Genomic DNA, 144179 nt, shown 5'->3' with positions numbered 1-144179 from the left:
TTGCCGCATGGCGCCACCTTGTGACCAGAGCCCTTGGAAGCAGGCGCGTGTGTCTATGGGGTCTGTCTGGCTGGACACCTCCCTCCTCTGATTCTCTGATGGTCTCTTCCCCTGGTCAAACAAACAAACAATACTGTAGCAAAGTGGATCCTTTGGGAAAACCCCTCCTCAGTCTTGGCATTTGTAAGGATTGTATCTTGTTTAAAGGTGGGCTCTGCTGGACAATCATAATCACAGCATATACCTATGGAGGGTATGTGCTATCCTATGCTCTGGGGATACTTTGCTCATTCATTCACTTAATCCTCACAGTACCACGACTGTCAGCATCTCCATTTCACACAAGAGGAAGGTGAGGTCTGGAATGCTAACTAACGCCAGGCTGCAGGGCTAGTAAGTGGCAGAGCAGGACTCACACCCAGGCCGCTGGCTCCACATCCGTGCTCCCCACCGTGGCCCAATGCCACACTAAGGGCAAGAGAGGGCTGGTCCTGGGCAGCTAAGGGAGAGGTGAAGCAGCCATCAGTGCAGGAGGGAACAAACACCTCCACTGTGATCATCTCCCCCAGCCCATGCTGCCCCCCGAGGACCCAGAGCCAACGGGGCTGCCAATCAAGTCAGAAAAACTCCACGGCGGAGGACAGTGCAGGGAGCAGCCCTGTGCCTCCTGAGTGTCTCAGGGCACCGTGCCAGGGGGTGTCGCCGTGCCAGGGGGTGTCGCCGTGCCAGGGGGTGTCGCTGTGCCAGGGGGTGTCGCTGTGCCAGGGGGTGTCACTGTGCCAGGCTCACCCTGCTCCAAGCCTGTGCTGAGAGAGCCCAAACGCTGCTGGGCCTGAGCGTGCGGCTGCGTCCTCAGCCTTGTTCACCATTTATGGTATCTGAGCCTGTCTGGTCTTTACAGCCCAGTACATCCCCTGCACTGGGAGGGGGTTCTCTCATGCAGGCCTCTTCTCAGAGCAAATCCAAACTTCCTTGGCAGAGTTTTTGCCTGGGACCTCTCTGTGCCTTTTTTTTTTTTCGGATGGGTGGTGATCCTTCAGGCCCCAGCCCCCACAGGCCCGGGCGTCAGGAGGATGGCCCTAAAGAGTTCTTGATCCTTTGCCTGGGACTCCCACCTCCGAGGTACTATTAGCTCAGCTGGGTCACTCTAATCCAATCTAAGCACAGGCAAGCCAGGACAGACATTGGATTAGTGCTTGGCTGCAGCTGTGGAGGGAGTATCGGAAAACAGAGGGCTGAGCCACGCGGCCCTACGTGTAGTATTCTGACTCTTGCTGCCCCTTACTCGACTCTGGGGTTGGCCACGCTGGCCTCCAAGAAGAGCCCCCAGGTGAGTCCTGCTCCCTGGCCCTCAGAGACAAGGCTCTGAGCAGTTCAGGTTTCCTCTGAAGTCTCATTATCACAATTTCCTGAGCTCCCCACCTGGCTCCCAGGGAGTCATGAAGTTAGAACTATGAGGATAAATGAGTAAGTTTGTAAACCAGAATCTGGCTGGCAAATTCCCAGAGGCCAGAGCTGGGCTCTGAGCCCAGTGTGGTGGGTTTCCTGGAAGGAAGGGGTGGACCAGTTTCCCGATAATGACGCCATGCTGAGGCATCTCTTCCGTTAGAGCACCCAGGGAGCATGCTCACTCCCGGCAGAGAGCTTCACGGGGCCAGCGTCAGCCACATTCTCCATCAGTGCCAGTTCCTTCATCCCTGAGGGACTGACATTGCCCAGCCCACAGTGGCCAGTCTTTGCCTTTGGGCCAGGGGACGTGCCCTCTGAAAAAGGTCAGGGCATAAGAATGAGAGCAGACTTGAAAGTCACAGGCTGTGGGCTCCAGGGTCCAGCTTTGCAGACTAGTGTGATGTGCTTAGGCAAGTTACATTCACTTCCTGAGACTTCAGAGCCTTCTGTCTGAAATCAGGACAGCATCCTTGTCCCCTAGGCTACTGAGGTCTCGGTGAGAGAATACGGGTGAGGTGAAAGTATTTAACACAGTAAGTCACAAATGTTTCTTCCCCTTTCCTTTTCTGCAAAACTTCCTCCTGCAGCCTCCCAGACAGTGGCTACTCATACAATACGGAGGGGTTCCTGACAGGCCTGAGCCCTGGGGAATGGAGAGATGTATTCTCCTGCTTGTCTGATGGGAGACCAGTCACGCTGCACTCAGTGCTAGCACCAGAGGACCCAGTCATGCACAGGAGCAGGGGGCATAGGCTCAGGGTGAGGGTAGGATCAGGCTTACCTGAAAGCCCTGGACCCAAGAAGCACTTCCATGGGAACTGTCACCAGACCTGCTGATACCACAGCCCAGACAGATCTGTCTTGAGTCTGTGGCTCCCTGCAGTTCCTGGGGACTAAGTGCTTGGCTGATGAATGGATGACCATGATAATCAGATTACTGGAGACCAGGCTGCTGATGTGTAAAAACAAGCCTGGGCCCGTGAGTAGAAGGGGGGCAGAAAGGGGACAACCTGTGACCCTCTGGAAGCCTCAATATGCACACTGTGACCCAGGGTCCCCCAGCATGTAAGGGGTCACTGGTAAGGCCACTGACTGCTCAGGGAATATGTGAGTGCTCTCCCAAGTCTTTTTGTAGTGTGTGAGGTTTTCTTCTGACCAGATCTGGAGCTTCTGGAGCTAAGGGAGCCCTCATCTCTTTCCCCCATATCTTTCCATGGCCCCAGTGGAGTGAGGGGGTGAGGAAAAGGCCACCTCTGATGGCAGACCCTTGTCGCTGTGAACTCCTGGAGGTCATCTCCCTCACTTCCTACCTGCAGGTGCAGCACTTTTTAAGGACCCTCTCCTCTGTCCCTAAGAGGATGCAGCAGCCACTCCTCTGTCACGGCACCTGCCGCTGCCAATGGTGTGGAGTAGTACCATGTGCGCCTCTGCTCCCTGGATTGTCACTCATGATACCATTTTCTACAAATGTGCCCTTCCTCCAAAGCAGAAGTGTCTGCAGGAAAGGTGCTTCTACCCAGGTGCCCAGAGGCTCCTACCATAGACGGTGACCCGGGCGCTGCAGGACACCTGCCCCAAGGCATTCTCAGCCAGGCAGGTGTAGGTGCCATGGTCCTCCAGCAGGGCATCCTGGATGTGGCGCTCAGCCATGCTGGCCTTGCAGGTGGAGTGAGCATACTGGATGGGCTGCCCTGTGCAGGAAGCACAGGAAGGCTCAGGCCAGGTGGCACTGGCAGAAAGGGCGGGAGCCCTGTCCTCAGCAGGGCTGCTGTCATGACGCTGAGACTTGCCATGCTTGCTCAGATCCATTGAGGGCTAACGATGTGTCATGCACATCTCCAGCCAGCCTGGGCTCTGATATCCACCTGGGGCCTGATGCCTACCTTGGGCATGATGTCCATCTAGTGCCTGGTGTCCACTTGGGACCTGGGTATTGACCTGGGGCCTAGGTGTCCACTTTAGGTCTGACGTCCTTTTATCACCCTGGGCCCTGATGTCCACCTGGGGACTGGGTATCCACCTGGGGCCTGATGTCCACCTTGTGTCAGATGTCCATCTGGAGCTTGATTCTACCTGGGACCTTATGTCCACCTCAGGACTGGTATACACCTTGGGCCTGGTGTCCACCTGGGGCCTGAAGTACATCTGGAGACTAGTATGAACATGGGGCCTGGTGTCAACCTGGAGCGTGAGTGTCAACCGAGGGCTTGATGTTCACCTACAGTCCAGTGTCCTCCTTGGGCCTGATGTCAAATTGGGCCTGGATATTTACCTGGGGCATGGTTGTCCACTTAAAGTCTAAAGTTGACCACCTAGTTCATGGTGTCAGCCTGGGGCTGGTGTTCACCTGAAGCCTGATGTTCACCTGGGGCCTGTTGTCCACCAGAGTCCTGGCGTCTGCCTTGAGCCCGATGGCCCCTGGCAACAGGGTATCCACCTTGGCCTGATGTCAAACTTGGGGATAGGTATCCACTCAGGAATCAGTATTGACCTGGGGCCTGATATCTACCTAGGACCAGATGTTCAGATGGGGAATGGAGTTCTCTTGGGTCTGGTGTGTACCCGGGGCCTGGGCATCATCCTGGGGCTTGAGGTGCCTCTTGGGATGTCCACCTGGGGCCAAATGTCCACTTGGTGCCTGATGTCTACCTGGGGCTTGGTGTTCACCTGAGTCCTGATATTCACCTGGGGCCTGGGTGTCCATATGGAACCTGATGTGTAGCTGGGGCCTGGGCTTCCTTCTGGGGCTGGGTATCAACCTGGGGCCTGATGTTCACCAGGTGCCTAGGTATCTAACTGGGGCCTGGGGCCCATCTAGGGCCTGATGTACACCTGGGGCCTAGGCATCCACCTGGGGCCTGATATTCTTCTGGGACTTGAAGTTCACCTGGGTCCTTGTGTCCACCTACAGCCTGATGTCCAACTAGGGCCTAGTGTTCACTTGGGGCCTGATGTAACCCAGAGCTTAGGTATCCACCTAGGGCCTGGTTTCCACTTGGGGTCTGATATCCACCCAGAGTCTGGTGTTCACCTGGGACCTTGTGTTCCCCTGAATCATGGGTGTTTACTTGGGGCCTGATGTCTACTGGAGTCCAGCATCTACCTGGGGCCTGATGTTCACCTGGGGCCTGGGTGTCCACCTGGATCCTGGTGTCAGCTGGGGACCTGGGTATTTACCTGATACCCAAGTGTAAACCTGTGGTCCATGGACCAGGGGAATATGGAAATTCAGAGGATGGGGCATAGTGACAGGCATCCATGGCTCTGACCATGGATGGAAAGCTGTCACTCTGAAATGTCTGGTTACTTGTGTGGCTCAAAATCATCATTTACAGCATCTTTTTGATGAATCCAACCATTCTGTACTGAAACTTTATTTCTCTGCTTGTTAGGTCTCTAAACCACGCTAGTGGCTGACATTCTTCACTGCAACCCGAGAGCCACCACCTTCTCCCCAAGTGTCTCCCATGCGCGCACAACAGGTGGCCCTTGCCGAGGGATTGTTCCTGCTGTCACCGCTGCTCACTGAGAAGCCAAAAGGAGGGAAGTCTAGAAGTAACAGAGAGCTCCACCAGCAGGTAAGGAGAGAGAAAAAGGACCTTCAGGACTATGCTTTAACAAGGTCCATGGGCATTATCCCTTGGGCTTTCCTGCAGGGTGTTGGAGATTGGCTGGTTTACAGAAAACGCGTGTGAAGATAAACTTATTTCCATGACTCTGGTATTGACCATTAGGTTTTATCATGGTCAGCAGTTGTGGAGAGTGTCGGGTTTGGGGTCAGTAGGATGAACACCAAACAGGGTATATGGCAAAGAACCACAGAGGTGGACAAAGTTGTAACTAGCCAAAAAGAGATGAGGCACAACTGGATTTCAAACAACTTATGCCAGGCCTGAAAATGGAAGCCAAAGCAGCAACCATATTAAACACATTTATGACACCAATTGAAACAGATGTGATGGCTATTTCCATGTTCACTGATAATTATTACACTTAGGAAAAATTTAGTGGAGATAGCTTTTCACAGAATGAGTCCTCTGAAACTTTACCAAAAAGTATAGAAGATAGAGTATTTATATAAAAGGGCCAGTTCTCATTGAAAGGAAAGATCTGCCATGGAATGGATTTTCTTTAGTGGGTTTATATGAGCTGCAGGCGGTCATCTAGAGCTATGTTGAATTATGAGGTTATTAATGGTATTGAGGGAAAAAGCAAGTAATCAGCAGTAGAGTTTAATAGCTCTTTAAAAATGCCCTTGGCCTGGCACAGTGGCACATGCCTGTAATTCCACACTTTGGGAGGCCGAGGTGGGTGGATCACCTGAGGTCAGCAGTTCGAGACCAGCTTGGAGAACATGACAAAACCCCGTCTCTACTAAAAATACAAAAAAAATTAGCTGGGCGTGGTGGCTGGCACCGGTAATCCCAGCTACTCAAGACGCTGGGGCAGGAGAATTGCTTGAACCTGGGAGACGGAGGTTGCAATGAGCTGGGATCGCACCATTGCACTCCAGCCTGGGCAACAACAGTGAGACTCCAGCACAAAAAAAAAGAAAAAAAAATGCCCTTGACTTCAATGAACTGTTTCAAATGTATTTTAAAAAAATTCTCTACTTTTTTTTATTTTTTAAATTTTTTATTTTTAATCTTTGTGGATACACAGTAGGTGTATATATTTATGGGGGACATGAGATGTTTTGATACAGACATGCAATGTGGGATGTGTATATGTGTATGTATATGTATATACACAGTTGGCCCTCCACATCCATGGTTTCTGTATCCATAGATTCAACTAACCTTGGGTTGAAACTATTTGGGAAAAAAGGATGGCTGTAACTGTGCTGAACATGTAAAGACTTTCTATTGTTATTATTTCCTATACAATACAATATAACTGTAACTTACCATTTACTTAGTATTATGTATTATTGGTAATCTAGAGATGATTTAAAGTTACAGGATGATGTGCATAGGTTACATCAAATACTACACCATTTGATATAAGACAACCTCTACCTCCCGGGTTCAAGCAATTCCCCTGCCTCAGCCTCCCACCATTCCCTACGCCCTGGTGTGGGTGAAGGCAACCAACAAGGGAGGAGGGTGACACCAACTGGGGGCCACGTTGCATAGGCCGCCTCTGTGTGTGGGTGCCCTGCCACCCTGGCCTGGATGCCTGGCCCTTCGATTCTGAAATTAGCTGGGATTACAGGCATGCGCCACCGTGCCCAGCTAATTTTTTGTATTTTTAGTAGAGATGGGGTTTCACCATGCTGGCCAGGCTGGTCTCAAACTCCTGACCTTGTGATCAGCCCGCCTGGGCCTCCCAAACTGCTCAGATTACAGGCGTGAGCCACCGCGCCTGGCCAACCTCATCTTTCTTCTGTGGATAAATCCTTCTCACTCTCTTTCTAGGCTTTCTACCAAATAGAGCAAACCGATTCCTCTTTCCAGTTACTCCAAGTACTCTTGCCTTCATTTGCATGTTTTATTTTCATTATAATTACATTAGCATTAAAACAGGCATCTTATTTTCAGTACAGCCAGAAATGGTGCACGCACTTTTTCTGTTACTGAGATGTCAACTCTATTCTGTTTTTGGCTCATTTCATTTCTGTGACTACAAAAATATAAACATTCAACAGTTTCTACCTTCTTATTGTGCCTGTTTATCCTCATGGTTTTATTGATTCATACATGTTTTCTTGAACTCAACGACTTCTCAGATTCTGGTTCTACTAAGAAATATGATACTGTGAATGCCTTCAATACAAAGAGTCCCTCTTCTAATCAGTCCTGCACACTCAGCTTATCAAATACTTTGTGACTCACAGATAGATACACAATCTTGAAGACTCTACGGAGTTTGAAGACAGTGGATATCCTGAGCTTTATTCCCTGCTACTGGCATTATAAATGCTAGTGGGCACCAGAGTGAATCCACAGAGGAGTACTGAAGAGTCCCCAAAAACCCATGACAGGGACTTTTAACCAATTTATCCTTTTTAAAGGGCTTTACTACCTAACAGATCTTCTTATCCAACTCATCTATAATTAACACTGCCCCCAAATTACTTTCCTGTAAGGTTATGCATTTCCCATCAGTGATCTATTCTGTAAACCAACAACATTTATAGATGTTAAGCAAGTAATTGAAAACTCACGGCCAGGTGTGGTGGCTTACGCCTGTAATCCCAGCACTTCAGGAGGCCAAGACAGGCGAATCACTTGAGGCCAGGAGTTCAAGACCAACCTGGCCAACATGGTGAAACCCCATCTCTACTAAAAATACAAAAAGTAGCCAGGCATGGTAGCACACACCTGTAATCCCAGCTACTCAGGAGGCTGAGGCAGGAGAATCGCTTGAACCCTCGAGGCAGAGGTTGCAGTGAGCTGAGATCACACCACTGCACTCTAGCCTGGGCAACAGAGTGAAACTCTGTCTCAAAAAAAAAAATAAAAGAAAAGAAAACTCACAATGCTTTAGGTCAGGTTCTTTGCATTAAAAATTCAAAACATGAGCAGAAAATGATATATGTTTGTTCAAATAGAAGCAGTCATAAAATAATTAAATATGTTATCATTGCATAATCTGCTCAAAGGGTACATCTGTCTGAGTTCTAATAACATTCAAAGTCCCAAATTTTAAGATCCCCCACAGGTCCTTTGTAATTTTCTTTGAAGATAGAATATTTTTTAAAAATTATTTTATGAAAACGACTAAAATTATGATATGAAAGCATATGGTATATATTATATTAAGGAAACAAGCTTGTTCCAGGCTTTGGATGCAAATTTACTCTGAGTCTCCCAGCAAGCAACAACAGAGGGTCGCAAACAGCAGTGTTTTATTTTAGGCTCAGCCGTGGTGCAGCCCCCTTGAGGTAATGCTCTGAATGTTGACAGGCAACATTACCTCTTTGGGTGGCTTAGAAACTGCCACAGGATGGCCATCATGCCACATTCCGTGATGCCCAGGGTCCCAGCAGTGAGATGCCAGTGGCTAATCTCTGAGTCACTGAGCTCCTTCGGCCTGCTCTCTTCACACTTGTTTCTATATTTTATCTGCTCAGAGCTGGATTTGCTTTATGATTTTGGTGATGTGTGAAGAAAATCAGTGTAACAGATGGAAAGAATTCAAGCCATTTTTTTACCAAATGCCACATTTCTGCCAAATAAGTATTTTGTTTCTTGTAGTAAAATCCCCAACATGTCATTTTTCAGCATGTCAGGTAAGCCTTATCACTTGTTTAAGTAATATCAGGTGTACTACTTCCTTGCAGAGGAGAAAGGGCCTCCACATTTGGTTTTTTACGTTCACAACAACATGGTTCATGGCATACAACAAATGGAAAGAAACAGTGCTTTAGAGCAGAGCCGGAGGCAGAGGCCACAGCCTTGCTTGAGCTTCTACGATTAGAGACATGAATGAGGCCGGGAGCGGTGGCTCACGCCTGTAATCCCAGCACTTTGGGAGGCCGAGGCGGGCGATCACGAGGTCAGGAGATCGAGACCATTCTGGCTAACACGGTGAAACCCCGTCTGTACTAAAAATACAAAAAATTAGCGGGGTGTGGTGGTAGGCGCTTGTAGTCCCAGCTACTCGGGAGGCTGAGGCAGGAGAAGGGTGTGAACACAGGAGGCGGAGCTTGCAGTGAGCCGAGATCGCACCACTGCACTCCAGCCTGGGCAACAGAGCAAGACTCCATCTCAAAAAAAAAAAAAAAAAAGAGACACGATTGAGACCCTGACATTGGCAGCAGCTGCAGGTGACGCAAGGAGCCAGTACTGAGCTAGAAGCAGACCCTCAACTCCAGTCCTGACTCTGCCAGCCTGTTTTTACTCCAGGTCACCAACAGCTTCTCATAGCCTGAGTTGCTGCAATAGTAAAATCAAAATAAGGCAGACCTCAAAGGATTTAATTAGGACTAAGTGAGATTATGAATATAAACTTGTTGGTATGCTAAAAAGCATCTTATAAGGGGTTGTGATGCTCCTGTTATGAGTTGTACATTTTTTTGCCAATTTCATCTACTTAAAGTTAGTAATTAAGTCACTGGTATCATGTGGATTTAAAATTTTTCACATATTTTTGTGTCTGACTTCATGCCAAAAGTCCAAATAAAGAGTATTTAGCTAATAATCTGGATAGCATAGCAAACACACATACCATTAGATTATAGACAAAATAGCTATACTTCTGAGAGAGTTTTAAAATTGCTGTTTACCATTATGGAAACTGAGATGAAGAAAGTCTTTGTAAACTGTACCTTGTAAGCTCAGCAATCTAGTAGCTAAGTTATCAAATACCAAAGTTATGTAGAATGTTAAAACAACAATTCTCATTGAAAATCTAAGCACAAATGGTTGAGTCATCATCCAAATAAGTAGTCATCGTTATCTCTCTATACACGTATTTATGTATACATATACTAGTAAGACAGAAAGAGCTACAACTATATCTAGAAAGAAATGAGATAATATGTTTTGTAAAAATATGAATACATACACCTATGTACTGTACATATATATAGTTACATATACATATGTATTGCATATATATGATACATATACAGGTATATTGTGTATACATACACATACACATCTTCATGAGACCAATGCCAGGTCTCTATCCCAGAACAATTATGTTGGAATATATAGGGTGACTGCAGCACTCATGCATAGTAAAAGCTCCCGGGTGATCTTAACCAGGGCTGAGAACCACTGCTTTACCTCTGCATCTGAAAGTCCTCTGAGTAGCTTATATTCTGTATACACTTAAGTTACACTGGCCCATATGTGTCTATTCAGACTAGAATGACAATACTTATGGCAATATGAAAAGTCTTCATCTGATAAACTAATTCACTGAACTTTTCATTGCCTCCTAGGAAGGGACAACAGACATCAGTTACCTCCTGGTTTCCACTGTGGTGGGTGGAGACACAGTATACCTTATGATGCCAACAAATGGTGTGATGGAGGGCCTTTCCTCTTTTACCCAGTCTCTAAGTTGCTTTTCATCTTTCTCATAGCCACATACTAGACCTCTCCAAGTCTGGACTGACAATTTTATTTTTAGGTATTTATTTGTAGTTCTTGAGACTCTAAGCCCTCATCATCTTCCACGGCTACTCCTGAAATTCTAACCTTCTTAGTGGTCCTAGAGTCCAAGGGAGCCTTCGTGAGTTATGACTCCCCACACCTGTCTCTTCTCTGGGACTGTGTAAGCTTTGGTGGTCTGGAAGATAGTGAGGAGGTCTATGTTGCAGCTGAATTGAGCAGGGGGCAGGAGACAGGAGACACAAAGAGAGAAGAGAGAGACTGTTTATTCCCAAGTAAATGCCACAGCATTGGCTCATTAAAATTTCCACTCCCCTTATATTTTAGAAGATTTAGAAATACTAATAAATGCTAATTCCCATGGAGTTCTCACATTAATGGAAAACTCAAAATGAAATACTGATTCGATATATGCTAACATGTTGGTGGTCATCACACAGATTTCAAACTAAAAAGTACTGTTTTGATTTCAAATTACTGACCAGAGTTTCTCGCCTTTTATAGTTAGAATAAAATGTATCATAGGCAAACGGTTTTTGTGTCTAAATGGCATTTATGCGGCTTCCCACATGCTAGGTTTTGTGCTAGGCACAGCCCCCAGTGGCAAAATACCCTTCTGAGACTGTTTTGTGAGCTAAACAGAGAATAAAACCGATTGCTGGGGGGTGAAAATAATCAAAAACTTTTCGCCATGTATCCAGAGTCCCAGCAGACAAGTCATACTTAAATTAGGGAAACAAAAAGAGAAGAAATGATCAGTTATTGATTACGGTGAAAACACGTACATCATCTGAGAAAACCTGAAGCTTTATTTCAGGATCTGTTTGGGCGTAAGAACGTCTCATTTCAAAACAAAGAATTGTCTACAGATATAAAATAGGCCACCCTAAAAAAGCCATGGTGGCCTGGCGTGGAGGCTCAGATCTGTAATCCCAGTGTGTCCCGAATTGGTGGGTTCTTGATCTCACTGACTTCAAGAATAAAGCCTCGGACCCTGGCGGGGAGTGTTACAGTTCTTAAAAGCGGCGTGTCCGGAGTTTGTTCCTTCTGATGTTCCAATGTGTTTGCAGTTTCTTCGTTTTGGGTGGGTTCCTGGGCTCACTGGCTCAGGAGTGAAGCTGCAGACCTTTGCAGTGAGTGTTACAGGTCATAAACGCAGTGCGGACCCAAAGAATAAGCAGTAGGAAAATTTATCGCAAACACCGAAAGAACAAAGCTACCATGCACTGGAAAACGACACCAACTGGTTGGGACTGCTAGCTTGGGCAGCCTGCTTTTATTTCCTTATCTGACCCCACCCATATCCTGCTGATTAGCCCATTTTACAGAGAGCTGATTGGTCTGTTTTACAGAGAGCTGATTGGTCCATTTTGACAGGGTGCTGATTGGTGTCTTTACAATCCCTGAGCTAGACACAAAAGTTCTCCAAGTCCTTGCTAGATTAGCTAGACACAGAGCACTGATTGGTGCATTTACAAACCTTGAGGTAGACACAGAGTGCTGATTGGTGTATCTACAATCCTTTAGCTAGAGATAAAGGTTATCCAAGTCCCCACCAGATTAGCTAGATACAGAGTGCTGATTGTTGTGTTCACAAACATTGAGCTAGACACAGAATGCTGATTGGTGTATCTACAAACCTTGAGCTAGACACAGAGTGCTGATTGGTGTATTTACAATCCCTTAGCTAGACATAAAGGTTTCCCAAGTCCCCACCAGATTAGCTAGATACAGAGTGCTGATTGGTGCATTCACAAACCTTGAGCTAGACACAGAGTACTGATTGGTGGCTCTATGATCCCTTAGCTAGATATAAAGGTTTTCCAAGTCCCCACTAGACTCAGGAGCCCAGCTGGCTTCACCTAGGGATCCCGCACCACAGCCGTAGGCAGAGCTGCACGCCAGTCCCGCGCTGTGCACCGGCACTCCTCAGCCCGGCAGCTGATGGGACCCGGCGCGGCAGAGCAGGGGGCGGCGCCCATGGGGGAAGCTTGGGCCATGCAGGAGCCCACGGCGGTGGGGAGGCTCGGGCGTGGCGGGCTGCAGGTCCCGAGCCCTGCCCCGCGAGGAGGCAGCTGAGCCCGGCAAGAATTCGAGTACAGAGCCGTCGGGCCAGCACTGCTGAGGGACCCCGCGCACCCTCTGCAGCTGCTGGCCCGGGTGCTAAGCCTCTTACTGCCTGGGGCCGGCGGTGCCGGCCAGTCACTCCAAGTGCGGGCCCGCCAAGCCCACGCCCACCCGGAACTCGCGCTGGCCCACGAGCACCATGCGCAACCCCGGTTCCCGCCCGCGCCTCTCCCTCTACACCTACCCGCAAGCAGAGGGAGCCGGCTTCGGCCTGGGCCAGCCCAGAGAGGGCGCCCACAGTGCAGTGGCGGGCCAAAGAGCTCCTCGAGCGCGGACAGAGTGGGCGCCAGCGAGGCCGAGGAGGCGCGGAGAGCGAGCGAGGGCTGCCAGCATGCTGTCACCTCTCACCAGCACTTTGGGAGGCCAAGGCAGACGGATTATGAGGTCAGGAGATCGAGACCATGCTGGCTAACATGGTGAAACCCCATCTGTACTAAAAATACAAAAATTAACCGGATGTAGTGGCGCACGCCTGTAGTCTCAGCTACTGAGGAGGCTGAGGCAGGAGAATCGCTTGAACCCGGGAGGCAGAGGCTGCAGTGAGCCGAGATTGTGCCAGTGCACTCCAGTCTGGGTGACAGAACGAGACTTCCTCTCAAAAACAAAAGGCATGGTTCCTGCATAAATGTGTGAAATCATGTGACTGATGGTGATAAGATTCTGGCAACATGTTTGTGTCTGATAGACACCACCACTCATCCCCTGATTTTGGCATCTGACCAATCTCACCCTCCCTCACACTGGTCGCTCATGTCCTCAGTTACCTGAGTGGCACTTTCCCCAAAGCCAAAATGCAGCCATTTCAGGTACCGATTTTCATCCTGAGGTCCAATTTGCAAAATAAGAGATTTCTTCATTTTAAAAAAAACAAGCAAGGAAAACAGAGTCATATCAGGTAAGCACCTGTTCAGGGAAAATATGATTTTAAAGTTGTTGTAAATGGACTTGAAAAGGCTCCTTTGAATTAGGCAGGCTTTTGTGAAAAGCCCTAACATTCACATAGTTGAAGGATTTAGCTGTGCATGACAATATATGAGAATAAAACCTTAGCAGACTGTGTTCACTAACATTGTTTGTAAATAGCACACTTTTACAAAGTATTAGTGTATCGTTACTTAATCTATCTACATTTGTACAAAGTAAAGCTTTCCCCTTACCCTATTGCGTATATGAATCCTCATGAAGGATTTTTTTTACATAACTATGTATATGGTCTTCCCTTCTCATCTAAAAGAGTTTTTTACGATGGACTGTGAACTTCCCTCACCTCCAATTATCATCAGATTGATGTGTGTTGTCATCTTCACTGTTCTGGCTCAAATCGAAAAGTTTTATGCCAGAAACAAAAAGAATAGGAGACATGAGGGCATATGATTTGGCTAAAAGATCTGAAAAACCTCACCATATAATAAACAAAACATTTCAGAATCTTCACTGAGTCTATAGATTGTTTTGTTTAATTATCTTTATTGTCTTTATTTTTGTATTTAGGAACATTTGTTTTTTTTTGTTGTTTTCTTCTTGTCCATTTGTTTAAGTTCCTTGTAAATTCTGGGTATTAGACCATTGAAAAATTATAGTTTCTTTTGCTGTGCAGAAGCTCTTTCGTTTAATTAGGTCCCATTTGTCAATTTTTGCCTTTGTTGCAATTGCTTTTGGCATTTTCATGATGAGATCTTTGCCAGTTTCTATGTCCAAAATGGTATTTCCTGGGTTATCTACCAGAGGTTTTTTAGTGTTAGGTTTTACATTTAGGTCTTTAATCCATCTTGAGTTGATTTTTGTGCATGGTTTAAGGAAGGGGTCCAATTTCAATCCTCTGTGTACCGCAAGCCACTATCCTGGCACAATTTATTGAATAGGGGGTCCTTTCCCAATTTATTCAATAGGGAATCCTTTCCCTATTTCCCTGTTTCTGTGAAACAGCTATGAAATATGCTGTTTATATCACTAAATAGCACCTGTATTTTGATTCAAAAGGTTCCAAACACACTTTTCATAGAATCTAAGAAAGGACATTTCTGAGCCCATCGAGCCAATATAGGAACATACAAATATCTAGCCATCAAAATTAAAAACAGGAAATCTTTAAGAAAACTTTGTGATGTGGTGTTTCGTATCACTAAATGGAACTTGTGTTTTCATTACAAAGAATCCAAACTCATGTTTTGTAGAAACCGAAAAATGACATTTCAGAGAATTCTAGACCTATTTAAGAAAATACGAATATCCAGGCTAGGGCCGGGCACAGTGGCTCATGCCTGTAATCCCAGCACTTTGGGAGGCCGAGGAGGGCGGATCACAAGGTCAGGAGATTGATACCATCCTGGCTAATACGGTGAAACCCCATCTCTACTAAAAATACAAAAAAATTAGCTGGGCGTGGTGACAGGCGCCTGTAGTCCCAGCTACTCAGGAGGCTGATCAGGAGAATGGCATGAACCCAGGAGGTGGAGCTTGCAGTGAGCCTAGATAGCGCCATTGCACTCCAGCCTGGGTGACAGAGCAAGACTCCGCCTCAAAAAAAAAAAGAAAATACTAATATCCAGGCCTAAGAGCTATAAACAAGCTCTGTGAATATATGCTTTGTGATGTGCTCTTTCCTGTCACTGAGTGGAAGCAGTGTTTTGTTTCAACAGGTTCTAAACACACGTTCTATAGAATCTAAGAAATGACATTTCTGAGCTCATTGCACCATTATAGGGGCATACAAATATCCAGCCCTAAAAAGTAAAAAGAAGCTATCTGTGAAAAAGCTTTGTGATGCTGTGTTTTATATCACTGAACGGAACATGCGTTTTGATTGAACAGGTTCCAAAAACGCTTTTTCTGAAATCTAAGAAGTGACATTTCTGAGCCCATTGAGCACTTATAGGAACATAGAATATCAAGCTCTAAAAAGTAAAAGGAAGATATCTGTGAAAGAGCTTTGTGATGTGCTGTTTTATATCACTGAATTGAAAGGGTGTTTTGATCAACGTGTTTGAAACACAGTTTTTGTGTTATCTGCGAAGAGACATTCCTGAGCCCATTGAGCTCTTAAAGGAATATACAAATGTCCAGCCCTAAAAACTAAAAACAAGCCATCTGTGAAAACCCTTGTGATGTGCTTTTTTATATCACCAAATAGATCTTGTGTTTTTGTTACAAAGGATCCAAAGGCTTGTTTTATAGAATCCAAGAAATGACATTTTAGAGCGCTTTAGACCTATATGTGAATATATGCTTATCCAGTCCTAAGTACTCCAAACAAGCTCTGTGCGAATATGGTTTGCGATGTGCTGTTTTCTATCACTGAGTGGAGCCTATGTTTTGATTCAACAGGTTCTAAACACACGTTCTGTAGAATATATGAAATGACATTCCTGAGCCCTTATAGAACATAAAAATATCCAGCACTAAATATTAAAAAGAAGTTATCTGTGAAAGAGCTTCCTGATGTTATGTTTTATATCACTGAATGGAACATGTGTTTCATTCAACAGGTTCCAGAAACACTTTTTGCAGAATCTAAGAAGGGACATTTCTGAGCCCATTGAGCTCTTGTAGAAGCTTACAAATATCCAGCCCTAAAAAGCAAAAAGAATTTCTCTGTGAAAGAACTTTGTGATGTGCTGTCATATATCACTGGATGCAGCCTGTGTTTTCATTACAAAGGATCCAAACACATGTTTTCTAGAATCCAGAAAATGACATTTCAGAGGTTTTTAGGCCTGTATAGAAAATACGAATATCCAGCCTTAAAAATTACGAACAAGCTCTGTGCGAACATGCTTTGCAATGTGCTGTTTCCTATGACTGATTGGAACCTCTGTTTTGATTCAACAGGTTTTTAACCCATATTCTGTGGAATCTAAGAAGTGACATTTCTGAGCCCATTGAGCCCTCATTGGAACATACACATATTTAGCCCTCAAAACTAAAAACAAGCAATCTGTGAAAAACCTTTGTGATATGCTGCTTTATATCACTGAATGGAACATGTGTTTTCATTACAAAAGATCCAAACTTCTGTTTTGTAGAATGCAAGTAATGACATTTCTGAGGTTATTAGGCCAATATAGGAAAATATGAATATCAAGCTGTAAGAACTACAAGCAAGTTCTGTGTGAATATCCTTTGTGATGCACTGTTTCTTATCGCTGAGTGGAACCTGTGTTTAGATTCAACAGGTTCTAAACCCACATTCTGTAGAATCTAAGAAATGCCATTTCTGAGCCCTTTGAGCCCTTATGGGAATATATGAATATCCATCCCTAAAAAGTAGAAGTTATCTGTTTAAGAGTTTTGTGATATGATGTTTTATATTACTGAATAGAACCTATGTTTTTATTCAACAGGTTCCAAACACAGATTTGTAGAATCTAAGAAGGGACAATTCTGAGCCCATTGAGCCCTTATAGGAACATAAGAATGTCCAGCCCTAAAAACTAAAAACAAGCTATCTGTGAAAACCCCTTGTGATGTTCTGTTTTATATCAATGAATGGAACTTGTGATTCCATTACAAATATCCAGCCCTCAAAAATAAAACCAAGCAATCTGTGTTATTTAATGTTTTTTTATTTTTTATTTTATTTATTTAGTTATTTGAGACAGAGTCTCGCTCTGTCATCCAGGCTGGAGTGCAGTGGTATGATCTCAGCTCACTGCAACCTCTATTTCCCAGGCTCAAGCAATTCTCCTGTCTCAGCCTCCCAAGTAGCTGGGATTACAGGTACATGCCACCACACTCAGCTAATTTTTGTATTTTTAGTAGAGACAGGGTTTCACCATGTTGGCCAGGCAGGTCTCGAACTCCTAACTTCAAGTGATCTGCCTGCCTGCCCCAGCCTCCCAAAGTACTGGGATTACCGGCATGAGCCACTGTGCCCCCCCAATTTGCTGTTTTATATCACTGAATAAAACTTGCATTTTCATTACAAAAGATCCAAACTGAAGTTTTGTATAATCCAAAAAATGACATTTTAGAAGTTTTTAGGCCTATTCAAGAAAATACAAATATCCAGCCCTAAGTACTACAAACAGGCTCTGTGCGAATATGCTTAGTGATGTGCCATTTTCTATCCCTGAGTGGAACCAGTGTTTTGATTCAACAGTTTCCAAACACACTTTTTGTGAAATCGAAAGAGAGACATTTCTGAGCCCATTCAGCACTTACAGGAACATACCAATATCAAGGCCTACAGAGTAAAAAGAAGCTGTCTGTGAAAGAGCTTTTGGATGTGCTGTTTTATATCACTCAATGGAAGCTGTGTTTTGATTCAATAGGTCCCAAACACACTTTTTATGATTTTCATTACAAAGGATCCAAAGTCATGTTTTATAGAATCCAGAAATAACATTTCAGAAGTTTTTAGGCAGATATAAAAAAATTAAAATATTCAGCCCTAAGAACTACAAACAAGCTCTGTGCAAATATAGTTTGTTATGTTTTGTTTCCTATCACTGTGTGGAACCTGTGTTTTGATTCAACAGGTTCTAAACACAGGTTCTGTGGAATCTAAGAAATGACATTACTGGCCAGGTATGGTGGCTCACACCAGTAATCCCAGCACTTTGGGAGGCCGAAATAGGCAGATCACCTAAGCTAGGAGTTTGAGACCAGCCTGGCCAACATGGTAAACCCCGTCTCTACTAAAATTACAAAAAAATTAGCCAGGCATGGTGGTGAGTGCCTGTAATTCCAGCTACTCAGGAGGCTGAGGTGGGAGAAATGCTTGAACCCACAGGCAGAGGTTGCAGTGAGCCAAGACCGTGCCATTGCACTCTAGCCTGGGCAACAAGAGTGAAATTCCATCTCAAAAAAAAAGAAAAGAAAAGAAAAGAAAAGAAATGGCATTTCTGAGCCCATTGAGCACTTAAAGGAACATACAAATATCCAGCCCTAAAAAGTAAAAAGAAGCTATCTGTTAAAGAGCTTTGTGATGTGCTGTTGTATATCACTGAATGGAACCTGGGTTTTGATTCAACAGGTTCCAGCCAGGCACGATGGCTTACACCTGTAATCCCAGCAATTTGGGAGGTCAAGGAAGGCGGATCACCTGAGGTCAGGAGTGAGACCAGCCTGGCCACCATGGTGAAACCCCTTCTCTACTAAAAATAAAAATAAAAAATTAACCAGGCATAATGGCATACGCCTGTAGTCCCAGCTACTCCGGAGGCTAAGGCAGAAGAATCACTTGAACCTGGGAGGTGGAGGTTGCAGTGAGTCAAGATTGTGCCACTGCACTCCAGCCTGGGCAACAGAGTGAGACTCCTAAAAAAAAAAAACAGTCTCTGTACAATCTAAGAAGGGACATTTCAGAACCAAATGAACTTTCATAGGAACATACAAACATTCATCCCTCAAAACTAAAAACCAGCAATCTGTGAAAAAACTTTACGATATGCTGTATTATATCACTGAATGAATATTGTGTTTTCATTACAAAAAATCCAAACTCATGTTTTGTAGAAACAAAAAAAAATGACATTTCAGAGGTCTTTAGACCTATTTTGAAAATGCAAATATCCAGTCCTAAAAACTACAAACAAGCTCTTTGTGAATATGCTTTGTGATGTGTTGTATCCTATCACTGAGTGGAACCTGCATTATCATTCAACAGGTTCTAAACACACGTTCTGTAGAATCCAAGAAATGACATTTCTGAGCCCATTGAGCCCTTATATTAAGATAGGAATATCCAGCCCTAAAAAGTAAAAAGAAGCTATCCTTGAAAGAGCATTGTGATGTGCTGTTTTATATCACTGAATGGAACCTTGTTTTGATTCAACCAGTTCCAAACACACGTTTTGTAGAATCTAAGAAGGGACATTTCTGAGGACATTGAGCCCTTATAGGAACATATGCATATTCAGCCCTCAAAACTAAAATCAAGCTATCTGTAAAAAACTTTTGTGATGTGCCACTTTATATTACTGAATGGAACTTGTGTTGTCATTACAAATGATCCAGATACATGTTTTGTAGAATCCAGAAAATAACATTTCAGAGGTTTTGAGGCCTGTATAGAAATATGAATATGCAGTTTTAAAATTATAAACAGGCTGTGTGTGAATATGGTTTGTGACGTGCTGTTTTCTATCACTGAGTGGAATCAGTGTTTTGATGGAACAGATTCTAAACACGTGTTCTATAGAATCTAAGAAATGACATTTCAGAGCCCATTGAGCTTTTAGAGGAACATACAAATATCCAACCCTAACAAGTAAAAAGAAGCTATCTGTGAAAGAGCTTTGTGATGTGCTGTTTTATATTTTGGGACTGAACCTGGGTTTTCATTAAACAAGTTCCAATCACTCTTTTTGCAGAATCTAATAAGTGACATTTCTTAGCCTATTGAGCCCTTATAGGAACATTTGAATATACTGCCCTAAAAACTTAGAAACAAGCTATTTGAGAAAAAGCTTTGGAATGTGCAGTTTCATAATACAAGATTGATCTTTGGTTTTGATTAAACAGGTTCCAAACAATTTTTTTTAGAATATAAGAAGTGACATTTCTGAACCTATTGCGCCTTTATAGGAACATATGAATATCTAGCCCTAAAATTTACAAACAAGCTATCTGTGAAAACATTTTGTGATATACTGTTCCATATCACAGTATAGAACCTATAATTTGATTAGACAGCCTCCAAGTACACATTTTTTAGAATTCATGAGGTGACATTTCTTAGCCTATTGACTAATTAGAAAAACATGCAAATATCCAGCCCCAAAAACTAGAAACAAGCTGTGAAAATGATTTGTGATGTGCTGTTTTATGTCACAGAATGGAACCTAGATTTTAATTCAAGAGGTTCAAAACAGTTCTTTTTAGATTAAGAAGTGACATTTCTGATATTATTGAGCCATTAGAGGAGCATATGAATAACCATCACTAAAAACTAGAAAGAAGCTATCTGTGTAAAGACTTAGTGATGTGCTGATTATATCACAGAATAGAACCTGTGTTTTGATTCAACACGTTCAAAACACTAATTTGTAGATTCTAAGAAGCGACTTAGATTCTTTTTGAGCTTATTGAGCTCCTGAGTAGCAGGGATTACAGGTACGTGCCACCATGCCCAGCTAATTTTTGTAGAATCTATGAAGTGACATTTCTGGGCCCATTGAGGCCTATTAAAAAGAAATGAATATCCAACCCTGAAAACTAAAAATAAGCTATCAAGGAAAACGATTTGTGATGTGTTATTTCATATCACAGAATGGAACCTGTGTTTCAATTCACTGAGTTCCAAACATTCTTTATGTAGAATCTACGAACTGACACTTCTGAGCCCATTGAGGACTATTAGGAAATAACAAATATCCAGTCTTAAAAACTAAAAACAAGGTATCAGTGAAAAAACTTTTTTATGTGCTGTTTCATGTCGCAGAATGGAACCTGTGTTGTGAGTCCCCAGATTCCAAAAACTCTTTCTGTAGAATCTACGAAGTGACATTTCTTATCTCATTGAGGCCTATTAAGAAAATATGGGGCCGGGCACAGTGGCTCATGCCTGTAATCCCAGCACTTTGGGAGGCTGAGGCGGGCGGATCGCTTGAGGTCAGGAGTTTCAGACCAGCCTGGCCATCATGGTGAAACCCCATCTCTATAAAAAATGCAATTAGCCAAGTGTGGTGGCAGGCAACTGTAATCCCAGCTCCTCAGGAGGCTGAGGCAAAAGAATTGCTTGAACCCAGGAGGCAGAGGTTGCAGAGAGCCAAGATCACACCACTGTACTCCAACCTGGGTGATATAGCAAGACTCAGTCTCAAATAAAATAAAATAAAATAAATATATATATATGTATATATAAAAAACCCTAAAACTAGAAACAAACTGCCTTTGAAAATCCTTTGCAAGGATGGGCACAGTGGCTCATGCCTGTAATTGCAGCACTTTGGGAGGCTGAGGTGGGTGGATCACCTGAAGTCAGGTGTTCAAGACCACCCTGGCGAACTTGGTGAAACCCTGTCTCTACTAAAAAATATATTAAAAAATTAGCCAGGTGTGGTGGTGCATGCTTGTAATTCCAGCTACTTGGGAGGCTAAGGCAGGAGAATCACTTGAATCAGGGAGGTGGCGGTTGCAGTGAGCCAAGACCACACCATTGCACTCCAGCCTGGGTGACAGGAGTGAAATTCCATCTCAAAAAAAAAAAGAAAAAGAAAAGAAAATCCTTTGTGATGCACTTTCTATTATAACAGAATGGAAACTGTGTTTTGATTCACCAGGTCCCAAACACTCTTTTTGTAGAATGTACAAAGTGACATTTCTGAGCCAATTGAGGCCTATTAGGAACAAATGAATATCCAGCCCTAAAAAGTAGAAACAAGCTATCTGTGAAAATGCTTTGTGATGTGCTTTTCAATATTACAGAATGGAACCTGTGTTTTGGTTCACTACACCTGGTTACAAACACTCTTCTTGTAGAATATACAAAGTGATATTTCTGAGCCCATTGAGGCCTATTAAAAAATATATATATCCAGGTGATCGAGACCATCCTGGCTAACACGGTGAAACCCCATCTCTACTAAAAATACAAAAAATTAGCTGGGCATGGTGGCGGGCGCCTGTAGTCCCAACTACTCAGGAGGCTGAGGCAGGAGAATGGCGTGAACCCAGGAGGCGGAGTTTGCAGTGAGCCGAGATGGCGCCACTGCACTCCAGCCCGGGTGACAGTGCAAGACCCCGTCTCAAAAAAAAAAAAAAAAAATATATATATATATATGTATGTATGTATATCCAGTCCTAAAAACTAGAAAAAAGCTATCAGTGAAAACGCTTTGTGATTTGCTCTTTCATATTGCAGAATAGAACCTGTGTTTTGGTTCACCAAGTTCCAAACACTCTTTTTGTAGAATTTACGAAGTGACATTTTTCCTCTCATTAATGCCTGTAACAATCCTGCACGTTGTGCACATGTACCCTAGAACTTAAAGTATAATAAAAAATAAAAAATATGAATATACAACCCTAAGAACTAGAAACAAGCTACCTGTGAAAAAGCTTTGTGATGTGCTTATTTATATCAAAGAATGGAACCTGTGTTTGGATTCATCAGGTTCCAAATATGCTTTTTGTAGAATCTCTAAAGTAACATTACTGAGCTTATTGAGGCTAGATAGGAAAAAGTGAATACTCAGCCTTAAAAAGTAGAAACAAACTGTCTGTGAAAATGCTTTGCAATGTGCTGTTTTATATCACAAAGTTGAACGTGTGTTTTGATTCACCAGGTTCCAAACTCACTTTTTGTAGAATACACTAAGTGATATTTCAGAGCCCGTTGAGGCCTATAAAGAAAAAATTGAATATCCAGTCCTAAAAACTAGAAACAGGCTAACTGTGAAAATCTTTTGTGATGTGCTGTTTTATATTACAGAATGGAAACTGTGTTTTGATTCACCAGATTTGAAGCACTCTGTTTGAAGAATCTCTGACGTGACATTTCTAAGCCCATTGAGACCTTAAAAGAACATATGAATATCCAGCCCTAAAAATTAGAAACAAGCTGTCTGTGAAAACACTTTGTGAAGTGCTGTTTTGTATCACTGAAGGGAACGTGTGTTTTGATTCACCAGGTTCCAAACACTTTTTTTGTAGAATCTACAAAGTGGTATTTCTGAGCTCTTTGAGGCCTATTAAAAAGAAATGAATATCCATCTCTGATTGTTTTCTTGCCTAGCTTGTTTTTCATTCTCAGAGCTGGCAAGAAAATCAGTTGTGATGTGCTGTTTCATATCACAGATGGAACCTGTTTTTCAATTCACTGAGTTCCAAACACTCTTTATGTGGAACCTACAAAGTGACATTTCTGAGCATGTTGAGGTTCTATAAGAACAATGAAATAACCAGCCCTGAAAACTAGAACCAATCTATCTGTCAAAACACTTTGTGATGTGCTGTTTAATATCAAAGAATGGAATTTATGTTTTGATTTACCAGGTTTGTGCACTCTTTCTGATAAGTCTATGAAGTGACATTCTTAAGCTCATTGAGGCCTTACAGAAACATATGATTATTGAGCCCTAAAAGCTATAAACAAGCTATAAGTGAAAATGCTTTGTTATAAGCTGTTTCATATCACAGAATGGAACTTGTGTTTTGATTCACCAGGTTCCAAACACTCTTTTTGTAGAATCTACAAAGTGACATTTCTGAGCCCATTGAGGTGTATTAAGAAGAAATTAATATCTAGCCCTAACAACTAAAAACAAGCTAGCAGAGAAAATGATTTGTGAGGTGCTGTCTCATATCACAGAATGGAAGCTGTGTTTTGATTCACCAGTCTACAGATTCACCAGATTCTACAAACAGTCTTTTGTAGAATCTACAAAGTGACATTTCTGAGTCCATTGAGTCCTATTAGGAAAAATGAATATCCAGCCCTAATAACTAGAAACAAGCTCTCTGTGAATATGTTTTGTGATGTGCTGTTCCACATCTAAGATTGCAACCTGTATTTAAATTCACCAGGTTCCAGACACTCTTTGCAGAGTCTATGAAGTGCTATTACTGAGCCAATTGGGGCCTATTAGGAAACAACTAATATCCAGCCCTGAAAACAAGAAACAAGCTATTTGTGAAACCACTTTCTGATGTGCTCCTTAGTATCACAGAATGGAACCTGTGTTTTTATTCACCAGATTCCAAACACTCTTATTGTAAAATCGATAGAGTGACATTTCTGAGCCCATTGAGGCCTGTAAAGAAAAAAGAAATATCCAGTCCTAAAAAGTAGAAACAAGCTATCAGTGAAAACGATTCCTGATGTGCTGTTTCCTATTACAGAATGGAACCTGTGTTTTGATTCACCAGATTCCAAACACTCTTTTTGTAGAATCTACCAAGTGACATTTCTGAGCCCATTGAGTCCTTATCAAGCCCTAAGAAGTAGATACTAGCTATCTGGGAAAATGCTTTGTGATTTGCTATTTCATATCACAGAATGAAACATGCGTTTTGATTCACCATGTTCCAAACACTCTTTTTGTGGAATCTTAGAAGTGACATTTCTGAGCACATTGAGGCTTTACACAAACAAACAAATATCCAGTACTAAAAACTAGAAAAAAGCTATCTGTGAAAATGCTTTGTGATGTATTGCTCCATATTACAAATGAAACCTGTGTTTTCATTCACCAGATCCCACTTTTTTTGCAGAATCTAATAAATGACATTTTTTGAGCTGATAGAGACCTATTAGGAAAGAACAAATATCCAGCCCTAAAAACAAGAACAAAACTATCTGAAAATGCTTTTTGATTTTCTGTTTCATATCACAGTAGGAAAACTGTATCTTGATCCACCAGGTTCCAAAAACTCTTTTTGTAGAGTCTGTGAAGTGACCTCTCTGAGCCCATTGAGGTCTTATAGGAACATGCAAATGTCCAGCCCTAAGGAGTAGAATCAAGCTATCTGTGAAAAAGGTTTGTGATGTGTTGTTCTTATCACAGAATGGAACCTGTGTTTTGAATCACCAGGTTCCAAACACTCTTTTTGCAGAATATATGAAATGGCATTTCTTAGCCCATTGAGGCCTATTAGGAAAAAATGAATATCCAGCCCTAAAAACCAGAAACAAGCTCTCTGTGAAAACACTTCATGATGCGCTGTTTCATATCACAGAATGGATGTTGTCTTTTGATTCACCATGTTCCACACTTCCTTTTTATAGAATCTATGAAGTGACATTTCTGAGCCCATTGAGGCCTTATGGGAACATAAGAATATCCAGCCCTAAAAACTAGAAACAAGCTAACAGTGAAAACACTTTGAGATGTGCTGTTTTATGTCACTGAATGGAACCTATGTTTTGATTCACCACGTTTCAAACACTCTTTTTGTGGAATCTGCAAAATGATATTTCTGAGCCCCATTGAGGCCTATTAAGAAAAAACAAATATACAGCCCTAGAAACAAGCTATCTGTGAAAATGCTTTGTGATATGCTGTTTTATATTACAGAATGGAACCTATGTTTTGATTCAGTAGGCCTGAAGCACTGATTTTGAATCCCTGAAGGGACATTTTTATACCCATTGAGTCTTTACAGGAACATACAAATATCGAGCCCTAAAAACTAGAAAAAAGCAATCTGTGAAAACACTTTGTGATGTGCTGTTTCATATCACAAAATAGAACTTTTATTTTGCTAGATCAGGTTCCAAGCACTCTTTTAGTAGAATCTACAAAGTGAAATTTCTGAGTTCATTGAGGCCCATAGGGAAAAATGAGTGTTCAGCCCTAATAATTAGAAACAAGCTATCTGTGAATATGTTTTGTGATGTGCTGTTCCACATCTAAGATTGGAACCTGTGTTTAAATTCACCAGGTGCCAAAAACTCTTTTTGCAAATTCTATGAAGTGACATTACTGAGCCGATTGCAACCTGTTAGGAAAAAGCTAATATTCAGCCCTAAAAACAAGAAACAAACAATCTGTGAAAATGCTTTGTAATTTGCTGTTTCGTATTACAGATTGGAAGCTGTGTTTTGATTCACCAGGTTCCGAACAATTTTTTTGTAAAATCTACAAAGTGACATTTCTAAACCCATTGAGGACAATTAGGAAAAAATGAATATCCAGCCCTAATAGCTAGAAACAAGCTATATGTAAATATGCTTTATGATACGCTGTTCCATATCCCAGATTGGAACCTGTGTTTAAATTCATCAGGTTGCAAACACTCTTTGTAGATTCTGCCAAGTGACATTACTGAGCTGAATGGGACCTATTAGGAAAAAATGAATATCCAGCCCTAAAAATAAGAAACAAACTATCTGTGAAAATGTTTTAGGATTTGCTGTTTAATATCACAGAATGGAACTCATGTTTTGATTCACCAGGTTCCAAACACTCTTTTTGTAGAATCTGTGAAGTGACATTTCTGAACCCATTGGCTTACCGCAACCTCTGCCTTCCGGGTTCAAGCAATTCTCCCACCTCAGCCTCCCTAGTAGCTGGGATTACAGGCTTGCACCACCACACCTGGCTAATTTTTGTATATTTTGTAGAGATGGGGTTTTGCTGTGTTGCCTAGGCTGGTCTCAAAGTCCTGAGTTCAAGCGATCCACCTGCTTTGACCTCCCAAAGTGTTAGGATTACAGATGTGAGCCACTGTGCCCAGCCTGACTCCATGTCTTTGCTATTCTGAATAGTGCTGCAATAAACATATGAGTGCGATATTTTTTGGTAGAATGATTTATTTTCCTTTGAGTATATACACAGTAATGGGGTTGCTGAGTCAAATGGTAAATTTTTTTTAGTTATTTGAGAAATCTCCAGACTGCTTTCCATAAGGGCTGTACTAATTTACATTCCCACCAAATAATAGCCATTCTGACAGAAATGAGATGGTATCTCATTGTAGCTTTGATTTGCATCTCACTGATGATTAGTGATCTGAACATTTATTATGCTTGTTGAACTTTTTTTTTGTTTTGAGACGGAGTCTTGCTCTGTCTCCCAGGCTGGAGTGCAGTGGGACATTCTAGGCTCACTGCAACCTCCGCCTCCCAGGTTCAAGTGATCCTCCCACCTCAGCCTCCCACGTTGCTGGGATCACAGGAGTGTGCCACCACGCCTAGCTACTTTTTTGTATTTTAGTAGAGACAAGGTTTTGTTATGTTGACCAGGCTGGAACACTTTACTAGCCACTTGTATGTGTTCTTTTGGGAAGTGTCTATTCATGTTTTTTGCCTACTTTTTAATGGTTTTTTTTTTCTTGTTGATTTAAGTTCCTTATAGATTCTGGATATTAGTCTTTTGCTGAATGCATAGTTTGCAAATGGTTTCTTCCATTCTGTAGGTTATCTGTTTACTCTGTTGATTGTTTATTTTGCTGTGCAGAAGCTCTTTAGTTTACTTGGGTTCCAACTGTCAATTTTTGGTTTTGTTGCATTTGCTTTTGAGGACTTAGTCATAAATTATTTGCCTAGGCCAATGTCTAGAAGAGTATTTCCTAGGTTTTCTTTTAGGATTTTTTACTTTTAAGTCTTACAGTTAAGTTTTTAATTCATCTTGAGATAATTTGTGTACATAGTGAGAGGTTGGGGTCCAGTTTCATTCAGCATGTGGCTAGCCAGTTTTCCCAGCACCATTTATTGAAAAAGGTATCCTTTCCCATTGTTTATTTGTGTTGACTTTGTACATCAGTTGGTTGTAGGTGTGCAACTTTATTCCAGGGGTCTCTATTCTGTTCCATTAGTTTTGCTTAGGATTGCCTTGGCTATTCAGCCTCTTTTATTGTTCCACATGAATTTTAGAATTTTTTTTCTGATTCTATGAAAAATGACATTGGTAATTTGATAGGAATAGCACTGAATCAGCAGATTGCTTTGGGCAGGATAGACATTCTATATGTTTAACTTTTTGAGAAACCACCAAACTGTTTTCCACAGTTACCGCACTATTTTACATTCCCACCAACCATGTACGAGGGTTCCAATGTCTTCACATCCTCACCAACACATATTTTTATTTTTTATGCTTTGTTTTTTGTTTTTGAGATGGAGTCTTGCCCTGTTGCTCAAGCTGGAGTGCACTGGTGTGATCTTGGCTCACTGCAATCTCCATCTCCCTGGTTCAAGTGGTTCTCCTGCCTCAGCCTCCCGAGTAGCTGGGACTACCGGTGTGCACCACCACGCCCAGCTAATTTTTGTATTTTTAGTAGAGACAGGGTTTTGTCATGTTTGCCGAGCTGGTCTTGAACACATTACCTCAGGTGATCCACCTGCCTCGGCCTCCCAAAGTGCTGGGATCACAAGCATGAGCCATCACACCTGGCCTTATTTTTATTTTTTAATTATAACATCCTAGTATGTTGGGAGCAAGCCCCCCAAAATCTGGCCTTAAACTGGCCCCAAAACTGGCCATAAACAAAATCTCTGCAGCACTGTGACATGTTCATAATGGCCCTAATGCCCAAGCTGGAAGGGGAATGAGGGTAAGGAACACCTGGCCCGCCCAGGGCAGAAAACTGCTTAAAGGCATTCTTAAGCCACAAACAATAGCATGAGCGATTTATGCCTTAAGGGCATGTTCCTGTTGCAGTTAACTAGCCCAACCTATCCTTTAATTTGACCCATGCCTTCATTTCCCATAAAGGATACTTTTAGTTAATTTAATATCTATAGAAACAATGCCAATGACTGGTTTGCTGCTAAGGCTGTGAGACCCCTGATTTTCCACTTCACACCTCTATATTTCTGTGTGTGTGTCTTTAATTCCTCTAGCGCCCCTGGTTTAGGGTCTCCCTGACTGAGCTGGTCTCGGCACTAGTAGGTGTGAAATAATATCTTAATTGTGTGCTGTTGTTTTTTTCTGAGACAGGGTCTCACTCTGTTGCCCAGGCTGGAGTGCAGTGCTTGCTGAAGCATTGACCTCCCAGGATCATCCCAGGATCAAGCAATCCTCCCTCATCAGCCTCCTGAGTAGCTGAGACCACAGGCATGCACCATCATGCCAGCTAATTTTTTAACTTTTTGTAGCGATAGGGTCTCACCATGTTGCCCAGGCTGGTCTCTAACTCATGGGCTCAAGCAATCCTCTTGCCTTGGCCTCCCGATTATTGGGATCTTGGTTTGTATTTCCCTAATGACTAATGAAATTGAGCATCTTTTCATGTGTTTATTGGTCATTTGTTTAATCTTCTTTAGAAAATATCTATTCAAGTCCTTTGCCCATTTTTAACTAGGTAGTTTGCAGTTTATTTTTAACTTAAAGTTTTGGAAGCCTCACCACTGTAGGTTAGTCAGCCTGCACATTTTTTTTTAATTTTTCATTTTATTTCTTTTTGAGACAGCATGAGCCATGACACCCAGCCTCAGTCTGTACTTTTAAGAATTTATTTACAACCTAGAGTTCCACTCAACCTTAGATGGCAGACTCTAGTGTCAAGGGTGGTGCCTTTTTAAATTCAGGACCAGGCCAGGCACGGTGGCTTCCTCCTCTAATCCCAGCACTTTGGGAGGCCGAGGCAGGTGGATCACTTGAGGTCAGGAGTTCGAGACCAGCCTGGCCAACATGGTAAAAACCTGTCTCTACCAAAAATGCAAAAATTAGCTGGGCATGGTGGCACATGCCTGTAATCCCAGCTACTCAGGAGGCTGAGGCAGGAGAATCGCTTGAGCCTGGGAGGCGGAAGTTGCAGTGAGCTGAGATCTTGCCACTGCACTCCAGCCTGGGCTACAGAGCAAGGCCCTGTCTAAAAATAATACTAATAATAACAATAATAAATTCAGGACCAAATGGAGAAGCAGGTTGCTCAACCACGGAACTGGTCCTTCCCAGTTCCATCATATTTTAGGATACAGCAATCAAAAACTAAAATGAAAATGAAAACAAATGAAAGCAGAGGATAAGATTTTTAGTTTAGTTTACTATTCCTCACTCATTAGTTTAACAAAGGTTTTTGTTTTTGCTTTTGTTTTTTGAGATAGAGTCTTGCTCTGTCACCCAGGCTGGAGTCAAGTAGTTCAGTCTTGGCTCATTACAACCTTCACCTCCCGGGTTTAAGTGATTCTCCTGCCTCAGCCTCCTGAGCAGCTGGGATCACAGATGTGCATCACCACACCTGGCTAATTTTTGTATTTTTAGTAGAGTTGGGGTCTTGCCATGTTGGCCAGGCTGGTCTCGAACTCCTGATCTCATGTGACTGCCTGCCTCAGACTCCCAAAGTGCCGGGATTATAGGCATGAGCCACTGCACCTGGCCAGAGCTTTAAGTTAGTACCTTTACATTGTTTTAAGCGCTAAGCTGGGGTATTTTGTTACAACAGCAATAGGAAACTAATACAGTTTCTCATCATCTTTATAAAGCACCCTGCAGTATTGGCGGCAGCCCTCAGAGGACCAGGGGCTGACTGTGTGCTGGGTCCACAGAAGTTGCGTGGCTTGGGGCAATGGACTGTGTCATGCTGAGACTGATCCATGTGTAGCAAATGGGGACAGCAATGTTTGCCTCACAAAGCTGTGAGAATTAGAGATAAACTGTGTCAAACAGCTGTGAGATACTAGGCTCTTAGTAAGGAGAAGCTATGTTTACTATGATCTGTGTCATCACTATTTATTTACTTATTTTTAAAACACTTATCTTAGCCTGGGAAACATGGTGAGGCCCCATCTCTACTAAAAATAAATAAAAATAAAAATAAATTACCCAGGCCTAGTGGTGCACAGCTGTGATCCCAGCTATTGGGAGGCTGAGGCTGAGGTGGGAGGATCGCTTGACCCTGGGCGGGGGCGGAGGGCAGAGACTGCAGTGAGCCAAGATCATGCCACTGCACTCCAGCCTGGGTGACAAAGAGAGACTCTGCCTAAAATACGTACATACATACATACATAAAATGCTTTTCTTTAATTAGGAAGTGGATGGCAGACAGGGACCTCATTTAGAATCAGGATGCAGGGAGGGAAAGGGATCATAGGATGCCACGGAGGAGGAATAAGTTCTATTCTAGGGAGCGAGGCAGTGGCCCCGGCTGCCCTCCCTCTCCCCTTTCCCCTTTCTCCACCAAGCTCCTCAACCATTAGCTACCACACTCAGGAATTCTCTCTGCCCCATCTTCCTTATCCCCACCAAGCCCTGCATTTTCTCTGTCTAAATCCACCCATAAGCCAGGGGTTTTGTTTCTCCTTCTCCATCGTGATTCAGGTCTCTTTGCTTATATTTGCTTGTGTTTGGTCATTCTGGCCTTCCTTGTGCAACATAGATGTCCAGTCTAGATTGGTCTTGAGTTCTCGGTCACACACTGTAGTGAAGTGTGTGTGTCTTTGCTCATGTTAGGCTGGGCCCCAGAAACCACTTCTGCACCGTGTACCTCATTTCCCATGGCTGTAAGGAGTTCATTGGCTCAGGCTGGACACCTTACGCAAGCAAGCCAGGAATTGGGATTTGTGACCTAGACAGCCCCACTCTGAACTGGTTGGAACCATACCATCACTCCCTCAGGAGTGTTCACCAGCTATATTCCATCAGGTTAGGGGGAGGGAGGAGACAAGAATCAGCAGGCGTCTAGGGAAATGGCTCAGTGGTTTCGTGGTTCCCTGATGTAATGTAGCCCCCACCACCCACCACCCACCACCTCCCCACCTCCCCACCTCCCTTTTTTTTTTTTTGGAGCTCTGTCACCCAGGCTATAGTGCAGTGGTGCAAACACAGCTCACTGAGGCCTCACCCTCCCAGTCTCAAGCAATCCTCTCACCTCAGCCTCCCAAATAGCTGGGACTACAGGTGCACACCACCATACCTGGTTAATTTTGTATTTTGGATTTTTATAGAAATGGGGTTTCACCACATTACCCAAGCTGGTCTTAAACTCCTAGGCTCAAGTGATCCGCCTGCCTCGGCTTCCCAAACTGCTGGGATTACAGGTGTGAGCCACTGCACCTGGCTGATTTGTGAGTTCTTATTGTCCCCACTAGGCCAATTCACTAAACCTACCAGAAGTTTGCACAGTCAGTATTCTCATAGGAAAGGACCAACAAATTGGGATGGAGACTGGTACATGCTGAGTGCCTGCTTTGGCCAGGCACTTGGCTTCTAGTCATTCCTCACAGTCATCCAATGAGGCAGGTGGTATTTTTCTCATTTGATAGATGAAGAGCTAAGGTTCAGTCAGAGAGGTCAAGTAACCTGCCCAATATCTCACAGGTAAGTTGTAGTGGATTCCTTCTCATTCTAGAGCTTGCCTTAAAATAAATAAACGCCAGGAGCTGTGGCTCACACCTGTAATCCCAGCACTTTGGGAGGCCAAGGCGGGCGGATCACCTGAGGTCAGGAGTTCAAGGCCAGCCTGGCCAACATGGCGAAACCCCGTCTCTACTAAAAATACAAAAATTAGCTGGGTGTGCTGGCACGTGCCTGTAATCCCGCTACTCAGGAGGCTGAGGCAGGAGAATTGCTTGAACCTGGAGGGCGGAGGTTGCAGTCAATGTGGTGTCATGCACCTGTAGTCCCAGCTACTAGGGAGGCTGAGGTAGGAGGATCACTCCAGCCTGGTAGTAGTTAGTAGTTGCAGTGAGCTATGATTGCACCACTGCACTCCAGCCTGTCTCAAAAACAACAACAAGAAACTACAAAGAAAAAAGGAAGGGAGGGAGGGAGGGAAAAGTAAAAAAAAAAAAAAATGAGTTTAATTAACACAGGCTACCCATGTTGTAAATGGGAGTTTATTACTAAAATCAGTCTCCCCAGGAACTCAGAGGTCAGGGCTTTTATGGATAATCAGGGCAGAGGTGCTGCTGATTGGTTGGGGATCAAATCACAGGGTGTGGAAAGCAGTCCTTCTGCGCTGAGTCAGCCTCTGAGTAGGGTCAGGAGTCACGAGGCTGGGTGGAGTCCGTCAGTTGCCGGAAAGCAGAAGTCATCTTAAAAGACTGATCGTAGGTTCTACAATCATGATGTCATCCACAAGAGCAATTGGGGAAGTAACAAATCTTGTGACCTCTGGCCACATAACTCTCGAGCAGTAAGGCATTATAGAAAGGCAAACCAGAGAATAATGGTTGATTACAGGTTAACTATGCCTACATTTTAGCAGAATTCAGGCCCCTCGCATAATCCTAATCTTGTAGCCTTTCTTCAGTCTCACAAAAGTGGTTTCAGTCCCTGAACAAGGAGGGGGTCTGTTTTAAGGAGGGACTACTATTATCATTGCTTCCAAGTTAAACTGTAAACTAAATTCCTCCAAAGGTTAGCTTGGCCTATGCCCAGGAATGAGAGAGGACAGCCAGCCTGTGAGGCTAGAAGCAAGATGGAGTCAGCCATGCCAGGCATCTTCTATGGTCATAACATTTGCAAAGGTGGCTTCATAACTGAAGTTGTTAGTCTAGTGCAGCTGATTCAGTGGCACTATGGTCACTTAGGAAACACTATTCTAGAGGTCACTGCAGCCATTCCATGGAGGATGTGGGCTTCAGAGGAATCACCAATGAATACACACTGTCGATATTGTTCCAGCTTTTCAAATCCTTACCTAGGTAGATACTTGGTCCACTAGGAGATGGCCCAGGGGCCTACCAGAGGAAAAATGATTCTCTGAATTGCAACATGTCTTCCTCTCCCAACCCCCAGAAGATTAGCTGTTTTTAACTTTCACCTAAGGATAACTGTCCCCTGTAATCCTTAGATTGTCATCAGTGATTCTTTTCTTCATAGAGCACAGGCTTCAAGGGGAAGAGTGTGGGTCTTAGGAAAAGCACGATCACAAGGACTGCCATGATCTAGCTCCTGACTACCACATCTGCCTCGACTCCATGCCTATACTGATTTTGTGTTCCAATGACTCCAGACTGTTCGTGGACCTACACTCACAATGCTGCTTTATTTTTTTTTTTATTTTTTATTTTTGAGGCAGGATCTTGCTCTGTCACCCAACTGAAGTGTAGTGGCACAATCTCGGTTCACTGCAACCTCCCTGGCTCCCAGAATCCTCCCACTTTAGCCTCCTGAGTAGCTGGGACTACAGGCATGCACCACCATGCCCAGCTAATTTTTGTCTTTTTAGTAGAGACGGGGTTTCACCATGTTACCCATTCTGGTCTTGAACTCCTGAGCTCAAGCAATCCTCCTGCCTCAGCTTCCCAGAATGCTGGGATTACAGATATGAGCCTCCACACCCCACCTTCATGACGCTGCTTCTCATCTCCAAGCCTCTGCTTGTGCTGTTCCCTCCCCGTGCCCGGGACACATACCCCTACCCTTGTCCAAACATTTTTGAGCAGCTTAATGCTTACTCATCATCCAAGATTCATTTAGGGAGTCATGTCCTCTGGGAGCCTCCTCACTCCTGGGCTGGTCAGATTCCACTATCTGAGCACCCACGATGTTTTTCCTTACAATTATCTCTCATTTACCAAATCAAATTATGAAATCTGCTTAGTGGTCCATGTTTGTCTTTAGACCATGAGCCTTTGAGTACAGGGCTACTTCTTATACATTTCATTATTTCTAGTGCTTATTCCAGTACCTGGCACATACTAGAGGCTCAATAAATGTTTATTTATTTATTTATTTTCAGAGATGGGGTCTTGCTGTATTTCCCAGGCTGAAGTGCAGTGGCATGATCATGGCTCATTGTAGCCTGCAGCTCCTGGGCTCAAGTGATCCTCCTGCCTCAGCCTCCCAAGTAGCTGGGACTACAGGCACAAGCCACTACACCTGGATAATTTTTGTTTTGTTTTGTTTTGTTTTGGGGTGTTTTTTTTGTTTTGTTTTGTTTTGTTTTGAGATGGAGTCTCACTCTGTCGCCCAGGCTGGAGTGCAATGGTGCAATCTTGGCTCACCACAACCTCTGCCTCCCAGGTTCAAGTGATTCTCCTGCCTCAGCCTTCTGAGAAACTGGGACTATAGGCGCTCACCACTACGCCTGGCTAATTTTTGTATTTTTAGGAGAGACGGGGTTTTGCCATGTTGGCCAGGCTGGTCTCAAATTCCTGACCTTGTGATCCGCCTGCCTCAGCCTCCCCAAGTGTTGGGATTACAGGCGTGAGCCGCTGCACCTGGCCATTTTTTAAATTTTTTAAGAGACAGAGTCTCACTATCTTGCCTAGGCTGATTCCAACTTCTGGCCTCAAGCAGTCCTCCCACTTTGGCCTCCCGGGTATCTGGGACTATAGGCAGGAGCCACTGTCCCCCAAAATAAATGTTTATTAAATGAATGAGATTTAACTGCTTGGGACCTGTGTGACCTTGTCAAATCACTTAACCTTCTGGAGTCTAAGCTTTCTTTATGTGCATGATAAGGTAATGACACCTCCTCCCTAAGACTGGCATGAGAATAAAATGAGATAATGTATATAAAAGCATTTAGTATGGCACCTGGCTAATAGGAGATGACCGATAATTTTTTAAGAGCTAAAAGAGGATTCAAGAAGTTATCTCAAAAACAAAATCAAGTTGGAAATGTAAAAATTATTTGAACTGAATGTCAATAATGACACAATCTATTAAAACCTCTGGGATACAGCAAAGGCAGTGCTAAGAGGAGAGTGCATAGCCCTAAACACCTACATCAAAAAGACTGAAAGAACACAAACTGACATTCTAAGGTCACACCTCAAGAAACTAGAGAAACAAGAACAAACCAAATGCAAACCTAGCGGAAGAAAGTAAATAACCAAGATCAGAGCAGAACTAAATGGAATTGAAACAAACAAACAAAAAAATAAAAAAGATAAATGAAACAAAAAGCTGGTTATTGGAAAAGATAAATAGAATTGTTAGACCATTAGCAAGATTAGATTAACCAAAAAAAGAAGAGATAAAATCCAAATAACCTCATTAAGACACAAAACAGGAGATATTACAACTGACACCACTGAAATACAAAAGATCATTCAAGGCTACTATGAACATCTTTATGCACATAAACTAGAAAATCTAGAAGAGATGCATAAATTTCTGGAAAAATACAACCCTCCTAGCTTAAATCAGGAAGAAGTAGATACCCTGAACAGACCAAAAACAAGCAGTGAGATTGAAATGGTCATTTAAAAATTACCAACAAAAAAAAGTCCTGGACCAGACGGATTCACAGCAGAATTCTACCAGACATTCAAAAAAGAATTGGTACCAATACTTTGACACTATTCCACAAGATAGAGAAAGAAGGAACCCTCCCTAATTCATTCTATGAAGCCAGCATCACCCTAATACAAAAACCAGTAAAGGACATAACCAAAAGAGAAAACTACAAACTGATATCCTTGAGGAAACATAGATGCTAAAATCCTTAACAAAATACTAGCTAACCAAATCCAAGAACATATCAAAGCTAAATTGATGTTTAAAAAATACTAGCTAATCAAATTCAACAACATATCATATTCATCCGTGGTATGAAACCCTCCATGATCAAGAGGGTTTTATACCAGGGATGCAGGGATGGTTTAACATATGCAAGTCAATAAATGTGATACACCCCATAAACAGAATTAAAAACAAAAACCACATGAGCATCTCAATAGATGCAGAAAAGGCATTCAACAAAATCCAATATCCTTTATGATTAAAACTCTCAGCAAAATCAGCATATAAGGGACATACCTCAATGTAATAAAAGCCATCTATGACAAACCCACAGCCAACATAATACTGAATGAGGAAAAGTTGAAAGCATTCCCTCTGAGAACAGGAACGAGACAAGGATGCCCACTCTTACCACTCCTCTTCAACATAGTACTGGAAGTCCTAGCCAGAGCAATCAGACAAGAGAATGAAATAAAGAGCACCCAAATTGGTAAAGAGGAAGTCAAACTGTCACTGTTTGCTGAGGATATGATAATTTACCTTGAATAACCCTAAAGACACCTCCAGAAAGCTCCTAGAACTGATGAAAGAATTCAGCAAAGTTTCCAGATACAAGATTAATGTACACAAATCAGTAGGTCTTCTATACACCAACAGCGACAAAGCAGACAATCAAATAAAAAACTCAACCCCTTTTAAAATAGCTGCAAAAAAAAAAAAAATACTTAGGAATATACACAAATCAGTAGGTCTTCTATACACCAACAGCGACGAAGCAGACAATCAAATAAAAAACTCAACCCCTTTTAAAATAGCTGCAAAAAAAAAAAAAATACTTAGGAATATACCTAACCAAGGAGGCAAAAGACCTCTACAAGGAAAACTACAAAACACTGCTAAAAAAAAATCATAGATGACACAAACAAATGGAAACACATCCCATGCTCATGGATGGGTAGAATCAATATTGTGAGAATGACTATACTGCCAAAAGCAATCTACAAATTCAATGCAATCCCCATCAAAATACCATCATTCTTCACAGAATTAGAAAAAAAAATTCTAAAATTCATATGGAACCAAAAAAGAGCCTGCATAGCCAAAGCAAGACTAAGCAAAAAGAACAAATCTGGAAGTATCACCCTACCTGATTTCAAACTATACTATAAGGGCATAGTCACCAAAACAGCATGGTATAAAAATAGGCACATAGACCAATGGAACAGAATTGAGAACCCAGAAATAAACCCAAATCCTTACAGCTAACTGATCTTCGACAAAGCAAACGAAAACGAAGTGGGAAAGGACACCCTTTTCAACAAATTGTGCTGGGAAAATTGGCTAGCCACTGTAAGGTCCTCTGAGCTGGCTGCACCATGGTCAAGCCATCATGACATTCCCCCGCCCTTGTGATAATGTACTTTGTGATATTCCCCCCCTGCCCCCCACCTTGTGAATGTACCTTGTAACATTCCTCCCGACCTTTGGGATAATACATCCTCCCCGCCCTTGTGAATGTACTTTGTAACATCAATCCCCTGCCTGCAAAAAATTGCTCCTAATTCCACCACCCATCCCAAACCTATAAGAACCAATGATAATCCCACCACCCTTTGCTGACACCTTTCTCAAACTCAACCCACTTGCACCCAAGTGAATAAACAGCCTTGTTGCTCACACTAAGCCTGCTCAGATGGTCTCTTATACAAATGCCATAATAGCCACATGTAGGAGAATGAAGCTGGATCCTCATCTCTCACCTTATACAAAAATCAATTCAAGATGGATTAAGGACTTAAATCTAAGACCTGAAACTATAAAAATTCTAGGAGATAACATTGGGAAAACTCTTCTAGACATTGGCTTAGGCAAGGATTTCATGATCAAGAACCCAAAAGCAAGTGCAATAAAAACAAAATATTTGGGACTTAAAGAGCTTTTGCATGGCAAAAGGAAGAGTCAGCAGAGTAAACAGACAACCCACAGAGTGGGAGAAAATCTTCACAGTCTATACATCTGACAAAGGAGTAATATCCAGAATCTACAACAAACTCAAATGAATCAGTAAGAAAAAAAAATCCCATCAAAAAGTGGGCTAAGGACATGAATAGACAATTCTCAAAAGAAGATATACAAATGGCCAACAAATGTGAAAAAATGCTCAGCATCACTAATGATCAGGGAAATGCAAATCAAAACCACAATGCGATACCACCTTACTTCTGCAAGAATGGTCATGATGAAAAAATCAAAAAATAGTAGATCCTGGCATGGATGCAGTGATCTGTGTACACTTCTACACTGCTGGTGGGAATGTAAACTATTACAGCCACTATGGAAAACAGTGTGGAGATTCCTTAAAGAACTAAAAGTGGAACAACCATTTGATCCAGCAATGCCACTACTGGGTATCTACCCAAAGGAAAAGAAGTCATTATTCGAAAAAGATACTTGCACACACGTTTATAGCAGCACAATTCACAATTGCAAAATCGTGGAACCAACCCAATTGCCCATCAATCAACGAACGGTTAAAGAAACTGCGAGATATATATACGTGTGTGTGTGTGTGTGTGTGTGTATATATATACACATACATACATACATACATACATATATATATATATGATGGAATACTACTCAGCCATAAATGAATTAACAGCATTTGCAGTGACCTGGATGGGACTGGATGCTATTCTAAGTGAAGTAACTCAGGAATGGAAAGCCAAACATCATATGTTCTCACTGATATGTGAGAGCTAAGCTATGAGGATGCAAAGGCATAAGAATGATACAATACCAGCCTGGCCAACATGGTGAAACCTCGTCTCTACTAAAAATACAAAAATTAGCTGGGCATAGTGGCAGGCTCCTATAGTCCCAGCTACTCAGAAGGCGGAGGCAGGAGAATCGTTTGAATCCAGGAGGCAGATGTTGCAGTGAGCCGAGATCACACTACTGTACTCCAGCCTGGGCAAGAGTCTGTCTCAAAAAAAAAAAAAAAAAAAGATACAATGGACTTTGGGGACTTAGAGGGAAGAACGGCAGGGGGATGAGGAATAAAACACAACAAATATGATGAAGTGTACACTGCTCGGGTGACAGGTGTACCAAAATCTCACAAATCACCACTAAAGAACTTACTCATGTAACCAGATATCATCTGTACCCCAATAACTTATGGAAAAATAAAAATAAATAAATAAATAAATAATAAAAATTTTAAAAAGAAGTTATCTGCTCCAGCCTCCTGCTTTCATCATCATCAAAAAGCATTCAACCAGTCTCTCATGCTCCAGGTCTTAGGTTGAAAGAAGATGGTAACAGCAAGGTGGCTCCTTCTGGGAATGCATATTAGATTACGTTTCAGTCCAAAAAACAACCCTCTCAAGGGCAAGGTCTCCAGAGCACATTCTGCCTGGCTATGCCTAAATAAGTCAGCAAAGTTAGCATATGAAACCAAGTCAAAGGATCCTTTTACTCGGACTCTCCCGGAACAATGAACACTCCAGACTTCCACCACTCTCTAAATCAGGAAATAAAAATGAAACAGAATCAATGGTCCCAGACTGATTACATTCCAGAGATAGGATGCTATTTCTAAATTCTCACCCATCAATCCTTTTTACTTTCCACCCTGTAGATGATATCCATTTGCCCTTGTAATTGGGAGTGCAGGAAGGGTAAGCAGGCACAGCAGAGGGAAAGAGAGCAGGCTGAATAAACTGGCTGTTGTTTCATTGTAATGACTTGAGTAAAATCAAATCAACATACTATATTAGTATCTTTCTGACTCTAAATTTGACCTTGAAATACGTGTGGAATCCATAGAAAGTTTTAACATCTGGGCATATGAGCCCCCTCAAGTCTCATTTAGGACTGGAGGTTTGTAAACCAAAGGTGGCTGCCCAAACCCAGAAGACAGAGGGTCCATCCTCAAGAGGCAGGACTCTGGACAGTTAGTTCAACGCATACTTCCTGCCTACCTTGGGCCAGGCACTGTGCTAAGAGCTGGGGAGATGGATGCCAGTAAGACGTTGGGCCTGCTTTATAACTATCCTCATTTTACCGATGAGAAAACTGAGGCATAGACTGGGTAAGTAATTAGCTAAAGATCACAAAATAGAAAGAGGGAGAGCCAGCCAGGTTCGGTGGCTCACGCCTGTAATCCTAGCACTTTGGGAGGCCGAGGAGGGTGGATCATCTGAGGTCAGGAGTTCGAGACCAGCCTGGCCAACATGGCAAAACCCCATCTCTACTAAAAATACAAAAATTAGCTGGCTCTGTTGGCGGGCGCCTGTAATCCCAGCTACTCGGGAGCTTGAGGCAGGAGAATTGCTTGAACCTGGGAGGCGGAGGTTGCAGTGAGCCAAGATCCTGCCACTTCACTCCAGCCTGGGCAACAGAGTGAGGCTCTGTCTAAAAAAAAAAAAAAAGAAGAAGAAGAAAGAGGGAAAGCCAGAATTCAAAGCCAGGAAGTCTATTTTCAGAGCCCATCCTGGTAACCATGAAGCTACTCTGCTCAAAGGTTCTCTAGGTGCTAAGGCGCACAGAACTGCTGGACTCAGAGACAGACCCCACTGACTAAGGCTTTGGGTCTGTCTAGAGTGTGTGTGTGTGTGTGTGTGTGTGTTGTTTTGTTTTGAAGACATAGGGTCTCACTCTGTTGCCCAGGCTGGAATGCAGTGTCACAATCATAGCTCACTGCCATCTTGAACTCCTGGGTTTAAGGAATCCTCCTGCCTCAGCCTCCTGAGTAGCTAGAACTACTACAGGCATGTGCCACTGTGCCTGGTTAATTTTTTTGTATTTTATAAAGACTAGATCTTGCTATGGTGCCCAGGCTGAGGTCTTGAACTTCTGGCCTCAAGCAATCCTCCTGCCTCAGCCTCCCAAAGTACTGGGAGCCATCATGCTCCCAGGTGCAAACCATTATGCCTGGTCAGTTTATATTTTTGTCTTAAAAAAGGCAATGGTGGCCGGGCACGGTGGCTCATGTCTGTAATCCCAGCACTTTGGGAGGCCGAGGTGGGGAGATCACCTGAGGTCAGGAGTTCGAGACCAGCCTGGCCAATATGGTGAAACCCTGTCTCTACTTAAAATACAAAAATTAGCCGGGCGTGGTGGTATGCACCTGTAGTCCCAGCTACTTGGGAGACTAAGCCAGGAGAATTGCTTGAACCCGGAGGTGGAGGTTGCAGTGAGCCAAGATCACGCCATTGCACTCCAGCCTGGGAGACAAGAGTGAGACTTTTTCTCAAAAAAAAAACAAAAAAAAAGGCAATGGTGGAAAGACCTACTGAGTTTGTGAATATAAAGGCTGACATCATATTTAAACTATTTGGCAAAGAATCTGACTCTTGAAAATGCCTTATCAGATACCAGAAATGGAGTTAGAGATCACTTGACTAAGTAGTTTAGATCTTTCTGACTAAACAATATACAGTGGGGAACATTATTAAAGTTCACAATCCATTTCATTTCTTTCTTTCTTTCTTTTTTTTTTTTTTTTTTTTTTTGAGAGAGGCTCTCACTCTGTCACCCAGGCTGGAGTTCAGTGGCACGATCATAGCTCATTGCAGCCTTGACTTCCTGGGCTCAAGCGATCCTCGTGCCTCAGCTTCTTCTGTAGCTGGGACCACAGGCATGTGCCATCATGCCCAGCTAATTTTTTTTATTTTTTGTTGCTCAGGCTGGTCTAGAACCCCTGGGCTCAAGTGATCCTCCCACCTCAGCCTCCCAAAGTGTGGGGATTACAGGCGTGAGGCACTGTACCTGCCTCACTATCCATTTCTAAAGTGATTCTACAGAGATTGAGGCACAGGTTTAAAAATTTAAAAAGAAAAGAAGTCAAACTTATTAATGAGCCATAGTAAACAGGCTGACATTGGTAACCCTTTTAGAAAAGTGCCTGGTACCTCTTAGGCATTACGAAGTGCTTGTTAAATAAAGAAAATACAGCTGGTCCTCTGTATCTGCATCTGCAGATTCAACCAACTGCAGATTGAAAATACGGTATTTGAAAAAAAAAAAACCCAAACAATAAAAAAAAAATACAACAATAACAGATGATGCAGATTTTAAAAACAATACAGTATAACAACTATTTACATAGCATTTACATTGTATTGTATTAGGCATGATAAGTAATCAAGAGATAATTTAAAGTAGATGGGAGGCCGGGCCAGGCACAGTGGTTCACACCTGTAATCCCAGGACTTTAGGAGGCCAAGGCAGGCAGATCACCTGAGGTCAGGAGTTCGAGACGAGCCTGGCCAACAGGGTGAAACCCCATCTCTACTAAAAATATCACCAGGGTGTGTTGGTGTGTGCCTGTAATCCTAGCTACTCAGAAGGCTGAGGCACAAGAATCGCTTGAACCTGGGAGGCGGAGGTTGCAGTGAGCTGAGATCACATCACTGCAACCCAGCCTGGGCAACAGAGTGAGACTCTGCCTCTAAATAAATAAATAAATAAATAGGAGGCCAGACATGCTCATGCCTATAATCGCAGCACTTTGGGAGTTTGAGGCGGTCAGATTGTCTGGGCTTAGGAGTTTGAGACCAGCCTGGGCAACATGGTGAAACCCTGTCACTACCAAAAAAAAAAAAAAATTTAGCCAGGCATGGTGGCATGCACCTAGGGTCCCAGCTATTGGGGGGCTGAGGTACAAGGATCATTTGAGCCCTGGAGGTAGAGGCTACAGTGAGCCAATATCATGCCACTGTACTCCAGTGTCTTTATAATATATATATATGTAAAATAAAGTATATGGGAGAGTTGGGCACTGTGGCATAGGCCTGTAATTCCAGATACTTGGGAGGCTGAGGCAGGAGAATCGCTTAAGCTCAGGAGTTCAAGACCAGCCTGGGCAACATAGTGAGACCCTATCTCAAAAAAAAAAAATCTAATAAAATATATTGGAGGATGTGCATAGGATATATGCAAACACAGCGCCATTTTATATCAGCGACTTGAGCAATCATGGATTTGGTATTTGAGGGGGAGAGAAGTCCTGGAACCAAGCCCTCATGGATACTAAGGGAGAACTGTACAGACAACTAGCTGTGGGAGGAGACATGAAGACATGTCTTTTGTAAGCTATAAAACACTATAAGAATGTCATTAGTATTCCTATTAGTTATTATTCAAAGTGCCTGAGAGTGAACGGACTGGAAAGATGTCATGAGACAGAGAATCCAACTTCTGGTTCTGCTGCTCAAACATTATGTGCCCTCCCCAGCACCCTTCCTGGAACAGCCGCTCACCCCAGCTGCCCATCCAGCCAAGTAGGGAGCAAGGGAGGGCTGTGTCCCTGGCACCCAGAGTTGGAACACCAAGTACCCTCTCTCTCTCCCTTTCAGAATCAAGCTCGTGCAGTTACTGGGAGTAGCAACAGTACACCTCGTGCAGCAGATTGGCAACATTCTGGATTAGATGGACTTTCGTAAGCTGCCCTGAGAACCTGATGACCAGTGGTAACCTCATTTCTGTGGGAACTGGCATTGGGAGTTTCAAATGACTGGCTTTGTAAACACTCTTTAATATATAGGCTATTCCAGAAGTGGGAACTGCTTGTAAAGAACCAAATAGAACTCCTAGAACTATGGCAGGTACTTCAGAAGAGAACACACAGCTGTAGCAGACCATTACTATAAACTGTGAGATATCACCCCACACAGAATCCCTTTTCACTCTTTTTTTTTTTTGAGACAGAGTCTCGCTGTGTCACTGAAGCTGGAGTGCAAGTGCTGTGTTCTTGGCTCACTGTAACCTCCGCCTCCTGGGTTCAAGCAATTCTCCTGCCTCCTGGGTTCAAGCAATTCTCCTGCCTCAGCCGGGTGCCACCACACCCAGCTAATTTTTGTATTTTTAGTAGAGATAAGGTTTCACCATGTTGGCCATGGTAGTCTCAATCTCCCGGCCTCAAGTGATCGGCCAGCCTCAGCCTCCCAAAGTGCTAAGATAACAGGTGTGAGCCACCAGGCCCAATCTCTTTCTTTCTTTCTTTTTTTAAAATTTAAATTTTTATTTTATTTTATTATTTACTTATTATTTGTTTAGATGGAGTCTTGCTCTGTCTTGCCCAGGCTGGAGGGCAGTGGCACGATCTCAGCTCACTGCAGCCTCCACCTCCCAGGTTCAAGCAATTCTCTTGTCTCAGCCTCCCTAGTAGCTGGGACTACAGGCTCCCACCACCACACCCAGCTAATTTTGTATTTTTAGTAGAGATGAAGTTTCACCATGTTGGCCATGCTGGACTCGAACTCCTGATCTCAAGTGATCCACCTGCCTTGGCCTCCCAAAGTGCTGGAATTATAGGCATGAGACACAGCGCCCGGCCCTTTTTTCTTTCTTTTACTGCTTAGGAGAGAGTCATAGTTGCGTATTGATCTGTCTCTGGGATCAAGTCAAGGAGAAAATGGAAGTGACTCATCAAGAATATGTGAAAGACAAAACTCCATGATGGCATGGAGGAATTAGCTGCCACAGATGCTAAAAAGCAATATAAAGGCCGGGCACAGTGGCTCACGCCTTTAATCCCGGCACTTTGGGAAGCCAAGGCAGGTGGATCACTTGAAGTCAGGAGTTTGAGACCAGGCTGGCCAACATGTTGAAACTCCATCTCTACTAAAAATACAAAAATTAGCCAGGCGTGGTGGCAGGTGCCTGTAATCTCAGATACTTGGGAGGCTGAGACAGGAGAATCACTTAAGCTCAGAAGGTGGAGTTTGCAGTGAACCAAGATCTTGCCACTGCACTCCAGCCTGGGCAACAGAGTGAGACTCTGCCTAAAAAAAAAAAAGGCAACATAAAGCCACTAAGGAAAAGTGAAACTGAACAAGGAGGAAATGTTCATAGGAAGCATGAGTTCCAGAGGAAAGCAGAAACCTGCAGGCAGATGGGAACCCTTTGTACAGACAGCTTTTAAGCAACTTTCCAGTATGCCATCAATAGCAGGGCTCCAATGCATTCTATCTAGAAATATTCACACCAGGCTTCTTTACCTGAAACAAGGTAAGAAAGTAACTAACATCAGAAATTAATCCATTTTCATACCCTATAACTGCAGCAGGTAAGTAGTATTATGCACATTTAATAGAGAAGAGAACTGAGTCTTTGGGATGATATATAGTTAGCCCAAGGTCATGCAACTATTAGATGGTGAAGCCATTTTAGGATCATCTGACTCTAGTCCAGGGGTGTCCAATCTTTTGGCTTTCCTGGGCCACATTGGAAGAATTGTCTCAGGCCACACAAAATACACTAACATTCATGATAGCTGATGAGCTTTAAAAAAAAAAAAAATCACAAAAATACTCAATGTTTTAAGAAAGTTTATGAATTTGTGTTGGGCCACATTCAAAACCATCCTAGGCTGCATGTGGCCCGTGGGCCACAGGTTGGACAAACTTGCTCTAGTCCATGGTCCATGGTCTTTTTTTTTTTTTTTTTTTTTTTTTGAGACAGAGTCTCACTCTGTCACCCAGGCTGGAGTGCAGTGGTGCAATCTCGGCTCGCTGCAACCTCCACCTCCTGGTTCAAGTGATTCTCCTGCCTCAGCCTCCTGAGTAGCTAGGATTACAGGTGTGCACCACTATGCCCATCTAATTTTTGTGTTTTTAGTAGAGACATGGTTTTGCCATATTGGCCAGGCTGGTCTCGAACTCCTGACCTCAGGTGATCCACCCACCTCGGTCTCCCAAAGTGCTGGGATTACAGGCATGAGCCACCACACCCAGCCAGTCCCTGGTTTTTCAATCACACCTTGTTGTCTCCACCACATAGCCATATGAAAGAGCCACACTACTGAACTTCCAAAAGGTAGAAAGGTAGACAAGCAGAGAACATTTGGTTCTCATACATTTAGTAGGAACATTCAGTTCACCTTAGAATGATATCTTTTTTTTTTTTTTTTTTTTTTTTTTTTTTTTTTTTTTTTTTGAGACAGAGTCTCTCTCTCTGTTGCCCAGGCTGGAGTGCAGTGGCGCGATCTCAGCTCACTGCAGGCTCCGCCCCCCGGGGTTCACGCCATTCTCCTGCCTCAGCCTCCCGAGTAGCTGGGAGTACAGGTGCCCACCACCTCGCCCAGCTAATTTTTTGTATTTTTAGTAGAGACGGGGTTTCACTGTGTTAGCCAGGATGGTCTCGATCTCCTGACCTGGTGATCCGCCCACCTCGGCCTCTCAAAGTGCTGGGATTACAGGCGTGAGCCACCGCACCTGGCCTAGAATGATATCTTTATCTATCTGACAATTGATGGTTTTTTTGTTTTTTTTTGTTTTTGTTTTTGTTTTTGTTTTGAGACAGAGTCTCTGTTACCCAGGCTGGAGTGCAGTGGCACAATCTTGGCCCACTGCAACCTCCACCTCCCAGGTGCAAGTAATTCTTGTGCCTCAGCCTCCCGAGTAGCTTGAACTACAGGCACGCACCACCATGGCCAGCTATTATTTTTGTATTTTTTGTAGAGACAGGCTTTTGCCATGTTGGCCAGGCTGGTCTCAAAGCCCTGGCCTCAAGTGACCTACCCACCTCAGCCTCCCAAAATGCTGGGATTACAGGTGTGGGCCACTGTGCCCAGCCCAACTGATGGATGTTTTATGTGGCAGATGCTGGTCTTTCTGGTTCACTTATTCGTAGAAGAATCATTCATTTATTCAACGTATGTTTATCATACCATGAATTTTTTAGGCACTGATGATAGAAGGACAAGAAATAGTGCTATGCTCTGTAACTCTGACGTATGTTTTATATATATTCTTCTCTATGTATCAACTGTTATAGAAAAAAGAAGCCTACCTGCCCCATGGGGCTTACTTTCCAGTGGGGCTGTAGAGGACTAATTTTAAGTGCACTTCAGGTACTGTGCTAGCAGTATTGAGGGGCACAGAAGGGTCAGTGCTTTGCAGCTTGAGCAATCACTTCTGAGGCAAATTCACATACTTTTGCAGATAAAGCATCTGTATTAGTCAAGGTTCTCCAGAGGGACAGAACTAATAGGATATATGCATATATGAAAAGTAGTTTATTAGGGAGAATTGGCTCACACAATTACAAAGTGAAGGGCACAATAGGACATCTGCAGTCTGGGGGAGAAGCCAGTAAGTGGCTCAGTCTGAGTCCAAAAGCCTCAAAATGAGGGAAGCCAACAGTGAAGCCACAGGCTGAAGGCTCGAGAGCCCCTTACAAGCCACTGGTGCAAGTCCCAGAGTCCAAAGTCCAAAGAACCTGGAGTCTGACGTCCAAGGGCAGGAGGAGTGGAGGCAAACATCCAGCATGGGAGAAAGAAGGCAGCCAGAAGACTCAGCAGACAAAGCTTATCCCACCTTCTTCACCTGCTTCGTTCTAGCCACACTGGCAGCAGATTGTATGGTGCCCATCGACACTGAGGGTGAGTCTCCCTCTCCCAGTCCACCAACACAAATGTCAATCTCCTCTGGCAACACCCTCACAGACAACCCGGAAACAATACTTTACCAGCCATCTAGGATCCTTCAATCTACTCAAATTGACACCTAATATTAACCAACACAAGCCCACCCCTTGTCAACTTGGCATTCACACACATCTCCTGAAATCATACTTAATCTCCAAATAAATACAATAAGGTCATAATTACGCCTAACATAATGCAACTATCCTTCGTACAGCCAGAAGCACACCCATCCTTAACCTAAATGCTATTACATAAAGGTAGCAACACTTAAATGCTGATATAAAGTCAACAAATCTTACGTTACATGACAAAGGAAAAAGAAAGGAAATAAAACAGATTTTCTTAGTAAAGGTGTGTACATGCCCAAACATATTCTTGTACATGCACAAAATAAGGAGGAAATATTCATGACAATTACAGTCATTTTTTCTGCAACCAGTCACGTGATCATAGTTGGTCTTGATAACTACCTTCTTCTAATATCCATTCTGTATTCCCTTTGCCTTCAGCAAGCCCCTCAGCTGGTCATGTTTTTTCACTTGGTGGACCCAAACCTTCATTCCTGAAGGGTCAGCCATTTGTAGTCCTGCCTGGATTGGGTTGTTATAGTTTCCTGTTGACCTTAATCACAGGGCATGGTAATACTAAGAGACACCCTAAGGGATCTCCTGTATTCCACGCATACTCTTCCTTACCTCCATTGTGGGGTAGTAGTCTGATTTCATCCTGATAGTCAATCACCCCAGCCAACACTGTAACTCCTTTCTTAGCCTGTTGACTTAGAGGAAGGAGGAGGCGAAAGTGTTCAGGTGGCAATCTTAACTTCCAGTTTGATGGAATCATTGTTGTGTCTCTTAGTTCCTCCCTCTGGAACTAAGACCTCTAGGTCAGCAGAACAAAATGTCATGGGAACAGAAAGCAAAAATTTTGCTAGCAGGTCACTAGGGGTGATGGTGAGTGGTGCCACTTTCACTTCCACCCCTTGGTTCCTGGACCTGTGAATACTGGCTATGGGAGAAACCGTACCATATTTATATTGGATGCTTATTCAGAGCATACACAGCCTTCTGGAGAACTTTGCCCCAGTCCTGCAAAGTATTATCACCTAGTCGGTGTCATAATTGTGACTTCAAAAGGCCATTCCACTGTTCTATCAATCCAGCTGCTTCAGGATGATGGGGAACACGGTAAGACCAGTGAATTCCACAAGCGTGAGCCCACTGCCGCTCTTCTTTAGCCATAAAGTGAGTGCCTTGGTCAGAGGCAATGCCGTATTGGAATACGATGATGGTGGATAAGGCATTCCATGAGTCCACAGATGGTAGTCTTGGCAGAAGCATTGCATTCAGGATAGGCAAACCCATATCCAGAGTAAGTATCTATTGCAGTGAAGACAAACCTCTACTGCCCTTTCCAGGATGGAAGAGGTCCAATATAATCAACGTGCCACCAGGTAGCTGGCTGATCACCCTGAGGAAGGGTGCCATATCAAGGGCTCGGTGTTGGTCTCTGCTGCTGGCAAACTGGGCACTTGGCAGTGGTCGTAGCCAAGTCAGTCTTGGTAAGCGGAAGTCCTTGTTGCTGAGCCCATGAATAACCTCCATGCCTGCTACCATGGCCACTTTGTTCATGGGCCCATTGGGCGATGACAGGGGTGGCTAGGGAAAGAGGCTGAGTGGTGTCCATAGAACGGGTCATCCTATCCACTTGATTATTAAACTCCTCCTCTGCTGAGGAGCACTCACATGGGATACAAGTATCCTCAGTTTTTGGCCACTCGGAGAGGTCCATCCACATACCTCCTCCCCATATTTCTTTGTTACCATTTTCCAATCATGCTTCTTTCAAGTCCCTGACCATCCAGCCAAACCACTGGTTACAGCCTATGAATCTGTATATAATCGCACATCTGGCCATTTCTTCTTCCATGCAAAGTGCACAACCAGGTGCACTGCTCGAAGTTCTGTCCACTGAGATGATTTCCCTTCACCATTGTCCTTCAGGGATGTTCTAGAAAGGGGCTACAGTGCTGCAGCTGTCCACTTTCAGGTGGTACCTGCATATCATGCCCTAGTCTTCTCTTCCTCTGTCAACTGATCATAGGGAACTCCCCATGAGGCCATCGGTGCAGACTGGGTAAGAGAAGGCAGGGTGGCAGAAGTGGGGACCATGGGCATTTAGGCCACTTCCTCATGTAATGTGCATGTGCCTTCAGGACCTGCTCGAGCCCAGTCATGTATATACCACTTCCATTTGATGATGGAGTGTTGCTGTACATGCCCAACTTTATGGCTAGATGGGTCAGAAAAGACACAGTTCATCATAGGCAGTTCAGGTCACATGGTAACTTGGTGACCCACAATCAAACGTTCGGTTTTTACCAAGGCACAGTAACAGGCCAAGAGCTGTCTCTCAAAAAGAGAGTAGTTATCTGCAGAAAATGGTAGGGCCTTACTCCAAAGTCCTGGAGGTCTCCACTATGATTCACCTATGGGGGCCTGCCAAAGGCTCCAAACAGCATCCCTATCTGCCACAGACACCTCAAGCATCATTGGATCTGCTGGGTCATATGGCCCAAGTGCAAAAACATAAATGGGCCAGAGTAACACACCTGAATGAGGAATGTGCTGCCTCCAAAATCCAAATAGGCCCACTAGTTGTTGTACCTCTTTCTTGGCTGCAGGAGGGGCCAAATGCAACAACTTGTCCCTTACCTTAGAAGGAAATTCTCTACAGGCCCACACCACTGATCCCTAGAAATTTCCCTGAGGTAGAAGGTCCCTGAATTTTAGTTGATTCTTTCTCTTTTATTCTTTCTTTCTTTCTTTTCTTTCTTTCTTTCTTTTTCTTTCTTTCTTTCTTTCTTTCTTTCTTTCTTTCTTCTTTCTTTCTCTTTCTTTTTCTTTCTTTCCTTCTTTCTTTCTCTTTCTTTCTTTCTTTCTTTCCTTTCTTTCTTTCTTTCCTTCTTTCTTTCTTTCCTCCTCTCTCTCTCTCTCTCCCAACCCCTTCCTTCCTTCCTTGCTTCCATGGAGTTTCACTCTTGTTGCCCAGGCTGGAGTGCAATGGCACTATCTGGTCTTACTGCAACCTTCGCCTCCCAGGTTCAGGCAATTCTCCTGCCTCAGCCTCCCAAGTAGCTGGGATTACAGGCGTGCGCCACCACACCTAGCTAATTTTGTATTTTTTTAGTAGAGACGGAGTTTCACCATGTTTGTCAGGCTGGTCTTGAACTCCTGACCTCAAGTGATCCACCCCCCTCAGCCTCCCAAAATGCTGGAATTACAGGTGTGAGCCACCACACCCAGCCTTAGTTGATTTATTTCCCACCCCCTGGCATGCACATGTCTCACCAATAAGTCCAGAGTGGTTGCTCCTTCTCACTCCCTGGGCCCGGAGCTTTGGTGCAAGTCTCAGAGTCAAAGTCCAAAGAACCTGGAGTCTGACATCCAAGGGAAGGAAGAACAGAAGGAAACATCCAGCATGGGGTAAAGATGAAAGCCAGCAGATTTAGCAAGCCAGCTTATCCCATCTTCTTCTGCCTGCTTTGTTCTAGCCGATTGGATGATGCCCACCCACATTGATAGTGGGTCTGCCTCTCTCAGTCCACTGACTCAAATGTCAATCTCCTCTGGCAACATCCTCACAGACACACCCAGAAACAATACCTTACCAGCTATCTGGGCATCCTTCAAGCCAATCAAGTTGACACCGAATATTAACCATCACAGCATCCTAGAGGAATTCATTTTCACCATGTTCGAAATATTTTATATTCAAAATTGCTTGTGCAGGATCTGGATTTTAAACAAACTTTTTTTTTTTTTAATTTTTTGAGAAAGAGTCTTGCTTTGTTTTCCAGGCTAGAGTGCAGCCTGGAATCTCAACTCACTGCAACCTCTGCCTCCCAGGTTCAAGTGATTCTCCTGGCTTGCTGGAGTATCTGAGACTGAGTAGCTGGGACTACAGGCATATGCCACCACGCCCAGCTAATTTTTCTATTTTTAGTAGAAACAGTGTTTCACCGTGTTGCCCAGTCTGGTCTCGAACTCCTGACCTCAAGTGATCCACCTGCTTTGATTTCCCAAAGTGCTAGGATTACAGGCGTGAGCCACTGCACCCAGCCAAATAAATATTTTTTAAAAATTGCTTTGGTAACAGGTTCATACAGTAGAGACTTGTGCCAGCCTGAGGCAAAACCAAATGAGAAGAGTGAGGTGGACAGATTACAGGGTCAAATTGATATGTGTCTAATCCTCCAAAGACAGGATATCCCATTGAAGTCCCCAAGGCAAAAGACTTCAAGGGCTGAGGACTACAGATGGGCTTTATTACTGTGAGCAGGCCAGATCATCCTTAGAAGGGTTGGGCCTTAGATGGAGCATTTGTTTTTTGTTTTTTTGTGCGGTTTTTTTGAGTCATGGTCTTTCTCTGTCACTCAGGCAGTGGCGCCATCATAGCTCACTGCAGCCTTGACCTCCTGGGCTCAAAAAATCCTCCCACCTCAGCCTCCCCAGTAGCTGGGACTACAGGTGTGTGCCACCACACTCAGTCTCACCATACTCACTACACTCAAAATATTTTTTTGGTAGAGATGGGGGTCTCGCTATATTGCCCTGGCTGATCTCAAACTCTTGGCCTTAAGCAATCCTCCCACCTTAGCCTCCCAAAGAACAAGGATTACAGGCATGAGCCACCATGCCTGGCCGAGACTGAACATTTTGTATGGGACCTCTCTTCCACCAGCCCAACTTTTTTGTGTGTGGAAGAGATGGGATCTCATCATGTTGTCCAGGCTGGTTTTGAATTTCTGGGTTCAGGCAATCCTGCCTCAGCCTAGCAAAGTGCTGGAGTTACAGGCGTGAGCCACCGTGCCTGGCAGCCCAGTATTTTTTGTGTGTGAATATCATTTAAATGATTAAGTACAGGCTAGAGCAAACAGAAGGAACTAGTAAATATAATCATTAGAAGAGTCGTACAGCTATTCGTTTTTCATTTAGCATAATGAAATACTTCATTCATTCAGCATTTAACGACTAGTAGAATTTGTGCTTCAGTGGAGAATACAGACATCAAAACACCTCTCAGCTTCCAAGAGCACACATTCTAGTGGAGAAGATGAAGTTGACAAGGCATGAACACAGACAGCTTTGTGCAGTGTGCCAAGAGTCCAGAGGGGCTGTTGGAACATATTAGGGTGGACTTAGCTTTTCTGAGGGTGAAGAGGGACAGTAATGCTTGAGTTTGAGTTTGATTTTGGAGAAGGAAGGTACTGAAAGCAGACAGCAGAGCACATGCAAAGCCAGGTAGTTGTGAAAGAAGCCACTTGGTTCAGAGGTTAGAGTGATGCAGGGTTGAAATGTATGGTTGGAAAGTAGAGTATGGGCATGATAGATGAGGCTGCAGAAGGGGGCAGGAACAGCTCTTGAAGGGCTGCCACACATGCACTGATGCACTTGGAATGTGGTGAATAAACAATGAGGAACAAACCATAAAAAAGCTTTAGGGCTGGGCATGGTGGCTCATGCCTGTAAGCTCAGCATTTTGGGAGGCTGTGCTGGGAGGATCACTTGAGCTCAGGTGTTTGAGACCAGCCTGGGCAATATGGCAAAACCTCACCTCTACAAAAGATAAAAAACTTAGCCAGGTGTGGTGGCGCGTGTCCCACGGCTACTCTGGAGGCTGAGGTGGGAGGATCATCTGAGCCTGGGAGGTCGAGGCTGCAGTGAGCCATGATAGTGCCACTGCACTCCAGCCTGGGTGACAAAGCAAGACTTCGGCACACACACAAAAAAATTCCGTTAGGCCTAGAAATGCCATAATCATATTTGTATTTTAATAGATCACCAAGAATGCAGTGAGAATGATTATAAAGGGCAAGAACAACAAAGAGGGACTACTGAGAAGGCCACAGCCATCACTTGGCATAAGTCATATGAATGCATCTCCATTATGAACAATTTAAATAGTTCAGAAGCTATTCCAGAAGGAACACATTAGCCTATGAATGGATATTTAGATTGTTTCCAATTTTCTTCTGTTACAAACTATGAACATGCTTGTACAGTTGCTCAATTAATTGCTTCCAAAAAAGATGACTTCTTAAAATGGTCTTAAAAGGCTAGATGACCATTCTGTTGGCACAGCTAACAAGATTTTTCCAAGAGTTAAGGGGAGTATAAGATGGTAAAAGTGCATTAAGATTACTTCAGACCCAATTAATATCAGCCACAGCATGACTGAGCCCAGCACTGTGAAGATCAGCACTGATTCTATTAGAATCCAGTCTGACACTGGCACTCATATATTGAGTGCGGCATTATTCACAATAGCAAAGTCATAGAATCCACCTAAGTGTCCGGTGGATTGGATAAAGAAAATGTGGTACATATACATCAGGAAATACTACGCAGCCATAAAAATAATGAAATTATCTCCTCTGCCCCAGTACCTCCCAATATACGCATGTAACAAATATGCATATGTATCCTCTGGATCCAAAATAAAACTTAAAAACAAAAAAGAATGCAGTGTGAGAGAGGAAGAACTCTCAAAGCTCCCAAGGATAGGCTTGGGAAGAGTAGGTGAATGAGATGGAAATGTTCTCTATTTTTCCTCCCTTGGAAAGCCTGGCCTTAAAGAGGAAACTGGTGACAAGGGAAAATCAGGCTGAGCCTTTCAGAGCAATTCGGCACGTGCAGATGATGGTGCAGGAGATGGTGTCTGGCCCCACACCCCACCACCACTGCTGCTGTTGGCCAGCTGTCAGTGGTTGGTCATGGAAGGCTATTTGATATGCAAAGCTTAAAACAAGTCGCCTCCACTCCACCCTTTCTGCAGCAGCTCTCTTCCTAGTTCACCTGTTAATCACTGAAACAACTGAAACCCTTCCAAGGTCTAAGATCAGATTTGTTTGGGGTCATACCTTCCTTAGGTTCTGTTCCAACACCATCTGTGACAGATTGATGCTGATGTTAGTTCTCAGCAGAAAGCCTTGCAAGGATCAAGAATTCACATTATCGGCCAGGCACAGTGGCGCATGCCTGTAATCTCAGCACTTTGGGAGGCCGAGGTGGGCGGATCACTTGAGGTCAGGAGTTCAAGACCAGCCTGGCCAACATAGCAGAACACTGTCTCTACTAAAAATACAAAAACTAGCTGGGCATGGTGGCACACCTGTAATCCCAGCCTCGGCCTCCCAAAGTGCTGTTATTATAGGCATGAGCCACCATGCCTGGTCACCCCCAGTATTTTATTTATTTTTCTTATTTTATTTATTTTTTATTTTTTTGAGACAGACTCTCGCTCTGCCATCCAGCCTGGAGTGCAGTGGCACGATCTCAGCTCACTGCAAACTCTGCCTCCCGGGTTCAAAAGATTCTCATGCCTCAGCCACCCGAGTAACTGGGATTACAGGTGCATGCCACTTCACCCAACTAATTTTTTGTATCTTTAATAGAGACGTGGTTTCACCATGTTGGTCAGGCTGCTCTCGAACTTCTGACCTCAGGTGATCTGCCCACTTCAGCCTCCCAAAGTGCTGCGATTACAGGTGTGACCCACTGCGCCTGGCCCACCCCCCAGTACTTTAGAATGTGCTTTATTTGGATAGAGGATCTTTAAAGATGTAATTAAGTTAAAATAGGTTATTAGGGCCAGCACTAATCCAATATGAGTGGTTTCCTTTGTTCGACAGAAATTACGGCAGGTGGCCAGGCATGGTGCCTCATGTCTGTAATCCCAGCACTTTGGGAGGCTGAGGTGGGCAAATCACTTGAGGCCAGGAGTTCAAGACCAGCCTGGCCAACATGGTGAAACCCCATCTCTACTAAAATACAAAAATTAGCTTGGTATGGTGGCACACGCATGTAGTTCCAGCTACTCGGGTGCCTGAGGTAGGAGAATCACTTGAATTTGGGAGGTGGAGGGTACAGTGAGCCGAGATTATGCCACTGCACTCCAGCCTGGGCAACAGAGCAAGATTATGTCTAAAAAAAGAAAAAAAGAAGAAATTATGGCAGGCCATTGTTTTGTACTGAGTTTCTGCTCTAGGCCCCAGCAGTCCAGACCAAGTCAAAATGGAGTCACTCATGCTAAATGTCACATAATCAAACTAAAACTTTAAGGAAGCAGATAGATCCCCAAATAGCCTAGTTTTTCCTGAAAATAGGAGATTCCAGTCAGCATAATAATGAAGTCCGCTCTGCTTTAACCTTTAGAAAAAAAGTAACCTGAAGTAATCTGTTGTTAACCAATCAGTTTTGTTTTGTGTTTTTGAGAGAGGGTCTCACTGTGTCACCTATGCTGGAGTGCAGTGGTATGATCAAGGCTTTCTGCAGCCTCAACCTCCTGGGCTCAAGTGATCCTCCCACCTCAGCCTCCCAAGTAGCTGGGACTACAGACACATGCCACCACGCCTAGCTAATTTTTAAATTTTTTGTGAAGATAAGGGTCTCCTTTTGTTGCGCAGACTGGTCTCAAACTCTACCTCAGCCTTCCAGAGTACTGGGATTACAGGCATGAGCCACTGCACCTGGCAACCAATCCGTTTCTTTTCTATTGTTCTGTTTCCTTGTTCCCACTTTACAAAACTCACAGTTCTGACTTTGTCCAGTGGGAGCTCTCATTCTGTTTTGTAGAATGGAGGCTGCCTTGATTCACGAATTTTGAATAAAAGCCATTAGATCTATAACTAAATATGTTGTAATTTTGTCTTTTGATAGCACATAAGAAAAGGAAAATAGGACACAAACAGGTACAGAGAGAAGACCATGTGGAGACAGAGGGAAAAGACAGCCATCTACAAACCAAGGAGAGAGGCCTTAGAAGAAACCAATCCTGCTGATAACCTTGATCTGACTTCTAGCATCCAAAATTGTGAGAAAATGAATTTCTGTTCCTTCGGCCACTCAGACTGTGCTACCTTGTTATAACAGCCCTAGCAAAATATACCTGCATTTTCACTCTCCTTTGCCCCTACATAGAGCCAGGAGAATGCAGTGGTGCAATCTTGGCTCACCTCTGCTTTCCAGGTTCAAGCAATTCTCCTACCTCAGCCTCCTGAGTAGCTGGGACTACAGGCACGCACCACCACGCCGAGTGAATTTTTGTATTTTTTTAGTAGAGATGGGGTTTTGCCTTGTTGGCCAGGTTGGGCAGGCTGGTCTCAAATTCCTGACCTCAGGTGATCCACTTGTCTCAGTCTCCCAAAGTGCTGGGATTATAGGTGTGAGCCACTGCCCTTGGCCCTATAAAGGCACTCATAAGATTTATGCTTAGATGTCATCAGTCCCTCTCAGAAATATGATGCTTTTTCTCCGGTTACAGATTTCACAACTAGAACAGACTCTAGACCAGAGATCCCAAACTGGTACCTACGGGTTGAATCTGGTCACAAACATTTTGTTTTGGTCCCCACAATATTTAAAAAAAAATTTTAGGCCGGGCGCAGTGGCTCACGCCTGTAATCCCAGCACTTTGGGAGGCGGAGGTGGGTGGATCACAAGGTCAGGAGATCGAGACCATCTTGGTTAACACGGTGAAACCCTGTCTCTATTAAAAATACAAAAAATTAGCCGGGCGTGGTGGTGGGCGCCTGTAGTCCCAGCTACTCGGGAGGCTGAGGCAGGAGAATGGCGTGAACCCGGGAGGTGGAGCTGGCAGTGAGCCAAGATCGTGCCACTGCACTCTAGCCTGGGCAACAGATTGAGACTCCATCTCAAAAAAAAAAAAAAAAATTAATGGTGGCGAACATTTAAAACTTGAGGGCAGCCAGGCATGGTGGCACACACCTGTAATCCTAGCACTTTGTGATCCACCTGACTCGACCTCCCAAAGTGCTAGGCTTCTCTTAGAAAACAAGCCTTGGCTTCACTAGGCCTTTCTGGCAACAGCCTGTTGTAGTGAAATAGTCGTACTCTCTGTAGAAGGAGCACATACCCTCCACTAACCTACAGTCTCCATCCAGCCTACTGTTCACCATCTGCATCTATGACTCTTGTCAACTAAAAAGGACAAAAATGTTTTCTCCTCCTCCCTTCAGAACGTCTTCTCAATAGCAAGAGATATGGCAGTTATGATTGTGATATTTCCTTTGAATTTTGTTCAACTACCACATTTGATATTTTATCTGATTAAAAGCTGAGCATGAAACTGAGAGCGTGATACCATGAGAAAGTGTCATTGAAGCGTGGAGAGCTGAAGCTTAGGGAAGACTGAAGACTGAATGTCAGAGGACTAGCTGACCTTAGCCTCTGGCAGCCTGACCAAACGTTCCAAGTAATTAGCAGCTTGGCATGCCAACAGTATTGCATCTACCAAGGGTAACTTAAATTGCCAAAGGCAATGAGGAAATATTGCCTCAAGTTCTCCAGGACTGAAAGCAAGTAGAATCGGGCACAGTGCATGGCAGAGGACACTGTCTCTCTGTTATGCTTCTCTGAGATGAATTGATACTATTGGGCTGTGGTCTGCATGAAATGCGTTCATCTGTTCATTTCCTAGAACATGTGAAAAATCTGTTTAAGAACTGACCAGTTATTTCTAAAACATTAGGAATGGCTCAGAAGAGCTAAAATAGTTTTGGGTTTTTTTTGTCTGTTTTTTTTTGAGAGGGAGTCTCACTCTGTCACTCAGGCTGGAGTACAGTGGCAAGATCTCAGCTCATGGCAACCTCTGCCTCCCAGGTTCAAGGAATCCTCCTGCCTCAGCCTCCTAAGTAGCTGGGACTATAGCATGCACTACCACGCCAGGCTAATTTTTGTATTTTTAGTAGAAACAGGTTTCACCAAAACCCCATGTTGGGCAGGCTGGTCTCAAACTCCTGACCTCAGATGATCCACCCACCTCGGCCTCCCAAAGTGCTAGGATTACAGGCATGAGCCACCGTGCCCAGCCAGAAGAGCTAAAATAGGTTTTGTTGCAGGTCAGAGGGCTATGGCTTGCAAGACATGAACAACTATCATTGCCATAAAAAGAACAGTTTATGAGGAGCCAAGATTGCATCACAGATGGAAGGAAAGGGCAGAATGTCCTTTTATGCCATGCCCATTGTACTGAGCAACTTTTCACCAAGTCATATTGTGTCCGGAGTTTGTTCCTTCCAGTGGGTTCGCAGTCTCGCTGACTTCAAGAATGAAGCTGCGGACCTTCACAGTGAGTGTTACAGCTCTTAAAGGTGGCATGGACCCAAAGAGTGAGCAGCAGGAGATTAACACTGAGAAGGCTGCACCAGTGTCCAGGAGGAAGTCAATTTCCTGGCCCTCAATGGTTAAACATACTCAGGGCTCAGTGAGGGTGATGACATGAGCTAGCGCTTGCCCCAGGCACCCTCAGTCCTGTTGGATCACCTGGTTGGGGGTTTCTGGCCCAGAGAACCTTTGTCCTCTGGGGCAGTGCGCCTTCCAGTGATTGCCTCAGCATAGTGGACATGGGCGAGGGGGCGCCTTGTTTCTCAATGGACAATTTTTTTAAGGTGTCCTTGCAAACCACACTGGTAAAAAGCCCTACTGGGTGATTGGCCTGCTCCATTTTCTGTCCTCTCTGAACCACCAAGGTTTGTTTGTCTGAGGGCCATGACTAAGGCTGCGGCCTTTCTCTGATCTCACTTTTCCTTCTCAGCCTATTCCTCTTGGTCCCTATTACAGAACACCGAGGTTGCTAGGTTTAATAGTGCCTCCAGATTTTGTTCAGGTCCCAGGGCTTGCTTTTGGAGCTTTCTCCTGATATCTGCGGCGGATTGGTTAATAAACTTATCTTTGAGGATCAATTGACCCTCAATGGAGTTAGGTGACAGGGGAGTATATTTTCTTAAGGCCTCCCACAGCCACTTGAGGAAGGCAGAAGGATTTTCTTCCTTTCCTTGAGTTATGGTGGATATCATTAAATAATTCATGGGCTTTTTCCTAATTCTCCTTAGTCCTTCTAGAACACAGGTCAGCAGATGTTTGTGACTCCAGTCTCCATGATCTGAGTCAAGGTCCCAGTGGGGATTCATACTGGGGATGGCTTGCTGACCGGTAGGGAATTTGTTCCTTTCTTCAGCTGTCATTCTATCATTTACTTGACTAAGATGCCAGGTATCTCCAAACTCTCAGGCTGCAGCCAAAGCTGCATTCTGTTCATTAAAGGCCAGGGTTTGATCTAACAATAGCATGACATCTCTCCAAGTGAGGTTGAAGGTTTGCTCCGGACCCTGTAAGACATCTATATACCTATCAGGATCATCTGAAAACTTCCCCAGGTCTATCTTGATCTGCTTTAAAGCAGAGAGGGAGAAAAGGACATGTACCCAGGTTGGGCCAAATTCCCCTCCCCCTACAGATTGAAGGGGACATAACCTGGGAGTTTTTGTGGCCCCTTGGAGATTTCTTTGCTTGTTTCCTTCTGGGCAGGGGAGATTAGAGGAGGCTTATCATTAATAGGAAGGGGAGCTGTAGGGTGGCCAGGATATGGAGGTAAGCTGAGAGGTCCTCCTGTGAAATGTAAATTGCAAGCTTTGCATAGTTGTGGATTTTTCTTCAATGAAAAGAAAGCTTGGACATAAGGTATTTCACTCCATTTGCCTTCCCTCTTACAGAAAAGGTCAAGCTGCAGGATAGTATTGTAATTTACACTTCCCTCAGGTGGCCATTTTTCCCCATCAGAGAGAGAATATTGGGGCCAGGCCACGGTGCAGAAAAAAATAAGCTGCTTCTTTTTCAGGGTTTGTGGGTCAAATTGGTCCCAATGGCTTAAGATGCATTTCAAGGGTGAGTGTGTTGATGCCTGAGTGTTTCCCATCTGAAAGAAACAACCGCCCATGGTTTTGGTTTGTTTGTTTCCCACCCCCCTGCCCTGCCCAAGAACCCACAATGGTCCCTGGACCCTGCTGATCAGAATAGTTGCACTCACTGATGCAGCAGCAGATTCCCCTCTTGCCCAAGAACCCTCAACGGTCCCTGGACCATGCTGATCAGAATAGTTGCGCTCACCGAAGCAGCAGCGGAAACACTAGTTTTCCTCCTAGACCACAAAGAGGACCGAGGAAGGTCAGATTTAGTGGCCCTTACCGATGCATTCTCGAAAACCTGCACTCTTGCTCTTCCTTTTAGACTACAAAGAGGACTGAGAGAAAATCGGATTTAGTGGCCCTTACCAACACATTCTCGAAAACCTGTTAAAGAGTCCTAAGCATTTTCTCCTGTTAGCATTGGGACCTTAACCTTGTCCTATAAAGATGATATGCCTCAAAATGGAGTGGAGGGCCATAACCTGAGAGAGGGAAGAGATCTCCAGAGTCAGAAGAGTGACTCCTGTTGTTCTCACTTCTCATCAAATGAATAGGAAGGATATAATTTCTGAGGCTCCCCGTATGCTATCTTCGGGAATAGCTTTTGTTAGACCTGCTAGTCTGAGGAGGGATCCTAAAATTCCAGATAGTGCCCCCTCCCTGACGGGGCTTTGGGCAAAATATTATGTCTTTCTGATTGGTGAGCCCGGGTACCTAAAGAAGGGAACAGAGTCCTGAAATTTATACTAGAAAACATTCTTATAGGAGAAACTAGAAAAGCATCAGAGACAGAGAGAGGTTTTTAGAAGCGGGACTAGCCTCGGAGAAGAGAGGCAGGAGGAAGTTTGTCTGACAGATGTTAGGACCCAGGAGGGAAGGGTCAGGATAGATAGGATAGATGGGTGACTCTCACTTGGGTGACGTGACTTTGAGAGTTCTGCTCACATCTGCAGGGTCAACCAATTTTTTGTTGGGACACTGGAGCTGAATGGCTTTCCTCTCTGTCGACCCTCGGCTCAGCCTGGAAATACAGGAAAAGCTGAAGCTAGTTCCAGGCAAACCAATGCTCCCAACTCCGAAGAGTTGGGGGTTGTTAGAGAGCCCTTTCCCAGAAAGCCTGACACCCGTGTCTATAGTCCAGCAGCTGTGCTAGTCACTTTTAACTGGCCAACAGGTGCCCAGTGTTTAGCCCCTGAATTCTAAGGAAAAATAGGACAGAATAGCAAGCAAAAGGGGTCCGATGGTACTCACCATGTGGCGAAATCCCCAACAAGCCCCCAGGATGTGTTCGGAGTTTGTTTCTTTTGGTGGGTTCATGGTCTTGCTGACTTCAAGAATGAAGCTGTGGACCTTTGCAGTGAATATCATAGCTCTTAAGGGTGGCACAGACCCAAAGAGTGAGCAGCAGCAAGATTTATTGTGAAGAGCAAAAGAACAAAGCTTCCAAAGCATGGAAAGGGACCTCAGCAGGTTGCCACTGCTGGCTGGGGTGGCCAGCTTTTATTCCCTTATTTGTCCCCGCCCATGTCCTGCTGATTGGTCCATTTTACAGAGTACTGATTGGTCCATTTTACAGAGTGCTGGTTGGTCCATTTTACAAACCTCTAGCTAGCTACAGAATGCTGATTGGTGCGTTTTTACAGAGCACTGATTGGTGCATTAAACCTCTAGCTAGCTACAGACCACTAATTGGTGTGTTTTACAATCCTCTTGTAAGACAGAAAAGTTCTCCAAGTCCCCACTCAACCCAGGAAGGCCAGCTGGCTTCACCTCTCAGTATGGTTGTCCAATTCCATTTTAAAGCTGTAGTGGCCAAGCATGGTGGCCCATGCCTGTAATCACAGCATTTTGGGAGGTTGAGGCAGGAGGATCATTTGAGCCCAGAAGTTTGAGATCAGCCTGGGCAACATATCAAGACCCCATCTCAGCTAGGCATGGTGGCTCATACCTGTAATCCCAGCACTTTGGGAAGCCGAGGCGGGTGGATCACCTGAGGTCAAGATTTCGAGACCAGTTTCACCAATACGGTGAAATCCCATCTCTACTAAAAATATAAAAAATATAAAAATTAGCCAGGTGTGGTGGCACATGCCTGTAGCTACTCGGAAGGCTGGGACAGAAGAATTGCTTGAATCCAGGAGGCAGAGGTTGCAGTGAGCTGAGATGGTGCCACTGCACTCCAGCCTGGGTGACACAGAGAGACTCCCTCTCAAAAACACACACACACACACACACACACACACACACACACACACAAAAACATTTCTACAAAGTAAAAAAATTAGCTGCATAGAGCCTTCCAAGGTGTAGTTCCTTCCCTGCCAGGGGCTTTCTGGCACATCCTTCTGTCTCCTTTATGAAGATTCATGATGCACATTAGCACAGTAAATTCCCCAAGAAATTCTGCAATAAAGGAACCAGTCTCACTTAAAAAAAAAAATTAGTGTTTTTCAAATGTATGAAATCACATCAAGAAGAATTTTAAATCAAGTAACACCTATTAATACCCCACAATATTGTGTGGAGTACATATTGAAAGGTGCTCCTCTGGTGTTTGCCTTTTTTTTTTCTTTTGGTAAAGGGATGTAGTTTTTTCAAAAGAAATATTGGCACATGCCCTCTCACATAAATCAACGTTCTCCGTCAAATGAGTCATTTCATGGAAACAATACACTCACATACCATTTCAAAAGCTGATCCACATGAGCGCTCCCCAGAATTCATAACCCTGACACTTCATGCTAATAAGCATTAGTTGCCTTCTCTCTCCTTTCCCATGGCAACCCCTGGCATTTGCCACTTGACAATGGAAAGGTCACGTGACTGCAGTTAAATCTGTGCATTTTATTGAACCTGGGAGCAAAATACTACCTGCACTAGCCAAATGAGTCTAAAAACGGACAAAAAGGACACATAGCTTTAAAATAAATGTGTTCTCATTTTATAATACAGTTTTAAGAGCTCCAGTGAAATACTTTTAAGTTCAATAAGGATTCAAGGGAAAGTTGTGGAGAGGGGCAAACAATGGGAGGGAAATTTCATTTTATCAAAATCGGAATAAAATAGTGACTCTTTTTCTCCTTTCCGATCCTTCATTCCTCCTCTCAAATAAAAACACCAACTGTGTCTATTTCTTTCACTCCCACAACAAGCTTTGAGCCTGGCAGGGGAGTGTTTGAAGAGAAATGCTGCTCTCTTGGAGCCCTTTAGCTGAATCGCTCCATTAGAGTGGGAAATCACAAAAGGATTTCTGCCTAAACTGCAGGCGGGTGTGGTGGGAGGTAGAGGATCTCTTGATTAATTCAAACTCTGTTTCAGCAAAGTAGTAAAACCTATTACCAATGTGAACACTTTGTTTCTCAGAATGTCTTTCTTCCTTTTCTTTCTTTTCTTTTTTTTTTTTTTTTTTTTTGAGACAGAGTTTTGCTTTTGTTGCCCAGGCTGAAATGCAATGGTGCAATCTTGGCTCACTGCAACCTCCGCCTCCCAGGTTCAAGCGATTCTTCTGCCCCAGCCTCCTGAGTGGCTGGGATTACAGGCATGTGCCACCACGCCTGGCTAATTTTGTATTTTTAGTAGAGATGGGGTTTCCCCATGTTGGTCAGGCTGGTCTCGAACTCTGGACCTCAGGTGATCCATCCGCCTCGGCCTCCCAAAGTGCTGGGATTACAGGTGTGAACCAAAACGTCCGTACTCGTTTTCTCTTTTTAGGAAATTGTGGGTTCACAACCTTATTCTCAGTGGGAACTTTTTTTTTCCTGGCTGCATTCCTCCCTGTGTTGCCCTCCTCTCATGGGATTAGCACTTTTTCCCCCACCCCTGCTCCCTGCTCACCTGCCCCGAGTTTCTCTGTGGCCTATCCTCCCATTCATTCCAGCTGCGGGTTCTTGTGCTTCAAGGAAACTAATCACACCTCCCTTTCTTGCATGTCAGGGTTAGAGGGAGAAAATAAAAACAGGCAGTATTTGTTCTAGTGCACTAGACATCAGGCAGTCTTTTTTTTTTTTTTTTTTTTTGAGACAGGGTCTCGCTCTGTCACCCAGGCTAGCTAAAGTGCAATGGCACAATCTTGGCTCACTGCAACCTCTGACTCAAGCGACCCTCCCTCCTCAGCTTACCTAGTAGCTGGGACTACAGGCACATGCCACCTCACCCAGCTAATTTTTTTTTTTTTTTTTGAGATGGATTTTTGCTCTGTCACCCAGGCTGCAGTGCAGTGGTGCGATCTCAGCTCACTGCAACCTCCTTCTCCTGGGTTGAAGCAATTCTCATGCCTCAGCCTCCCGAGTAGCTGGGACTACAGGTGCATACCACCGTGCCCGGCTAGTTTTTGTATTTTTAGTAGAGATGGAGTTTCACCATGTTGGCCAGGCTGGTCTCAAACTCCTGACTTCAAGTGATCCTCCCTTCTCGGCCTCTCAAAGTGCTGGGATTACAGGTGTGAGCCACCACTCCTGGCCCCATAATTTTTGTATTATTTTGTAGAGATGGGGTTTCACCATGTTGTCAAGTCTGATCTTGAATTCCTAGGCTCAAACAATTCACCTGCCCTGGTCTCCCAAAGTGCTGGGATTACAGGTGTGAGCCATCATGCCTGGCCTTCTACATGTTTATTTCATCCTATTTTTCCATTTTACAGATGAAAAAACTGAGGCTTACCAAGGCAAGTAACCTCCCCAGGATCACATGCACTAAGTGGCAGAGCCAGGATTTGAAGGCTTGTGCCAAAGTTCATGTTCTTAACCACTGTAATAAATTCATTCACTCATTCAACAAATGTGTCAAGCAATGGTCAAGTATTGGGGACACTGTAGTGGGGAAAAAAAGAATCAAGTCTTTCTTCACAGAGCTTACATTCTAGTGAGGAGACAGACAATGCATAACAAAGCATATAATGTCGGCCAGGCGCAGTGGCTCAGGCCTGTAATCCCAGCACTTTGGGAAGCCAAGGCGGGTGGATCACCTGAGGTCAGGAGTTCGAGACCAGCCTGGCCAACATGGCAAAACCTCGCCTCTACTAAAAATACAAACATTAGCTGGGCATGGTGGCGGGCGCCTGTAATCCCAGCTACTCGGGAGGCTGAGGCAGAATTGCTTGAACCCGGGAGGCAGAGGTTGCAGTGAGCCAAGATCATGCCGTTGCACTCCAGCCTGGGCAACAGAGCAAGACTCCCTCTCAGAGAAAAAAAAAAAAATGTCAAGTGCTATGAAGAAAACTAAAGCAGGGTAAAGGGATAGAGTGTAATGGGTAGGAACTGCTACTCTGTATAGAGTGGTCAGGGGAAGGTCTCTAGGAGGAGATGACACTGAAGCAGAGATGGCCTTAGGTATCTACATTTTCACGCTGACACCCACAAACTGGGTGATTTCAGGTAATGTTCTTAGAATTCTACATTTATCGTACATACTCTGACGGGTCTCTTTTGATTAGAATTTCTAACTTGAAAACTGCATTGCATTTGGGAGACAAAGCTGGCATTCTCCCACAGAAATATGTTGAATGTCTTCAGAAATATGTTGTTTGATGTGTCTTCAGAGATGTCCCTAGCAGAAGGGTGCCCTCACCAAACACCAACATTCATTTTACTTAGCAGGTAGCCCTACCCTTCTAAACAATGGCTAACAGTTGCTGAACACTTAGCTCATCCTGTGTCAGACCGGAGTCTAAGTGCTTTAAATGACATGAGTCATTTCATTTAATGCTGACAACCCCTCAGAGAGAGAGACTGGCTTGGCTGCCATAGCAAAATATCATAGACTGGGTGGCTTAAACAACAGCAATTTATTTTTTCACAGTTCTGGAGGCTGATAGTCCAAGGTCAAGATATCAGTATGGTCAGTTTCTGATGAGGGCTCTTTTCCTAGGTTGCAGGTAGCTGTCTTCTCCAAGTGCCCTCACATGGCAGGGGTGGTGAGGGCTGGGGCATGATACATGCTAGCTTTCTGGTGTCTCTTCTTACGCGGGCACTAATCCAATCATTAGGACCTCATCAAACGTAAGTGTCTCCCAAAGGCCCCATCTCCAAATACCATTGCATAGAAGTTAGGCCTTCATTGTAGGAATTTGGGGAGTAATACATTTACTCCTATTTTATAGGTGATGAAACAGGCACAAAGAGGTTAGGTAACTTGCCTAAGGTCACAGGGAGTGGAATCTGCGTGTCAGTCTGATAGAAGAGACCGTGATCTTGACCACTATGCATACGCAGCTTCTCTCCATGGGCAGGACACCTTAATCTCTTACCCAGCTAGACTGGTAGGGAAGGCACAGAGATGAAATACACATCCTTCTTTGATGGCTTTCAAAAAAGTACATTTCTTTATCTTCCTTATTCAAACAGTATGTCCTCCTCTCTCTTTGGATGCTGAATGGAACAGTCAAACTCAGCTCCTATTGTAAAACATTTTTTTAAAAAGTTTTGGCTTTAAAACAAAACAAAACATCTACCAACTCCCATGGCCATGACTCCACAAGCATTATAACCTACTGATAATAATTTAGTTTATCTTGCTGAGTTTCTTACACAGAATGTGCTGACACTCAAACCTGAGTACTCTAGACTGTTTGTTTTTTTTTTTTTTTTTTGAGACAGAGTCTTGTTCTGTCATCCAGGCTGGAGTATACTGGTGTGATCTCAGTTCACTGCAGCCTCAACCTCCAGGGCTCAAGCAGTCCTCCCACCTCAGCCTCCCAAGCAGCTGGGACTGCAGGCATGTGCCACCACACTCAGCTCATTTTTGTTTTTTTACTAGAGACAAGTTTTGCCAGTTGCCCAGTCTGGTCTCAAACTCCTGAGCTCCAATGATCCGCCCTCCTTGGCCTCCCAAAGTGCTGGGATTACAGGTGTGAGCCACCGCACCCGGCCAAGACTGTATTTTTCATTATTAATTGATAGCTGCTTTTCTGGTTGCTACATCAGTCTGTTGTGAGTTTGGTTAGCATGAGCCAGTCTCCATGTCTCATTTCTACTGGGAGCAAAATAGCCTTCATACCATCTTTTTTCTTGGACAGAAGAGTTTGGATTTATTCTATTAATAATGAAAGGTCTTTGAATGATTCTGAGTTTTAAAGGGGGCCAGATTTGTGACGCATGACATGTGTAGCACAGACTGGAAGTAGAGAGCCCTGTGAGAACATTACTGCACTGTTGTAACTGCGCAGTGGGTTAGTTCATCTTGCCCGCTGCCTAGACAGAGCCGATTTATCATGACACAAGAATTGCAATGGAGAAAGAGTAATTCACGCAGAGCTGGCTGTGCTGGAGACGAAACTTTTATTATTACTCAAATCGGTGTCCCTGAGCAAATTCAGGCATCAGAGTTTTTGGCAGGTAGAGGCTTGGGAAGTGAGGAGTGCTGATTGGTGAGGTTGGAGATGGAATCATAGGGGGTCGAAGTGAGTTTTTCTGGCTGTTTTCTATTCTTGGGTGGAATGGCAGAACTGGTTGAGCCAGATTACTGGTCTGGGTGGTGTCAGCTGATCCATCCAGTGCAGGGTCTGCAAAATATCTCAAGCACTGATCTTAGGTTTTACAATAGTGATGTATCCCCAGGAGCAATTTGGGGAGGTTCAGACTCTTGGAGCCAGAGTCTGCATGACCCCTAAGCTGTAATTTCTTTCTTCTTTTTTTTTTTTCTTTTCTTTTCCTTTCCTTCTTCCTTTATTTATTTTTTTTTTTTGACAGAGTTTCACTCTTGTTGCCCAGGCTGGAGTGCAATGGCGCAATCTCAGCTCACTGCAACCTCTGCCTCCCGGGTCCAAGCGATTCTCCTGCCTCAGCCTCCCAAATAGCTCGGATTACAGGCATGAGCCACCATGCCTGGATTATTTTGTATTTTTAGTAGAGACAGGGTTTCACCATGTTGGTCAGGCTGGTCTCGAACTCCCAACCTCAGGTGACCTGCCCGCCTCAGCCTCCCAAAGTGCTGAGATTACAGAAGTGAGCCACCACACCCAGCCAGTAATTTCTAATCTTGTAGCTAATTTGTTAGTCCTGCAAAGGCAGACTGGTCCCCAGTCTAAAAGGGGGGGGTCTTTTCGGGAAAGGGCGATTATCAATTTTGTTTCAGAGTAAAACCATGAATTGAATTCCTTCCTAAAGTTAGTTTGGCCTGTGTCCAGGAATGAACAAGGACAACTTAAAGGCTAGAAGCAAGATGGAGTCAGTTAGGTCTGATTTCTTTCACTGTCATAATTTCCTTAGTTATAATTTTCCAAAGGTGGTTTCACTATTGCAAATCCAGCCCATTTGCAGTACTGTAGCCCCATCCCAGACACAGCTTGGATCCATTTACTTCTGTCTATCCCCACTGCCACCACTCTAGTCCAAGCAGCTATCATCTCTGCCCTCATTCCCTATAATATCCTCCTAACTAGTCGCCCTGCTTCCTCTTTTTCTCCCACTAAAATTAATTCTCCATGTGGCAGCTAGAGAATTTGTTTTTTAAAAAATAGCTTTATCGCAATATAATTCATCCACCATAAATTCACCCATTTAAAGTATACAATCAAGCGAGTTTTCGTATACTTACAAGATTGTACAACCATCACTATTATCTAATTTTAGAACATTTTTATTACCCCCACCCTCAGAAAACCCCATACTTATTAGCAGTCATTTCCCATTTCTCCTTTCTCCTATCCCTAGCAACCACTCATCTACTTTCTATCTGGATGGATTTGCCTATTCTGGACATTTCACATAAATGGAAGCATACAGTATGTGACTTTTTTGCGTCTTGCATCTTTCACTTAGACTCATGTTTTTTATATTTTTATCCCACAAGCTTTTTTCCACTTTTATATTTATTTATTTATTTAAAGAGACAGGTCTTCTATGTTGCCCAGGCTACCCTCAAACTCCTGGGCATAAGTGATTCCCCCCGTCTCAGCTTCCCAGGTAGCTAGGACTACAGGTGTGCATGACCACACCTGGCTTTCCATTATTTGTCTTTTTTTTTTTTTTTTTTTTGAGATGGAGTCTCACTCTGTCGCCCAGGCTGGAATGGTGTGATCTCAGCTTACTGCAACCTCCGTCTCCCAGGTTCAAGCAATTCTCCCGCCTCAGCCTCCAGAGTAGCTGGGATTACAGGTGTGCGCCACCACGCCCAGCTAATTTTTGTATTTTTAGTAGAGATGGGGTTTTGCCCTGTTGGCCAGGCTGGTCTCGAACTCCTGACCTCAGGTGATCCACTGGCCTCAGCCTCCCAAAGTGATGGGATTACAGGCGTGAACCACTGTGCCTGGCCTACATACCACAAATTCTTTACCCATTCATCTGTTAATGGACACAGGCTGGTTCCATATTAATGCTATTGTGATAGTACTCCAGTAAACATGTGAGAGCAGGTATCCTTTTGATATGCTGATTTCTTTCCCTTTGGATAGATACTCAGTAGTGGGATTGCTGGACTGTATGGTAGGTTTTTTTTTTTTTTTGAGACAGAGCCTCGCTCTGTTGCCCAGTCTGGAGTGCAGTGGCATAATCTCAGCTCACTGCAAGCTCCACCTCCCAGGTTCATGCCATTCTCCTGCCTCAGCCTCCCGAGTAGCTGGGACTACAGGCACCCGCCACCACACCCGGCTAATTTTTTGTATTTTTAGTAGAGATGGGGTTTCACCGTGTTAGCCAGGATGGTCTCGATCTCCTAACCTCGTGATCCGCCCGCCTCAGCCTCCCAAAGTGCTGGGATTACAGGCGTGAGCCACCACGCCCGACTGGTTTTTGTTTTTTGTTTTTTCTTTCTTTCGTTGAGACTGAGTCTTGCTCTAGTTGTCCAGGCTAGAGTGCAGTGGTGCAATCTCAGCTTTTAGTAGGATGAGCTGCAGACAAAACCTCTCAGACACCGAGTTGTAGAAGGAAGGGCTTTATCCAGCTGGGAGCATCAGCAAGCTACTGCCTCAAAATCTGAGCTCCCAAAGTGCACAATTTCTGTCCCTTTCAAGGGCTCACGACACTAAAGATTTCACATGAAAGGGTCGTGATTGATTTGAGCAAACAGGCGGTACATGACAGGGGCTGCATGCACGGGTGGTCAGAGAGGAACAGAACAGGGCAGGGAGTTTCACAATGTTCTTCTGTACAATGTCTGGTATCTATGAATAACATTGGTTTCTAAGTTATGAGTTGATTTTTAACTACTGGGTTTAGGCCAGGCAGCCCCAGGCCTGGTTTCGAGCCTGGCGCCGGGCTGCCTGTCTTTGGTTTTACTTCCTTGTTGTTTTTTTCTTTTTTTCTTAAAACAGGTACTGAGTATAAAACAATATGAGAGGGTCTCTCTCTTTCCTCAGGCTCACTGCAACCTCCGCCTCCCGGGCTCAAATGATTCTCCTGTCTCAGCCTCTCAAGTAGCTGGGATTACAGGCACGCACCACCCTGCCCGGTTAATTTTTGTATTTTTAGTTGAGAAGGGGTTTCACAATGTTGGCCAGGCTGGTCTCGAACTCCTGACCTCAAGTGATCCGCCCACCTTGGCCTCCCAAAGTGCTGGGATTACAGGCGTGAGCCACCGTGTCCAGCCTCAAGTCATGTTATTATAAACTAAAATTAACAATTAGGAGAGACTTTAGAAATCTACCCATGCACTCTTGTTTTACAAATCCAAAACCAAGGCCTAAACAAAGTCAAAGATTTGTCTGGGGTCTGGAAAAGTAACTAGCTCTGTTCTGAGATCTCTAATTTCCATGACAGCTTCTTTTTAATTTATAATAATGATTGGCTTTACTCCAATGTCATGCTTGCCCCCCCACCCCACCCCCAAGTGACTAAAACGTACAGATGTTTGCTTTGTTCTTGTACTTTCTTATTTTTGTAAGCTTTCTTCCTAAAATGCCTGGAAAGGCCCCTCAAATGGAAGGCTAGGAAGTGGTTAGGAGAGTTCTCACACACCATAAGAGAACTCTCTAGGGCCGCTGGCTCCTTTGTTTCTTCCTTCTTCACTGTTCGGGTTCCTCGTTCCCTTGCGGCGTCCTCCCTCGCCCTCCCCTCCCCTCCCTCACCCTCCCCTCCCCTCCCTCACCCTCCCCTCCCCTCCCTCACCCTCCCCTCCCCTCCCTCACCCTCCCCTCCCCTCCCTCGCCTTCCTCTCCCCTCCCCTCCCTCGCCCTCCTCTCCCCTCCCCTCCCTCGCCCATCAGCCAGTCGCCTAGTTACCGGCTCCCAGAGGCTCCGCCCCCTTCAGGGACCAGCCGCCCTGACCCAAGATGGCGCCAGACGCTTCGGCTGTGAGGGAAGTGAGCTCACGCTACTCCGGAAGGGAAGGCGGGAAGGGAGCGGGGGCTGGCTGGCTGGCTGTGGGGCTGTGGGGCTGTGGGGCTGTGGGGCCGTGGGTGGGGCGGCGGCCGCGGCCCTGGCATTCACGCTTGGGTCTGGAGAGAGCGCGAGAGACTCACCGGCTCCCGGGAACCCAGTCGAGGGCCCGGGCCAGGGGCATAAGAGGAAGTTGCCCCGAGTGGCTCGCCTCTGGCCCTGGGAGAGGCGGCCCCGGGAGCCGGCGTCCCGCCCCCGGCGGCCTCCTTCCCCGACCCTCCACCCGGGCTGCGCGCGCCGGCCCAGGCTGTATCTCGGGAGCTGCGGCGGGAACTGCCCAGAGGGCTTGACTGGACCCACTGCCTGAAGACCGGCGGAGGAGAAGAGGGAGCGCGGCGGGTCAGCCCCGAGGTTAGGCCGCGGGTCCCCTGTGCCTGGCGCTCAGTCCTTTTCCCAGCCGTCTTGGCTACAGAATCTGCGACCTCCCCACACTCCTTCTCTTTTGAGTATGTCACTTAAGTCTTCTCGCCGGATGCTTTTTCCTCCTTGCTTTCGCCGGAAAGGAGAGAGATACATGTGAAGGATATCTGTCCTCGTTGCTTGCCCTGCCCTTTTAAAAGTTTAACTTCTGTGGGAATGTGTATCTTCCTTTTCTGGACCATTTGACAGTCCCGCCCCAGCCGCCGTGTGATTTAGCAACCGGGATCGTATTCAGATCAAATCTTGAAAAAAAAGTCACCTACAGAACTACAGAATTGTTCTCTCCCGCTCAAGAAGGGCAAGTGGACTTTGGCGTTAAGATGCAGGGGGGTGAACCAGTGTCCACAATGAAAGTCTCGGAGAGCGAAGGAAAGCTGGAGGGCCTGGCCACAGCGGTGACCCCGAACAAGAACAGCAGCTGTGGAGGTGGAATCAGTAGCAGCAGCAGCAGCAGCAACAGCAGCCGCGGTGGCAGTGCAAAAGGCTGGCAGTACAGGTATGGTCCTTTCTCCAAAATTATTTCCTGAGGTGGAGGTAGGGGTGAATATGCCGGAGGCTGCATCCCGCAATTGTTGAAAGATAAAAGTTTTTTCACTGGCTTCCAGAAGCTACTGATACATCTCGTTTGGATCTGGGACCTCGCCTAAAAGATTTAATCCATTCATTTGTTCATTCAACAGGTATTTATGGAAGGCCTTTTGAGGAATACAGAAATGTATCCCTGAACTTCCTCTACAGTCAGAGAGTTAATGCTTCCTCAGATTTAATTCTATACTCACTTCTGCTTTTGCCTGTGTTGCAATTTATTTACAAGCCAGCTTTCTCTGATAGCCTGCGAGGGCAGGAACTGTTTAACTCAGCTTTCTCGAGAGGCTAGCAAATACTGGTGCTCAAAACTTAACTTGTCCAGAGATTGGAGTAACTGAATCAGAAAAGATTCTTGCCCTGAAGGTATTTGTGACTTGGAAAGGGGAATGTACATAAATAATTGGAATACAAAGACAAAGGTAGAGATCCTAATGCCTCTGATAAACTAAACCTGAGCCTGGAGATGTTCAGTTTGCATTGCTCAGGCCACTTCAGTGCCCTCTGTGTTGATGAGAAAGTCTACATTTGTTAATTTTCACTAATATGAATGAACAACTTAATATGAATGAACAGGAGGAGAGTCCTGGAGAGGCAACAAGTTTTGTTTTTGTTTTTTTAATATATGAAGTGTAGGGAGAAAGAACTATCCAGAACCTTAAGAATGAATGAAACAAACCAGCACATCCCATCGTATTGGAACTAAAGGGATGAATTCTTAAGTTTTGATTGACTCCTATGTGCCTAACTGTAGTTCTTTTTAGCCTTTGTGCTTGTGAAATTTTTGTGAAACTTGGAAGGGGTTAAAGCCAAGATTTTGTGAGGGATATACATTTATCATGAATAATATTCACATGTATGAAATACGCATGACTATATTAACATAGAGAAGTGAAGTATAGATTATAACTTTTTTTTTTTTTTTGAGACAGAGTCTGGCTCTGTCACCCAGGCTGGAGTGTGGTGGCGCGATCTTGGCTCACTACCACCTCCACCTCCTGGGTTCAAGCAATTCTCGTGTCTCAGCCTCCCGAGTAGCTGGGATTACAGGCGTGCGCCACCACACCTGGCTAATTTTTGTATTTTTAGTACAGATGGGGTTTCACCATGTTGGCCAGGCTGGTCTCAAACTCCTGACCTCAAGTGATCAGCCCTCTTCTGCTTCCCAAAGTGCCGGGATTACAGGCTTGAGCCACCGCACCTGGCCAGAAGATAACTTTTTATTGGTAAGTGACTGTAGGATAAGAAGATATATTCAGTTAGTTTGAGAAGTCTAGGCCCACTTTTGGAATCAGCATGATCTTTTGTGTGTGTGTGACCTGTGACAGGGGCCGCGGGTCCCCTGTCCGTGGCGCTTCATCCTGACTCTCGCTATGGGGCTGTGGGTGGGGCGGCGGCCGCGGCCCTGGTATTCACACTTGGGTCTGGAGAGAGCACAAGAGACCCAAAAATACAAAAATTAACCGGGCATGGTGGTGCGCGCCTGTAGTCCTAGCTACTGGAGAGGCTGATTCAGGAGAATAACTTGAGCCCGGGAGGCGGAGGTTGCAGACTGATCATATAAGATTATAAATTACTTGGCAGATATATTTTGATAGCATTTAAGGAAGCAAGATAAAGTAGAATTCCTAGTAGTCAGAGGTCAGTCTTTTGATATTCAAACTCTGAAACCCAGCCTCAATTAAATTGAAAAGTGAAACAGACTTAGCACTGGGGAGAGTCGTCATAAAGCCATGCACTTTACTAATATACTTTCATCTGTACCCCTATTATTCCTTAATCCCTTACTTAGGGCATTATTATTATTATTATTTTGAGACAGAGTCTCTGTTGCCCAGGCTGGAGTGCCACTGCACTGTTCTTGGCTCACTGCAATCTCTACCTCCTAGGTTCAAGCGATTCTCATGCCTCAGCCTCCCAAGTAGCTGGGATTATAGGTGCTTGCCACCATGCCCATCTAATTTTTGTATTTTTAGTAGAGATGAGGTTTCGCTATGTTGGTCAGGCTGATTTTGAATTCCTGGCCTCAAGGGATCTCTGCCCCCCTTGGCTTCCCAAAGTGTTGAGATTAGGGTATGAGCCACCACACCTGGCCTTTAGGGCATTATTTAATGGTTATATAATTTTTTATTTTTTAAAACTTTTTGTAGAGATGAGGTCTCACCATATTGCCCAGGCTGGTTTTGAACTTCTGGACTCAAGCAATTCTCCCATCTCAGCCTCCCAAAGTGCTGGGATTACAGGTTTGAGCAACTGCGCCTGGCCATATAATTTTCATACTAGAAGCTGTTGGAAGCACAAATGAGAAAGGTTATTAGGGGAAATGTAACAGAGGAAATGGCAACTGACAATGTAGGGCATTCAAGGAAGATTTGAAAAATTAACATCTAGACTCAGGTATATTACTTCATAGAACAATAATCACAGTCATAATGACCCTAAGTTGTCCAGGAAAGCACACTCTGTTTAAGAGGCAGAGAACTATATGATATTAGTGGTGAACATTTTAAATAAAATAGCTTAAATTTTTTAAAAAACTGTTCAAGTGTCTGGAAAATTCAGTTATATAGAACTCTTCCCAAATAATGAAGATAATTAAGACATGACTGCATTTACATCCCAACATATATTTTTATTTTAATGTGGCTTGTCCAAAGCTGACCTTCAATGTGGCTCTCAATCTAATTCATCCGTTTGTCCTCTAGGACATTGATAAAGCAGTTTTCCCTGTTGTCTAGTATTGCTTCCTCTTCCTGGTTTTTCCTTTGAGACTCGGTCCCTAGACTTTATTTATTTATTTATTTATTTATTTATTTATTTATTTGAGACAGAGTCTTGCTCTTTCGCCCAGGCTGGAGTAAAGTTGCGTGATCTCGGCTCACTGCAACCTCCGCCTCCCGGGTTCAGGCAATTCTCCTGCCTCGGCCTCCTGAGTAGCTGAGATTACAGGCGCCTGCCACCATGACTGGCTAGTTTTTGTATTTTTAGTAGAGATGGGGTTTCACCCTGTTGGCCAGGCTGGTCTCGAACCCCTGACCTCAGGTGATCCACCTGCTCTGGCCTCCTAAAGTGCTAGGATTATAGGTGTGAGCCACCGTGCCTGGCCGTCAGTCCCTAGACTTTAAAAACAAAACAACAATAACAAAAACCAAACTAATCTTTTCTTCTTGAAAGCAGTTTATACTTACTGCCTCCATTTCCTTCTCATTTATTGCCCACCCCATGGCCATTGGCCCTCTTCTCACCGAAGAATATGAGTGAACTATTTTTAGTATCTTAATCCAAATCCAATTTATTACTCTAAGTATATGCTGTTAGAATTATTTTAATTTTGGCCTGGCACGGTGGCTCACGTCTGTAATCCCAGCACTTTGGGAGGCCAAGGTGGTGGATCACCTGAGGTCAGGAGTTCAAGACCATCCTGGACAACATGGTGAAACCCGTCTCTACTAAAATTACAAAAAAGTTTGTCAGGCACAGTGGTGGGCGCCTGTAATCCTAGCTACTTGGGAGGCTGAAGCAGGAGAATCGCTTGAACCCGCGAGGCAGAGGTTGCAGTGAGCTGAGATTACACCACTGCACTCCAGCCTGGATGACAGAGCGAGACTCCATCTCAATAAAAAAAAAAAAGAAGGAATTATTTTAAGTCTTTTTTTTTTTTTTTTGAGACAGAGTCTTTGTCACCTGGGCTGGAGTGCGGTGGCGTGATCTCGCCTCACTGCAACCTCTGCCTCCCGGCTCGAACTCCCGCCTCCCAAAGTTCTGGGATTATAGGCGTGAGCCATCGCGCCTCGCCCACATTTTTATTTTTAAATTGAAACAGGGTCTCGCTATGTTGACCAGGCTGTTCTTGAACTCTTGGCTCAGGCAATCTTCCTGCCTTGGCCTCCGAAAGTGTGCTGGGATTACAGGCCTCAAGCAACGTGACTGGCTCTTTTTACTTTGTAAACCAAAAGTATCTGAGACATGTCTCAACAATTTAGAAAGTTTATTTTTTTCCAAGGTTAAAGGCCTGTGACACAGCCTCAGGAGGTCCTGATGACATGTGCCCAAGGTAGTCGAAGACAGCTTGCTTTATACAGTTTAGGGAGACATATGGATCAATCAAATACATGTAAGATTTACATTGGTTAGATCTGAAAGGGAGGGACAACTTGAGGGTTGGGAGGGGGCTTCCAGGTAGATTTTGACTGGCAATTGGTTGAAAGAGTTATCAATAGAAAGGAATGTCTGGGTTATGATAAAGGGTTGTGGAGACCTAGGTTTTGTCACGCAGATGAAGCCTCCAAGTAGCAGGCTTTAGAGAGAATAGACTGTAAATGTTTCTTATCAGACTTAAGGTCTGTGTTGAGTGTTGATGTTAATGTTGGAGAGGTATAATGAGATATATTCAACCCCCACTTCCTATTATGGCCTGAACCAGTCTTTCAGGTTAAAATTGAAGGTGCCCTGGCCAAGCAGGGAGTCAATTAAGTTGGTTGTGGGGTGCCTTCAAATGTTATTTTTGGTTTACAACTTTCTTGATGATATTGTTTGCAGCACAACAGTTTTTAATTTTCATGAAGTCTAATGAGTTTTTTCTTCTCTTGTTATAGTTTTGTGTCACATCTAAAAAACCATTGTGAAGTTCAAGATGACAAAGATTTACACCTATGTGTTTGTCTAGGAGTTTTGTTTTAGTGCTTATATTTAGGTTTCTGATGCATTTTTAGTTCATTTTTCTTTATGATCTTTTTTTTCTTTTGTGAAATATCTACATATGTGTTTTTTATACATTTCCTGTTAGGTCTTAATATTTTTCTTTTTAATATGCTTGATATCTCTTATTAAAATGTCAACATTAAATACCAATATTCCTTTAAAAATATTTTGTTGATATTTCTTTTGAATAGGTAAAGGGATGTGTATATACAATGAAACATTTCCCTTACATACTTTCCCAGCCACTCTTGTTTCCTTCTCTGGAAATGCTGTCTTTTACTGATTTCTTGACTATAATTCCAGAGAAATTTATATTAGTTTTTTATTTAATAAACGTGATGACATGCAATATATTTTAATTTTGTATAAATTCTTTGCTATACTTTCTGCAAAGATTTCACTGGTCCTCAGATTTTAATTTCATTTTTTTTGACATACAGAAAACTTTTAAGTCAGACCTCTTATTCCTCTTTTCCATCCATTTCTAATTATTTCCTTTTTTTTTTTTTTTTTTTTGAGATGGAGTCTCGCTCTGTCGCCCAGGTTGGAGTGCAGTGGCGCGATCTCGGCTCACTGCAAGCTCCTCCTCCTGGGTTCACGCCATTCTTCTGCCTCAGCCTCCCAAGTAGCTGGGACTACAGGCACCCACCACCATGCCCGGCTAATTTTTTGTATTTTTGGTAGAGACAGGGTTTCACCATGTTAGCTAGGATGGTCTCGATCTCCTGACCTCGTGACATCCATTTCTAATTATAAAAAGTAACGTTTATAAATACTTGGTTTTGGCTGGCACTGTAGCTCACCCAAAGTGTTGATCCTTAGCACTTTGGGGCGCTGAGGTGGGAGCATCACTTGAGCCCAGCAGTTTGAGACCAGCCTGGGCAACATAGAGAGATCCTGTCTCTACAAAAAATTAAAAAATTAGCCAGGTATGATGGTATGCTTACGCAGGAGGCTGAGGTGGAAGGATTGCTTGAGTTCTAGGCTCCAGTGAGCTGTGATTGTGCCACTGCACTCAAGTCTGGGTGACAGAGCAAGACCCTGTCTCAAAAATAATTAAGTAAATAAATAGTTGTTTTCATGAAGTTTTAAAATAATTTGGTAGTTTTACAATTTAACTTTTTTTTTTTTTTCTTTTTTGAGACAAGGTCTCACTCTGTCTCCCAGGGTTGAGTGTAGTGGCTCCATGATAGCTCATTGCAGCCTCGAACTGCTAGGCTCAAGTGATCCTCCTATTCCGCCTCTGGAATAGCTGGGACTACAGATGCACACCACCATGCCCAGCTAATTTTAAAATTTTTTTCTAGAGACAGGATCTTGCGATGTTGCCCAGGCTCATATTTAACTTTTTAATCTATCTGGAATTTATTTTGAAATACAGTGTGAGATATTGTATCTACTATTGCATTACAAATTACCCCCAAATTTAATATATTAAAACAGCAGCATTTATTATTTCATAGTGTCTTTGGGTCAGGAATCTCAGTGCAGCTTAGCTGGGTCTTCTGGCTGTGAGTCTTTCTTAAGACTGAACTGGGAAGGATCCATTTCCTAGCTTATTCGTGAGACTCTTGGTGCAGTTCAGTTCCTTTTGGCCCATTGGACAAAGAACTCAGTTCCTCATGAGCTGATGGCCAGAGGCCTCCTTTGGTCACTGGCCACATGGGCTTCTTCACAGAGCATGTTACAACTTGGCAGCTTGTTTCTTGAGAGTGAGGAAGTAAGAGGACTAGAGAGTGCTAGCTGGAGAGAAGTTACAGTCTTTTATAACCTAAGCACTGAGGTGGATTCACATCACTTTTCACTGTTCTTCAGAAGCAAATCCCACACAAGGGTGTGAGAATACCAGCAGGTGGGGATTATTGGGATTCATGCCAGAAAATGCCTAGACAGTTAATATAATAGACTCAAGATTATAAAGACTAGAGGGGAAAACAGATTTGGGGAGTCAAATTATGTATCTGGTTTTAGGTATGTCCAGCTAAAGTTGCCAGAATGTTTAAGTGTCTTATCTAGCCAGTCCTCAGAGATACGGGGTATTGGAAATGTAGATAATTGTCTTTATATTATCCAGAATGTTTTCACATCTGTTATCACATTTAATCCTCACAACTCTGGAAGAAGATAGAGCATTATTATCTCTATTTTACACTTGAAGAAAACCTAAGTCTAAATGACAATATAGACTTAGACAGTATATTACATGAAGTTATATATTGCATGTAGCTAAGGTTACATAGCTAGTAAGTGGAAGAACTTTTATTTCTAGATAGATATTTACATAGAGGTATTAAAAGTAGATAAACTAAAAGGAATGAATAATTATTGATAATAACTAGTTTGGTACATGGTTGGTTTTATGGTTTACTCATGTTCTAACTTACGTAGCAAATATTTTTGAGTCTCTACTATGTCTGAAGCACTCTGTTATTAATGCCAAATTAATGTGCACCCCCAAAACAATGAAAGAATGAATTCTAAGGCTTATTTTAGGAGGATCATCAAAATAATGAGGAAAAGGAAGGGCGTCAGTGGCATTTACAAAATAATCTCATGATGACCTTTTGAAAAAAAAACATTTTTTTTGAGACAGAGTCTGGCCCTCTTGTGCAGGCTGGAGTGCGGTGGCAGATCTTAGCTCACTGCAACCTCTGCCTCCCAGGTTCAAGTCCAAGCGATTCTCCCGCCTCAGCTTCCCAAGTAGCTGGGATCACAGGCGCTTGCCACCACACCTGGCTGATTTTTGTATTTTTAGTAGAGATGAGGTTTCACCATGTTGGCCAAGCTGGTCTCAAACTCCTGACCTCAAGTGATCCACCCACTTCGGCCTCCCGAAGTGCTAGGATTACAGGCCCTTTTGAAAAATTAAACTTAAGAACTTAATTTATTAGATTAGCCTTGTATTTTCTTGTTTCCAGAGTAATTTATATTCATACGATGTGAGCTTTCTTTACCATTTATAGAGAAGATAGATTTCCCAGTTCTGGGTCTTTCCTTCCTTTTTCATAGTGAATATTCACACTTTATAAAATGTGCATGTTTTCATTGTTTTTGTATTCTTCATGTCAGCTCGTAGAGAAATTCACAAATCTGCAAATATGCCACTTGCTTATTAAAATGGGCAGAAGAGAACAAAACAAAAGAGGAACTGAAAGACAAACCAGACTGTTTGATGGGCCTGCTTTTTTTTTAAATTTTGAGCTCCTCGCTAGCTAACCATATTAACAGATAAATCTATTTTCCTCATTAGCAAACAGTTATACTTTTCAGTAAATGTGTAAAAGTCTGCAAATGTGTAGTATAGAAATAATTTTTGTGGTCAGGCCACAATAATTTTGTGGTTTCTTCCACTGTCAATACTATTATAAGGAAAAGTGCCTGTTTGCGGATGGGAAAAGGAGATTGGCCTAAATATAAATGAATGTTCATGGTCTTAGAGGTTTTACCTTTTCTTTTGAGTTGATTTGAAGAAAAAGTCATAAATGTCTGCTGTTTTTTTTTTCTCTTCAGGGGTTAAAGGAAAATTGATACATATTTCTATACTCTAGTTTTTGTTTTCTGTATCTGAAGTCTGCTATAGATGCTGGTGAAAACAAGAGAAAGATGATTGTAGGCATGTAACTGGAAACTATAAAATATTATTCCAAAATCTAGTTAGAAGTATACCAAGTCTTGAGGACAAGATTTGGTTTATTAATAATGTGCTGTGATTTCTTAGTTTCCTTACATTTTTGCACTACATATCTTTTTTTTTTTTTTTTTTTTTTTTTGAGATGGAGTTTTGCTCTTGTTGCCCAAGCTAGAGTGCAATGGCACAATCTTGGCTCGGCGCGATCTTGGCTCACCACAACCTCTGCCTCCTGGGTTCAAGTGATTCTCATGCCTCAGTCTCCCGAGTAGCTGGGTCTACAGGCATGCACCACCTGGCTAATTCTTATATTTTTGGTAGAGATGGGGTTCCAACATGTTGGCCAGGCTGGTTTCGAACTCCTGACCTCAGGTGATCTGCCTGCCTAAGCCTCTCAAAGTACTGGGATTACAGGCGTGAGCCACCGCTTCCGGCTTTGTCTACATTTCTAATCATTTGTCGTAGATGGGATACCTAAAAGCAGAATTCTAGGGCCAAAGAGTGCTAGCATTTTTAAGACTCTTGGAAGGAGGGAGGACCCCTCTCTTGACTTTATACTTTTTGTCATAGATTAAAATACAGTTAGACTTTATTTTGTTTGCGATTTGAGTATATAGTCTGCGGGTTGAATTTTTTTGGGAGGAGGTGGGCAGGCTACTGAGAATTGCCTCATGGCTTCATAGAAAAATTCTGTTTCTTTCTTCCCATTGCTTAATTCATTCAGCAAATAAACACTTATTATATCCCAGGCTATACACTAGCTGTTGCAAGGAATATCTCTTAATGCCATTAGCCTTTTCCTCAGCTAAGCAAGCCACTCCCCCCTTCATGCTATTTGTTATCCAGAGAATGGACCAAAGTGCTAAGCCTTTTGGGAGGATACTTTTTGCTTAGTTGAAAGTATGGATTTTGACATGTGATTTGCCTGGTGCCTCATATTTACTGACTACAACTTGGGTAAATTCCTGCCTGTAGTTAAATATCTTAAGGTATCGCTATTTGGCTTTTCTAGGAAAATAGAACCAATAGGTAGATATATATAGAGAGAGATTATGAGGAATTGGATCATATGACTGTGGAGCCTGAGAAATCCCGTAGCTCTGTTGTCTACAAGATGGAGAACCTCTTGACATTATTGTCAACCTCTCATGTCACTTCCAGCTGGCTCTGCCCTCATCATTCCATTAAACTGTTACCTCTTGGTTGTAAGTCTAATGAGTCTTCTCAGTCTTTGTCATATGTTACTTTATCAGTAGCACTGAACTTTTCTTTTTTTTTTTTTTTTTTGAGACGGTCTTAATCTGACGCCCAGCCTGGAGTACAGTGGCAGGATCTTGGCTCAGTGCAACCTCCGCCTCCCAGGTTCAAGCGACTCTCCTGCCTCAGCCTCCCAAGTAGCTGGGACTATAGGCATGCACCACCATGCCCAGCTAATTTTTGTATTTTTAGTAGAGACAAGGTTTCACCATGTTGGCTAGGCTGGTCTTGAACTCCTGACCTCAAGTGACCCACCCATCTCAGCCTCCCAAAGTGCTGGGATTATAAGCATGAGCCACCGTGCCCAGCCTGAGACAGGGTCTTGCTCTGTTTCCCAGGCTGGAGTGCATTGGCACGATTGCAGCTCACTGCAGCCTCCACTTCCTGGGCTCAAGCAATCCTCCCATCTCAGTGTCCTGAGTTGCTGTGATTACAGGTGTGTGCCACCCTGCCTGGCTAATTTTTAATTTTTTTTGTAGAGACAGGATCTCACTGTGATGCCCAGGCTGGTCTCAAACTCCTGGCTCAAGTGATCCTCCCAAAGTGCTAGGATTACAGGTGTGAGCCAAGGCACCTGTCCACTGAATATTCTTGACCACAGACTTATCTTGAAACACTTTCTCTGGTTTCTGTCTTTTCATACTCCTAGTTTTCTTTCCACTAGTCAGTTGCTCCTGATTTCTTCTCTGTATTCCCCTTGCCCTTAAAACTTTTCCTTAGGGATCTCTCTTAGACCCTGTGCCATCTCTTGCCATTTCGTAATACTTCCTGGGTGACCTTATTTACTGCTGTAACTTCAAATACCAGTTACATGCTTATATGCTGATGACTAGCAAGCCCTAATCATGCTGCCTTACCGGGTATCTCCCTGTATAGTCCTGCAGGTTCATTAAATTTAACATGTTAAATTGGAACAAATCCAAAACTTCTCTGTGATCCCTATCTCAGTGAAGGCATTAGTTATCCACCCAGTTGTTCCAGCTGGAAATCTGAGTGTTGCCCTTGTCCTTTCTCTCTCACTTTCATTCTTTCTGTCTCACTTCACATCTAATCAGTCATCAAATCTAGTCATTTCAGCCTTCTCACTCACTACTGAATCCTGTGTATTTGTTTAATGCCTTTTCTATTTGTATGGCAGCTGCAAATGTAGTCCCATTGTGTGTCTTTTCCAGTAGCAGGAACCCATGTTACTGTCTTTTTCTTCAAGGAGATATATTTCTCTTAGATTAGATTATAGATTTAAGATGGAGAGTTATTAGTTATTGTGTTTTTGATTTTCTTATGCTTTTCAATGGTTTTTCAGAGTGCTGTGCTTTAGTAGATATTGAGTAATTGTTTTGAGTTGAAAGGATTTGAAACTGTTTAAAAGGTAGCTTAATTTTAAAAACTTTTATATATCTTAAGTCTGATTAAGAAAGATTAAGAAATAAGTATGTTGCCGGGCACGGTGGCTCACGCCTGTAATCCCAGCACTTTGGGAGGCCGAGGCAGGCGGATCACGAGGTCAGGAGTTCGAGACCAGCCTGACCAACATGGTGAAACCCCGTCTCTACTACAAATAGAAAAAGTAGCCAGGCATGGTGACACACATGTAACTGTAATCCCAGCTACTTGGGAGGCTGAGGCAAGAGAATCACTTGAACCTAGCAGGTGGAGGTTGTAGTGAGCCAAGATCGTACCACTGCTTTCCAGTCTGGACGACAGAGCGAGACTCCCATCTCAAAAAAAAAGAAATATGTATGTTATAGTAATGGAGGTTAAAGAATTGAAGGAGTTATTATTAAGATATTTAAGAGAAAATGAGTATCAAACTAAACACAATATGATAAAGCCACTTGGCAAAGTTTAATCAGTTATTTTTATAGACTATCAGCTTTCACTACTAATCCCAATTAAATGTTAACAAGTTTAAAAGATCAGAAATATACCCAGTTTCTTGAGCAGTGAAGTTTTTGGAGGACTGAAGAAGAAATTAACTTTCTCATAGCTTATTTTTTAGTGTATTAGTCTGTTTTGGACCATCACTTCTATTTTATAGAACACAAAATAGTATAATATAATCAGATATGTGGTATGTTCCCACTTCAGTAGCTAGATTTTATTCATATTAACAGACACACATTAAAAATATTCTATAAAAATTTGCACATTTTATTTTATTTACTGTTTTTAGAGATGGGGTGGGTCTCCCTATGTTGCCCAGGCTGGTCTCAAACTCCTGGACTCAAGGAATTGTCCCACCTTGGCCTCCCAAATGTTGAGATTACAGGCATGAGGCACTACACCAGGCCCTGAAAATTCATACATTTTAGATAGGAATAAAGCATGAGACTTAGAGGTACTGTATAGTAACTCAATTATAAGACAGTGTAAGAAAGTGTGAACCAGATGTTCAGTCACGGAGCACTTTTTATGCTGACCACCAGATGGCACAGTTGTTCCACACCAGCTGGTTGCCTTCAATAGTGGCTATTTCTTGGGATACATGGAAAAGGGGAAGAATGAGGGAGGGACATTGCAACCAGCTGTTCCAAAGAATAGGATGTTTTCAAGTTGGTTCTTTGTAACCTGGAGACAGCTGTTTTATATAATAAAGACAGGCCAGTAGTTTACTTATTTGAATTTCTGGTTCTTTTGAAACTGACTTTATGCTACTACCAAATAAACCATGTCAATATCCTTATAGTTTTGTTTTGTTTTTTTCAGAAAGCTAACTCTTTAGAAATATGAGTCAACAAAATATTAATAACATTAGAAAATTAAACAGAACATTACTATGATGTGAAATATGCAGATATACTTAGAGCCAGGTGCAGTGGCTCATACCTGTAATCCCAGCACTTTGGGAGGCTGAGGCAGGCTGTTCACTTGAGGCTAGGAGTTTGAGACCAGCCTGGCCAACATGGCAAAACCTCATCTCTACTAAAAATACAAAAATTAGCTGGGCATGGTAGCGGGTGCCTGTAGTCTCAGCTACTTGGCAGGCAGAGGCAGAAGAATCGCGTGAGCCCCAGAGGCAAAGGTTGCAGTGAGCTGAGATCACGCCACTGCACTCCAGCCTAGGCAAAAGAGCGAGACTCTGTCGCAATTAAAAAAAAAAAAATACACGTGGGATCTTTTTAGTGATTGATGTTACTGAAATTGTACACTTTTAAAAATTTGTGGCTCATGCCTGTAATCCCAACACTTTGGGAAGCCAAAGTGGAAAGATCACTTGAGCCCAGGAGTTTGAGGGCAGCCTAGGCAACATAGTGAGACCCCCATCCCCACAAAAAAAAAAATTAAAAATTAACTGGGCATGGTCGTATTTTCGTATACTTGCAGCTACTCAGATGCTGAGGTAGGAGGGTCACGAGCTGTTAAATGACTGATATGGATAATTAGATATGACCAAAATGGGGAGTACCTTCAGTAATATGAGAGTAGTGACTAAATAAAGATGATGTATTTTATTTATTGCTTTGAAATAAAAATTTTGTTTTTCTCAGGTATAGATAAGTATATATAGGTTTTAAGAAAGTTTTGCCCCATAGTTCACATACATTTGAAGAATATATACAGTCTTAAAACCAGAGGAATTGAACTGTAATTCAGTTGTGATATTGTTTATTACATGCTAATGGCTATGACTTGACATTTATGTAGTAATGAAAGCTTGGTGTAGAGAACCTAGATTAAGGAGTAATTCCCAAAATGGTGAATTATGAAATATCTTGGCACTTTGAGAAAATATTTTGGTTGTATACTACCTCAAACCTGTTATGGATTGATGCAGAATGTAAGCAAATATTCAGATTATAGAGCAACTGGAGAGAATGGAGAAAGAGTAAGTTTTTCTGTTTTTTTGTTTTTGTTTTTGTTTATGATGGAGTCTCACTCTGCCACCCGGGTTGGAGTGCAGTGGTGCAGTCTTGGCTCACTGTGACCTCTGCCTCCCAAGTTCAAGCGATTCTCCTGCCTCAGCCTCACAAGCTGGGATTACAGGCGCGTGCCACCACGCCTGGCAAATGTTTTGTATTTTTAGTTGAGACGGGGTTTCACCATGTTGGCCAGGCTGGTCTCAAACTCCTGACCTCAGGTGATCCACCTGCCCCGGCCTCTAAAAGTGCTGGGATTACAGGCGTGAGCTACCATGCCCAGCCAAGAATAAGTTTTTCGGGAAGCTGAGCTGTGTACTGAGTACCTAAAACAGAGGAGGAACTCTTTAGGGAATTTTTTTGAGACAGAGTCTGGGGCATTGGTTTTCAATGGCCCCAAAGGGCTGCTTAAGCCTGAAGCCTGGGGAAGATAGGGGAGCCAAACAAAAAATATAGCTTTCTGCTTTTCTAAGCAATGCTTCTCAAAATAACTGAAATAAATAACTTGATTGTGACCTGGGCCGGAAGTATAAGAACTCTAGCAGAAACCCAAGTGGCTGTATTTCTAGAGAAGAATTCTTTCCTCAAGTTGTGGGCTTTATTTATTATTCTTATGTATTATATGTATTTAATAAAGAGAGACAGGGTCGCATTATGTTGCCCAGGCTGGTTTCGAACTCCTGGGCTGAAGTGATCCTCCTATCTTGATCTCCCAAAGTGTTGGGATTACATGCGTGAGCCACTGCACTCAGCCCTTTTTTTTTTTTTTTTTTTTTTTCCGAGACGGAGTCTCACTCTGTTGCCCAGGCTGGAGTGCAGTGGTGAGATCTCAGCTCAGTGCAACCTCCATCTCCTGGGTTCAAGTGATTCTCCTGCCTCAACCTCCCAGGTAGCTGGGACTACAAGCACACACCACCATGCCTGGCTAATTTTTGTATTTTTAGTAGAGATGGCATTTCGCCATGTTGACCAGGCTGGTCTCAAACTCCTGACTTCAAGTGTTCCTCCTGCCTTGGCCTCCCAAAGTGCTGGGATCACAGGTTCGAGCCACTGTGCCCAACCACCCCATTTATACTATAATACTTATAGTATATTTGTTTTATCTTTATGTAATTTTATATTTGTATAATGATTTTACATTTGGAATATTTATAATAATATATAATTTATGAGGTATTGTACTTGTTTTGAGGAAATTGATGAAGTCCTATAGATATGAAATTTGGGAGATTAAATGCCTCTGTTGACCTGTACATTTTACTTCTGAATAAAATTTGAGGCATTTATAGAGCATATATGTATCTGCAGCTATTTTGAAAATTGTACCATTATCTTCTTGGGATTTCTTCTAATTTTTACTAACTTTGGCTTTTTCGTTTTGAAACAGTGATCACATGGAAAATGTGTATGGCTATTTAATGAAGTATACCAACCTTGTCACTGGGTGGCAATACAGGTAAGTGTGATTATTTGTGTCACATCAGTCTCTCCTAAGAGACCAGAAATAGGGCCCGATAATTTTATATTTCGATATTACTTTAGACAGACATAGCTGAGGAACCTTTTAGAGAAGGATTTCCCACAGTTTCTGAAAGTTTGGTGACCTCTTCTTAGAGGATGGGAAAAGTTGACATCTGTCCAAGTAGCAACCTCTAAATGCCTCAGATGTTACTATTAAATGAGGATTAGAATCACTTGTTCACCTGGCTTGGGCATTTTATACTTGCAGAAGTTAGGTTCTTAGGGGAAGAGAAATAGGGGTTTGGAGGCAGCAAACACATTTATGTTAGGTTCCCATCTTGTGCCAGATTCACAGCTTCACTGGGATCTTGGAGAGGTTAAGTAACCAGCCAAGGGTCACACAAGCTGTCAAGAAGCAGGAAAACCAGCTATCTCAAATACTTTGTAGAATTGGTAGTTGTGGGGCAGGCGTATTAAACGGGATCAAATTGTCTACCAAGTTCTATTATAGAACAGGCTAACATAGAATGCCAGACTTCTCCAAACCCAAACATGAATTTTTTTTTTTTTTTGAGACGGAGTCTTGCTCTGTCACCCAGCTGGAGTGCAGTGGCATGATCTCAGCTCACTGCAACCTCTGCCTCCGGGGTTCAAGTGATTCTCCTGTCTCAGCCTCCTGAGTAGCTGGAATTACAGGCATGAGCCACCACAGCCAGCTAATGTTTGTATTTTTAGTAGAGACGGGGTTTCACCATGTTGGTCAGGCTGGTCTCAAATTCCTAACCTCAGGTGATCTACCCGTCTTGGCCTCCCAAAGTGCAGGGATCACAGGTGTGAGCCACCACGCCTGGCCACCCAACATGAATTTTAAAAGTTTAAAACTTTTTAGAGTTACTTTTTATTTTATATTTATTAATTAATTAATTATTTTTGAGACAGGGTCTTGCTCTGTTGCCCAGGCTGGAGTATAGTGGCATGATCTCAGCTCAATGTAACCTCTACCTCGGGCTGAAATCATCCTCCTGCCCCAGCCTCCTAAGTAGCTAGAACTACAGGCATGCACCACCACACCCAGCTAATTTTTGTATTTTTTTTTGTAAAGACAGGGTTTTGCCATGTTGGCCAGACTGGTCTCAAACTCCTGGATTCAAGCGATCTCAACTCATCCAACCCTTTTTAGAGTTACTTTTTTTTTTGAGATGGAGTCTCACTCTGTCACCTAGGCTGCAGTGTAGTGGTGCGATCTCAGCTCACCGCAACCTCTGCCTCCAGGGTTCATGTGATTCTCCTGTCTCAGCCTCCCAAATAGCTGGGATTGCAGGTGCACGCCACCTCGCCCAGCTAGTTTTTTGTATTTTAGTAGAGACGGGGTTTCACCGTGTTGCCCAGCCTGGTCTCAAACTCCTGAGCTCAGGCAGTCCACCCGCCTTGGCCTCCCAAAGTGCTGGGATTACAGGTATGTGCCACCGCGTCCGGCCTAGAGTTCCTTTTTAAAAAGGGCCAGATGAGGTGACTCACGCCTGTAATCCAAGCACTTTGGGAGGCCGAGGCGGGCGGATCACCTGAGGTCAGGAGTTCGAGATCAGTCTGACCAACATGGCAAAACTCCATCTCTACGAAAAATACAAAAATTAGCTGGGCATGGTGGTGGGCGCCTGTAATCCCAGGTACTTGGGAGCTGAGGCACAAGAATCGCTTGAACCTGGAAGGCAGAGGTTGCAGTGAGCCAAGGGGGCGCCACTGCACTCCAGCCTGGGCAACAGAGCGTGACTCCATCTCAAAAAAAAAAAAAAAAATTATTACACTACTTAAATCGGAATTTCTGAAATGTATTTTTGAAAGTAGTTAATCTAGAACCAAATCAGAATTTTTTTTCCAAAGTGTATTAGTATTTCATCAAATTCTTTCCTAGAGTGTATCAACATTTCATCATTTAGTTTCAAGGTCCTTATGTTTCAGCATCTCCAATTGCAGCTTTCTCATTTTTAAACAGGAGAAGTAATCTTTATTTTTGACTTATTTAATGATACATTCACAAAATCTTTTTTACCCTGTTATTCTTGTTGTACATTTCACTGATTAAATCTTAAATCACAGTGCGTATCTTGCCTAGTATATCTTGCCTTAACCTCAGAGCTCCTATTTTGATTTCTTTCCGGTGAATTTTAAATAAAAATTTTCACTACCATTTGTCCTTTGGCAGTTTACCCTCTGTTAATGAATTCTGGGGAAAAATCTGTCTCTGAAAGGATACGGTATCTTTGCTTCCTTTCGTGCATTAACTGATAGGCCTCTTACTTAATAAATGCCTCTCCCTCAGCTGAAGGGTTTATGTCTTTTATTAACCTCATTCAACTTTTTTTTTTTTTTGAGACGGAGTTTTGCTCTTTTTGCCCAGGCTGGAGTGCAGTGGCTCGATCTCAGTGTACTGCAACCCCTACCTCCCAGATTCAAGCAATTTTCCTGCCTCAGCCTCCTGAGTAGCTGGGATTACAGGCATGCACCACCACGCCTGGCTAATTTTGTATTTTTAGTAGAGATGGGGTTTCACCACGTTGGCCAGGCTGATCTCGAACTCCTGACCTCAGGTGATCCGCTTGCCTCTGCCTTCCAAAGTGCTGGGATTACAGGTGTGAGCCACTGAGCCCGGCCTAACTAATTCAATTTTTAGTAGTCTTCACTGCTAGAAAATTCAGTGTAGTGTTTCCAGGTGCCTCTTGAAATGCTTTTAAATTTTATTTTTAAGAGCAAAACCCTGAAATGTGTAAGTGATTGAAGTTTGCTTTGCTTTAGTTTGCTGAGGGAAAATGTTTGCAAATTATGGATTTAAAAAAATCATTACAGGTTTTTTGTTTTAAACAATGAAGCTGGGCTGTTGGAGTACTTTGTGAATGAACAGTCTAGAAATCAGAAACCTAGAGGAACTTTGCAGCTTGCAGGAGCTGTAATATCACCCAGTGATGAGGATTCTCACACCTTCACTGTAAACGCTGCCAGTGGGGAGCAATATAAACTCAGAGGTATGACCAAAATATGAGAATTAATACTGTGATTTTCTTCTTTTTTTGAGAAGTTGGTGTCTTACATGCTTTCATATGGGCTTTGGAAATAGAAACTACTGTCATCAGTGATGTAAATACAGTATTCTGAACCTTGGAACTGCTTTGAGAATTTATGAAATCTTTTGTAATAACTGTTTTCAAGTGGGACAATGTGTGTTTGTTTAGGGCTGGCCCCTCTAAAAAACTGTGTAGATGAAACTCTGATTACTGAAAATCTAGAAACATAGACTTTAAATGATATTTTTTATGTATTTCACCCCTTTACATGGTTTAGTTTACATGCCCTTTTTGCAGTTTTCAGTAACTAATGTACATTATTGGGATTTATTATAATGTCATTCATTAAAATAGCATATAACTTCTGTTAAGATAAATTTAATTTGTGTAGAAGTTTTTTATTTAATAAATACACAAAGTATCATGGTAATCCTAAGTGAGCGTGCTCCTGCAGATCTGAAAGTATTGATTATACATCAAATAATTAAGGGGTTATTTCTTTAAATAAGAACCTATTTTTATGAGTTACAACATGTCAGTCTCTCATCCTCACCTCACTGCATGTAATTTATCCTTTTAATGAAGTAACTACATCCAGCTACTGTGTTCCCTAACAAGGTTGGTGCTTTGGCCTCTTTCCTGCCTCCCTCCAGTCAGGGAAGTTTGCTGTAGTGAGAGTAAGTCCAGTATCTGCTTTTCAGTGATCTGATCTTCATACTGTAGGCGATTAATTGTGTTCCAAAATAAATAAATATAAAATAACTTTTACATTCTTTTAACAGCTACAGATGCAAAAGAGCGACAGCACTGGGTTAGCAGACTTCAGATATGTACGCAACATCATACTGAAGCTATTGGAAAGGTATGTAGATTTATATACAATATTAATACACAAAAATGAGGAAGGAATATTTTTTATTTTTTGCCTTTTAAGATTGAGATACTATTCACATACTGTAAAATTCACCCTTTTAAAGTATATACATATAATGCCGTGGTTTTTAGTATATTCACAAGGTGGTTCAACCATTGTAACTTTCTTTTTTTTTTGAGACGGAGTCTCTCTCTGTGGCCCAGGCTAGAGTGCAGTGGTGCAATCTTGTCTCTCTGCAACCTCCGCCTCCCGGGTTCAAGTGATTTTCCGGTCTCGGCCTCCCAAGTAGCTGGGACTACAGGCACACACCACCACACCCAGCTTATTTTTGTACTTTTAGTAAAGACAGGTTTCTTTACTAAAAAAGTTGTTTCTTTACTAAAAATCTTGGCCAGGCTGGCCTCAAACTCCTGACCTCAAGTGATCTGCCCACCTTGGCTTCCCAAAGTGCTGGAATTACAGGTGTGAGCCACCGCACCTGGCCGCATTGCAGCTTTCTAATTTTAGAACATTGTCATCCCTCTCACAAAAAAAAAAAAAAAAAAAAAATCCGGAGCCACTAGCAGTCACTCCCGGTTCTCTCCTTCCCAATCCCCTAGCAAACTCTATTTTCTATTCCATGGATTTGTCTATTCTGGGCATTTTATGTAAATTGAACCATATAATATGGGGTTTGTTGTATCTGGTGTCTTTCATTGTTTTTAAGGTTCATCCATGTGTTGCATGTATCAGTACTTTATTCCTTTATTCCTTTTTTAAGACTGAGTAATATTTTATTGTATAGATATACTACTTTTTTTATCCATCAATTGGTGGACATTGGATTATTTTCATTTTATAGGCATTATGAATAATGCTTCCATGAACACTTTCAAGTTTTCATAATGAAAACATTCATTATTTTAATGAATGGCATTATAAGTGTTCAAGTTTTTATGTGAACATATGATTTCATTTCTCTAGGGTCTGGGAGCAGAATTGCTGGATCATGTGATAGTTCTGTTTAACTTTTTGAGGAACTGCCAAACTGTTTTCCAAAGCGGCCACACTTTTTTACATTCCCATCAACAATATATGAGAGTTCTAATTTCTGTACATCCTTGCCAACACTTGTTATTGTCCTTTAAAAAAATTATTATGGTTATCTTAGTGGATATGAAGTGGAATCTTATTGTGGTTTTGATTTCATTTTAGTAATGACTAATCATGTTGAGCACCTTTCATGTGCTTATTGGTTAGTCATTTCTATATCTTCTTTGGAGTGTTTTTAAAAATATTTTTCAAGGTGAAAGGAGAATCTCATTACTTGAAATCTGAGGTTAGAGATGTCTAAAAAGTAATATATGGGCAGCATATTTAAAGGATTTCATACCTGGGTGATAACTTGTCTTTTACTATTTTTTTTTAATCATTCTTCCTGGTGGTTTCCCCCAGAAGTGAATTTTTAAAAACTGTTTGTAATTTCGGCCTAAAACCTAGTCTTCAGGAAATCCAACACAACAGCTTTTCTCATACTGCAAGGTTCTAGTCATTGTCAGTAAGAAAGTACTAGTTCGTATCAAAGGATACTTGGCATGTTACATTAGGAAATGTATTATATTGCTGAGTGCATTTTTTGTGTTAATCATGGTGTTTAAGGCCGGGCGCAGTGGCTCACGCCTATAATCCCAGCACTTCGGGAAGCTGAAGTGGGCAGATCACCTGAGATCAGGAGTTCAAGACCAGCCTGGCCAGCATGGCAAAAGCCTGTCTCTACTAAACATATAAAAATTAGCTGGGCATGGTGGTGCATGCCTGTAATCCCAGCTACTCAGGAGGCTAAGGCAGGGGAATCGCATGAATCTGTGAAGCGGAGGTTGCAGTGAGCCGAGATCATGCCACTGCACTCCAGCCTGGGCGACAGAGTGAGACTCAGTCTCAAAAAGAAAAAAGAAAAATTCATGGTGTTTAAAAATCTGAAATTAGAAACTTTTTGTTATTATAATATTTATAAAATGTGAAAGAATATTTTTTGACAGCACAAAGCTGGAAAATAATTTTCTAAATAAATTATCAGTTTACTTTGGGATATGTAAAATGCTTAAACTTTGAGTATCTCAGATTTTATCATCTTTGGAAATGTTCTTATAGTCAATTCTGAAGTTAATTTAATTTTAAACGCTGCTCATTTGTAAATCTTAAGTGTATGGTAGTTTGATGGTTAGAAATCCTAAATTAAAGAAGAAAACAAAGGAATGATTTTCTTTGTCTAACAGAATAATCCTCCTCTGAAGTCACGGAGCTTCTCACTTGCATCTAGTGGTAATTCTCCTATATCGCAGAGGAGACCAAGTCAAAATGCCATTTCTTTTTTTAATGTTGGACATTCCAAACTGCAATCAGTGAGCAAAAGAACTAATTTACCTCCAGACCATCTTGTGGAAGTCAGAGAAGTAAGTATGAATTAAAGTCAAGTTAAAATGCACAAAGTGATCTTACCTGCTTGGTTTTGTCACAAAAAAACTTAGAAATACTCTTTGTGTCTTCAAGGGCCTTCATTGTTTCCCATCTAGTATGCTGAGATAATTTTTAAGTCATAAACATTCCCTGAATATATAGAGTGTCCTAAGTTTCCTCATGTCTGTCACATACTAGGTACATGGCCATTTTTCAAAAGTCAGTATCTTTCAATTCTCAAGTAAAAGTATAGACTCCTTTTATGTAAATTTTATGATCAAAAGGGTAATTAAGCCTAGTGGGAAGGCTATATAGCCAAACAAGTGATTCTTTAAAAAAACAAACTGATATAGGCCAGGCATGATGGCTCAAGCCTGTAATCTCAGCACTTTGGGAAGCCAAGGTGGGAGGATTGCTGGAGCCCAAGAATTTGAGACCAGCCTGGGCAACAAAGCCAGACCCTGTCTCTAAAAAAAAAATGTTTTTTTTAAATTTTAGCTGGGGGTGGTGGTGTGCACCTGTAATACCAGCTATTCCAGTGGCTGAGGTGGGAGAACTCCTTAAGCCTGGGAGTTTGAGGTTGCAGTGATTTATGATTGTGCCACAGCACTCCAGCCTGGGTAGCAGAGTGAAACCCTGTCTCAAAAAATAAAAAACAAACAGTGGTGGGGCGTGGTGTCTCATCCCTGTAATTCCAGCACTTTGGGAGGCTGAGACAGGAGGATCGCCTGAGCCCAGGAGTTTGAGACCAGCCTGGGCAACATAGTAAGACCTGTCTCTAAAACAAAACAGAACAAACAAAAAACTTTTATATATATAACTGATATATATATAGAAACTGATATATATATAGAACATTTCAAACATACAGAATCATTAAATCTTTGATGTTGCCTTATATCACCATTTCTTTCTTTTAAACTGTGTACCAAATAATTCTAGTTAATAAAACATGCAGTTTGTTAAGTTCTAAATATTAAGTTCCAAATATATGTATAGAACATATAGAATATATGTATTACAGAACACAACAGAAGTCTCATATCTGTTTCTGTATTCAATCTACTGTAGTATGTTGTTTTAGTTGAACTACAGGATGAAAATTTGGCCATTCACAGATAATGTGTTTGGAAAAAAGAGGAACATTGTAATAGCCTTTTTAGATAATTGTGGCTATTCTTTGTTTCTAGACCAAAACTTGACAACTGATGGTTTCTTAAATGTTAGATGCAGTGTGGGATCTAATACATATCGGTGAACTTTTTGTATTTTGTTACATGAAAATCCATTGGTCTGTCCTGCACTTTGAATGGATCTTTAACCTATCCATGATTTTGTAACACTGTGCATTCATTAGTCATTTTGGAGATATTAGTTTACAGAGTTATGAAGATCTTGCAAATATTGATCCATTTTATTATTATACAGTGAGTAAAATTCACATTTATTAACATCCCCAGTGTCATCAGAAAAGTATTGGGAAGCTGTCAGATATACCAGATAAGGTTGTCCAAAATTCTGATTTTCATTTTAAAGGTCAAATTTTGTAATTGGTAACAAATACTGTCTTTTTTTTAATTGATAGCCTCATTTTATTCAATCTTGAGAAAATGTCTATCTCATTCCCCAAACCTGAATCTCCATAGTTTCTTTCTGTCATTCTTTCATATCTGAATAGTAGTCCACAGGAAAAAAAAAAAAAAAAAAAACAGCTTATTCACCTTACAAGTCAGTCACAGAAGTGCGTTTTCTCTAGGCAACCTCTGTATATTGGTATGCAACAGAAGTGCTTTATATGTACTTCCCACTTTTTATATAGAGAATTTTTTAAATGTGTACTTGAGTCAAGATGTGGTAAATTTAATGATTTTTACTGCTTTACAAGGACATTCTTCAGTAAATTGGCTTTTTTTTTTTTCCTGTGAGTTCATGGCAGGTAAAGAATACAGTGACCACTAGTGGGTTTGGTGTCACTGCCTTTTCACTATCATTCCAGAAGTTTTACCCACCATTGCTTTTATGCCATTAATGCAGATGTCACCACAGTGAAAAAGGCAAATAACTTCTTTGAATTATTATTAAAATAGTTTGACTTCACAGACTCTCTGAAAGGAGTCTCACAGGGGTCTCTGCAGAGCACACTTTGAGAATTACTATTCTAGAATTATCCAGTTCCAAGAGGTTGTGATGCAAAGATATAAATTGGTGTGAGTTTGAAACAAATATTTTAATCAAATCTATGGGTAAATTTAGTGTTAGATTAGGTAGCAGTTTGTAAAAGCAGTTAACTCCTTTTTTTTTTTTTTTTTTTTTTTTTGAGACGGAGTTTTGCTCTTGTTGCCCAGGCTGGAGTGCAATGGCACGATTTCGGCTCACTGCAACCTCCACCTCCCAGGTTCAAGCGATTCTCCTGCCTCACCCTCCCACGTGGCTGGGATTACAGGCGTGCTGCAGGCATCCACCATGCCCAGCTAATTTTGTATTTTTTAAACAGAGACAGGGTTTCTGCATGTTGGCCAGGATGGTTTCAAACCCCAACTCAGGTGATCCACCCACCTCGGCCTCCCAAAGTGCTGGGATTACAGGCGTGAGCCACCGCACCTGGCCTAAAAGCAGTTAATTCTTGTGAGTAATATCATATTGTCCTTGAAAATGAATTTATTACAAAAGCTTTACTTTATTAAAATCATCTGTTTCCTATTTACTGTTTCTTATTAGTACTACTTATCAGTTCCCTTCCTTTTCAGTCCATGCTTCATGCTGGTACTATGCTATGCCCTGTGAGTAACTCAAATGACCAGTCGAGTAAGTGAGACAGAAACTTAAAACACAAGTGATTAAAATCACAGTTCTAATTTGGTTTTCAGACAAATTATATGCCAACTGAATGATATACTTCTATCACTACGATTGCCATTTCTAGCTACAAAACACAGGTTCACCAACTTTTCAGCTTTCTTGAAATTTTCTTTTTTTTTTAAAGGAATTGGTTTTACAGTGTCAAGGAACCATCACTAAAACAGTTTCACAAATCACTTTTCCATTTCTTTGAATATATTTGATTAGCTAATTTGTTTTGGAGAGAGCCATTACCAACTTTTAACATTTATGCTATAATTATATACTTTGTTTTAAAGCAGACTCTGCAAGTTATATATATACACACACACACACACACGCACACACGCACTATATATACTATATATATCTTACTATAGATATATATCTTACTATATTTATATCTTGCAGTCTGCTTTAAAGTATGTGTGTGTATGTGTGTATATATATACACACACTTTATATAATATATACATATTTTATATAGATAGATAGATATAATTAGTCCATATTCACGCTGCTGATAAAGACATACCTGAGACTGGGTAATTTATACAGAAAAAGAGGTTGGATGGACTTACAGTTCCACATGGCTGGAGAGGCCTCAAAATCATGGTGGAAGGCAAGGAGAAGCAAGTCACGTCTTACATGGATGGCAGCAGGCAAGGAGAGAAAACTTGTGCAGGGGAACTCCTCTTTATAAAACCATCAGATCTTGTGAGACTTATTCACTATCAGAAGAACAGCATGGGAAAGACCTGCACTGATGATTCAGTACCTCCCACTGGGTCCCTCCTACAACATGTGGGAATTCAAGATGAGATTTGGGTGGGGACAAAGCCAAACCATATCATTGTGCCCCTGGCCCCTCCCAAATCTCATCTCCTCACATTTCAAAACCAGTCATGCCTTCCCAACAGTCCCCCAAAGACTTCACTCATTTCAGCATTAACTCAGAAGTCCACAGTCCAAAGTCTCATCTGAGACAAGGCAAGTCCCTTCTGCCTGTGAGCCTGTAAAATAAAAAGCAAGTTAGCTACTTCCTAGATATAATGGGGGTACAGGCACTGGATAAATACAGCCATTCCAAATGGGAGAAAAAGGCCAAAACAAAGGGGCTACAGGTCCCATGCAAGTCTGAAATCCAGTAGGGCAGTCAACTCTTAAAGCTCTAAAACGATCTCCTTTGACTCCATGTCTTACATCCAGGTCACGCTGATGCAAGAGGTGGGTTCCCATGGTCTTGAGCAGCTCCGCCCCTGTGGCTTTGCAGGGCACAGCCTCCCTCCTGGCTGCTTTCATGGGCGGGCATTGAGTGTCTGTGGCTTTTGCAGGCACATGATACAAGCTGTCAGTGGATCTACCATTCTGAGTTTTGGAGGACAGCGGCCCTCTTCTCACAGCTCCACTTGGTGGTGCCCCAGTAGGGACTCTGTGTGGGGGCTCTGACCCCACATTTCCCTTCCACACTGCCCTAGCAGAGGTTCTCCATGACAGCCCCGCTCCTGCAGCAGACCTCTGCCTAGGCACCCAGGTATTTCCATACATCCTCTGAAATCTAGGCAGAGGTTCCCAAACCCCAATTCTTGACTTCTGTGCACTAGCAGGCTCAACACCACATGGAAGCTGCCAAGGCCTGAGGCACCTGAAGCCTCTGAGGCCACAAACGAGCTCTACATTGACCCCTTTCAGCCATGGCTGGAGCACCTGGGACACAGGGCACCAAGTCTCTAAGCTGCACACAGCATGGGGACCCTGGGCCTGGCCCATGAAACCACTTTTTTCTTCTAGGCCTCCGGGCCTATGATGAGAGGGGTTGCCATGAAGACTTCTGGCATGCCCTGGAGACATTTTCCCCATTGTCTTGAGGGTTAACATTTGGCTTCTAGTTACTTATGCAAATTTCTGCAGCCAGCTTGAATTTCTCCTCAGAAAATGGGGTTTTCTTTTCTATTGTGTCATCAGGCTGCAAATTTTCCAAACTTTTATGCTCTACTTCCCTTATAAAAATGAATGCCTTTAACAACACCCAAGTTACCTCTTGAATGCTTTGCTGCTTAGAAATTTCTTCCACCAGATACTTAAATCATCTCTCTCAAGTTCAAAGTTTCACAAATCTCTAGGGCAGGGGCAAAATGCCACCAGTCTTTTTGCTAAAACCTAACAAGAGTCACCTTTGCTCCAGTTCCCAACAAGTTCCTCAATTCCATCTGAGATCACCTCAGCCTGGACATTGTTGTCCATATTGCTATCAGCATTTTGGGCAAAGCCATTCAACAAGTCTCTAGGGAGTTCCAAACTTTCCCACATTTTCCTGTCTTCTTCTGAGCCCTCCAAACTGTTCCAACCTCTGCCTGTTACCCAGTTCCAAAGTCGCTTCCACATTTTTGGGTATCTTTTCAGCAGCTCCCCACTTCTGGTACCTATTTACTGTATTAGTCCATATTCATGCTTCTGATAAAGACATACCCGAGACTGGATAATTTGTACCGAAAAAGAGGTTGGATGGACTTACAGTTCCACATGGCTGGAGAGACCTCACAGTCATGGTGGAAGTCAAGGAGGAGCAAGTCACGTCTTACATGGATGGCAGCAGGCAAAGAGAGAGAACTTGTGCAGGGAACCTCCTCTTTATAAAACCATCAGATCTCATGAGACTTATTCACTATCATGAGAATAGCATGGGAAAGACCTTCCCCCATGATTCAGTTACCTCCCACTGGGTCTCTCCCACAACACACAAGATGAGATTGGGTGGGGACGCAACCAAACCATATCATATATGTACTGTTTTTTTGAGAGACAGTGTCTCATTGTTGCCAGGCTGGAGTGCATAGCTCACTGCAGCCTCGAACTCTTGAGCTCAAGTAGTCCTCCCACCTCAGCCTCCCAAGTAGCTGGGATTACAGGCACACACCACCACACACAGCTTATTTTTACTTTTTTTTTTTTTTTTTTTTTTGCTAGAGATGGGGTCTTGCTATGTTCCCCAGGATGGTCTTGAACTCCTGGCCTCAAGTGACCCTTCCACCCTGGCCTCCCTAAGATACAATTTTTTTTTTTTCTTTTTTTCTAGCAAAGAACATTACTTTCTTAGACCACTTCTAACACTAATACTAGCAGGTGGCTCTTTTGGGCTTTCTACACAAAGAAGCATACTATTTTCTCTTTCAAGTGTTTTTATATTGTGACTTCTGATTATGCTGTGAATGTCTTAAGATTCTTTTTCCTTTGTTAAACTTTTATTGGCTTATAACATGCTGTAGAAAAGTACACAAATTATAAGTGTGCCTCTTGTAATTTCTGCATAACCACCACCTGGATCAAGAAGTTAAATGTTATGAGCACCCTAGGGCCACTTCTGTGCCCCTCATCACAACACCCTTCCTCACTGTCCTGACTTCTAACACCATAAATTTATTTTGCCTATTTTTGATACTTCTAAAACTGGAATCATATAGTATGTACCCCTTCGGGTATGGCTGCTTTTCAGTTCACTGTATGTGTTTGAGATTTACTTAGGATGTTGAGTATAACTGTTCCTTTTCATTGCTATATAATATTCACTGTATGCTTATGCTGTAATATTTTTTATCCATTCTAGTGTTGATGGACATGAGTTGCTGAACATATGCATGTATATATCTCTTGGTTAGGTAGCTAAGAGTGTAATTGTTGGATCATAAATTATATTTACTTATGTCTAGTAGATATTGCCACACTGTATTTCAGAGCAGTTCTACCTGTTCATAAGTTTGGATTAGTGGGAGTTGGTTCCTAAATTTGTATACAAAAACATTTATACACACACAAAGCAGACTATATATACATGTATAAATGTGTATATGTTAATAGATACCATCATACCTACATTCAGTTCATCCTCTTATGAAACCTTTTTTTCTGGGATAGGTAAATGTTTGATTCTTAACTATGGTACATGTTTTCAGGGACTATTCCATATATGACACTGATTTGCTTAGTAGGATCATTTTGTACACTCTTTCACTTTCCCCCAATGAGCCGTATTAGAAATCACCTGGGCTGGGCACAATGGCTCACACTTGTAATCCCAGCACTTTGGGAGGCCACAGTGGGTGGATCGCTTGAGCCCAGGAGTTTGAGACCAGCTTGGGCATCATGGCAAAACTCTGTCTCTACTAAAAAAAATACAAAAAATTAGCCAGGCATGGTGGCACACACCTGTATTTCCAGCTACCTGGGAGGCTGAGGTGAGAGCCTCAGAGCCTGGGAAGTCAAGGCTGCAGTGAGCCATGATTGCACCACTGCATTCCAGCCTAGGCAACAGAGTGAGACCCTATCTCAAAAAAAGAAAAAAAAAAGTCACCTGGAACAGAGCCTCTGAAAGCTAAAAGAGTCTGTCCACTATATAGAGTTTCTATGTGAATTAAACTAGTGTCCAAAGGATGGTCTATTAGAGACCCTTCTGCTCACAACTGAAAGTCTTAAGCATCATAAATTCAGTTTCCCTCTAAAAAATTGGCTTGCTCATCAATCATTGTTACCCTCAATGGGTTCTGTTAGGAAAGCTGGGCAATGCTCCTAATAAAAGCAGAGTGTATTAAAATCTTTTAAACTGAAAAGCTTGCATCCAGTACTTGGTCCAAAATCAGCATAACAGAACCAGAAAGTTTGGTTAGGAAAGAGGAAGCAGGAAAGCCATTATGTACTCATAGTAGGTTCAAATTCAGCCTGACCAAAGGTATAAGAAGTAAGTAGTTGAGAGCCCAGACTGGAACTTAATTTAACTTTGGAATGAAGTATTTGATTCTCCTGTTAAGGATCTTCTAGAATCTTTCTGATAACTCGATGGCTTAATACTCCTTTTTTTTTTCTTTTTGAGACATAGTCTCACTCTATTGCCCAGGCTGGAATGCAGTGGCACGATCTTGGCTCACTGCAAGCTCCGTCTCCCAGGTTCACGCCATTCTCCTGCCGCAGCCTCCCGAGTAGGTGAGACTACAAGCGCCTGCCACCATGCCCGGCTAATTTTTTGTATTTTTGGTAGAGACAGGGTTTCACCGTGTTAGCCAGGATGGTCTCAATCTCCTGACCTCATGATCTGCCCGCCTTGGCCTCCCAAAGTGCTGGGATTACTCCTAATAAAAAGTGCCAGGTCTTTTAAGTTGTGTTGCTTCCAAAGAAAAATTGGAGGTGCCTTAGATAACAATCTTTTGCCCAATTGATAAGCACCATTAAATGAAAATAGCCAAACTTTTAAAAAGCCTAATATGGCCTAATATGTCTTTTTTTGTTGTTTTTTTAGAAGGGGTTTTACTCTTTCGCCCAGGCTGTAGTTCAGTGGTGTGATCATGGCTCACTGCAGCCTCAACCTCCTGGGCTCAAGTGATCCTCCCACTTGAGCCTCCCAAGTAGCTGGGACTGCAGGCATGTGCCACCATGCCTAACTAATTTTTAAAATTTTGTTTAGAGATGGGGTCTGCTATGTTGCCTAGGCCGGTCTTGAACTCCTGGGCTCAAGTTATCTTCCCACCTCAGCCTCCCAAAATGCCGGGATTACAGGTGTGAGCCACCATGCCTGGCCTAGTAGATCTTTAAAAATGGCTCAGAAGCTGAATCTGGTAATTAAAATGGCAACTGTATGTATACATGTTTTACAGAAATCATGAGTAGGACCCACAGAACTGTTTTTTCCTTAGATGATGTCTCATGCTGAAGGACAACAAAGAGACTTAATTAGACGAATTGAATGCCTTCCTACTTCTGGCCATCTTAGTTCCTTGGACCAGGATCTCTTAATGCTCAAAGCTACTTCCATGGCAACTATGAACTGCTTAAATGACTGCTTTCATATTCTCCAGTTACAGCATGCATCACATCAGAAGGGCTCATTGCCTTCAGGTAAGTTGTCGATTAAAGATAGGGCTTCACAATGAAGGCCAACACATGGAAAGGACTGCATTTGTTGTAATTCTAATTTCAGAAAATCTTAATTTAAAAAAAGGAAAAGAAAACCAGAGCCTGTTGGTTTTTAATTATCATGCTGATGTTATACAAATTCTTAATGATTGTGTCATTTTTTTGAATCTAAAATGATTTTAGGACTGATGTCTAATTGAACATTCCTGAAGATACCTCAAGCTCAACATGTCAAAAACTGAACTCAAAATGTGTATTTCCTATATTTCTGTTAAAATTGGTGGCATCACTGTCCATCTGTTCTTCCAGTTGACTAAAGTAGAAACCTTGACATTATTTTTTGAGTTTTGGCTTAGTCCACTGTCATTATTTTCAAGTATATAAAAGTCTATCAGTCACTTTTCAGTTTGAAAAATAATGTGTAGCTAGGCAAGGTGGCTCATGCCTGTAATCTCAGCTACTTGGGAGGCTGAGGCAGGAGGATCCCTGGAGCCCAGGAGTCCAAGGCTGCAGTAAGCTATGACCCCACCACCACACTCCAGCCTGGGTGACAGAATAAGACCCCATTAAAAAAAAAGTGTATATGGACATATATATATGTCCACTATTTGAGAACACCTATTTGTTGAAATTAATTGTGCTAGGGAAATGTTATTGCACGGGACTACAAAAAATGAGTCTTTCTATAAATAAGTTGCTCATCACATTGTATGAGCAATAACTTAATAATGCTAGTGATGATAGTAACTTAATACCTTATATCTCATTGTTCTCTTATTTAACTAATTCACCTTACTTATAAAAGAAAGGTATTTTAGAAACGTAGAGTCTCTGCTCAGGAGACAGTTTTCCTTAGTCAGATGGATATAGGATGGACCTCATCCTCACGTGTGCCTAAATTCAACAATTCTGACCAACAAACTGTTTTTAATGGCAATTGTAGATGGTAGGTTAGGGCAATATTGAGAGAGGCCAATCAGTTATGTATGTTCCTCTTAAAAAATTCATAGTCCACTTAGGGAAGAAATATGTAAATAGTAAGTATAAAATAATGTGTAGGGGCCAGGCGCGGTGGCTCACACCTGTAATCTCAGCACTTTGGGCAGCCAAGGCAAGCAGATCACCTAAGGTTAGGAGTTCGAGAGCAGCCTGGCCAACATGGTGAAACCCCGTCTCTACTAAAAGTACAAAAATTAGCTGGGCGTGGTGGCAGGCGCCTGTAATCCCAGCTACTCGGGAAGCTGAGGCAGGAGAATCGCTTGAACCCGGGAGGCGGAGGGTGTAGTGAGCCGAGATCATGCCACTGCGCTCCAGCCTGGGTGACAAGAATGAGACTCCATCTCAAAAATAATAATAATAATGTGTAGGGCGCTACTACCAAAAGGAACAAACTGTGGAAGAATAGCTGAATGGCTGAAGCAAAAAAAAAGATAATGCATATGGTGCTACTACCAAAAGGAACAAACTGGGAGAGTAGCTGAATGGCTGGTAGAAACAGTTCTGAGAAAGGCATAGAGAAGCTGCAAAGACCGATTAGTTTAGGAGTGAGAGGTAGAGGAAAGGGCATTCATAGTTTAGGAGTGAGAGATAGAGGAAGGGGCATTCCAAAGTGATTTAGAAGAGTCTAAATTGTGAGTTGTGAACGTGAATTCATGACTTGTAGGAATTGTAAGTAGTTCAATGTAAATTTTCTCTTCTTACAAAGCAACATACTCCTTATAGAAAATACTGTAGAGTCAAAAGAAGAAACAAAAAATATGCATTGTCCTACTAACCAGAAACCATCACTATTGATACATTAGTATTCTCCCCATCCCAGGTTTTCTCTTTTTTCTTCTTAGTTTTTGTTTCTTTTGCCCTGTTGTTGGAAAATATGTTTGTATCTTTTTTCACTTTATATCAAAAATGTTTTCCAATCATAAGCTATTGATAAATTTGCTTAGTATTTATATTCCTTTGAGGAGACAAATGTATTTTGGTTTACTTAACTATATCCCTGTGTTGAACATGAGTTAGGCTTAGCTATGAAATTTGGGTTAATTCTAGTGTTGGTAATCATAATTCTCAGTCAAATGAAACAGTTTTGTTTCCAGTTTATACTAGTTAATTATTTGCTTATTTTTAAGACAGTATATTATATATTTTTTATTTTTTATTTTTTCTCACTCTGTTGCCCAGGACGGAGTGCAGTGGCGCCATCATGGCTCATTGCAGCTCAACCTCCCAGGCTCATGCTATTCTCCTGCTTTAGCCCCCCGAGTAGCTAGGACTACAGGCACATGCCACCATGGCTGGCTAATTCCTTTTAGTTTTTGTAGAGATGGAGTCTGTCTGTGTTGCCCAGGCTTACTTAATTTTTTAAAAGTATGTCAACACAGTGCTAGATATTAGATGCTCAATAAATACTTGATTAATTAAATACTAAATTTCATTTGTGGTGGGGCATGGTGGCTCACGCCTGTAATCTCAGCACTTTGGGATGCCAAGGCAGGCAGATTGTCTGAGGTCAGGAGTTCAAGACCAGCCTGGCCAACATGGTGAAACTCCGTCTCTACTAAAAATACAAAAATTAGCCAAGCATGGTGGTGAGCACTTGTAGTCCCAGCTACCCGGGAGGCTGAGGCAGGAGAATCACTTAAACCTGGGAGGTGGAGGTTGCAGTGAGCTGAGATCACACCACTGCACTCCAGCATGGGCAATAGAGCGAGACTCTGTCGCAAAAAAAAAAAAAAAAAAAAAAAAGACAATACATTTCCTACTCCTACATTTCTGCTGCAGTAGTCTGAGCATCCCTTATTATAGCACTCTATAACCAAGCTTCTGTGAAACCCAGATCAGCCGCTGAAATCAAATGGAACATTTTCCATTATTGATTAGGCATAGAATTCACTTTGTTAAGCTAGTTGAGGGTAACAAGAGACATTTGAATCATTAACCGAGAAGATGACAGGTCTCCAAATGTGACCACTGTCTTCACTGGGTCAGTTATTATTTATTCAGTAGAAGAGTCTTTAAGTTGTATGGGGCTTTTAAAAAATAATTTCAAAAAAGGACATGTATTTGCAATTCTTAAATTAGACCCAGGGGATTATTTTGATTGGTTAGACAATTGTTGCTGAGAGTAAGACTCAATCCCAAATTGAAACAAATCTTACTGTTTCACAGTCCCAGACTCCTCCTGTAGCTGTGCCTCTCTAAAGCCTAATTGCATACTTTTTAATCAGTAGAGGGACAAAGACAGCAAATCAACTGTTAGGTTGGGAATATACTTCGTGATTCACAGACTTGTCCAAGAAGTAAATTCAGTCCTATTCAGGGTTGATTTCTTTTAAATAGTATCTGATATCAAGTTGCAAGTTGCTGTGTTATAAAATACCCAATCATGGTGCTCATGCTAATGAGATATAAGTGGCTGTCTTGCAGGGTCTCTTAACAGGTTTAATTGCTTTTAGGCTTGTAGGCTCAAAACAAAATTGTTAAAATCCACATCTGCCGAACTTTCTGGATTATGAGCAAGTTTCAGCGAAAGTTTTCTCTTACTCCATCAGGAACGACAATCGAGTGGTTAGAACCAAAGATATCTTTATCAAACCACTATAAAAATGGAGCTGACCAGCCCTTTGCAACTGAGCAAAGTAAGCCGGTGGCAGTCCCAGAAGAGCAGCCTGTTGCAGAATCTGGACTATTAGCAAGGGTAAGGTAATATAAAAATATGGTTTTGATGTGAAAAATTAGGTATCACTGACAAAGGGTGAGTTTTCTTTTCATTGTCAGGGCATGCACATCAACTTAACACCTGAGCAACACTCTTGAAGATTCTAAAACATTTCGAACTGCATTGTTTTTAAAGAGGTCTCTTATATTAAACTTGTTGAATTTTCCAAGTTAAATTATATGCCCTTTTAACTTTTAGTTTACTTTTGCTTGATAAAAATACATTTTAAAAATTGAAATTTATGTTTTTCTTTTTCTAGAAAACAACTTACTTAATGAGATTTGCACAATGTTTATCTCTTATGTTTCTTAACCCATTATCTTAACATTATTTATTATTGTTTATAATATTTAAAGTTAAGTCTTTTTCATAGTAATCACTTTACCAAGCCGGTTGTTTCAAGTATTACCCTACTTAAAATAGCACATAATCTTAGGGTTTCTATTTTTATAAACTATTATTTCACATTTCTTAGAAGCTGAAGTGTTTTATTCTATTCATAATCTACCACTGTAAGAAATCATATTGATTTTTTTGCCTTTTGTGTTCACATCTGTTATTCTAAGCTATTTTTGCTTGGTAAGCATTTTCCTATGTTGTACTGGTCTGTATAATTAAAGGTTGAAATAGTCTATTGAGTTAATGTCCCTATTGTTGAATATCTAGATTGTTTGGAGGGTTTTTTTTAAATTATAAATAACACTTTATTATCTTGTTTCCAACTTTTTCTCCTTCTTTTTTTTTTTGAGACGGAGTTTTGCTCTTATTGCCCAGGCTGGAGTGCAATGGCAAGATCTCAGCTCACCGCAACCTCCGCCTCCGGGGTTCAAGTGATTCTCCTGTCTCAACCTCCCTAGTGGCTGGGATTACAGGCATGTGCCACCATGCCCTGCTAATTTTGTATTTTTAGTAGAGATGGGGTTTCTCCATGTTGGTCAGGCTGGTCTCGAACTCTGGACCTCGGGTGATCTGCCCGCCTCGGCCTCCCAAAGTGCTGGGATTACAGGTGTGAGCCACCGCACCCGGCCTTCTATATATTTTTTTAGGTTATCTCTTTAAGTTATATTAAGTAGCATTACTGAGTCAAAAGTAATGCATAGTTTATGTTACTTTATATATTCGTAAATTACTTCTTAAAATAAATGTATGGCATAGGGACTTCCAAAGTTGGCAAAAGTTTTGGCTTGATAAGGCAGGCATTGCAGGCAACGGTTGGCAGGGGAGAAGAAGAAACAATAATGTATAAAATGCTTTTTTCTCTATAGCTGTTTGACTAGCTCATTTGTAGAATCAGCAGTTAGTAAGCATTTATTAAGCTTAGTATATGGCAAGTACAATGCTAAGAATTAAAGGAGAGGCAAAAATTAGAAGATACAGGTTTTTCACTGAAGAGACATAATCTGCTTGGAGTCACAACATACACACTAAAATGATGAGATGATAATATAAAGCAATATACTTTTTTTCTTAATTGATACCATGTAGGCTATTGGGATAGGGGCATTCAGAGAAAGGAAGAAGACATATTGAGTCGGGTACATGAGGAATGCTTTGGGGAGAAAGTGGGATTGGAATTGGGCTTTGAAAGGAGACAGGATTTGAAGGGAGGAGGAGGAGAATGGGAATCTCAAGATGAAGGACTGACACTAGCAAGGATCCTAAGGCATGTGTGTTTATTGAAGAGAAAGCTTGCCTGGTAATTTTGAACCCAGGATATGCCATTCACTAACATGTGGACCAATTAATTAACCACTCTTAGCTTCAACTTCCTCATCGGTAAGGTAGGGATAATACTACCTTGTAAGATCTTTATGAGGATAAAATGAATTTAGTAGAACACCTGGCTTATGGAAAATGATCACAATGTTTTTGGATTTTACAACTCTGAATGGCACTATTCATGTTGTACTCTGTGGAATGAAACTTCTAGGAGCACTGCTCCGTAGAATGCAGTGTAAATTGTGCCTCCAAATAACATAAAAATAATGCAGAAGGGTTTAATCTTAATGACAATAGCGTCATGATCATGGGGAAGAATGTACTATGTTTAAGAAGATAGGTACGGGCTGGGCGCAGTGGCTCACACTTGTAATCCCAGCACTTTGGGAGGCCGAGGCGGGCGGATCACGAGGTCAGGAGATCGAGACCACGGTGAAACACCATCTCTACTAAAAAAATACAAAAAATTAGCCGGGCGTGGTGGCAGGCGCCTGTAGTCCCAGCTACTCGGAGAGGCTGAGGCAGGAGAATGGCGTGAACCCGGGAGGCTGAGCTTACAGTGAGCCGAGATTGCGCCACTGCACTCCAGCCTGGGTGACAGAGCGAGACTCTGTCTCAAAAAAAAAAAAAAAAAAGAAGATAGGTACATGATACACTTTGGAATAAAATGTGAATTGAAGGATATGGAAGTAGACATGAAGGCAAATGAATAGATTATGTGCATTTCAAATGAAAAATCAATTGGATTTGTGACTCACTGGATATAGGGTTGGATCAAGTCAGGTCCCAAGTTTTTGAGCCTGAATGGTTAGATAAAATTGTATTGTCATTCACAAAGGAAAATTAGGAAGAAAGAGTCTTTTGAGAAAAAAGGTTTAGTATAATTATAAACATGTAAATTTTACATGAGAGGAGGTTATGTGATTATAAATGTGTATAAAAAACAATTAAGGGGCCGGGTGTGGTGGCTTATGCCTATAATCCCAGCACTTTGGGAGGCCAAGGCAGGTGGATCACTTGAGGTCAGGAATTTGAGACCAGCCTGGCCAACATGGCGAAACCTCATCTCTACTAAAAATACAAAAAGTAGCCAGGTGTGGTGGAGTGTGCCTGTAATCCCAGTTACTTGAGAGGGTGAGGCAGGAGAATCGCTTGAACCCAGGAGGTGGAGCTAACACCACTGCACTCCAGCCCAGGCAACAGAGCAAGACCCTGTTTCAAAAAGAAAAAAGCAATTAAGGGACCGGGCATGGTGGTGGGCGCCTGTAATCCCAGCAATTTGAGAGGCCAAGGCGGGTGGATCACTCGAGATCAGGAGCTTGAGACCATCCTGGCCAACATGGTGAAACTCCATCTCTACTAAAAATACAGAAGTGAGCTGGATGCAGTGGTGCACGCCTGTAATCCCAGCAACTCTGGAGGCTGGAGGAGACATTCTTCACTCCTTTTGAAAAATTCTATTTTCCCCCCAAAAAAGAAAAATAGTTCCTATGTGATATATGTGGCAAAACTGCAATATGTTCAATATCAACAATAATGGGGCTCTCTGAAGGAAATTTATACCATGGCCAAAAAGTTGTATTTCTGAAAGATTTTTGCCCTTACTCAGATTCACTTAGGTCAAATACAAATGTCTTCAAGTCTGATATTTATTCTTTTGTCCTCAATGGATACGAATAGGTAGTTAAAATACTAGACTTTTGCTTTGTTTTCCATCAAGGAGCCTGAAGAAATAAATGCAGATGATGAGATAGAAGATACATGTGACAGCAAAGAGGATGACCTGGGAGCTGTAGAAGAACAACGTAGTGTCATCCTACATCTCTTGTCACAGCTTAAGCTGGGCATGGACTTAACGAGAGTAAGTAATGGCATAAGCTGGCTATGGAGATGGTTAAGGGCTGTACCAGTAATTGTTCATGTTTATGTCAGGACTTTTTACTTATTTACTTTTTAAATTTAAATTTAAATTTTTTTTTGAGATGGAGTTTTGCTCTTGTTGCCCAGGCTGGAGTGCAATGGTGTGATCTCGGCTCACTGCAACCTCCGCTTCCTGGGTTCAAGTGATTCTCTTGCCTCAGCCTCCTGGGTAGCTGGGATTACAGGCGCCCACCACCACGCCCAGCTAATTTTTTGTATTTTTGGTAGAGATGGGGTTTCACCATGTTGGCCAGGCGGGTCTTGAGCTCCTGACCTCGTGATCCTCCTACCTCGGCCTCCCAAAGAGCTGGGATTACAGGCATGAGCCACCGCACCTGGCCGGTCTTTTTATTTTTTGTGATTTTTATTTTTTATTATTATTTTTTTTTAGTCTCCTGATCAGCATTTTTTATTTTCATAAAAAATGGCTTTCTTGGCCAGGCACAGTGGCTCATGCCTGTAATCAAGGTGGCCTTGAACTCCTGATCTCAAATGATCCACTCTCCTCGGGAGGTCGAGGTGAAACCCGTCTCAGGAGGCCGAGACAAGTGGATCACTTGAGGTCAGAAGTTCAAGACTAACGTGGTGAAACCCCAACTCAGGAGGCTGAAGCAGGCAGATCACTTTAGGTCAGGAGTTCAAGACCAGCCTGGCCAACATGGCAAAACCCCATCTCAGGAGATGGCCGAGGTGGGTGGATCACTTGAGGTCAGGAGTTTGGGACCAGCCTGGCCAATGTGGTGAAACCCCGTCTCTACTAAAAACACAAAAATTAGCCGGGCATGGTGGCCTGTAGTCCAGCAACTTGGGAAGCTGAGGTGGGAGGATCACTTGATCCTGGGTGGTGGAGGTTGCAGTGAGCTGAGATTGTGCCACTGTGCTCCAGTCTGGGCAACAGAGTGAGACTCCATCACTAAAAAAAAAAAAAAAAGGCTTTCTGGCTTTCTTGTGCAGCAGGAAGTTGTCTGGCAAGAAATACCAGTTGTCCTTGAGTTTCAGAACAAAATTAAAGGAGTCCATTGGTATACTATACTGGAAACTGTAGAGAAAATTATGTAATCCTACAAAACTGTGAAAGGCATTGACACTTCACTTACTTCCCACATGCGGATCATACATTTGGGGTATTATCTATAACAGGAGTCTGCAGACTTTTTCTGTAAAGGGCCAGACAGTAAATATTTGCAGCTATGTGGACATAGATCTCTGTTGTAGCTATTCAACTCTGCCTTTGTAGTATAAAAGCAGCCATAGACAATATACTGGGTTGGGCATGGCTGTATTCCAACAAAACTTCATTTACTAAAACAGGAGGTCAGATTTAACCCAAAGACTACAGTTTGCAGATTCCTGGCCAAAAGCTTTGCTTCTTTAAGTGTGATCTGAAGACCAGTAGCATCACCATCACCTGGAAACTTGTTAGGAATGCAGAATCTCAGGCCCCAGTCCCAGACTTAGTGGACCAGAATCTGCATTTTAATAAGAGCCCTGATGATTCATATATACATTAAAGTTTTAGAAGCACTAATCTATAGTTTTTAATTTTAGGCCAGTTTTCTCTGTTCCCAGTTTAACTAGTGTGCCTTAATTTGTGTTAACAATTAATCCATGACATTAATTTAAAAAGCCAATCAAGTTCAAAACCTATATATGTCAAATATTTATTACTGTAGGATTATTTACTTTGAATTACTGATGAAACAATTTTGCATTAGTATCGAATTTCGAAATTGACTTTAGGAGGTAGATGTCAATTGGAGATTTTTTTGATGCCATTGAAGGTAGATTTAAAACATTGTTTCCAACGAACTGTTCATCTGAAAATATAACTTAAATAGAAATCATAAGAAGCAGACATTTTAGGAATTAATAAAGAAACCCATAAAGCTTTCATTATTTATATAGCTTCAGTATTTCAACTGGGAATCATTTCTGTTCTAGAAATATTTTCATATTAATGGTTCAGAAAAGACCTCATAGTTGTGAAATTGGTTAAAAATGAATAGTCTTCTGAAGGGGTTGTTTGGTATTAGTTAGCATGGTGTTTGCAGTCCCTGAGTAGATTTGTATTTATAAGGCACAAGAACAGCATTGAGGTTTATGAGGCATAAGAGCATTTGAAAAAAGTGTGCATGATAGTAATCCACATGGTAGAAGTTCTCTCATGGCATGAATAACTGCATATACTATACTTTCTCCACATTTGTACCTTGTTGATTAAAAAGTTGTATGTGGCTGGGTGTGGTGGCTCATGCCAATAATCTCAGCACTTTAGGAGGCCAAGGCAGGTAGATTACATGAGCCCAAGAGTTCGAGACCAGCCTAGCCAACATGGTGAAACCCTGTCTGTACCAAAAAATACAAAAATTAGCCAGGCATGGTGGTGCACTACCATGTGGCTGAGATACAAGAATTGCTTGAACCTGGGAAGTGGAGGTTGCAGTGAGCCAAGATTGTGCCACTGCCAGCCAGCCTGGTCAACGGAGTGAGACCCTGTCTCAAAAAAAAAAGTTGTATGTGTTACACATATATTACATTAATATTAACCAACCACAAATTAAGAACATCTATACAACATTTAATGGAATGATACTTTTCAGGCAGTATTAAAGAGCCTGGTGGCTGGGCGCCATGGCTCATGCCTGTAATTCCAACACTTTGGGAAGCTGAGGCAGGTGGATCACTTGAAGCCAGGAGTTGGAGACCAGCCTGGCCAACATGGTGAAACCCTGTCTCTACTAAAAACAAAGAAATTAGCCAAGCGTGGAAGTGCACGCCTGTAATCTCAGCTGCTTGGGAGGTTGAGGCAGGAGAACCGCTTGAACCCAGGAGGCAGAGGTTACAGTAAGCTGAGGTTGTGCCACTGCACTCTAGCCTGGGCAACAGAGCTAGATTCTGTCTCAAAAAATAAACAAATAAATAAAAATAAAGAGCCTGGTGACTAAACTGCAGTCACAGCTACCTCTTATCTAACAATAACACTTAATTAACAAATATTTACTGGGCCCCTGTTATATTCCAGACACTGTGCTAGGTCTTGGGACAGGAACAAATAAGATAACCATGGTCCTAGCCTTCATGTTGTGAATAAGTAATATGCATTTTCCTACTGTTCATTTTGTTTCTTTTTAAATAATATTATGAAATTAGTATAAACACAGAAAATTTTAGAAAACCAAAGAAAATCTATCGTTTCACTACCCTAACATAATAGAGCTCTCACTTTTATCTTTCTTCACATTGTCATAGTTTATGTACAATTTTGTTTTACTTCCTTTTTTCAGTTAATTTTTGTGTGTATGAAATGTGTTAAACACACAGAAGACTGAATGGAATACATACAAACATTCAAAGAAAAAAGATAAAATGAATACCCACGTATCTACCTCTGACATTAAGTTATAGAACATTGCCTGAACTTGGAATCTCTGAGTTCCCCTCTAATTTATAGTCCTCTACTTTTTCCTCCATAAAACAATTTACTTGATTTGTGTGTTAATTATCCTTGACTTTTTGCTATAGTTTTACTGCTTTTTTGTACTCCATAATGATGTTTAGGAAAAAATGAATAGCTAACATAAGCTTAGCATAAGGAAAGGACTGTGTTACCATTTGTAGAAAGCAGCTCCCAGAAAAAGACAAGTTCAACATTTGAGTCTCTGGCTTTAGCTTTTTATAAGTTATTGAGAAAGTTTAGCAGAGCCCTTTCTTGTGAAATTATAAGGCAAAGTTGTGAGTCCTGTAAAATATACATCCTAGAGCATTTGGTGTGAGTCAGCTACAGGAGGAATGTGGACTAGGGGAGTGAGCTGCTCAGTATTTTCAGTTTCAAAGCATACTGTGACCTACCTCCAACTCTCAGGAATAGATTGAAGTCAGAAGGCTTCTGTCGGGGAAATGAGCATCTTCAGCCAATCCAGACAGCAGAACGTGGAGAGGAGAGTAAGAACTTCACCAGCAGATAGTCAACACAAGCCAAATACAGATACCCTTGGGATCAGTTTCACTAGGCTATTTTATCCTCAGGTTTGAAAAGATGATACAGTGGCAGCATGAAGCGTGTGGATGACAGTCTTCAGTATGTCTGTCTCTTGAGTCACATCACTCTAATCTGGACCAGGATTTCCTTTAGCTTTCTCTTTGGCTAAGTCTGTTTACTGTATCCATTTCTTCTTTCTTGGTTGCCTCTCATTTCGTTGGAATTTATCCTCCATTAATTTCTCAGAAAGATTTGTAAGAAGCAAATGTGAAAATGTGTGTTTGAAATGTCTGTGTTTCCCTCATGTTTCATTGCTGGTTTAGGTAGAATTTGTTACATGTGGCCAGGTGCGGTGGCTCACGCCTGTAATCCCAGCACTTTGGGAGGCCAAAGCAGGCAGATCACTTGAGGCCAGGAGTTCGAAACCAGCCTGGCCAACATGGCGAAATCCCCTCTACTAAAAGTACAAAAATTAGCCAGGCATGGTGGCACATGCCTGTAATCCCAGCCACTCAGGAGGCTGAGGCACAGGAATCACTTGAACCTGGGAGGTGGAGGTTGCAGTGAGCTGAGATGACGCCACTGCACTCCAGCCTGGGTGACAGAGCGAGACTCCATCTCAAAAAAAAAAAAAAAAAAAAAAAAAAATAATATCTCCATGCTACAGGGTTCTAATGAAAAGACTGAAGTCATTCTGATTCCTGATCTTTTGTTTGTGACTTGTTTCATATGTTTTTCTCTCCAAAATTGTTTAGAATCTTCTCTTGATCATGTCTTGGTATTGTGACATTGATGTGGGTTTCTTTTATCCATTGTATCTGGGCACTTGGTGGGCCTTTTCAGTGTGACAACTCATGTTTTTGAGTTCTCTGAAATTTTCTTGAATTATTTCTTTGATCGTTGTATTAGGGTTCCTAGAAGGACGGAAATAATAGGATAGATGTATATATATAAAGGGGAGTTTATTAAGGAATATTGACTCACACAGTCACAAGGTAAAGTCCCATAATAGGCCATCTGCAAACTGAGGAGCAAGGAATCCAGTCCAAGTCCCCAAACCTCAAAAGTAGGGAAGCCAGCAGTGCAGCTTTCAGTCTGTGGTTGAAGGTCCAAGAGTCCAAAAGCGAAGAACTTGGAGTCCGATGTTCAAGGGCAGGAAGCATCCAGCACGGGAGAAAGGTGTAGGCCAGAAGACTCAGCAAGTCTAGTCCTTCCGTGTTCCCCTGCCAGCTTTTATCCTAGCAGCTGATTAGATGGTGCCCACACAGATTGAGGGTAGGTCTGCCTCTCCCAGTCCACTGACTCAAGTGTTAATCCCCTTTGGCAACACCCTCACAGACGCACCCCAGAACCGTACTTTGCATCCTTCAATCCAATCAAGTTGACACTCAATATTAACTATCACAATGATTTTTCTTTCTTCTATTTTTTTTTGTTTGTTTTCTCTGAAATCCTTATTATATGGCCATTGAACTTCCTGGTCTGGTCTTTTATTTTTCTCTCATACTTTTCTTTTTCTTTCTTTGTCTGTCTTCTGTGTTTTGGGAGATTTCCTCGCCTTTTATCTTTTAACTCTTCTTTTGACTTTTAATTATTGTAATGTTTTTAAATTTTCTGATTTTTTTAAAAAGCATCCTTGTATGTATATAGTATCTTCTTAATTCTCTGAAGATATTATTTTTTATTTTTGTTTTTTCCCCTCCTTTGAGGTTTCTGTTTCCTCCACATCTGTTTCTTTATTTTGTTCTTTATATTCCTAGTTAGAGGTTTTCTCAGAGATCAGTATTTCTTTTCTGCTCACAATTAAGTTTAGGGAAACTAAAATCTGATTTTAAGCTTTAACACGTAGGTGGTGCCTGTGTTTTTCATTGTCCCATAATCTGGATGGGCCATTTCATCTCATACTTGGTGAGTCCAAAAGGAGTTAAAAAGGAGAAGAAGGCTGCATGAGAGAGAGTGTTAATAGCTAACATTTAGTTTATATGGAGTTATTAAATGCCCTTGTTGTATATCACTTGGTATCCACTCTTTAGAATTCCTTACTATTCTCCAGTCTAGAGAATAGACCACCTTGTTTATCCAGAGGCTAAACCTCTAGACTTTGAGGTCCAAGAGGGTAGTTACTAACAGTGTGGAGCTGAGGGTTTGAGTTAGGCATCTAATTGCTTTCCATACAGATTTTACTCAGTTATTTTTATTTTATCATTTCTGTGAATCCCCAGATCCAGAGGTACCTAGTGCTATTAGCTCCTGAGCCTTTTTAGGAATCTGTGCGTATTGTGACTTACTGCCTAAGTTTCAGCTTTCTAGTTAGGAACTCTCAAAATTTTGTTGTGTTTTGTCTACTTTCCTGGTATCTCTGGGTTTGTCTTTATATGAAGTTAATTTAATTTCAGTGGAATTTCGACAGAAAGTGAAATTAAGATGCATATGTTCAATTCACCAGCTGAACCTGCAACATCCACTGTCTTTTGTATTATTTGTATCATCTTCAAAACCATCTTTTTAAATGACTATAATAGTCAATTAAATGAAAGTTGAAAGTTCCCTACTTCAGTTGGCTAGAACCATAGTTTAAAATGCAGGTTGTTATAATTATTTTTTCACATTGCTTTTCCTTCATTCATTATTTATTCCCTAAGGCTAGATTCTTGGAATAATAAGTACTAGGCTAAATGGGTAAGAACATCTTAGGGCTTTTGAAAAATATTGCCAGATTTTGCTTTCTCAGACGTTTAAACCATTTTGCAGTGCCTCTCCCAACTCTGCTTTAAGTAAAATATTTAATCTTTCTTACACTTACCTAGTTTTAAATATAAAAAGTTCTCTTATTGGAAATAGTTCTCTTGCGCTTAAGATTAAATATATGCTGCAGTTTTTGCTTTGGTCTGTGACCTCTTTAGTCTGTTCTCAGGGAATGACATTTATTGACTCTTCTCATGTCTTGGTCATTCATCTACGATTTAATTTTAACATAGGAAAGAAGCAAAGGCATGGCTAACGTTTACTTTGAGTTTTAACGTCATTTCCCTGGTGATAACTTTCATCCAGTCTAGAAGTTTGAGGATTTTTTTGAAGTTTCTTCTGACCCTCTTGAATTTATGTTTAGTCTTCGGCAGATTTGTGTTTCCTTTTAAGAATGCTTTTTTTTTTTTTTTTTGGTTAAGATAGGGTCTCACTCTGTTGCTCAGGTACAAGTGCAGTGGCACAGTCATGGCTCACTGTAGCCTCGACCTCCCAGGCTCAAGTGATCCTCCCACCTCAGCCTCCTGAGCAGCTGGGACTACAGGCACAAGGCACCATGCCCAGCTAATTTTGTATCTTTTGTAGAGACACGGTTCTACTATGTTGCCTCGGCCGGTTCCGAACTCCTGTGCTGAAACAATCCTCCCAACTTGGCCTCCCAAAGTGCTGTGATTATAGGCATGAGCCACTGCGCCTGGCCAAGAATGCTTATTTTTTAATGTGACTAAATACTTTTTCTTTGTGACTTTGTTAATACCTATCTAGAATGAAATGTTTTCAGAGAGAGAATAGTTGTCTACAAATATGCTACACATGGATTAAATTTCCCCTCTTTCATTGATTGTTGTTTTAGGTGGTGCTTCCTACATTTATCCTAGAGAAGCGTTCCTTGCTGGAAATGTATGCAGACTTTATGTCTCATCCAGACCTATTTATAGCCATCACGAATGGAGCCACAGCTGAGGACAGAATGATTCGCTTTGTTGAGTACTACCTTACCTCATTTCATGAAGGCCGTAAGGGAGCCATTGCTAAAAAACCATACAATCCTATCATTGGAGAAACATTTCACTGTTCCTGGAAGATGCCAAAAAGCGAGGTAGCATCCAGTGTTTTTAGCAGTTCTTCCACCCAGGGAGTCACAAATCATGCTCCTTTATCAGAGGAGTCTTTGAACCAGGTGGGATCAGACTGTTACACAGTCAGATTTGTTGCTGAGCAGGTTTCTCATCATCCTCCAGTCTCAGGATTTTATGCAGAATGTACAGAGAGGAAGATGTGTGTAAATGCGCATGTCTGGACTAAGAGCAAGTTCTTAGGCATGTCAATAGGCGTGACAATGGTTGGAGAAGGTAAGTAGAAAAATTATTTTATATATATATATATATATATATTTTTTTTTTTTTTTCCAAGCAGAAACAAAAGTTTATTTTAAAAGATTTTAGAACAGGAAAGAAAGGAAAGTTCGCTTGGAAGAAACCCAAGCAGGCACGTGAAGGTCAAGTGCCTGTTTTATAATTTTTAATATCAAATTACAATCTTAAATTTAGGAACCCTAGATAAATATATTAACTCTAAGTTTAAAATATTATGTTACTTTTTTGCTCCAATTCCTAGAGTGTTCCAGAATGCTTCTTGGGGGGATGGGAGGAGTATATCTCTGAACTAATGTAAATTCTCTTTTTAAATTATTTTTTTCTGATTTTAAATATTTATTTTCGTTTGCTTTCTTTTCTTTTTTTTTGAGATGGAGTCTCACTGTGTCGTCTAGGCTGGAGTGCAATGGCGCTATCTCAGCTCACTGCAACCTCTGCCTCCCAGGTTCAAGTGAGTCTCCTGCCTCAGACTCACGAGTAGCTGGGATTACGGCACCTGCCACCATGCCACCACACCCAGCTAATTTTTGTATTGTTAGTAGAGATGGGGGGTTTCACCATGTTGGTTAGGCTGGTCTCAAACTCCTGACCTCTGATGATCCACCCACCTCGGCCTCCCAAAGTGATGGGATTACAGGCATGAGCCGCCGTGCCTGGCGATTTTAAATATTTCTTAACAAATATTTGGAAAACTAGAAAAGTACAAAGCAGAAAATGAAAGCTTCTGTAATGCCTGCATCCATATATATATATATATATAGTTTAATATTTTATACTTTTTCTGTGTGTATGTTCATACTTTTCGCCTTATAAAATTAGAATTAATAATACATATAGTTTTGTGTCCTGCTTTTTAAATTAAATATATTCATTTTCTCATGTCATTGATAAAACATTTTAATGACTGCATAATATTCTATGAAATACATTTTCCATCTTTTATTTAAACATTTCCCTTTATTTGGACATTGAGGTTGGTCCCAAATTTTTATTATTATAAAAATCACCAAAAAATCTAGGTAAATCTTTTTTTAATTTAATTTTTTTTTTTTTTTTTTTTTTTTTTTTTTTAAGAAACAGGGTCTTGCTCTGTTGCCCAGGCTGAAGTGCAGTGGCATGGTCATAACTAACTGCAGCCTTGACCTACTCAGCTCAAGCCATTCTCCTGCCTCAGCCTCCCAAGTAGCTAGGACTACAGACATGCACCACCATGCTAGGCTGATTTTTTTAATTTTTATTTTTAGAGACAGAGTCTCAATATGTTGCCCAGGCTGGTCATGAACTCCTGGGCTCAAGTGATCCTTTGGCCTCCACCTCCAGTCATTAGCCTGTAATCTCAGCACTTTAGGAGATGGAGGCCAGAGGTGCTATTCATAGAATATTTAGGTGCTATTCATAGAATATTTAGGTGCTATTCATAGAATGTTTAAAAATATATACTGATAAAAGTTAATTCTACTTCATCAGAAGATTATGAAAAAATTATTTTTGGAAATACAGTGTTTTTTGACCAAGAATATGAAACAAAAACAAAAATCACAGAAATTATTGAAGAGTTAATGAAAATATAACGATAGGAAAAAAACTACCACTTTTTATGTTAAAGGAAAACTCTCATTCAAAGAACACTTTGCTCTGAATGTCATCTTACAATGTAAGCATGGCATCATTAAGCCTATCACTCTAATATTTTGAGATTGTGTTATAGTCGTTATGAAGAAAATATCCTCTTTTTCAGTTTTCCCCATTTTTAAGTTCTGTTGTAATATGTCTTACCAATTTCCAAATAATATTTCAAGTTAATTACAACTTTTATAACATTAGAAAGTACTCTGTGTGTGTGTGTGTGTGTGTGTGTGTGTGTGTGTGTGAGACACGGTCTAGCTGTGTCACCCAGGTTGAAGTGCAGTGGGGCCATCTTGGCTCACTGCAGTCTCTGCCTCCCAGGCTCAGGCCATCCTCCCACCCCAGCTTCCACAGTAGCTGGGATTACAGGCGTGCACCACCATGCCCAACTCATTTTTGTATTTTTTGTAGAGATGAGATTTTTGCCATGTTGCCCAAGCTGGTCTCAAACTTGTGAGCTCAAGTGATCCACCCACCTCAGCCTCCCAAAGTTCTGGGATTACAGTTGTGAGCTACTACACCTAGCTGAAATCATTCATATTTTATTAGTTAAAAAAAAAGTTTGCTACCCTTCGTTATAAGCTCCGTAACATTAGCCTTAAGCACTTCATAGATCAATTTGCTTATATTATAAGTGAAAAAAAACTGAAGTCTAGAGGTGATGAGACATGTCTAAGGTCATAAATGTTAAGGAATAGACACATTTAGAACCATATTCTTTGACACTCTCCCAAAGGACAGTTACTCTTACCAGTTCATGTAACAGTAACAGTAAGAATCTGGAAATAGTAGCCTTTCACACTGCAAGAAAGGAAATACTTCAAGAAGTGAAGAAAAGCTGAGCACAGTGGCTCACACTTGTAATCTCAACATTTTGCTGGGCCGAGGTGGAAGGATAGTTTGAACCCAGGAGTTGGAGACCAGACTGGGCAACATAATGAGACCCTATCTCTACAAAAATTTTAAAAAAAAGTTAACTGGGCATGGTGGCTTGCTTCTATAATCTCAGGTACTTGGGAGACTGAGGTGGCAGGATCACTTGAGCTCAGGAAATTGAGGCAGCAGTGAGCCATGATCGTGCCACTGTTCTCCAGCCTGCATGACAGAGGAGAACCTTGTCTCAAATGTAAAATTTTTTTTTTTTTTTTTTTTTTTTTGAGACGGAGTCTCGCTCTGTCGCCCAGGCTGGAGTGCAGTGGCGCAATCTCGGCTCACTGCAAGCTCCGCCTCCCGGGTTCACGCCATTCTCCTGCCTCAGCCTCTCCGAGTAGCTGGGACTACAGGCGCCCGCCACCACGCCCGGCTAATTTTTTTGTGTTTTTAGTAGAGACGGGGTTTCACCGTGGTCTCGATCTCCTGACCTCGTGATCCGCCCGCCTCGGCCTCCCAAAGTGCTGGGATTACAAGCGTGAGCCACCGCGCCCGGCCCAAATTTTTTAAAAAGAAATGGAGAAAAGCATTCATATCTTAACCATGCTTTAATTATAAAGGAGGTATGTAAATAATTTTTATTATGCTGCTACATATTAATGGAATATATTGGAAATTAAATGGTTATCGATATCCTCAACAGAAAGCAAGTAAAAATCAGGAATGGGGCCGGGTGTGGTGACTCACGCCTGTAATCCCAGCACTTTGGGAGGCCGAGGTGGGTGGATTACCTGAGGTCAGGAGTTCGAGACCAGCCTGGCCAACATGGTGAAACCCCATCTCTACTAAAAATACAAAAAAAAGTAGCCAGGTGAGGTGGCAAGCACCTGTAATCCCAACTACTTGAGAGGCTGAGGCAGGAGAATAGCTTGAACCCGGGAGGCAGAGGTTACTGTGAGCTGAGGTCATGCCATTGCACTCCAGCCTGGGCATCAAGAGTGAAACTCCGTCTAAAAAAAAAAAAGACTTATAATATATACAAGTATGTTGTCTGTCATCTGACAGCTCTCATTATGTATAAATATAGCCAGAAACATGTTTTTTATGATATGGCTCAATAAACCTTAATTTATTGTTGCCCTTTGTGAAGACTATTAAGAGCAATACAAAAAAAATTAGTTGATGTTGCTTTGTGTAAGGTTCCTTTAGAATCTCATTTTGTCTATTCACTTATCCTAAAAATTAACTATATTAAAATATTTATCATACACTTGCCCTTATTTGTGAACATTAAGAACTGAGTGCTTAACGAGCATTTATTAAGAGGGAGATGCCATAAAAGTTTGGACTAGTAGTATGTATCCACTTCAATATGTGGTCTGTTGATGACACAGGTAGTGAGTTTAGAAGGTTAGTAATGTAGCTCGAGTATCCATAGTATCCCTTAATTATCTAGTATACAGTGATTATTTATTAATATAGTCCCCTTTTTATAAAACCTTTTAAACCATCTTTAATTAGCATCACTTAATATGGAACAAGCTCCTTTCTCCATTAGAATAATATTTGTTTGAAAACCACCACTATTATCTCTTCTAGCTTCACCATAAATATAATGTGGCAAACAAAATTATTAGGACCATAGTTTTTATAATCAAACAACATTTTTTTCTTAATATACATAGAATAGAATGAAGTACAATTTTTTTCCCATTATACTATACTATCTTAGATCAATGTCTATGACTTTATAACATTGAACATCTAGTTATTCCCAAACTGCTAAAAAGTTATTCATAGTAATGATAAAATTTTAGCATACCATTGTCTTAAACTCTGACTGAAGGCCTTTTCTATTTTTCTTTTTTTTTTTTTTTTTTTGAGACAGAGTCTCACTCTGTCACCCAGGCTGCAGTGCAGTGGCACGAGCTCGGCTCACTGCAAGCTCCGCCTCCCAGGTTCATGCCATTCTCCTGCCTCAGCCTCCTGAGAAGCTGGGACTACAGGCGCCCGCCACCACGCCCAGCTAATTTTTTTGTATTTTTAGTAGAGATGGGGTTTCACCATGTTGGCCAGGATGGTCTCGAATTCCTGACCTCGTGATCCACCAGCCTCGGCCTCCCAAAGTGCTGGGATTACAGGCTTGAGCCCCCACGCCCGGCCGGCCTTTTTTAAAAAGTTATTTTTAGGGATCGGGCACAGTGGCTCATGCCTGTAATCCCAGCATTTTGGGAGGCCGAAGCAGGTGGATCATGAGGTCAGGAGTTCGAGACCAGCCTGGCCAACATGGTGAAACCCCGTCTCCACTAAAAACACAAAAAAAATTAACTGGGTATGGTGGCAGGCACCTGTAATTCCAGCTACTTGGGAGGCTGAGGCAGGAGAATCGTTTGACCCAGGAGTCGGAGGTTGCAGTAAGCGAAGATCACGCTACTGCACTCCAGCCTGGGCAACAAGCACAAAACTCAGTCTCAAAAAAAAAAAACAATTATTTTTAGGAGCATTAGAGGAAACCCTTGAAATGTTTCCACTATAATATTTACTGGGCCCATGAACCTCAAATTGACAGAAAGGTCATAGTGAAAGTAAACCTGATTCACTATTGCCTGGTAATGTTGTCAGATATAGTTATAAATGAAATCAATTTCATTGAAAGTTAAATGAAGGTTAGGAAAAATAATGATGCTTATTTACTAGACAGGAAAAAAATTAATAATGGATTTTTTCATTAGCTGTTTATTTAAAAAGATGTTAACCACCCTCATGTTTTCACATTCAGGTATCCTTAGTCTGTTGGAGCATGGAGAAGAGTACACATTTTCTCTACCTTGTGCATATGCTCGGTCAATTTTGACTGTTCCTTGGGTAGAACTGGGTGGCAAAGTCAGTGTCAACTGTGCAAAAACTGGATATTCAGCCAGCATCACTTTTCATACCAAGCCATTTTATGGTGGCAAACTGCATCGGTAAGAACATTTTAATGATTATCTGGTTCTTATTCTTCCACTTTGATTTTGTATTACAACTCCTTTTTCTTTTTTGCTCTGTTTTACGTGAAGGTGGATTTGTATTAATGTTTATTTCTTGTTTAAAATATTTCATCTTTTAAGGCATTCTGAAAATCATGCTCTATTTTTAAAAGTAGTAACATTAAGATATCTACTCTTAAAAATTTTCCTGATGAAGTAACTAGTGAGCGTTACAGTAGAATTTCTAACAAATGAACATGCAGTCTCTGGCCCAACTCTGCCTTTAAGGGATAGAGATTTGGATCTGGACCTCAGTGAAGGCAGCTATAGCTACAAGTTAGGGTGGAAATATATCTAATCATGAAGAATGGTTCAGGAAGCACAATGATTAAAGCCAGTGTATGTGCTTCAGTAGATGCTTAGGTGGAAGCAACTTGCAGTGATAAATTTCCAGATCCAGCAATTCTTATTGTCAATGATATTGATGTATTTCTTTTTTTGTCATTTGTTTTTTTGAGACAGTCTCACTCTGTCGCCTAGGCTGGAGTGCAGTGGCACAATCTTGGCTCCTTGCACCCGCCTCCTGGGTTCAAGCGATTTTTGTGCCTCAGCCTCCAAAGTAGCTGTGATTACAGGCATATGCCACCATGCCTGGCTACTTTTTGTATTTTTAGTTGAGATGGGCTTTCACCATGTTGGCCAGGCTGGTCTCGAACTCCTGTCCTTAAGTGATCTGCTTGCCTCAACCTCCCAAAGTGCTGGGAGCCACCACACCTGGCTAATATTGATGTATTTCTTAGTCACATGTGATTTTTTAGTCATGAGTGGATCACCTGAGGTCAGGAGTTCGAGACCAGCCTAGCCAACATGGCGAGAGCCCGTCTCTACTAAAAATACAAAATTAGCTGAGTATGGTGGCGCATGCCTATAATCCCAGCTATTCAGGAGGCGGCTGGAGGATCGCTTGAACTCAGTAGGCAGAGGTTGCAGTGAGCTGAGGTTGCGCCACTGCTCTCCAGCTGGGGTGACAAGAGTGAAACTCCGTCTCAAAAAAAAAATTGGCCAAGTGTGGTGGAAGGTGCCTGTAATGCCACAGGAGGCTGAGGCAGGAGAATTGCTTGAACCTGGGAGGCAGAGGTTGCAATGAGCCATGATCATGCCACTGTGCTCCAGCGTGGGTGACAGAACAGGACTGTGTCTCAAAAAAAAAAAAAAAAAGCGAAAAGAAATAGACTTCCCTATTCTTTTTTTTTTTTTTTTAAGAGACAGGATCTCCCTATGTTGCCCAGGCTGGTTTTGTACTCCTGGGCTCAAGCAATCCTTGGCTTCCCAAAGTGCCAAGATTACAGGCATGAGCCACCATGCCCAGCCAGCTTTCTTATTCTTGACATCTTTGCTTCTTTGTGCTTACAAATTATTGTAACTAAGGTCTTCTTCATGTCTTTATTTAATGCCCATGCCTCCTTCCTCAGACATACCCTAGTTTTTTTAACTGCTCTCTACAGTTGGGACAGACACATTATCTGCTGTCTGCATTTGGTATAAATATATTATATTCTACCTGTCTTCCCTTACTCCCTCGTTTTCCACATCTATCTCTGATGCAGCCAAGTGAGCCTACTTAACTGTTCCCCATTCTCATGTTCACCTTCTGTTCCCATTTTCCACACTCACTTTAGTATGCCTATATATATAGTGTGTGGTATAATATCATAAAGATTTTAGGATATGTAGATGTGCGTGTGTGTGTGTGTGTGTGTGTATATATATACACACACACACACACACACACACACATACATATATATGCTTTTCTGCATACTAGAGATACAGAGAAATAAAAACAAAGACTATCTTTGCCTACAAGAAGCTTTCAGTCTGAGATTATAATCCAGGATACTATTTTTGGAAAGTATTTGTAAGGCTTTTAGGAAAAACTCATATATAATAGTTAAAAATAAAGTCTGTCATAATACCATAAAGATGGGCAAGGACCATGGTACTGTGAAGCTAGGATTAGATGATTACTATAGCTAAAAAATCAATTTTTAGTTCTGATTCGTCTGTTAAAGCAAATAAAGAAACATGATGCTCAACATACTTCCCAAAGTCTGATAAAGGCAGCATATCACTTTTTCGAGATAGACAAACTATTTTCCTGGCACTAAATTCTAAAGGGATTTGTTGCATGTGTCCTTACATAGTGATATCAAATAACATAATAGACAGTGTCTTCTTCAGTAGCTCTCCATAAAATGTAATTATGCTTCATGTGAATTTTTTATATATACCATCAATGAAACCCACAGCTAACTTTCAGTCAATAAAGTATTTTCTATTTGAAGCTAAGTTAACATAACCAGTGGTTTTCTGGTATCTCAAGGGGCTCTTAGAGACAGGATCTAGAAAATCTAAAAGGCTGACTTGTCAAGTTTTTAAAAAGCGAGAAAGCATATGTTTTATTATTTATCAATTATTTTCACTTTAGAGATGAATGGGACAACAATGTAAGATTTAGCAATTTGCTAACTGTCTTAAGGGCAGCATATTCTGTATTCTATGTCATTTATTGATACAACAAGATGTACATAGTTGAGATATTGTAGATTTGGTCAAGAAACCTTTTCTTCTTTGAAAATAAAATTTTAATTGCATTCTCACCCGCATATAGAGCCATCTCATTTCCATAAGCCTGAGTTGTGGAGAAAGGGAAAGTTTTTGTCAAGGAGAAAATTCTGATCTGCTCAAATCCTAGGCAAGTGCTTTGTTGAAATCTTAGATTTCTGTGTTAGAAATATTTTTTATCTTTAAGACAGCCTTTCAATTGCCTCAGTCGTAAAGGATCCAGAATTTGACTTGGATTTGGAGAACTTGCCTGATGGTTAAGATATTAGCACCTAGATAGCAACCACAAGAAGCCAGTACCTTAACCTGTTAAAGGGAATTATTTAATATCTTATTTTTGAATATTTAACTTTGGTTTTGGCAACGTTTATGTAACTGTTTTTTATAGGATATAATTAATCATTTGGTAAAATTGCTTCTTAAAACCATTCTTGGCCAGGCGTGCTATCTCACGCCTGTAATCCCAACACTTTGGGAGGCTGAGGCAGGAGGATCACTTGAGGTCCAGAGTTTGAGACTAGCCTGGTCAACATGGTGAAACCCCGTCTTTACTAAAAATACAAAAAATAGCTGGGCATGGTGGTGCATGCCTGTAATCCCAGCTACTTGGGAGGCTGAGGCAGGAGAATTGCTTGAGCCCGGGAGGCAGAGGTTGCAGTGAGCCAAGATCGCGCCATTGCAAGAGCGAAGCTCCATCTCAAAAAACAAAAATCTTGGTTCATAAGGATGCTCATCAAAAGCAATGGTTAGATGATTAGTACAATTTATTTGAAGTGCTTTCATCATCTCAGTCAATGATAGTCCCAGATAAATTAATAACTCAGTTATTGTCAGACAAGAGAGATAACAAAGTGGTTTTTTTTTTTTTTTGAGGTGGAGTCTCACTCTGTCACCCAGCCTGGAGTGCAGTGGTGCGATCTCAGCTCACTGCAACCTCCGCCTCCCAGGTTCAAGCTATTCTTCTGCCCCAGCCTCCCAAGTAGCTGGGATTACAGGCACGTGCCACGATGCCCGGCTATTTTTGTATTTTTAGTAGAGACGGGGTTTTGCCATGTTGGCCAGGCTGGTCTTGAACTCCTGACCTCAAGTGATCTGCCCACCTTGGCCTCTCAAAGTGCTGGGATTATAGGTGTGAGCCACTGTGCCCACCCAAAATGGTTGCTTTGAGACAAAGCTTACCAGAGGACGAGGCTGTATCAAATTGACATATTCCAATGAAACTAGAGCTTTTGATCACAGCTTTAACTTCTTGTCTACTATTGATGGTCACATTTAAAAATTTACTGGAAAAAAAGTAAATAAGTGTTTTTATAAATATTATCTAAAATATCTTACTAGGCTGGGCGCAGTGGCTTATGCCTGTAATCTCAGTACTTTGGGAGGCCGAGTCGGGTGGATCACCTGAGGTCAGGAGTTCAAGACCAGCCTGGGCAACATGGTGAAACTGTGTCTTTACTAAAAATACAAACATTAGCTGGGCATGGTGGCAAGCACCTGTAATCCCAGCTACTTGGGAGGCCAAGACACGAGAATTGCTTGAACCCGGGAGGTGGAGGTTGCAGTGAGCCGATATTGCGCCACTGCACTCCAGCCTGGGCAACAGAGTGAGACTCTGTCTCAAAAAAATAAATAAATAAAAATAAAAAATCTTACCAGCCCCATGAGGGAAAGGTATTGGTTTTATAGATGAGAAAATTGAGACTTCTTTAAGACCCTCAACAGAACTGGTCTGATTCAATAACCATTTCCTTTCTACTCTTACCAGACAGCTTTTAAAGAATTATCAAGTATTTAAGAATTTCCCTAAGATTAAGAATCACTTTTGGCTGGGCACAGTGGCTCACGCCTGTAATCTCAGCACTTTGGGAGGCCGAGATGGGCAGATCACCTGAGGTTGGGAGTTCGAGACCAACCTGACCAACATGGAGAAACCCCGTCTCTACTAAAAATATAAAATTAGGCCGGGCGCGGTGGCTCACGCCTGTAATCCCAGAACTTTGGGAGGCCAAGGCGGGTGGATCATGAGGTCAGGAGATCGAGACCATCCTGGCTAACACAGTGAAACCCCGTCTCTACTAAAAATACAAAAACAATTAACCAGGCGTGGTAGCAGGCGCCTGTAGTCCCAGCTACTCGGGAAGCTGAGGCAGGAGAATGGCGTGAACCTGGGAGGCGGAGCTTGCAGTGAGCCGAGATCGTGCCACTGCACTCCAGCCTGGGCGACAAAGCCACAAAATTAGCAGGACATGGTGGCACATGCCTATAATCCCAGCTACTCGGGAGGCTGAGGCAGTTCATCCCTTGAACCTGGGAGACAGAGGTTGCGGTGAGCCGAGATCGTGCCAAGCCAAGATCGCGCCGAGCCGAGATCGCACCATTGCACTCCACAAGAACGGAACTGCATCTCAAAAAAAAAAAAAAAAAAAAGAAAGAAAAAGAATCGCTTTCCATAACCTAACTTCTTTTGCCTTGTGTTAATCATTGGCGTAACTTTTTAAATATACCTTTCTTATGGTAGTTTGGTACAAGCTTTTACTTTTAAATTCCTAAGCTCTGCCTTTGTATCTTCTGTTTATGCAGGAAGTCTGTTTCTGTTTCATGCTACTGCATGTAAACAGAATGACAGATTTGAATCGGAGCAGAATTTTATTTCTTCGGGTTATTTTCTCAATTTCCCTTTGTCCTGTAAAATCTTTCTCTCAAGTACCTAACTTTTATTTGTATATCATAGCTACAAAATAATGGTAATGTCAGACCTCAGGTCAAGTTGTTTTAAGGAAATTTGTACCTAGAAGTATTGGGAAGAACCGGACTTTGGAGTCCTTTAGACATGTATTCAAATCCTGACTCTATTATTTACTAACTACAAGATTTGGGGGCCGGGTACGGTGGCTCACACCTCTAATCCCAGCACTTTGGGAAGCTGAGGTGGGAGGATCACTTGAACCCAGGAGTTTAATACCATCCTGGGCAACATAGTGAGACCCACTCTCTACAAGAATAAAAATTAAAAAGTTAACTGGGCATGATGGCACATGCCTGTAGTTCCAGCTACTCAGGAGGTTGAGGCGGGTGGATGGCTTGATCCTAAGTGGTCAAGGCTGCAGTAAGCCATGATTTCACCATTGAAGTCCAGCCTGGCTGACGGAGCAGGACTTTGTCTCCAAAAAAAATAATACAGAAAGAGATTCGGGGCACCTTACCTAAATTTTTGAGCCTTAGTTTCTTCATCTACAGAAATGGGATAGTCACAAGGCTTGACAAATAATTTATGTAGAATGCTCAGCATATTTTAAATGCTTAAAAAATGTTAACTCCCCCTCCATGCACACATTGGCACCCTTTTGTGTATGTATGCTTTTGCTCACTCTTATTCTATGTAGTGATAATATAATTGAGGTTTTGTTTTCTCATTCATTAATTCAGGCAACAGTTATTAAGCACTTACTGTTTATCAGGCATTCTGCTAAGTGCTATCTGGGGCTATAGAGATGAGACCCATTCCATGCCTGTTAAAGAGCTTACAGTCTTGGGGAGGGGCAAGGATGGCAAACCAATAATAACATTACTGTGTGATCAGTTCCCTGAGGACATACAATGGAAGTAAAGAGCTCAGGCCATTAGTGACACCTGTTTTTGTAAATTAAATTTTATTGGAACACAGCCATGCCCATTCATGTACTTGTTTCTGTCTGCTTTCATGCTACAGTGACAAAGTTAAGTAGTTTCAATAAAGACGGTCTGGCCTGAGAATCCTGAGATAGTTACTTTCTGGTCCTTTATGGAAGAAGTGTGATGATTGCCTTAGACTGTTGTGAAGAATTGTTATAAGCAAAGTGATGAGGCCTTCCTCCTCTTTGTGCTCCTTTGCACGTTCCTCATGGCCTACCTGTAGTATATGTGATTCCTGTCCCCTGCCCCACTTCTCTTCATGCTGTTTTTGCTGTGTAGCTGCTCTAAACAATATGGACCCTGTAATACCCAGCAGTCATGAACAGGGCCCTAAGATTGTCCATTGGAAAGCCTTATGGGAGATAACAGTAACTTGAGAGATGTGCTATGGTAGTAAAAGAAAGATGAAGTGAGGAGCTGATTATCTTAGAATATAATTCTGGGTGTATGTGGATGGGAAACAGACTAAATAAATGTTCAGTGTCACTTCCTCATATCCTGTTTGATAGAGATAAATTTTCAAGGAAGGGAAGGATGTTGGCAAGTGGGATCAGAGAGGAAGCATGCAATGATATCATAAGAAACATTCACACTGGCAAGAAACCAGGGCAGTTATTTAAGTGTATATGCTTTGAGGCATAACCCAGAGTTCCCACTCCTGCTGTAATCAAGTTAACTTATAGTCGTAGTGTTCTTTGTGTCCAGTGAGCTACAACTATACAACTACTCTTTTTTTTTTTTTTTTTTTGAGACAGAGCCATCCTCTGTCGCCCAGGCTGGAGTGCAATGGTGCAATCTTGGCTCACTGCAACCTCTGCCTCCTGGGTTCAAGCAATTCTCATGCCTCAACCTCCTGAGTAGCTGAGACTACAGGCCTGTGCCACTATGCCCAGCTAATTTTTTGTTATTTTAGTAGATAAAATTACCCTTAACTCTTGATTGTGAATGTTTGATTTGCTCTTAGATTCCAGAGATCTGGTTTATAAATAATTTTCTTTTTTTTTTTTTTTTTTTGAGACGGAGTCTCGCTCTTTCACCCAGGCTGGAGTGCAGTGGGGCGATCTCGGCTCACTGCAGGCTCCGCCCCCCGGGGTTCACGCCATTCTCCTGCCTCAGCCCTCCCGTGTAGCTGGGACTATAGGCGCCTGCCACCTCGCCTGGCTAATTTTTTGTATTTTTAGTAGAGACGGGGTTTCACCGTGTTAGCCAGGATGGTCTCGATCTCCTGACCTTGTGATCCGCCCGCCTCGGCCTCCCAAAGTGCTGGGATTACAGGCGTGAGCCACCGCGCCCGGCCTGGTTTATAAATAATTTTCTTATTGGGCTCCTTACACCTCTGCCTTGAGCTGAGTTCACAGACCGCTTGCTGCAAAACTGAAACTGAACTCCCTGAATTCTACTTTGTCCTTGTTCCCTTAGCTTATGCCAGCCAAATGCTAATTGGGATTCCTGAACTGTCACTTGAACATCTAGGCTTTGGTCTTTTGGATTTCCTTTTGAATCTAGATAAGCCATATTCTCTTGTACACTGATTAGACCCTAACCTTTGCCTATCATTCCCTAAATTCTGAACCTCTATCTAATCTGACCCTGTTATCTGTGTCCTAGAATGAACATAAAATACCTCACTAAAAATAATTACAGTCCAGACGCGGTGGCTCATGCCTGTAATCCCAGCACTTTGGGAGGCCAAGGCATGCGGATCACCTGAGGTCAGAGTTCAAGACCAGCCTGGCCAACGTGGCAAAACCCTATCTCTACTAAAAATACAAAAATTAGCTGGGCATGGTGATGCATACCTGTAATCCCAGCTACTGCAGCTACTTGGGAGGCTGAAGCAGGAGAATCACTTTAACCCAGGAGGCAGAGGTTGCAGTGAGCCAAGATCACACCACTGCACTCCAGCCTAGGCAACAGAGCGAGATTCTGTCTCAAAAATAATAACAATAATAATAATAATTACACCTGTTCCTATTCCTAGCCTGTTCCTATTGATGTATTTGTGCTGCATCAATACAGCTATCTGCTGATAAACAGCCATATATATAGCTATTATATATATATGGCTGTGGTGACTCTTCATTAAACTTCGATAGCAGCAGTGTTTAAGGTCTCTCTGAGTTCTATGGTGATAATGATAGTTTTTGTGGACCAGTGCTCTTTTAATTTTTTTCTTTTGGCAATAGAATTTTAAACATTTTAATGTATTTTATGTTTTTCTGCCTCTTATTGGTTTGTGTGGTTTCTAAATTTAAAATTAGGCTTATGTAGTTTAATACAGGATTGATGTATCCAGAACTTCAAATGTAGGGATGCCAAATATTTCGATAAGTAGAATTAACTAGTAAAAAAAAAGTTAAATAGATTGTAATTTTGTAACATTTTTAGACTGTAATAAAATATTGATTTTTTCATATTTCTATTTAGTTTTAATATTATAGTTTTGTTTGTAGCAAGCATTTTAAAGATAATATTTTGACATTAATGATAATGAAGTCTCTGATTTGACTCCTGGCATTTTTTCTAAAGATTAAAATTGATATTATTTGAACAAATTATGAAGGAAGCTGTCTTAGGACATACAAAGAATCTCACTTTGGCACTGACATATTGAAGTGAGGTATATAACTAATTTCAACAGGATTCACAGTCTGTGTTCTTGGGTTTCAGATCTAAGAAACAAACATGATATCACTTATTAGAGCATATCTTTCTTTTCTGTCTGCTTCTAGGGTTACAGCTGAAGTAAAGCACAACATCACCAACACTGTGGTATGCAGAGTGCAAGGGGAATGGAATAGTGTTCTTGAGTTCACATATAGCAATGGAGAGACAAAGTATGTGGACTTGACTAAATTGGCAGTGACGAAGAAAAGAGTGAGACCTCTGGAGAAGCAGGATCCATTTGAATCCAGGTATGTCATCCTTGCATCTATCCAGGAAAGAGTCAGATGCTCTGAATCTTAAGCTAAGCCTTTTCACTAACTGGTGACCTTGGCCAAGTCACTTCACAGGTTGCATCAACTTTGTAAATTGAAAGCATTAGTCTTATCTGATGTTAAACCCCTTGCCAGCTGTGAGATTCTTTGATATACAGTCATATTTTAGTAAAAACCAAACATTGTAAATGGAGCAAAAATATTAAAAACATTCACTGTCAAAGAATTACTGTATCATAAAAACTTTATCATAAAAAATTTTGTTATATTATTAACAAAAAGACAGGCACCCCAATACAAAAACTGGGCAAAGGATGTAAAGAGGTGGTGCACAAATATCGGAACATCTTAAATGGTAAACCACGGAAATGAAAAATTGTTTAGGGTAATTAGAATTCAGAGGTACAAATTAATAAGACAAATTAGTTTTTAAAATAATACCTCTTTGGGAAAAGGGTGTGAGCAAATGGGCATTTTCATGCTGCTGATTAGATGTTAAACCAGTGCAATCTTTGTAGAGGTTATTTTGGCAGTATGTGTCATAGACCTTGAAAAATAAAGTGGATCTATGTCTGTTAATAAGGTACAGCTTCCAAAATGTGTTGACAATGGCTACTTCTGGAAAAGAGTACTGGGATCTGGAATAGGAAAGAGACTTAATTTTTACAGGATTCCTATTTGTACTGTTTAAATTTTATGTCATGAGGGATTACTGCTCTATCAATTAAAAATAGAAAAAAAAATATACAGGGAACCACTAAACATCTTACATTAAGATCACTAAAATAGAACCAAACAATTTCTAACTAGGTGTGAAAAGAGATTAAATGTCCACAATCAAACATTCAGAGTGGGTCAAAAAAATACAGCAATAATAAATTTTTAAAGAATTCTTACAGGGATTTATCCTAAGGAGAGGGTCTCAAAGTTGCTTTGCAGACCCCTGTTGGGTCCTTGAGACCTTTTCAGGGCATCTGCAAGTTCACAATTTTTTTATAACAATACTAAGATATTATTTACCATTTTTCACTCTGTGGGCTCTTATGATGGTACAAAAGGAATGCTGTGGGTAGCACTGGTGGGCCTTAGGACTAATCTAGGCAGTGGCACCAAACGTCACAAGCAGTCATTATATTCTTCACTGCCATGTACTCGCATGCCCCTTTCTCTTAAGATGTCCTTGAAAAAGCAATACAAATTATTAGTTTTTTTAAATCTGGATTACTGAGTATGTCTTTTTTTTTTTTTTTTTTTTTTTTTTGAGACGGTCTCACTCTGTCACCCAGGCTGGAGTGTGGTAGGGTGATCTCGGCTCACTGCAACCTCCACCTCCTGGGTTCAAGTGATCCTCCTGCCTCAGCCTCCTGAATAGCTGGGACTGCAGGCATCGACCACCACGCCTGGCTAATTTTTTGTATTTGTAGTAGAAACGGGGTTTCACCATGTTGGCCAGGCTGGTTGTGAACCTCTGACCTCAAGTGATCCTCCCACCTCAGCCTCCCAAAGTGCTGGGATTACAGGCATGAGCCACCGTGCCTGGCCAAGTACATGTCTTATTAGTATTCTGTATGACAAATTGGGAATACGAATAAGTTATTTGTGCTGGCTACCGAAGAAATATAGTAGTTATCTGGAGGAAGAGCACTTGTATAATTTTTTGAGTCACAAGCAGAATTAATCACTTTGTTCATGAAAGACCATGTTTACTTAAAAGAATGATTGATAGACAAACTATGGTTCTTCTAATTTCAATGTTAGGTAGACATTTTTCTTGTAAATGAAAGATGTGAATGGGATATGTAAAGAAAAACAATTGACTGTATCTTACTAATAATAAAATTTGAGCATCAAGGCAAAATTAGAATTTTAGAAAATTTTATCTGCCACCATGAACTTGAAAACTTCCCAATTAGTTTTCTGGTGAACTTGGTGCTGATATTATTGAGCGTGATTTTTTAAAATATTGTATAATATGTCAACATCTGGAAGAGCTGCATAACTCAATGAACCAGTATTTTTCAAATGACTAATGCATGATATTACAGAATCATGCATGGATAAATGATCCATTCAGGATGCACATTAGACCAGCGGATTTCCATATAAGTTATTTGAAAAAATAATTGACATTCTTTAATTTTCCACATTGCAACTAGCCTTTTTAAAATTACCACTTGTCGAGTTTTGAAACAGTATGAAAGAATTGAATTATTTGAAAAATCTGTTAAAATATTCCTTCTGTTTTCAAACTGTATCTGTGTGAGGCCAGATTGATTGATTGATTGATTGATTGATTGATTTTTTGAGATGCAATCTCACTCTGTCACCTAAGTTGGAGTGCAGTGGCTCACTGCAACCTCTGCCTCCTGGGCTCAAGCTTGCCTCCTGGGCTCAAGCGATTCTCATACCTCAGCCTCCCAAGTAGCTGGGATTACAGGTGCACACCACCACACCCAACTGATTTTTTTGTACTTTTAATAGAGATGGGGTTTCACCATGTTGGTCAGGCTGGTCTCGAACTCCTGATCTCAGGTGATCCGCCCACCTCGGCCTCCCAAAGTGCTGGAATTACAGGCTTGAGCCACCATGCCTGGCCCAGATTTTTCCTATGTATACTTTAAAGCAATATCACCACAGATTGAATGTATGGGCAGATAAAGAGATGCTTCTGGGCCAGTGTGGTGGCTCACGCCTATAATCCCAGCATGTTGGAAGGCCAAGGCGGGTGTGTCACTTGAGGTCAGGAGTTCAAGACCAGCCTGGCCAATATGGTGAAACCCCATCTCTACTAAAAATACAAAAATCAGCCAGGCATCTCTACTAAAAATACAAAAATCACCCGGGTGTGGTGGCATGCACCTGTAGTCCCAGCTACTCAGGAGGCTGAGGCATGAGAATCGCTTGAACCCAGGAGGCAGAGGTTGCAGTGAGCCGACATTGCGCCACTGCACTCTAGCCTGGGTGATAGAGCCAGACTGTCTCAAAAAAAAAAAAAAAAAAAAAAAAAAAAAAAAAAAAAAAGATGCTTCTGAATTTTATTTGCTAAAATTTTGTAATGAATTTTAATTACAAATTACATATGTTTAATATGTAGAGCTGTAGCCGGGCGCAGTGGCTCACGCTTGTAATCCCAGCACTTTGGGAGGCCGAGGCGGGCGGATCACGAGGTCAGGAGATCGAGACCGCGGTGAAACCCCGTCTCTACTAAAAATACAAAAAATTAGCCGGGCGTGGTGGCGGGCGCCTGTAGTCCCAGCTACTCGGAGAGGCTGAGCCAGGAGAATGGCGTGAACCCGGGAGGCAGAGCTTGCAGTGAGCCGAGATTGCACCACTGCACTCCAGCCTGGGTGACAGAGCGAGACTCCGTCTCAAAAAAAAAATAAAATAAATAAAATAAAATAAAATAAAATAAAATAAAATATGTAGAGCTGTTAAGGTTTTGTTTCTTCAGTGAGCTTTGGTAGTTTGTCTTTCAAGGAATTGGTTCATTTCAGCTAATGTGTCTTTCTCATCAATGTGACTAAAAGTTTATTAATTTTACACAAAGAACCAGATTTTGGCTTCAGTGATTTAATCTATTTTTGTTTTCTTTCTCATTGAATTTTACTCTTTCATAAAATCTCTTTTTTTTTCCTTACATTGTAAATAATTTGCTTTTTTTTTTTTTTTTTTTTTTTTCCTAATTTCTTACAATGGAAGCTTAGGTCAGGGGTCGGCAAACTTTTTCTATAAAAGGCCAGTCAATTAATATTTTAGCCTTAGTGAACCAAATAGCCTCTCCCACAGCTACTCAACTCTGTCCTTATAGCATGAAACATCCATAGACAATAAGTCAATGGTGAGACATTGTTATATTGCAATAAAAAATTATTTACAAAAATGGGCTGTGGGCCATAGTTTGATCTCTGGTTTAGCTCATCAATTTTTTTTCCTAAATGTTTAATGCTATAAATTTTCCTCTGAGGACTGCTTTATTTCTATCCGATGACTTTTTATGTGTTTTCATTTCAAAATATTTTCTTATTTCCTTTGTGGGTTTTTTTTTAACTCATGAACTTATTTACAAATGTGTTGATGATTTCTAAATGTTTGTAGAGATTTTCCAGCTGTCTTTCCATTATTTATATCTAATTTAGTTTCATTTTGGTCAAAGAATATACTTTGTATGATTTTAATTCTTTATTTAGGTTTGTTTAATGACTCTGAATATGTTCTGTCTTGGTAAGTGTTTCTTTTTTTTTTTTTTGAGACAAAGTAGTGTCTCACTCAGTTGCCCAGGCTGGAGTGCAGTGATGCAGTCTCGGCTCACTGCAACCTCTGCCTCCCTGGTTCAAGTGATTCTCATGCCTCAGCCTCCCGAGTAGCTGGGACTACAGGTGTGTGCCACCATACCCGGCTAATTTTTTAATATTTTTAGTAGAGATGGGGTTTCACCATGTTGGCCAGGCTGGTCTCGAACTCCTGACCTCAAGTGATCCACTCACATTGGCCTCCCAAAATGCTAGAATTATTCATGAGCCACCGCGCCTGGCCTTGGTAAATGTTTCATGTGCCCTTGACACGAATGTGTATTCTTGAGCCCAAGAGTTTGAGACCAGCCTGGGTAACATGGCGAAACTCTGTCTCCACAAAAAATATAAAATTAGCTGGATGTGGTGGCATGTGCCTGTAATCCCAGCTACTCAGGAGGCTGAGGTGAGTGTGTTCTATACATGTCAGGTCAAATGAGTTGACAGTATTTTTCTAGTCTTCTGTAGTCTTACAGATTTTCCGTGTATTTATTCTATCAGTTGAGTTTAGTTATTGAGATTGGTTATTAAAATTACCAATTACAATTGAATATTTCACTTTGTAGTTCTGCAAGTTGTTACTTCATTTTATTAGAAGTTCTATTATTAGGGCAGGCATTTATATTTAGCATTGTTATGTCTTCATGTTTCTGTTTTTGTTTTAATGTCTTTCATTATTTATGGAGAATTCCTTATAAATTCATTTTTATGTTTGAGCCATCTCATGTATCATATTTTTTTAAAAGGAAATTTGATATTTGATTTTCAGAAATGTGTTAGGAAACCTTTTGGAACCATTAAGATACATATGTAGCCTTAATTCTTTAAACTATAAGACCTTTGGCATACTATCCAGCACTTTGGGAGGCTGTGGTGGGCAGGTCATTTGAGGTCAGGAGTTCAAGACCAGCCTGGCCAACATGGTGAAACCCTGTCTGTACTCAAAATACAAAAATTAGCCGGGCATGGTGGTGCACGCCTGTAGTCCCAGCTACTCAAGAAAGTGAGGCAGGAGAATTGCTTGAGTCCAGGAGGCAGAGGTTGCAGTGAGCTGAGATGGTGCCACTGCACACTCCAGCCTGGGTGACAGTGAGACCCTGTCTCAAAAAAAGAAAAAAGAGAAGAGACGAGAACAGAAGAGAAAGAGGGAGGGAGGGAGAGAGAGGGGAGGGAGGGAAGGGGAGGAAGGGAGGGAAGGGGAGGAAGAGAAGGAAGGGGGGAAGAAAGAAAGGAAGGAAGAAAGAAAAAACAAAGATGTTCAGTAACTTTCTCGAGTAGTACAATCATTACCATAAATAAGTTTTAGAATATTTTCATCCTACCATAAGATCTCTCATGTTCATTTACAGTTAATCCCCATTACCCCCAGCCCAGAGAACCATTGACTTTCTGTCTCTATGAATTTGCCTTTTCTGGATATTTCATATAACTCATACAACGTGTCATCTCTTATGCCTGGCTTATTTCCTTAGTATAACGTTTTTGAGGTTCATCCATGAAGTATTAATTGCATGTATCAGAGGTTCATTGCTTTTTATTGCTGAATAGTATTGCACTGTATGGATATATCACATTTTGCCTATCCATTTACCAGTTGGTGGGCATTTCCAGTTGGGGGCAATGATGAATAATACTGCTGTGAACATTCTCCTACAAGTCTTCATATCGACATTTATTTTCATTTTTCTTGGGTAAATACCCAGGAGTGGAATTGCTGGGTTTATGGTAGTTTTATGTTTAACTTATTACATCTTTTTTCACATGTATATCCAGTTGTCCCAGCACCATTTGTTCAACAAACAGTTCTTTCCCTAAAGAAGTGTTGTGGCAGTTTTTTTTTTTTTTTGCTTGAGATTTGTTAAGCTTGCCTCTCCCTGTGTGTGGCCTAGAAACACTCTGGACAGCGAGTTAGAGCACTCATAGGACCCCCCTCATTTGTTTCCTTTCTCAAGGATCACTGCCCTGCACTGCCTTTTGCTCAGTATCTGAAAACCACTATTGTATTATATGTTGCCTGGTTTCCTGGTTGATGAAGGCAGGAAAATAAATGTGTTCCCCATTATTTCATCATGTCGAGAAGCACAGTTGGTCTTGCTTACATTTCAACTTTGAAAATTTACTTCTCTTTTTACTTGTTAATTTCTAAGTTTTCTAAATACAAAAAATCCTCCTTTTATAACCTGGAAAAATACAAATTATTTTTAATTTAAAAAGAAGCAGAAGGAACAGCATCCTGGACATAACCATCAGCAGCACAGTATCATTATTCTTGGAATTCATAAGCATGACATTGTAGATGTGATTTAGGAAATGTTATTTTATAAAATTATTGTAATTTTGAGGGTATTGATTCTATTTAATTATCTCTTTTAAAGAATGCTTGTAAAATGTGTGGTTTTTGGATTTCAGGCGATTGTGGAAAAATGTGACAGACTCTCTGAGAGAATCTGAAATTGATAAGGCCACAGAGCATAAGCGTACCCTGGAAGAACGTCAGAGGACTGAAGAAAGGCATCGTACTGAAACAGGCACACCTTGGAAAACCAAATATTTTATTAAAGAGGTATGCTGTACATGTGTTCAAGATAAAAATGTATCTACTTGGTTGAGAACTTTAGCTTACTAGGCTTTGTTGAATTGCTATCACTTATACATCTTTATTTTTAAAAGTAGTATGGCTGTATATAAATACCAACTGTTTTTGAGACCAGCCTGGGTGACCTATAGCAAGACTCTGTCTCAAAAAAAAAAAAAAAAAAAAAAAGCAGATATACCAGGAACAGATTCTAAGAAAGAAGAATTTCTAACTGAGAACATCTGTATATCATTAAAAATGAGCTAGGGGTTGACCGGGCTCGGTGGCTCATGCCTGTAATCCCAGCACTTTGGGAGGCCGAGACAGGCGGATCACCTGAGGTCAGGAGTTCGAGACCAGCCTGACCAACATGGAGAAACCCCGTCTCTACTAAAAATACAACATTAGCCGGGTGTGGTGGTACATGCCTGTAATCCCAGCTACTCGGGAGGCTGAGGCAGGAGAATTGCCTGAACCCAGGAGGTGGAGGTTGCAGTGAGCCAAGATTGCGCCATTGCACTCCAGCTTGGGCAACAAGAGTGAAACTCTGTCTCAAAAAAAAAAAAAAAAAAAAGAAAAAGAAAAAATGAGCTGCCGGGCGCGGTGGCTCAAGCCTGTAATCCCAGCACTTTGGGAGGCCGAGGCGGGCGGATCACAAGGTCAGGAGATCGAGACCATCCTGACTAACACGGTGAAACCCCGTCTCTACTAAAAATACAAAAAATTAGCCGGGCGTGTTGGCGGGCGCCTGTAGTCCCAGCTACTCGGGAGGCTGAGGCAGGAGAATGGCGTGAACCCGGGAGGCGGAGCTTGCAGTGAGCCGAGATCGCGCCACTGCACTCCAGCCTGGGGGACAGAGAAAGACTCCGTCTCAAAAAAAAAAAAAAAAAAAAAAAGAAAAAATGAGCTAAGGGGGCCTGGCGCAGTGGCTCACATCTGTAATCCCAGCACTTTGGGAGGCCAAGGTGGGCGGATCATGAGGTAAGGAGTTCAAGACCAGCCTGGCCAACATGGTGAAACCCTATCTCTACTAAAAATACAAAAATTAGCTGGGTATGGTGGCACATGCCTTTAATCCCAGCTACTCAGGAGGCTGAGGCAGGAGAATTGCTTGAACCAGGGAGGCAGAGGTTGCAGTGAGCCAAGACTACGCCACTGCACTCCAGCCTGGCTGACAGAGCAAGACTCCGTCTTGTGAGAAAAAAAAAAGAAAAAAAAATGAGTTCTGGGGTGCCAGTGGGGATGGGGAGAACAGTTAGTACCTTCCGGATCATTTCTCTGTACTCCACCTGCTGCCCATAACTCAGTGAGGCTCAATCTGTAGCATCTTGGCGAAATTGGCAAAATTGCTACAAATGGTTCTTGCAAAATTAAATGTTCATGGGTCACAACTAGATCCTCCCATACCATACCTTCTCACCTAAATCCTAGCTAAACCACAGGCATTGTTTGATGTCTTAAGCACAAAGACTTTATTCCTTCACAAAAACTTTTTTTTGAATGTGAAAATAGAATTCCATTTCAGTGAAGGTGTTGCTTCTAGTTTTGGTTACTGATTTTGATAATATTAGAGGGAAGACTCTTTTATCTTTTTATTTGTTTCAGGGAGATGGCTGGGTTTATCATAAACCACTTTGGAAAATAATTCCAACAACACAACCAGCAGAGTGACACATACTATCTAAAACTCGACCAAATGAGGTTCTTCTCTGTTTACCCTAAATCCTCCCAGAATGGAGTCATTGCACTGAGTGACCTGCTTCCTGATTACTCAGACTGAAACTAGCTAAACCTGAATGTACCTACTAGGGCACCATAATACTGCAGCAAGACCAAAGTGGTAAAGAAATACAGTGGACTTCTTACCAACCTGTTCATGTGATGTGAGCAATACCATCTTAAAACTTGTTACCTGAATCAGTAGATGAATCTTTTATCCAGTTCTTGCTCCTAAAATTAAGTTTGAATCCCCTATTTTTGCACAGGGGCAGCAGATACACACAACAATGAGAACTCAGTGACTTTGATTTCTTTGTAGTGAAAAGTGAAGTCTCTGTTTCAGAGTTTGTGTCTTTCCTTCTGTCCATAACTGAAGTATTCACTACTCTTCTAAACCAACCAAGAGGAGGAGAAAGATGACCCAGAAGTGGATTCAGCCATTGTGCCTGAAATCAGTGTTAAAAAAAAAAAAAAATCAACCAGGTTGTGGTAACAAGGCATTCTATTTCTTCAAAAAGACTGTATGCCTGTGTCTGAGGAACTTACCCATTATCCACCTCTGTTGGAACTCTCTTTTAAAAAGTACATTTGTAGATTGATCAAAATTATAACCATGGAGAATTTTTTCTTCTGAGCATTTTAATATACTTGAAAACAACATTGACTTGAAAAATTTCAGAGCATTTTTCAGTACCTAGTTTTATTAAATATTACACTTGAGAGACAATTTTTAAAAATGTGTTAATGTCAATATGATGAGATTTTAGCCTTTCTCCAGAACTAAGGCATTAAAGAATAGCAAATATTAAAAAATAAAACTGTTACTTTTTTCCTTCTTTTTTTTCACCTCTAGGTTAATATCCAGTATTATGTGTTATCCCTTTGGATAAGTATGCTTTATTTTACCTCTGTTAAAAATTAAAATGAATGATTCTATTCATATTTGTCAGTAATTCAGAACTTATATGTGTAATTGAACATGCATGTAAGGTATGGTTTTATTTTATTTTTTTCGAGGAAATTTAAATGCTAAAGAAACAATGAAATGAAAAGGTATCAGGAGAAAAGATCAGGAAGTTGTATTCAGGTACAAATCTTTTTTTAAATAAGTATTTTGTTGAGGTTGAAGAATTGCTGGCAATGAAAAGAATAGAGCTAATTATGGCTTTCATCATTCATTCATGTATTTATTGAGCACCTACTTATTATGGTGCTCAACACTTGTTACTGCAAGCTACCTTAATTTCCCAAGAGTGGTGCCTTACTCTGTTTTTTCTGATATGGTCTTCCAATCAGTGTGTGTAACATACCTGTTGTTTATCAGCCATTGTAGGTGGCTGTGTCTGTTGCATCATCATAAGAAGTTTAAGCTTTGTGCTCTGATAAATCGTGTTCTGTTAAAGAGGTTAGTAGGATGAAAACAGCAAAACAATAATTTTTTCAACAAATTGTAAATTATAAGAAAAAGAGTTGGTTTGTGTACAACAGTTTTAATGATTCCCTTGTTCATTTTTGCTGTGAAATGCACTGAAAAAAATCCTCAAAATGAGTTATAGTTCCTGTGTTGGGAAAATTGACAAATAATAAAACTAGAGAACAAACAATAATGCTTCTGTCTCTTTTATGAATGGAGAGAAATAGAAAGTTTATATTCAGTAGAGTTATTGCCCTGTTCATTTGAGAGGGGCATGGATTTTCTGTTTAAGTCCTTCAGGAATCTTCAGCTAGGTGGTAAATTTAATAAGAGTTTCTAAAAATCAAAATGTTTAACTTTTAAATATTCTGGAGATAGAAGAAGAATATAAAATGAAACCAGGCTGATCTGCATGCAGTGGCATTCACAACTAATTGATCACAACCAATTATAGATTTCTTATTTTGTTTATTGTGAGGCAGAGTCTGACTCTGTCGCCCAGGATGGAGTACAGTGCATAGCTCACTGCAGTCTTGACCTCCCAGGCTAAACCAGTCATTCCACTTCACCCTCCCAAGTAGCTGAGACCACAGGCACACACCACCACAGCCAGCTGATTTTTGTACTGTTTGTATAGACTGGATCTCACTATGTTGCCCAAACTGGTCTTGAATTCCTGAGCTCAAGCAGTCCTCCCACCTCAGCCTCCCAAAGTACTGGGATTACAGGCGTGAGGTACCGCGCCCAGCCCCAGTTATAGATTTCTTCGTTCCTTCTCTGCTCCCACTGCTTAACTTGATTCCCTTTTAAAAAAGAAATAAATAAAAAATTTTAAAAATAAAATGAAACCAGATATTTTTGTTTCATTCGAACTGTTTGAGTGCTGTGTCCACTTTCACACTGCTGATAAAGACATGCCCAAGACTGGGAAGAAAAAGAGGTTTAATTGGACTTACAAAGTTCCACACGGCTGGGGAGGCCTCAGAATCATGGTAGGAGGCGAAAGGCACTTCTTACATGGTGGCAGCAAGAGAAAATGAGGAAGATGCAAAAGTGGAAACCCCTGATAAAACCATCAGATCTTGTGAGACTTATTCACTACCACGAGAACAGT

At 42.0% G+C, this 144179-nt stretch overlaps 1 protein-coding gene and 1 long non-coding RNA gene across 2 annotated transcripts; both read left to right on the top strand.

Annotated features, from left to right (window-relative positions):
* Positions 1-50732: 50732 nt before the first annotated feature.
* Positions 50733-57975, top strand: LOC134735416 (uncharacterized). Its single transcript, XR_010118487.1, has 2 exons — positions 50733-55235; positions 56543-57975. It is a non-coding gene; the product is annotated as an uncharacterized lncRNA (long non-coding RNA).
* Positions 57976-71782: 13807 nt separating this feature from the next.
* OSBPL11 (oxysterol binding protein like 11) lies at positions 71783-143255 on the top strand. The gene is made up of 13 exons (XM_055260236.2): positions 71783-72812; positions 87732-87800; positions 90650-90825; positions 91647-91726; positions 93994-94170; positions 102694-102895; positions 106462-106607; positions 110068-110208; positions 117845-118343; positions 123643-123829; positions 132862-133044; positions 139767-139920; positions 141538-143255. Exons 1-13 carry the CDS (start codon positions 72637-72639, stop codon positions 141601-141603), a joined length of 2256 nt encoding a protein of 751 aa, XP_055116211.2. The 5' UTR covers positions 71783-72636; the 3' UTR covers positions 141604-143255.
* Positions 143256-144179: the final 924 nt, after the last annotated feature.

The sequence above is a fragment of the Symphalangus syndactylus genome, chromosome 21, assembly GCF_028878055.3.
Source record: "Symphalangus syndactylus isolate Jambi chromosome 21, NHGRI_mSymSyn1-v2.1_pri, whole genome shotgun sequence".
NCBI classification, from domain to species: domain Eukaryota; kingdom Metazoa; phylum Chordata; class Mammalia; order Primates; family Hylobatidae; genus Symphalangus; species Symphalangus syndactylus.
This window is presented reverse-complemented; position numbering and strand designations above follow the sequence as displayed.

What these genes read in the sequence shown, in the direction of transcription:
- OSBPL11 (XM_055260236.2), top strand. Translation starts at nt 72,637, where the DNA reads ATGCAGGGGGGTGAACCAGTGTCCACAATGAAAGTCTCGGAGAGCGAA. An exon ending in TGGGCATGGACTTAACGAGA is followed by an intron (nt 110,209 to 117,844) that starts GTAAGTAATGGC and finishes TTGTTGTTTTAG; the next exon opens with GTGGTGCTTCCTACATTTAT. An exon ending in CGTGACAATGGTTGGAGAAG is followed by an intron (nt 118,344 to 123,642) that starts GTAAGTAGAAAA and finishes TTTCACATTCAG; the next exon opens with GTATCCTTAGTCTGTTGGAG.